The 105,000-nt window shown below is 48.1% G+C and overlaps 4 protein-coding genes across 4 annotated transcripts in view; 2 read left to right on the top strand and 2 right to left on the bottom strand.

The window, feature by feature from the left end:
• Positions 1-33,593: 33,593 nt before the first annotated feature.
• Hif1an (hypoxia inducible factor 1 subunit alpha inhibitor) lies at positions 33,594-47,466 on the bottom strand. Its single transcript, XM_032892048.1, has 8 exons — positions 47,277-47,466; positions 46,792-47,042; positions 44,205-44,353; positions 41,421-41,566; positions 40,411-40,517; positions 39,963-40,026; positions 39,531-39,641; positions 33,594-38,771 (listed from the first exon to the last, which is right to left on the bottom strand). The coding sequence occupies exons 1-8, from the start codon at positions 47,451-47,453 to the stop codon at positions 38,727-38,729; spliced, it is 1,050 nt and encodes a 349-aa protein (XP_032747939.1). The 5' UTR covers positions 47,454-47,466; the 3' UTR covers positions 33,594-38,726.
• A 7,706-nt stretch (positions 47,467-55,172) lies between these two features.
• Ndufb8 (NADH:ubiquinone oxidoreductase subunit B8) lies at positions 55,173-60,258 on the top strand. The gene is made up of 5 exons (XM_032892047.1): positions 55,173-55,331; positions 55,587-55,713; positions 56,886-56,985; positions 57,781-57,936; positions 60,073-60,258. Exons 1-5 carry the CDS (start codon positions 55,247-55,249, stop codon positions 60,163-60,165), a joined length of 561 nt encoding a protein of 186 aa, XP_032747938.1. The 5' UTR covers positions 55,173-55,246; the 3' UTR covers positions 60,166-60,258.
• Positions 60,259-65,961: 5,703 nt separating this feature from the next.
• Positions 65,962-89,046, top strand: Sec31b (SEC31 homolog B, COPII coat complex component). The gene is made up of 25 exons (XM_032895508.1): positions 65,962-66,042; positions 66,313-66,436; positions 69,950-70,145; positions 70,343-70,438; positions 71,337-71,480; positions 71,783-71,925; positions 73,640-73,739; positions 73,875-74,036; positions 74,512-74,646; positions 76,996-77,226; positions 78,687-78,761; positions 78,988-79,086; positions 79,354-79,453; positions 80,284-80,462; positions 80,679-80,805; positions 81,347-81,492; positions 82,111-82,284; positions 82,764-82,925; positions 85,690-85,861; positions 86,718-87,032; positions 87,265-87,323; positions 87,558-87,704; positions 87,935-88,051; positions 88,449-88,520; positions 88,706-89,046. Exons 1-25 carry the CDS (start codon positions 65,964-65,966, stop codon positions 88,883-88,885), a joined length of 3,534 nt encoding a protein of 1,177 aa, XP_032751399.1. The 5' UTR covers positions 65,962-65,963; the 3' UTR covers positions 88,886-89,046.
• Positions 89,047-93,609: 4,563 nt separating this feature from the next.
• Wnt8b (Wnt family member 8B) overlaps positions 93,610-105,000 on the bottom strand; it is a 19,360-nt gene continuing 7,969 nt past the window's right edge. Inside the window, exons 2-6 of the mRNA XM_032895506.1 lie at positions 96,979-97,012; positions 96,144-96,282; positions 95,386-95,511; positions 94,547-94,689; positions 93,610-94,383 (exon numbers count right to left, since the gene is read on the bottom strand). Of these exons, the coding sequence (XP_032751397.1) occupies positions 93,838-94,383; positions 94,547-94,689; positions 95,386-95,511; positions 96,144-96,282; positions 96,979-97,012 (988 nt within the window). The 3' untranslated portion in view covers positions 93,610-93,837. The remainder of the gene's footprint in view (positions 94,384-94,546; positions 94,690-95,385; positions 95,512-96,143; positions 96,283-96,978; positions 97,013-105,000) is intronic.

Below are 105,000 nucleotides of genomic sequence, written 5' to 3'. Positions count from 1 at the left end.
TGAACCCAGAACCTCTCACAGTTGGGCAAGAGCGTCATCACTAAGCCACATCCCAGCACGTCCGCCTTTGCAGCGCTGGAGATCCGTCCAAGGCTCTGCCTCTGAGTTACATCCCCAGCATCTCTGAGACATTTTCGTGTGTGTGATGGCTGCTCTAAAGCCTTTGTCGGATAAAATTCACATTTTTTCCCATTTCGCCATTGACATCTGTTGATTGTCTTTCTAAATTCAGTTTGATATCTTCCTGCTTCTTCGTATGAAGAGCGATTTTCATGTGAAACTCAGGCATTTGGGGTATTATATGACTCTTGATCTTATTTAAACGTTTCCTTTAAACACAGCTGTGCAGTTAAGGGGGTGGGACCGTCATCTTCTAACTGGAAAGGGAGGGAGACATCGATTTCCCATCCATTCTCCCCGGTGACTGCTGGGTGAGAGTGGGAGTCTAGGCCCATTTTAGGCCTTGAATGACATCACCCTGGCAAAGGAAGATTGCCAACCAAGTCTCCTCTGATATCTCCCCAATGTAGAGAGGGAAGGAGTGGTGCCTCGTTGCTGCTGCCCCCTGCATACCTCTGGTGAGTATTTGTTACCACTAGTGAGGTGAATACCCCCTTTCCTCAGTTGCCAGGATTGAAGTGCAGGCGCACGTATCCATACTTTGTCGGTTTGGGTAGGAAGTAGGCCACAATGTTCCTGTGGTATTTGCTGAAGCAGAGTTATTATTGTCTAAAAGGTGTCTCCTTTGGTTACTCACTTCATAACCTCTTGACAAGAGAGAAAAGAACAGACAAGCCATTATTGATTTACTTATTCTGAGCAGTGCTGGTTTCTTTGAGTTGGGGTATTGCTGTAAGTCAAGAAGAAAACGCGGAAAATTCACCAGCAAGTTGTCAGTAGTAGTTTAGTAGTAGTTGGTGGAGAAACTAAAGTATGTCCATCTTCCCAGGAAGGAGAGAGTCCTTTGGATCAATCTGATACTAAACACTGTGGAGACTTCCAGACTCAGTGGAGACTTCTGGATACAGCGTGTAGGCGCTGCAGAGTTGGGAATAAACCAATCATGGCTCCTGAATGGTGGGGTACACATCGTTTTGTAGGATAGACAGCCATGTCTCACACAGCCTAATGCACGGTTAAGGACGTGACACAGAATCAGTCAGGATGGATTCCCAGTTCTAGCTCTGTCTCTTCCAAGTTCCATGACCTTGGGTAAGTTAGTTAACCTCTCTGAAACCATCTCAGTTTTAAAACAGGAGGGCAATTACTACCAACCTCGTGGGCTGCTAGAAGATTTGACGGAATTGTGCGCACAAATCACGTCACATGGTGTCAGCATGTAGCAAGTGCTTAGCAAATATTTGTTGTTGTTGTTCGTACAAGGCAGCCTGTGCCAAGTGTAATAATTCTCCCTTAGCCTTGTCCTTTCCAGACGGAGGCAGCCTCTTGCCTTTGTGACTATGCCTCTCTCTCTCCTCCATTAATAGTTATGAAAACCTTAATAACCTGTAGTCTCCTTGGAAGGGTTGAGACAGACAGATGTGCGGGCCAAGGGGTGACAGAATGTTCTGTTTGTTTTCATTCCTTCATGTACCCATGCATCAGTTCAGCAAATCCGTGTTGAATGCTAACCCTATGCTCGGCGCTTTGAGTCTCGTGGGGGCAAATATCTGAGCTCTGGGATTGGAGTCTCAGTGCTGAGGAAGCAATCAAAACACCCCCCACCCCCCCGTGTTCATGACAGGAAGAAATCACGCTTGGTTTGCAGAGTCAGCAGAGGTTCATGGTGGTGAGGGCATCCGAGACTGACTTCAATCAGTAGGAAGCGAAGAAACAGACAGAAAGGCATCCCTCGCCCTCAGAAAACAGAAAGAGGTTGGGGAGATGGAGCCCTTGGTGGAGTGGTTGCTGTGCACAAAGACCTTAACTTGACCCCCAGTACCCATATGGAAAGAGCTAGGCATGGTGCACGGTCCTCACTTACAACCCCAGGACTGACAGCCAGAGGCAAGTAGACCCCAGTTGCAGACCTTGTCTCAAAAAGCAAGATGGTGGGACTGCAGATTCCGATTGGTAGGTAAGAGCGTTTGCAGAGGACCCAGGTTTTGCTCCCAGCGTGCACAAGGCAGCTGCCAACAGTGTGTCCCTACAGTTCCAAGAGATCTGACACCCAGTTCTGGCCTCTGAAGCCCAGACATGCACTTGGTACGCATACATACATGTAGACAAAACACTCAGATCATGCACATAAAATAAAAATGAATAGAGCCAGGGGCCATGGCGACCCAGTCAGTATTCAGGAGACAGAGGCAGGCAGATCTCTGAGTTCAAGGTCAGCCTGGTCTACAGAGCAAGTTCCAGGGCAGCCAGGGCTACACAGAAAAACCCTGTCTTGAAAAAACAAAAAGAACAAAAACCAATCGGCCAAACAAACAAATAAAGGAAATTCAAGGTGTGGACGGCTCAGCAGGGAAGCCCTTACTGCACAAGCCTGACGCCTGAGTCTGGCCCTTGGAACCCACTGTGGAAGAGAACCAACTCCTGAAAGCTGTCCTCTGACCTTCCACATGCTAAGGCATGCGTGTACCTGCACACACGGACACACACATACAAACACTGATATAAGTAAAGCAAAATAAAATAAAAAAGAGGTGGGTGGTGCCTGCCTGAGCGTGCCCTCTGGCCTCCATATATGTGTTCACACTGTGCACACACACGTGCACTCTCTCCCCCAACCACAAAATGCAGATAAAACACATCGTGGCCCGGCAAGAGCACAATGTCTTTGCAGGGTGCTAGGATCAGAGGAAATCAGAAAGTATGGCGAGCGCACCACTAGAGAGCTGTAAACGCCAGACGCATCAGTCTGGATTGAAGATCACTGTACACAGCCAGATTACAGTGGCTTAAACATAAGAGGCTGATATTTCTGTAAGTGAAATCATTTGAGAGCCTGGTAACCTGGGATTTCTAGGTCACCAGGAGCGCAGTCTCTGCATAGCCTTAGCAAGTGCCTGCAACTTTAAGGTTGCCTCATGGTCCCACACACCTCTCAGAACTTCAGTGCACCAGAATTAGAGGGAAGGCAGGCAGCCCAAGGCCTTTGACTCCCTGTGAATCTTGTGTTTGCTTATAATTTAATCCCATGGTGGCTTATCTTTAAGGCATACCGAGAAATAGAGTTTAAAAAGCCCCGGATCATTTTATCCTGCGGATATGAGTTCTGTTGTCAAAGACCCACTAGTGATTGGATACTGAGTAGACAGCTGTGAGGTCATACGGCATCAGAACGAGGTGTACAGACTCCATTCAGAAGGACGTGAGAGCCCCGTGGTGGATTCTTTGCCAGGAAACAGACCCCATTCACGCTGTGCAGAGAGCTGGGTGGACTCCCTCTCATCCCTTGAAGTCTGGGATGCGGGAGCTCCAGTCAGCATCTTAGACTATGAAGCAGACTTAACAGTGGGAGAAGAGATTAGACCCTGGGGCGTTAGTTAAAAGGCGTGTTCACAGGGAGGGGGAGAAAAAAAAAGGCGTGTTCAGTTATGAGCAGAGGTGGCCATGCAAGAGGAAGTGGGGAGCAGAGGGCACAAGGCAGACGCGTTTCACGACTGCGTCACGTGGGTGGTGGCCGACAGCTGACCAGTGATGGTGGAGCTGCACGGTGGGGATATGTCTAGGACAGGAGGGATCAGAGGAGGGACTCATTTGGAGCCAGGCACCTTGACTTGGAACAAGAGGTTCAGAGATTGAAAACGGAGAACCAATGGCTCACCAAGGGAGCTCCCCAGATAACAGAATGGAAATAGTGGGGAATGCAAAGCCTTCGCCCTAGCCCACAGGCTCTACTGAATAAAAAAGCTGGGGCAGGGACCCAGAAGCATATATTGTGTGTCTAGGTATCAGCCTTAAAGAATAGGACATAGAGAGCGTATGATACAACACTTAAAAGTAGAAACATTAAATATTAGAGAATAATTAGATCAAAAATATGAAAGGCCTAGGCTCCCAAACCCACCAACTAGTCGGGGATACAGCTCAACAAGTCTAGTACTTGTCTAGCATGGACTAGTCCCTGGTCCAAACAAGACAAACATTTCTGGGGCCAAGGAGATAGCTCAGTTGGTAAAGAGCTTGGTGTACAGTCATGAAGACCTGAGTTCAATCCACAGCGCACACATAGAAGCCAGCGTTGTGCTCTTGTAACTCAGGAAGCGGAGAGAGGAGGAGCCGTACATGGTGAGCCACGGGATCGAGTGAAAAACTTTGTCTTAATAAACGACAGATATTCCTGAGGAACATCCGAAGTTGACCTGTGGCCTTCCCATGCACATGCACACATGTGTACCCTCCCCAACATACACGCTTGAGAAACAAATTAATTCCAATAATATGAAAACATTGTTGAGAGACGACCCAAGTAGCCGGGAAACGTGGTATCTACTCACCGTAAGACTCATTCTCGTTGACATAGTCGTACTCTACAAATGGATGTGTGCAACCGACTCCATCTCAAAGTCTCGGCAGACTTTTCATTTTTAGAAATTGATACACGGATTCTAAAATGCGTATGGGAATGACGAAGCCCTCGGATAGCAAGACAAAGAACTCGAAGAGAGAACAAAGTGGAAAGGCGCTCATTACCTGACTTCAAGCAACACAGTCCGATATTGACAAAGATCCAACTGGCAGAACAGAGCCTTGAAATAGAAACTGCACAAACGGTCAACTGATTCTGGATAAAGTTGGGGGTCATTTGGTGGGGGAAGGATAACGTTTTCAACAGACGATGCTGGGACAATTGATAACCACTCATGATGACAAGCAAGACTTATGGGCTCTACTGACTGCTCTTCAAAGGTGCTGAGTTCAAATCCCAGCAACCACATGGTGGCTTACAACCATCTGTAATGAGATCTGATGCCCTCTTCTGGTGTGTCTGAACAGCTACAGTGTACTTATATATAATAAATAAATAAATCTTTAAAAAAAAAAGACTTATGGGCTCTGAGCTGGGGGTGTTTCTCACACAGCAGGCACGGGGTTTATTCAGCATGCGTGGACCTCCAGCTTTGCTCCCTGGTGTGCATACACCGGCTCACATGGTAGCACAGCCCTAGAACATCAAAACTCAAGAAGAGGAATCAATCCGGGGGTCAGAAGTTCAAAGCCACCCTCCCTACAGCAGTTTGGGACCAGACGGGGATACTTGAAACCTTATCCAAAAAACAAACAAACAAACAACCAGAAACCTTCCATATGAAGATGAGAAAAGAACCTTAGTGCTCAAGTTCGGTAAAGATTTTCTCACTAAGACCAAAAAGATAAACTATTTTTTTAAAAAAAATCAATAAATTGAATTTAATCAAATTAAAAACGTTTGTTTTTCAAAACATACTGCTTTTTTAAAAGGTAAGCTGGGTGTTGTGGTGCTTACCTATAATCTCAGCACTTGGGGGGTGCAAGGAAGGGGTCAGCTTGTACTGTAGAGTCAGACCCTGTCACAAACAAACAAAATAAATTCTGAAGGTGTGAACCACATGAGGGAAAAATTATTTGTGAAATGCGCACCCGGCAAAAACACTTGTTAACGTAAGAACACTGTGAGAGGCAGGGAAGATGGTTCAGTCAAAAAAGTCCCTGCTATGCAAGCACGGGGACCTGAGTTCAGATCTTTTGTAACTACATGAAAATCCGGGTGCACCGTGGTATACGTAACCCCAGTGCTGGGGGCAGGGGAGGCAGGTGGAATCCTCAGCTCATTAGCTGAATCAATGGGCTCCTGGTTTATCGAGAAACCCTGCCTCAAAACATAAGGTGGAGAACAATCTAGAAAGACCCACACCGTTACCTGAGGCCTCCTGTGCACAACTGTGTGAACGCATGCACACACCCACATCCATGTGCATGTATACCATCCACATACAATGAAGATACATACATACATACATACATACATATGCATTAAAGAGAGAACAATAAAACCACAAGATGACTCGTTTTTATTATGATATCAAAGCAGGACTTCACGTATTCGAGGCTGGCCTCAGACTTCCTAGGTAGTCAAAGAAGAGATTATGGAGGGGAGCAAGGAGAACTGGGTGTGGTGTGGGTGTCAAGGGTGTGCTTACAGCTCAGAGCATCCAACTGCTAACTGCTGTAGGCCAGTTCTTTATGCTGCGCTGGGAAACAAACCTAGGACTGCGTGCCTCCTCGACTGCACTCTAAGTGAGCCACACCCGGCCCGATAGTCTGTTTTTCAGAAGCACAGATTTGAGTGTGTAACTCTAAGAAGATAAGCAGAGAGCAAACACACCCGGAATGTTTTGTTCCATTAATTAACTTATTTATTCATTCCCCTGGAAATGTTGACAGAATTAGTTACAGGTAGGGAGTGTTCTAGTTACCCCCAGTTCACCTGCAATGTTTGCGATATATTATGATTTTCAGTATTTTAAAAATTGCATTTGTTATGATTATTATTGTGCGTATATGATGTGTCTGTGGACATGCAGGTGCAAGCACGCTATGGCATGTGCGGAGGTGTGAGGACAACTTTTGGGAGTCAGTTCTGTCTGGGAATCGAACTTAGGAAATCACCAGGTTTGTGTGGGAAGTGTGTCTACTCACAAAGCCATCTCTCCTGTGTAGCGACTTCACTTTTCTGGTGTGCTGTTGGAGTTGAGATAGGAGTTCCTTCATGTAGCCTAGGTGAGCTTGGAGCTAGCTAAAGCCAGGATGACCTTAAACTCCTGCTTCTCCTGGGATGAGAGGCCCTGGGCACCAACTCCAGATCTGAGAATCAAACTCAGTGCTTTGTAACGGGAGGCCAGCACTGTACCCACTGAGATGTCACCCCAGCTACAACTAAACAAATAGATAGAAAATGCACTAAAAACTCACCGGGATGTGCCGGCCACACTAGATGTTGGTGAGAGTGACGAGCAGTTAGAATGTCACAGATAGCCGTTGAGTGTGTAAAATGGTTCAATCAATCTGGAAAACAGTCTGACAAATGCCACTGAGCGTGCCGTGCACTTGGTATGGCCCCAGCAGCTTTTTTGGTTAATGGTTCAGGCTGGAGACACTCTAAGTCGACAGACGAATGGAGAGACACCTCCTTGTACGTTCATGTGATGGGACCACTCTTCAGTAATAAAAAGGGTGCCGTCCCACGGGAGATTTCAGTGTAACTGTGACTGCACCAGAGGATCCAGAAAGAATCAGTAGTACATATCATATCATTCTATTCAGGTAGAAACTACAAATGAATCCACAGGGGCAGAAACAGGCTCATGGGCTGGAGAGGTTAAGGTTCTGTATTGCTCTTCATGAGGAACAGAGCTCAGTTCCCAGCACTGACGGGGTTGGGTGGCTCACAACTCCAGCTCCAGGGAGCAGACACCCTCTGCTAGCCTCATGGGCACTGCACTTACATGCCTGTGCTGACGGAAGGAGAAAAAGTGACTCCTGGATGTTTTTCTATAGTCTCTGCATACATGTCACACGTGTGCGTGTACACACACACATACACACACACACACAAAACTCTTTTTTTATTTATTTTTATTTTTTTTCCATCTTTATTAACTTGAGTATTTCTTATTTACATTTCGATTGTTAGTCCCCTTCCTGGTTTCCAGGCCAACATCCCCCTAACCCCTCCCCCCCCTTCTCTATGGGTGTTCCCCTCCCCATCCTCCCCCCATTACCGCCCTCCCCCCCAACAATCACGTTCCCTGGGGGTTCAGTCTTGGCAGGACCAAGGGCTTCCCCTTCCACTGGTGCTCTTACGAGGCTGTTCATTGTTACCTATGAGGTTGGAGCCCAGGGTCAGTCCATGTATAGTCTTTGGGTAGTGGCTTAGTCCCTGGAAGCTCTGGTTGCTTGGCATTATTGTTCATATGGGGCCTCGAGCCCCTTCAAGCTCTTCTAGTCCTTTCTCTGATTCCTTCAACGGGGGTCCCGTTCTCAGTTCAGTGGTTTGCTGCTGGCATTCGCCTATGTATTTGCTGTATTCTGGCTGTGTCTCTCAGGACAGATCTACATCCAGTTCCTGTCGCCCTGCACTTCTTTGTTTCATCCCTCTTGTCTAATTGGGTGGCTGTATATGTATGGGCCACATGTGGAGCAGGCTCTGAATGGGCACACACACCAATCTTAAAAAAAAATCTTGAGCAGAGATGGCCCAGCTGGTAAAAGCACCGGCAGCCAAGAGCCAAGCCCAACGACCGGAGTTCCATCCCAGGGATCCAAACGGTGGGAGAAGAGAACCCATTCCTTTAAGTTGTCCTCTGATCTCCACAAGCGTGCAGTGATACACCGTACCAATTCCAGAATGAGTGAGTGAGTGAATGAATGAATGAGTGAATAAATGAATGAAAGGAGATTAAATCTTGAAAAAGAAAAGAAGCAGGTTCACAGATGCTGAGGGGCGGAGTTGGGTATTGAGGGAGAAAGGATCACGAAGGAAACATGAGCTGGTGGGTGAGAACGCTCATCGCCTCGATTGTGGCGCTGTTTTCACGGGTGTGTTCACGCCTTCAGCCACGGGATCACTGACTTGAAACTCATGCAGTTTGTTGCACACCAGTTATATCTTAAGATGCTAGCAGAAGTGTGCTCTCTGACCCCACCTTGGGACTAAGCCTAAGTCAGAGACTCTGGGAGTGGCACCCAGGAATCTGCATAAGGAGCATGCGCCCTTGTTTCTGGTGCACCACAAGGTCCCGAAAACCGGATTTCGGTTTAAACTGCAGTGGACGCTCGAAGCAAAGCATTGAGTTGCTTGTGTGGACCTCATGAGTTAAGGTTGTAAGATGCTGACGTTGTAGAGAGATTTAGAAAAGAGAGAACAAGGTAAACACAGGGAGGCTGCAGCCTGACGTCAGGGGAGAACTATAACAGATGTCAAGGGAAGGATTCCAAGAGCCAGGGCATTGATAACGGTCTGCTATTTACACAAGTGTTCTCCAGTCTCAGCCGGTTTTCAAGCCCAGTAGTGCCGCATCCTGACAGCGTGGTCCAGGAAAGCTCACTCAGGTGATGCGGGAAAGACAAGACACACAGGCAGAAAAGCTGGGATCGTGTGAGTCATGCTCACTCTGGTGGAGGGCACGCACTTCTCAACCCGGAAACTCAGGGCATTTATTATACAGCACAGGGAGAGGTTAGCTCGTCTCAGTGTGAGGTCGCTGGAGGAGAGCAGTCTTCGGCTGGAAACATCCTTGAGGAAGCTGAGGTCGTGCTCTCTGAACACGCCGTCAACATTCACGCTCGGGTCAACCAAAGCTTTGTCATTTCCATGGGTCTAAGGCACTGGGGTTCTTGACATAACTGTGCTTGTGCCAAAAATAAGCATTCAGTCAGGACTTTTCCTCCCTTACACAGTCACTCGGGCCTTTCTCTGCTTCCCACACACTAGTACATTAACCCTGGCAGGGTGGCCAGGTAGACTTATTCCTGGTGGGCAGCACACATTCCTGCCGATGAGGATGTACTCCTCCTGGTGGTTGATGGAATCCTGCCTATACTTATGTGTGTTCACACTTAGGCACGTTTCTCCAAAAGTCCCCATCCCCTGTTCTCAAAACGAGGACAAATTTACTCGTAAATAGAGTAGAATCTTTATATTTTATACACACACACCCCCGCCATCTTTCTTGCTATCTGTGGCGTCTAAGAGGTGCTGGATGGTACCTCTCTGAGTCTCCTTCTCCCACTGGTATCTGTGTCAGCTGCAGCTCTGTTTCCTCCTCTCCCCAGTGTCTTGTCAATCTCCCCCACCTTCTCCATGGGACAGTAGCATTGGTTCCAATTCCTTCCTTCCCACACTTCCTGGCGATCACACGCAGGCCCACAGCTGCCCGTGCCCATGGATACAAACACACTTGTCTCCTTCCTTCAGCTCAGAAGTGAACAAGGAAGCACTATATTTCCTCGTGAAGCTCCCACCAAAAAAGTCAGCTTCACCTCACACAGGCGAACTTCACCCTTCAGCTGCCTGGAGTTGGTCATCCGAGGTGTGAGCTCGGGGTCACTGTGATTGCCAGCGTCTTTTTCTCTTTGTCCCCCATCCAAGAAATCACTGAGGCCTGTGAGTTGTGCCCTTAAAAGTGTTTAAACTGACCCTTTCTGGCACTTCTGCCTTACCATGTCTTCAGCACCCATTGCCACAAGTTGTCTCCTGTCAATCCAGTCAGGCACGGTGTTGGGTTTGTATATGAAGTCTCACGCGTTGATAGCTTTATCCCCCAACACAACACTCAGAGGTAGAACTTTAAGGAGGTGGCGGCACTGTGATCGATGGCCTCAGTAGAGTCATATCTAGATAAAGTTATTGGAGCTAAAAATTAGGAGGTAGGGCCTCGTTGGAGGAAGTAACACAGGAGATGGGCCTGGAAGGGTGGACCCTGTCCCTTCTTTGTTTCTTGCTTGCTGTGTTTGTCCTTCTACTGCGATGTCTTGCAGAAGCACTGCTATTATCTCTACTTTACAGATTAGGGAACTGAGGCAGAGCGTGGTTGAATAACCCGGGAGACAGCTAAGGAAAGTATTCTAGTGCCCAACTTGCAATTACAATGCCATACGTCTTCGAAATCTCCTTGATTAAAAACTCAAGCTCTTCAGCAGAGCAGGGTGGCAGACATTTGCAAGCTGCCACACCCCACCCCCTCCCTCTTCTGTGGTGCCCTGGCTGCTGGGTTTTCAGACCTGTTATGCCCTGCTCCTGCCTCTATAACCCTCCCACCTTCCTCTAAAACCAGCGCAGGCAAGGCCTCAGATGGAAATCTCCTATGTTTGCCCTGTTCTCCCCAGCTTTGGAAGGCACTAGTGGGGGATGCTCTAAGAGCACACCCACACGCCCACCCGTCATGCGGGTCCTTATCCTCAGGTGTTGGGAGAACTGGCCAAAGGTGCTTCCATAGATAGGAGAATAGCTTCAGCTACAGAGAGTGGCCTTGCCCAAGATGACACTTGCTTCTTGTGGTCACCACATCCCATGATGCTTCTGCGTGGGGTATAAATGCTGAGCTGTCCAGCCCTAACTGGGAAGAGCTAAGAGGTTGCTCTGGGTGCACTGTGCCTGGGCCCAGCTCTGATTGCCTCCCTTCCATGGCTTTTTACCCCAGGGGGTCCCTTCACATTAATCTCCATCTCAGCATCTGATCCTGGGGGGAGGGGGAGCGTCAGGGCTTATGTCTCCCCAGACAGGCTCTAAGATCCCCAAACAGAGAATGAGCGCTAGGCATCCCCCGAAAATGGCAGCAGTCCTCTAAGGCAGGATTCCTGGGAGCTCTAGCCCCAGGGGCACAGCATGGCAATAAACCACAAAGCCAGACTCCATTGATCCACCCGGTCATGGCTTCTTAACCAGATAATTCATCTCCAGGTGGTCCTGGACTTCCTGACCCCAGGTGAGTCATTAATTTGGTGACCGCTGTTCTCCTGTACTCCACTGACCCCCTTCTCCCTATACCCCCCAAACCGCACTGTGAGGCCAGGGGATTGATTTCAGCAGGTGGGAGGCGGGGTGCACAGCAGCGAGCTCTCAGCACCCTGTCTGTCAAGGGGCCGTGACCACCCTGAGAGCAAGTTACTCATGCTCAAAGGGCGTTTAGCCAAGGCAACTCTGAGTTACAGTCTCCAACGCCAGGCCCTAGTCCTAAGCCAGAAAGGCTTTGTCAGGGCTGGAGTCACAGCAGCCAGAGGTCTACCCAGCACCTCCTACCTGCTGGCTCTGGGGCCTCAGGCACGTCCCTTCAGCTGCCAGAAGCCTTCTCTCCCCAGGGTTTGTTTGCAGTAGGGTCCTTCGAACCCGGGAGCTACTCAGTAGCAATGGCTCCCTCCCTGCAAACTTGAGACCCACAGAACAGAACAGCAGAAAAGTGACGTCAACAGACTGTATGCCGGCTTGTTCTAAGCACCCTACTTATACGGACTACTTCAGTCCTCCCACCAATTCTGTAAGGTTGTGTTGTTGGTAACCTCATTTTGCCAGATGAAGAACACACAGAGAAGAACACAAGGTCACAGAGAAGGTAAATAAGGTACTTGCGGTCACACAGCTGGGAAGAGGTGGAGTGGAGATTTGAACTGTGCCTGGGAATCTAGAAAGTCCCAAACCAGTTGGTGGGACCTTCCCCCTCTTAGGGAAGATAGCTAGCCCCAACAGCTGTGGGGATAGAAATGGCAGAGGTGGGACCATGCTGGGCAGAGCTCCAAAAGCCACACTGATCCATCACGACAGGAGACCTTCCTGGATCGATGCTACATAAAGAAACGGCAGCCTGAGGGATGGGGCAACAATGAGGCCTGAGGCTCTCACAGGAGCACGTGGGGATGTCTGCTGCCTGCATCCTTGTCAAGTCTCCTTTGCCATTTACTGGTCCCTGATAACCATCATCCCATGGAAACATTCAGGGGCCCAGAGTCTTCTTGGGATGGCTCTTAGGAGTGACCTACTTCACAAAACCAGTTCTCTTGGTGCCTGTAGTGAGCAGGACACTGCTAAAAGGAGGGGAGGGGCAGCAGGCAGAGCTGGAGAGGAGGGAGAGCCTGTCTGCATGGAGACTTCTGCACGAACATCCCTTGAAACACAGACACACCCCAAGAGGGATCCATGTAGAGAAGAGAAAAGGGAAACCCAGAAGTGGGGCTCCACCAGCTTTCTCGTTGTTCTCAGAGCACCAGGTGCTCCCTGAGACACACAGGGGCTCAAATCGTCTCCATTAGAGACTTGGAGTGCATTCACAAAGTCCTCCGTACCTGAGGTAGATACAAACATGGAGGCAGCAGGTTTAGGTGGGGAGGGAGGGGAGGGTCCTCCCTGCTGCCTGCGGCACTAAATTGCAACCACTTCCTGTGGTAAAGACAGTGAGGCTGATCAGGCTCTGCTCTCTGACCTGTGGCTGAGCAGAGCTGAAGGCAACTTACTCCAGGGGTCTAACATCAGGTTCCTGAACTCTTGGCAGGAAGAAAGCAGGAGAGACCATCAGGAGGAGAACCCAGGCTGAGACGCAGTCTCCAGATGCAGAGGGCTACCTGGAGTGCTCAGATCGGGGTTCGAGATAAACAGCTGACCCCACGCTCTCACCAACCCACACCCAGGCCCTGCTCAACAGCTGGACTAGTCACTCAGATAGTGAGCTGTCTAATGTCGTGGGAGATGGGGTTTGACCCATCACTGTGGGGACAATGAGAGACAGATGAAGACAGGGAAGAGGAAAGAGGAGACCCCCACGGAGAGAGAGGGGTAGAAGAGGAATTAGAGGCAAACAGAAAGAGCTAGAGTGATATTTTTCCAAGCAAGAAAACGGCATAGTTAATAGAAATGTTTAATAGGCAATAAACACAGTCCTCAGGATCTGTGGGTTCTGGCTAGCCTTCCGACCCTCTGCTTCTTGGTTTACCTCTCTGGCCACGTGTGAGTCCACACAGTCACGTGCCCATTTCTCTCCTTTTGCTTTTTAATTGGTCTAACTCGCCACGTATCTACAGCGGCCAGCTTGACCACTGGCCTGCCTTTGTCCACCTGCCCACTTATTTCCCTACCTGTTCTCAGATCTATTTAACCATCTGGCTGGCCATCCATTCACCCATCCATAATACATCTGCCTGCCTGTTAGCGAACTACGCATCTCTATTCATCCTCCCTACACCATATTTGATTTATCTGTGTACTGATTGTCCTGTTTCTCTCTTCGCCTGCCCAACTGAAATTGACATGTTGGTACATACATGACTCAGCTATCAATCTCCCTCCCTGATGGCCTGTCAACTTCCTCGCCAAAGTATCTGTCCATCCACGGTTCTCTACGGGATTCTGTCTACCTTCCTGTTGCTTGGCCTTCTCTCCTTCCTTTCCTTCTGCCTCTACTTCCTTCCATCTACGACCGTTCATTCCAAAACTGAGTAGTGAGAACTTATTGAGGGCTTAGCTCTTCAGACCTAAAGGGAGATATTGAAGGTAGATCTGATGTGATTTCTGTCCTCACGGAGTCTGTGACCTGGGGGGTATCATCAAAAAGAATGACAGTGATTAAGGACTGACATGGTTGAGCACAGGCACACAGAGGAGAGTCCTCCTCAGACTGAAGGTTTCCTGGAGACAGTGGCAATACCTGGATGTCTACCCATGACTCCATCTGTCAGTCCTCTGTCCACGTGGTTTGAATATGCTTGACCTGGGGAGTGTCACTATTTGGAGGTGTGGCCTTGTTCGAGTGGGTGTGGCCTTGTTGGGGGTAGGTGTGTCACTGTGGGAGTGGGCTTTAAGATCCTAGTCCTAATTGCCTGGAAATGAGTAATCTACTAGCAGCCTTCAGATGAAGATGTAGAACTCAGCTCCTCCTGCACCATGCCTGCCTGGATGCTGCCATGTTCCTGCCTTGATGATACTAGATTGAACCTCTGAACCTCTAAGCCAGCCCCAATTAAATGTTGTCCTTTATAAGACTTGCCTTGGTCATGGTGTCTGTTGACGGCAGTAAAACCCTAAGACAGCCTCCATGTTCCAATCCATGTTACTATTCACCCACTGTGGCCACTCTGTCTAGAATCTATCTATTTGTGGTAGGCCTGTCTCTTTGTCAGGTGGAGAGCTTGCTTCAGTCTATGTATCGCTTATGCCAGTCTCCTCCTAGTCTATACAGCCCATCTTCCTTCCATACGTCTTCCCCATACTCAGCCATCTCTCCATTTTTTGTTCTTTACCAAACTGTTGTGCAGTGTTAGGATGCCCTCGGCTACAATAAGCAAATAGAACTTCCAAAAGGAGCTTAAACTTTAGTCAGAAAATTGCTCTCTAATATAGCAAGATATCTGGGGATAGAGAGGTCCTCAAATTCATTAATGGAGCCGAAAGGTACCATCAGCACCTGGATTCTTTTCACCTAGCTCCTGTGGGTTCTTGGCCCACTAGCTTTTGAACTCAGGCCAAACCTGGGTTCTGACCTCAGGAAGCCAATCAGGCTGCAGCAACTCAACACAAATAGCAAAGTACGAAGTCCCCAGACAGAGAAGGGGCTCGGGTCTCCCACGTGATTTTTTTGAACAATCTCTGTGTGCACGACCGTTGGTGTGGGCATGAGGACATACACCACAGTGTTCATGGGGAAGTCGAGGGCAGCCTTGGGCTATGTTCTTCATCTTCCACACCATTGACCACTGTGTGGCAGGCAAGCTGGCCTGGGAGCTTCCAGGCAGGCTCCAATCTCTCATCTTGTCTTTTGTCTTTGATTCATTTATGTATGTATCTGAGTGCTCTGCTGCATGTGCACCCGCACACCAGAAGAGGGCATAGGATCCCTTTATAGATGTTTGTGACCCTCCATGTGGTTGCTGGGAATTGAACTCAGGACCTCTGGAAGATCAGCCAGTGCACTTAACCACTGAATGTTGAATGTTGGAATTACTGATAAACACTATCACTTATGTGGGTTCTGGGACCCCAGACTCAGGTCCCCCTACTTACTCAAAGCATTTTTCTCACTTCCTTACCTCCCCAGTCCTAGACCAGTGGCTATTCCTAAGACTGAGGTCGAGTTTCTCAAAGGTCTCCTACACTGACAACCTCCCATATTTCAGTAGTCAAAAAAGATTTATTTATTTTATGTATGTGAGTACACTGTAGCTGTCTTCAGACACACCAGAAGAGGCATCAGATCCCATTACAGATGGTTGTGAGCCACCATGTGGTTGCTGGGAACTGAACTCAGGACCTCTGGAAGAGCAGTCAGTGCCCTTAACCCCTGAGCCATCTTTCCAGCCCTATTATTCCTTTTTTAAAAAAAAGTTTTATTTTATGTGTGTGCCAGTGTTTTGCCTGTGCACCATGTGTGAGCCTGGTGCCAAAGAAGGTCAGAGAGGGCAGGAGATACCCTGGAACTGCAGTTACAGATGGTCGTGAGACACCATGTGGGTGCTGGGAGTTGAGCCCAGATCTTCTGCAAAAACTGCAAGCATTCCTAACCACTATCTCTCCAGACCCCATTATTCCATTTTTTATTTATGTATTTTTGTTTGCTCTTTGGGACAAAGTTCACTATATAGCCCTGGTTAACCAGGAACTCACTAAGTGGACCAGGCTGGCTTTGAACTCACAGAGATCTTCTGACTCACCAAGTACTGCCTCCTGAGTACTGGGATTAAAGGTGGGCCCTACCACACGAGTCTTGTTAATTTATTCAAAGTCCCTAGCAACAGAAATGGAATTATAGGGGTACTCCAGCGAGCAGCTAAGATTCATGTTTGGGGCAAGGGAGCCATTCGCTCTTCTTCAAGCATTTGGATTCCAAACACCAATGGGGTCCTTTGGCAAGGAGAAGGCAGGAAGTGAGGCAGTGCTGTTGGGCAGGCCACCTGTACAGCCTGCCCCATTCTGTACACCAAGCAGTAGATCCATCCTCAGAGAAATCAGTTGTCCATCCATCCATCTGTCAATTGATTGGTCTGCCTGTTGGTTGTCCCATCTGTCAATCAGTCTTCAGGACTGTCTCCCTGCCTGCCTACCCATGTCAGTCTATCTGTCTATCTGCACACCTCTTTGTGTCTTCATTTGTCTTTTGGTTTATCTAGAAATAAATCCGCTCATCAACTGTGTGTTTGGTCGGCATGCCCATCTATCTGCTGTGTGTCTCTGGCCACTATTGTCCTTCCCTCTTCTGCCTGCCCCACATGTAACAAGTAGACGGCGCTTTTGTTTCTTTTCCCATGGAACACTCCAAAATAACTCAGGAAACTCATTACCCTCATCAGACCACAGACCACTGGGCCCAAGCAGGAAGGATGATGGAGGGTGAGACCCCATAGTTATCTCCCTACCAGATGGCTCATGGCCCCCTTCTGTCCTGTCCAAAAGCTGAGCTTCTCTGGTCAGGTCTTCCCAGGCTGGAGCTCCTGGAGAGTCCCGTCATTCTTTTTTTGTTTGTGTGTGTGTGTGTGTGTGTGTGTGTGTGTGTGTGTGTGTGTGTGTTGGGGGGAGGGGTGGCTGGAATTTCATATTTTATTTTTAATTGCTTTTCCCCCAAATAGTGGGTTTCAACAGGGTACTCATTTATTCTTAAATATTTATTGGAGGCCTACCCTGTGCCAGGCTCTTTGTTAGGTGAGGAGACTCAGAGGTGAACCAGATAGGCTAACCTTACACTCTGCGCACAGATGTGGACACACTTGTCCAATCTTATTATGACTCTTTGTTTGCAGTCAGGGTCTGTCTCTGCAGTCTACAACTTCCCACATAGCCAAGGCTGGGCTTGAAGTTATGACCTCCACATGCTATGACTAGAAGCACAGATCTCTACACTTGACTCTTACACAGCTTTAGAGATCGGTTTTCCAGATATTCACTTACAGTGCACAGCCACATTCAGTCTGTGTCAGCTCCTGCCGATATTGAGCCTCATATATGAATGGCATTTCGGGGCTCTTCCAAAGTGCGCTCTCTCTCTCTCTCTCTCTCTCTCTCTCTCTCTCTCTCTCTCTCTCTCTCTTTCTCTCTCCCAGACACACACATACACACACACACATACACATATGCATACTGCACACACATATACACACACATATACACACATGCACACACACAAGCACACATATGTATATACACATATGCATGCTGCACACACACATATATACACACATACATGCACATGCACACATACATGCACACACATGCACACACACAAGCACACATACACAGACACGAGCACACACACACACACACACACATGGGTGATGGAAACACAGACACAGAGACTGATATACAGAGACATACATACACACAAAAAAAAAAATGTGCGTGAGGATGCTTACTGCCATGAGACCTCCAAACAGGGTACAGAATGTATCCACCCTGTTCTTTTCCCACCCCTTGAATAGCCATTCCTGACCTCATAGGTATAACCCGGGCACTCATGGAGTAGACATCCTCTCTCTCTCTCCTCTATTCAGGCCCACGTGTGACACAGGAGTTACTTCCCTCTGTCTCTCCCTGGGAGTGCGTCTTTCTCCTTCCTGTCTCCGGCTGCCTGACTCCACATGTCTCCAGACGGTCCCCTGTGACTGTTCTGAGTTCTGTTTCCATTGAGTGAATCTTTAGATCTAGGATTGGCTCTCTGTCGATGTGGGGTGTTTTACTATCAGGGTGAAGTGCTTGGGGTCATGTCTGTGTGTATATTTGGACTGCTGTGTGCTTGTATGTCTGTCTGCTGTGGAACCCTGTGTGGCTTTATCCAAGTGCACATGCACATACACGTTCACACATGCAGGCACGTACATGCCTGGCTCCCCTAATATGCTGAACGGGCCATTACACCTCTTGCGTGCGGGGCTGAGGATGGGTGGGGGGACAGAGGGAGGCAGCAGGATTCTGTGAGAACATTAAATCCCAAATAAAGTAGAAAATATTTTTTAAAATTACCGACTTCCCGTTTTCTCCGAAATGGAGTGAGACGAGGCTGGTCCCGAGGCAGGGGCTCCGCAGGGCCAGCCACTGGAAAGGGGCAGCGCTTTATTTTTTATTTTTGTAATAAGAGGAACTGAATTAGAAAAAACGGGAAGGAAGAGCAGAGTCAGATTGTTAAAGGACTCAATGAGCTGTGGCCAATGTATTCGAAAGGTGCTTAAGGCAGCAGAGCCGTTCACCAAACACACACTCAAGCCCGCGCACGCACACACACACACTGTCACAGACACAGGCACACGCAGCCACACCAAGCCCCATCACACTCACATGACTGAGACAAAGGCACATTCAGCCAGACTCACACTGGGACACAAAGACGCGCTGTCCCACACAGGCCCCGGGTGAGCACTACACACTCTGAGGTACGCATGTCCGTCTAAGGTTCCTGGGTAACCAGATGGACCCCCCACAAGAGACACAAAGGAATCTCACAAGCACGAGCTCACACTCACAGTGACATGGCCAGGCCCACCCCTTTCTCCTCTCTGCCCCCAGTGCCCATGGGGGTACAGCCCCCTGGTCACATACACTCACCACCCTGGATCCCCACAGATAGGCTCATACACCCCAGAACAGCCACAATATGAACACTTCCACACCTGTACCCCCACTTTGACTCACCCACAAAGACCCCACAGCTTCATACCTCCTACTCTCTTGGCCAGATGCCCCCATGACTGGTCCACAGAGCCTCAGACCTCCAAGCCCTCCAACCTCATGGTTACCCAACACATCCTACATACAATTATTAACGATGAGGTTGGGCCCAGGGGTGGGGTCCAGTGGGAGCGTACTTGCTGAGCATGTGCAAGAGAGCACGTTTGCAGCCATTTCCGTCGGACTTTTCCATCTATTTAAGCCCCACAAGCCTCCTGTGAGCTAGTCCGCTCATCTTTAGAGATGAGACAACAGAACTCAGGTGGGTTAAGTAACCTGCCCAGGGCCATCCATGAGCAGCAGGCCAAGCCAAAACCCGGGGTGGTTTTAAAATTCAAATTCCGACACACAGACACACATGGTCTAGGCTCAGGCATCCTTGTGAGGTAAGTCTGTCGGGTGTTTACTCAGGTTCAGATACATCTGTAGACAGTAACCTGCAAGAGTGACCCGGCGCCCGCCCCTCCACGGAACCGGCATTCTGTTTCCCTTTTCCTCCGCCTGTCCGCTCCCGCCTCCTCCAGGCAGGGCATGCGTAGGGCTCTTCCACCTTCTCTTACCCCACCCAAACCACACCTCCTGGGGCCTGGGAAAGGTGAGCCCCCAGCTCCCCTGCCCCACCCCTCCCACACACCCTAACTAAGGGGACATTAAAAAGTGCTGACAGGGCAGGGGAGAGGCCGCCTGCCTACCCGCCAGCCAGGCTACTTTCATCTTACAGGCCTCCTGCCCGCCGCCATAGCCACAGACATCTGCCCCACCTTCCCCTCCTCCAGGTCCCTTCTTATTAATCTGTCTCATCTGACCAGCCAGGCCCACCCCTTTCTCCTCTCTGCCCCCAGTGCCCATAGGCAAAGCTCCCTCTCCTCAGCCTCTCAGAGCTGATAAGGTAGAGGCCCTTCAGTCACCACAGGCGCCACAGAGGAAAAGCCTCCAGCAGTCCCAGGAAGCTCACCCTTCTCTGCATTAACAGCGGGAGTCAGGACTCTCCACACTACAGTCACAAGGATGCAGCACACTGGGCAAACCTCAAACCTGTCTCCGGGACACACACAGCACACAGACGGGACTGCACAGCTATACACACACCTACCCGCTCCCCAAGCCACTACAGATATCACCACATACAGTTACACACGACATTCTCCGTGATGGACGCACATGATACAGTAGAGGCTATCGCTACAGCAACGTGTTTACACACACTGACATGGTACCCTACTACCACACAGGCACACCACTACTAGTGATGCTGGCTCGCCATCTCATAATGTAATATGCTCAGTTCACAGCCGCCCTTGATGACTTACTATTTAATGAGTAGTGCTGGCCACACATTTGCACCTGGTAATACAAGCATTATGGTAGGCACGTGTGTTGACCTCCACGGGATGGAAACAATACCCACACTATGAATCACATATATCCTAAAACTAATATACATCTCCCACAAAAATCAGGACAGATCCAGCTAAGAACACCCCAGGCAGCACGGGACTGCAGCCAGGAAAACAGAATAGAAATAAAGGTGCCGACTCGGGGGTGGGGTGGTGGTGTACACGTTTAGTTCCAGCTCAGAGATCTACCAGGTGGATCTCTCTGTGTCTGAGGCCAGCCTGGTCAACACAGCGAGTTCCAGGACAGTCAGGGCTATACGGAGAAACCCTATCTCTCCAACACTCCCCAGAAGAAGCCTAAACTAAACGGAGTTGGGACAGGATACTTAGTTACCTTTGCCAACAGCTTTTAAAACATAAATTTAATACTAAAATAAATCTCCGGGTCTGCCATGGCTCCGGGGCTCCAGCCACAGGGACTAGGCATAGGGTTTTCTCTTCTGTTCTCTTGGTTGACCCTCGGTGTGGGTCACGTACTAGCTGGGTGAGCTCTACCCCATGGCTTCCCTAATGCATGCTCATTCTTCCTCAATGACGTGTCTGACACAGAGCTTTCCTGACGCCCCAAGCACAGCACCCTGACCATGAGTACTATGGGGTTCCATGGTGTCTGCCTTTGCTTCTCACTGTCAGGACTGGCACCTAGTAGTCCCAAGAGAGCATTCTGCCTACTTGGGACACAGTAGGTCCTCAACAAAGTCTGCTGAGAGCATGAGTGGCAAACATGACGCACTGCACATAAAAGAACAGCAGAGAGAGCATTGACCACAGTGTAAGTCCTAGAGTTCGAGAATCTGAGGGAGGTTAGTGAAACCCCATATTTGCTCTTGGTGTGTGACCTTGAATGAATCCCTTCACGGGTGCAGATTTCGATTTCCTTGCCTATCTGCGAAGCACTTGGCCTTGCAGTAGGGCTCTGTGATGCTCTGGGTGTTTTCAGACCAGAGCTATACATGCAAGGATGGAGCGAGGGTGAGCACACTTCAGCCATAGTAATCTGTTGTTGTTGTTGTTGTTGTTGTTGTTGTTGTTGTTGTTGTGTCTCATGCAGGTCAGGCTGACTTTGAACTTGCTCAAGATGACCTTGAACTCTTGATCCTTCTGCCTTCACCGCCCCCCCCCCACCAAGTGCTGGGATTCCATGCATGCTCCACCACACCCAGTCCTTCCACCATCATGTGTTGATGCCCTCAGGACTAAACAGAAGGTTTACAGCTAAAGGGAGCCTTGGCGCCTGTAGACTGGGTGATCTCTAGTTTCCCCCCTGGGATGTCACAATGGAAACAAATACAGAGCAGACCGCGTGCTGTCTTCTCTCTGCAAGGGTCTTCCGGTAGACCCCCACCTGCAGACTCAGCAGAGGGACGGAGCAATGCGCAGTGGATGTGCCCAGTTGGAGGGGATTCCTAGGACGGGTTTTCATCTGTCCCAAGCAGATTCCTAATCCTGGTGACACACCAGAGACCAGCGCCCTAATGGGTGGAGGGGCACTTCCCAGAAAAAAAAAAAAAAGGCAAGCAGGGTACTGAATAGGAGCTGCAGATGATGGGGGGAAAGGGGGAAGGGGTGGGAGCTGTGAACTATTTGAAAAGCCCACACACTGAAGAAGACAAACAAGACGCACTCTTATTATCACGCACCTTAGGGAGCTAAAAGGCAGGGAAGTACCAGGAAAACCTGGGAAATGTGGATGGCACAGGATGCTGGCTGCTTTTCTCTGGGTTTGGGTCTCCAGCAAAGGAAGTCAAGCTGGGTCTTACTGTGTGCTTGGTGTGAGGGACGCTTGTTTTTTTTTTTTTTTTTTTTTTTTTTAACTTCAGCCTCAGCGGCCTCTTGGGCTACAGCTCTGTCTGTCTCCAACCTCCATTCATCTTCTCCCACCTCTTTCTCCCCTCATTGGCTCATCTCCACTGTTTGCAGCCACCACGCTTCCATTCCCGAGTTCTGGTGACAGAAGGATCCTCTGCCCTTCCATGTACAGGCTCTGGTGGCAGTAGGATCCTCTGCCCTTTTCCTGCAGCAACTGTGCTGGTACCAGGGAGCAGGGAGTAGTGGCTTGTAGAGCCACAGGAGCTCTCCCTGAGTGGAACCTTTGAATGCAGAAGCCTAGGTGCAGTCTGAGGGTTTTCAGCACTTCCCCCCTCCATACGTCTCCCACCGCTATCTATAAGCAGGATTTTAAACTCAGCTAGCAATTTCATGATAGGAACAGTCCTCAAAGGGCCCTACCCCAACAGTGAATTGAACATGGGGTACTTGGTGAATGTGAACTGACTCCCCAAGTGACACTTCAGTTCCAACCAGCAGTTCCAGTTCCCCACTGGACATTTCCCCCAAGAGGACCTTTCAGACTTTAAATTTACCTTGAGTTCCAAACGCCCATCTCTCTCAGAACCACACTCCCTTACCTTCCCACCATGTGCTGATAGATCTGCCCAGACCACTCCAAATTCTGCTCACACTGGCCACCTTCCTGTAAGCTTCTCACACTGCTGTTTCTCTGCACGCTCTGATCCAAACCCCAGACCAGCTCATGTGGCATCGTAGACAGAGTTTGTTCTACTCTATGAATGGGTGTTAGATTCACCCCTCTAATCTGCCCTCTTCCCTGGCTTCCTACGAATCCTCACCTAGAGCCCCGGGTTTTCCACTTCTGCTCTGAGATTAGAGTCTGCCCTTCTTAGACCTGATTTGCCCTCAGTCTTGTTGTCTCCAGCTGGGTACCATTCTCCTTGGATCCCAAGTTCATGTCAATGTGGACTTTAACCCAGGAACTGGGATTGGTACTCTTCCAGGGAGCTAAATCCCAACAGCTTCTGGCTGTTCCCCAGTTCCTCTACTAAGGTAGAGCTGTTCACTAACACTCCTGGGTCCTGTCCTTCAAAAGCTCTTTCTGGAAACTGTGACAACAAAAAATGTCCTTGGTTGGAACACCAGTGGATGGCCCTCTATACCTTGCCCCTGTGACCCTCTCTTAATTACCTCCTGCCTCCTCATCTTTAGAGTTGGCCAGAAGTGAGGTGGTAACCATGACGTTCCCTTTAATGGAGCTGCTACTGCTACATCTTTACCTTCGGATGAGGAGGAGAAGTTATGCCACGGCCTGTCCAGGGTCACCTATGGACTTGGGTGTTGAGAGAAACCTTTCCCATAGGATTCTGTGTGGTCTTGGCCAAGCTTCCTTCTTCTCTGAACTCCACCTGCCTTATTTGTAAACTGGTCAGAATGAGACGCCATCGGACTCACGGGTATTTGAGAATTACTACTTTATAAACAGCTCTCAGCACAATGCGGGGGTCCCTCCTTGTGTCTCCTGTTCCTCTCCACAGAGCTGCTCCTGGCCGCACACATTAGCCCGTGTGAGGCACCACCTCTGACCATGATTGCCTGCCCAACTGTTATCTTCCTGCCCCATGTCCCCACGACAGGGCACACTTCTCTGACTCTCCGCTAGATTCTCCTTACATCAATTCTGCCCCTTGCTGTCACCCTCCAGCCTCAGCCTGGGCTGTCTGACTGGAAAGGGCTGACCTCAGCCTTGAGGTTTAGAGATGGAAGCCTGGGTTCTTCCCGGCTTCCCAGCCTTTGCTGTCTTCCGGCCTCCATCCCTTTCCAGAACTCGGATCCTCCAAGTCCAGACCTTTTCCCTCTCCAGTGGCTCCTTCTCTCTGACTAATCCTCTCACAATACCCACCTGCCTCCGGTCCTCTGCACCTCTGGAAGGGTAGCCTGCAACCATCTCTACCTCGGCCTCCGTTTCTCTCCACCCCCTCAGTTGCCTTCCATTTAGCTGACTTCCCAGTCACCGACTCCAGTGCTCTTTGCGGACCCAAGCTGCTCCTCAGAATTGACCTTGGACAGGGCATGGCTAGGCACACCTTTAATTTCAGCTCTTGGGAGAAAGATGCAGGCAGATCTCGAGTTCTAGGCTAGTCCGGTCTACAGTGAGACCCTGTCTCGATAAACTCTCAGAGTCGACCTTGACGTACAGACCTGCTGTTCCCTTCCTTCTGTCTCGGTGACCTCTACTCTTTTTCAGTGGTGGTTGGGACTGAATCTAGGGCCTTGGGTATGCAGGGCAAGTGCTCTACACTGAACCGTACATCAGGCCATGAAGGTTCTCCACTCCCACACTTACCTGGCAAATGCTTCTTGGGCATTTTTGCATTTTTGTGTGTGTGTGTGTGCTTAAAACATCTCTTTCTTGGGTACTTTCACCTGTCCAGTGTTCTCCATTCCTACTGGGCTGAGGCCAACCCTGAGTCTCCTGTGGTACTAGCCATACAGTGTCTGCAGCCAGCCCCCTAGGCCTTTCTCCCTCACCCCACCTCAACAGTGGGTCTCTGCTCTCATCAAAGCTGCTCTCTTCCCTGTCCTCTAGTCCTCTAGTAAATCCTGGCTTCCGTCGTTTTGCTCTTGTAGCACATCATACTGTCCTTTACCTCTGTGGTGCTTTCTTCCCTTTTGTTAGTTACCTCATACACAGAATGCCTCCTCCAATAAGTCCTACCCATTGCAGGCGTAGCTCTAGCTGCCCTCCTCCTAGGCTTCCCCTCTACCCCACAGGATTTACTTATGTGGGTATGTGTGCGCCTGATGTATGTGTAAGGGTGACACAGATAACAGTATCAGAGGTGGCTTTGAACCACCCGATGTGGGTGCAGAGACTAAACTCAGCTCTTCTGGAAGAGCAGCAAGTGCTCCTAACTGCCCTCCGCCCTCTTTGGTAGGGCTTGCTGCTCACCTCACACCGTTGCCAACAGACTCTCAGAACTTTTCTACTTGGCCATCACGCCTCCCCTTCTGTGGAGAATGTCTTGCCTCCCACGTCAGGCGGAGCGATCCTCGGAGGTGTACTAGGTTGTGTGTTTGTGAGGGCTTCGCTCCTAAGGGTAAGCAGGAGTGGCATCCATCAGAGGGGATGCCAGGCTCCCTCTGTTTGCAAGCCTCATCGATCAGTGACTTGGAAATCAGGGGATCTTCCCGTGACGTTGCCCTGCCTTGGTCTTCCGTTTCTTGAAGGTGTCACCCTTCAGCAGATGGCCATGTGTTCATGAACTGCTGAAGGAGTGAGTGCTCGCCTTCCAGGGGGCTGAGCCCGACAAGAAACTAGGAGAGTAAGCTGGCAGCAGTGGACGAAGGCGATGGACTTCCCTTGCCTGGAGTCCATCAGCAAATCCAGGAAGAGGCTTCTGGAGATCCTCTCACGTGAGCCCGCCTTCCAGAACACTTCAGCTTCACTACTCCCAGGGTGACCAGGTGAGCTCTCCTAGATACTCAAGAGCATCCTTGTCCCCTCTTAATCCAGAACACTGAATAGTCAGCAGCCTGGGGCTCAATGCCTCTGCACCGACCATAGTGAATGGCTGCCCCTGGGGGCTTCAGTAAACATGCTATCTCTTCTCCCTGTGCACTATGGGCACATGGCGAACCTTCCTCTTCAGTCCTCCAAACTACCCCTCACTTCCTTCCGGTTCTGCTCTCTTCCTGCTCCTCGCCTAATACATTCTGACCACATTTCTTTCAATGACTCACTACACCCGACAAATGCGAGTCCCATCACCCAGACATCAAGTGTCCCCCTCTCTTGATGCCTACATCCAGGTTCTTCTATGGCTCCTCCATCTGCCAGGGCTCAAAGCTGGGAGATTGTCCCCATGCCCAGACTTACCCGGCTGCCTGGAAAGCAAGCTTGTGTTCCTTTTACCAGCCCAGACCCATGATGGCCTCACTGTACCCAGCTGGGCTCTGAGACAATGTAGTCAGAGCACATTAGAATCAGCTGGGAAACTGGCGAGGCTTCAGTCTCCTAAGCTCTAGCCAGAACTTTGAAGTGATTCTTCAGATGTAACTAGAAATCCGCATTTCCCAGCCCCTCCTCTGGAGGTCCCTGTTCCTGCAGGCCCTGCCCTAAATGATGACTCTTCACTTGTAAGAGTGTGGACTTCTTGGCAGTGTTACTGAACGACCACGATTAAAGACTCCGAGACATAACAGAGCAGAGGTGAACTAGTGCCAGTCACATAACCTGTCAATGACATTTAGGGCCTTGCATGACCCCACAGCTGTGGTGCCCCTGATCTCTGGACTCTCCTATGAGAAGAGTGGCCCCTAGCATGGTGGGCCATATGGAATGCAGCTCATATTGGGAAGCATGGCACCAGCAGGTGCCACAGCAAGGGGTCAGGGTCAGGGCTGTGGATTCATCTTCAGACTTTTGTCTTTTTGTCATATAGGAATCTCAGGCCTAGCTGGCCAGTGCAGAGCAGGCTCTCAAGCGCCCCCAAGTGGTCAGTGTGGGTAGTGCAGTGCCATCCTTGCTGCCCATTCAACACCCAAGGTGGCTCGGGATCCCTGCATGGAGCAAGTCCGCCACACTGTGGCCACAGCGGGGGCGGCTCGCCCCAAGGGAGCACATTGGAGACAGGGTGCTTGAGGTCTGGATGTAGAGATTCTCTCCCACCCCGCTGCCTCCTAGACTCCCTTCCTTCCCTCATCCTGACTTTGGACGTAAGGGATTGCAGGCTCACATTCTCTCGTGCTTCAGTTACAGTGCCTTTGTGGGGGTCAGAGTAGACTCGTCCATTCCAAAAATCTCAGCACCCCAGAGCCTCTGGCAAGCATCTGACAGTGTCCATGCCCACTGTCCTGCTGGCTGCCTGTCAACTGAATTCCTTCCTTTGCACCCACCCTTGGAAAACAGAACAGAATGCAATAATCATAAAATTGGACCCTGTATTCCAGAGGTGGCTTGACCATCCCAGCAATCAGCGACACACGCACCGTCCAGTTATTGTGTTGGTTAATACTACACATGACTATGTTAGGGTTTTAGTAATCACGTCACACAGTTGACTCATATTGAGCTTTCTGTCAACTAAAACCCCCAGGTCTTTTCTCTGTGAACTGTTGTCACGCTGGGTCTGCCCCCCTATCCAGTACTTATGCCATTGATTTTGTTTTAACCTAAGTGCAGGACTCTACATTTATCCCTGTTAAATTTAATCTTGTTGGTTCCAGCCCAGTGTTCCAGCCTGTTGAAATCGTTTTGAATCCTGACTCTTTCATGCAAAGTATTAGCTGCCCCTCCTACCTCCTAGCTCTCACCTGCAAACTTGATGAGCCTCCTGCCTCAGTCAGCTGTCAATAAACATGTCAGACAGGATGCAGGCCTAGACTGAGCCCTAAGGTAATCTTCTGGAGACTTCCTTCCCATTCAGACCGATGTGGATCCATTAATCAGCTCTCGCTGCATCTAGTCCAAGTTTCACGGCCACCTGGCTCGGAGGTATCCACCACATCTACAGACATCACGAGGAACCCGACAGTTGCTTTAGAGATTTCTCTTGCTCGAGGATCACACCTGCCCCCGTTGTGTACCCCAAAGCATTTGTTCAGAGGATTATAGACTAATGTGGTGCCTCTCCTTGGTGACTCTGAGCATCTTTGCTAGTTTATATTCTGAGCTTCAGGATGTGTGTCTGCTATTCCATATTACCACTCTGCGCCTCTGGAGATCTACTTAGAGCTGTGCAGTGGCCTCCCTTGCCTACAAACTAAAAGGTCCTCTATTAGCTGCCCCTTAAGTGGTCACTATCAAACACTTCCAAATCCACTTCCAGTCTCCTAAGCTGCAGCTGTCTGCCTTCTAAACTAGGTAATGCAGTGGGCTGAGGACAGAGATGGAGGAAGAAGAGTCACAAGCCCAGGAAGACCAGGTAGACCAGGAGAGCCTGTTAACTCTCAGGTCAGTCAGGCTACACCGACTAGGCAGGTGGCCAGAAGTCCACTGAGCTGTCAGGTCATAGATGGGAGCAGCACTATCCTAAGCAAGGGAGCATTTCCCACACAAGCTGGAGCAGCCTTAGACCCAGATAAGATGGAAAGACAGCCTAGTTGGAGAATATGAGAGCAGAGAGATGTGCAGGGCTTGTACTCTTCCTGGGCTCTTAGCCTTGGCTAGACAGTATCAGCTGTTAGGAATCCCAGAGAGCTTAAATTCGGGAGTCACCCATTCACTCATGTCTATATAGGGCACACAGGTCACATGAGACAAACCAGGTGTTAAGGTCCTATATGAAGAATGAAGACTGACCGCCCGGAAGGAATACAAATGTGGCGGGAGTGCAAACAGCTGCTACTGAGCTCCAGTCGATTGCTGTCATGTGGGAAACCTGACTTGGTCAGCGTTAGATTTTGCATAGAAGTCAGAAATCTCTTTAGATGGGGAATTTCTAACTTAAATGCTATCAATTTTGAAGACCTTTAAAGCAATTATTGGCCAAACACCTGTGCTCTGGCTAACAGTGGTGCCCCCTCTTGGCTGCCCTGTGCTCTAACAGTGGTGCCCCCTCTTGGCTGCCAGTTGTGTGTCCTTGGGAGGTGGACTGACACATAATAATACACACAATACACATAATAACATAGCTAGAATCCATTCTTGAGAGCTCTCAGGCCATGGGGATGGCTTGTCTGCTCCATAGAAACAACTACTCAGAGGGTAATTCAAGCTCCAGTTCCTTCTGTAAGCGTTTAAATTTAGCTTACGGGTCTCTGAATTGATTTGCTTATAAAACAGGGTATCCCGATTACATTTAAACCCCTTAAGTATGAAAATGGCAAATATTATCTGATGTATTTACTTTCTGTTTTGTTTGAGACAGGTCTTGCTATGGCTCTCAGCAAAGCCTCCCAAATGCCAGGATTAGGGTGGCACATGCCAGCACACCCATCTTTGATTTCTTAAGTACTTCATTCGTCTGACCCAAACTAACTTTTGTAAGGATTTAAGGTAGGTCTTAGTCATTTTAAATGTCTTCAAACTACACAGAAAGAAGTGAGACTTCAGCTTTAAAAAAAAAATCAATTTAAGCACTCAGTACTTTTAAAATGTTGGCATTGCACAGCAAACCTGGGATTTAACTAAAGAGAACATGTGCTAATACACGCACTTAAGCCAGCATTTACAGGTTCAGGCGGCAGGCTGGAGAGTGAGTTCAAAGTACGTCTGGGTTACATATGAGGCCATCTCAAGGAAAAAACAAATCAAAACCAAAATGAACCCCCCAAACCTACAGATTAGTTGAAGCAAACAGTAGTGACACGGGTTTGATCCAATTAAACGTGCTTACCCTTTTGTTCTAAGGCCTCCTCCACCCTGGCTAGATACTTGCCCAGCAAGAATGCAAGGAAATCACCCCATGTATTAGGTCTACTAATTCAGATGCCTGGGACTGCAAAACAGCCAGAAACCTTGGTTAGGCATCGACAGGACTGTTCAGGGACCTAGAAACTCCTACGTGGATATGGAAAGCACTTCCTGGGTCCAGCACAAACCAAAGTTGCTGTTGGCCCATGTGCTGCTCTTCTGCACCCAACCGTACTTGCTCACGAAAGCCTAGAGCCCACCTCAGGTGCTTTGTCGGACATCTTGACTAGGTGGTGCAACTGCTTGGCTCTAAAAATAATCAAACCATCTTCCCCCTTTAATAGTGTCTGCTTTCTACTCTTTCTGGCTGTAGGATCTCTCGCAGTCTTAACCTGGGGTCACAGCTTCTACGTTTCTGCTGACAGTTCTCAGCCCCTCACCCTTAGTTGAGGTCTGTCTTTACCTGGGTTTTCCTTAAAGCACACAGTGGTACCCTCTTTCTTCTCCTCTCAGTCTGCTGTATGCACCCCATCTCCAAGAGGACTAGATGATCAAAGACACCCCACCCCATGTTCAATACTGTAGAGTTCTACACTTCCCTCCTGTGACTCTATTCATACTCCCTTGGGACCACAGATGTCCCCAAAAGAGAAAGGGAACGCAGGCACTGTTCATGCTAAGACACAAACAACCCGCTTGCAGAGGAGCAAAGGAAGCCAACACACACTCAGCACTCAGTGGGCACCAGGCACCAAGCCCACAGCCTCACCTCATTATTTCTAGTAGCCACCTGTTAATGTACTCAACCGAGCTCAGAGATAATAATTTAACAGTAAACGCAAGGCAAAGGCGAAACCAAAATTCAAACCTAGTCTACGCAACTTCAAAAGGCTCTCTGGCATACACTGCTTTCAGTTCTGAAAGAAAACTCCAGCCAGTCACATGTGGCAGAATGGCAGTATTTTGATGGAAATGCTCCCTTGCTGATTTCCAGCCAAAGCCATGACAAACTGTAATCTGAAAACCTCTGAACTTCTGTGGCCCACCTCTCTATAAAAGGTCCCCTAAACCCTCACTCTCAGTAACGACTCAGGAAGGAGCCTTCACAGTGTTCATTTTATGTAAGGCTTTCACACAAGTGTTCCAGCAACTCTGAAAAGCAGTGGAAGTAGTGATTTTAAAGATGAGGGGCGGGGGGGGGGGAGCTGGAGAGATGGCTCAGTGGTTGAGAGCACTGACTGCCCTTCCAAAGGTCCTGAGTTCAATTCCCAGCAACCACATGGTGGCTCACAACCATCTGTAATGGGATCTGATGCCCCCTTCTGGTGTGTCTGAAGAGAATGACAGTGTATTCACATGTATAAAATAAAATCTTTAAAAAGAAAGATGAGGGGCTGGGGCAGAGCAGGCCTAAACAGCCACCTACCCTCTGCTTTAGTCACCACCCCTGACATTTAAGCTCTTCCCACCCAGTAGCTGTGCCCTGCACACACGCCCTCTTGCCCCTTCAACAGGTCTGGGTCTCCATCCCTGATCCCTGAGATCCTGTCCCGGCAGAACCAGCTTTGACCCCAGCCCTGCCTTACGAACTTCCAGTCCCCTCCACCACCTTACAGTTTTCACTTTCCTTCCTTCACCCCGAGTATACCTCTTCTGTGTGAATTCTTTGAGAACTGTACCTGGAGAATCAGGGTGGAGTAAGAAAAGCTCTAGAATCAGCAGATTTTCTTCCTGCACCCACAGAGCACTATAGTTTTCATACTAAAGCACATTTCCCAAGGGCCCACCCTGAGCTGGGTCTGAAGCTCGCCTCACAAACCCTCAATGTTGCAAGCCACCTGTTACTTCACAGACCACACCAGGAAGCTGGGGCCCAGAAAGCTTAACTAAGGTTAGAGTTAGGAAGTGGTTAAGTGGGGATTCAGACTCATGCATGGTGTCCACAGCAGTGTATCATTCAAGTTACTGGGAGTGCAATGGCTATACTGACTATAAAGAACAGTCAGAAGTGAGATTTCAAAGATGGGCAGAAGCAACATCTTCTAGCCTGGGGTGATCTGCCTGCAGACTAGCACGACAGCCTGAGACAACTTTGTGCACCACTGTGGCCCTACTGTGACACCGTGCACACAGCAGTGTCTCCTTCCATCCTCTGCAATTATCTTTATTTCTGAAGAGAAGAAAATCGGTCTCATATATTGACTTCGCAGTTCTGTATTTCTATAGTGTAGAAAATGAATTATGTAAAGTCACTGCCCACAGATGGCCAGGGTGATTAGGTCCTTGATAGAGCTGGAAGTCACTGATGAGGGAGGGAGCCCTGAGCAGGAGTCAGTGCTCACCCCTGTGCCCTGCTCAGGCATTGACTACTGCGAACACCTTAAGACTAGCCACGGGACTTAGCTGGGAAGCTAGATGGAGAAGAGACCCGCCCTGGGAAGGACAGAGCCTGGACCCCTGGAGGCAAAGGAGGATGGCTGAGCTCTCACCACCACCATCCCTCAGCTAAGCCTTTCTTCACCTACCTTGTTTTGTGTAACCATCACACTTGTCATTTCTCCACAGTCATGCCAAATGGCAGACACAGTGTGCACTCATCCTTCTAAACCTCTCCCCTACATGTGCTACATACCATGTACACAGAATAAAAACCTGGCGCATGCGTGGGCAAACACACACGCACCAATTCTGGGTTAATGTACAGAGTTTCCCTAAAGACAGGATTGACCTTAATGACCAAGTGGACAGGTCTTAAGCAAAAAGAATAAACCAATAAATTTGGCTGGTATAATGGGGAAGACAGCCAAGGCCGAGGCCAGAGGTACATAAAAGAGGTGACTGCAGGCGACTCTAACTGCCCCGCTGCCCAGAGGGATGGTTTGGCATAAAGCATCTTCCCCACTGGTGCTGGTGCCAGAGCCTAGAGAGGCTGCACGGCTGTAGAGGAAACCATCGAAGTTTGACGCCGTGAGACAAAGGGAGGTAGCCAGGTGTAGTGCAGAGTCCAGATCAGTGGGATCCCACTGTGGGAGGTGCTGGGAATCCCATGCACCCACGAAAATTTCAGACTGAAGTCTGAGTAACCTGGTTAGTGGCTAGGCTGTACATGAGAACAGTGGGTCACTTCAAATGGTCCAATCCGGTCTACCTGCCCTTCACAACAAATTCGGGCCAGCAACCAGACTGCCATGTTTCTGTGACCAACCAAAGGGTTTTATTCTTTTCGTGTTAGTGCACCTGGTCCTTTCTCTGGCAAACTCTTTTGACTAGGTATAAGAGAGAGCCAGGCAGAGACAAGCCTTCTACTTTTCCTGCAAACCCGAGTAGCTATGTATCTTCCACTATCAGTTCAGGCTGTTATCACTCCATAGAAGGCCTAGCCTACTATGAGTATCCCAGTGGAGTGAGGTGCTTGTCCACATGCATCCTTAACTCCCCTACTGAACTGAGAGCACTCAGTGCAAGGGATTAGCACAGTGCCGAGAACAGAAGCACTTAACAAACTTAACAAGCACTTAAACAAACACCCACCCATTTTCTTCAATTTGAATTCCCTATGCCCTCAAGCAATCTTAACATACTTGTCATTTAAACACTAAATGTTATAAAAGTGAACCAGAGGGGCCTCAGCTGTCATACTCTCTTCCAGGGGAATTTAGGAGTGGTGACAGGTCCTTGTGACAGCCAGGGGAGACCTGTATGGGCAGGGGTAGGTGCTCACGCCTATGCCATGAGAGGCAATAGCTTCTCCAGGTGGAATGAGGAGCTCCCACAGTGGGCCAGTGAGGGGCTCAGACCTGAGAGCATCTCATCAGGGCTGAGCAGGAGCCTAGCTGACTGGGCAGAAGAGGCCTGGGATAGAGAGGATGAGTCACTGGGAATCTTATTCATCACTGAAGCCAAGTTTTAAAAATAAGTCACATACTATAAACCACCACCACAGCCATTTATTAAGTGCTTGCCAGGCACTGTGCTAAAGCTTTACAGACATTATTTCAGTTAATCCAGCAACCCTGAGGTAGATATTTTCAAACCCCCACCCCCACAAGTCATTATAGTAAAGGAAACTGAGACTCAGGTTAAAAGAATCAACCAATGTCAAACCCAGCTGGTAAGTAGCAAGCTAGAAATGTACCAAAGGGACTAGACCCCAGACACATGCTTTTAAACACTAGACTTTTCCCTTGAAAATTAAGGACACATATTCCTTCCCAAAATGAGAACAGATTTTAGGTGAGGAGGGTGGGCAGTTTTAAAATAACTTCTTGAATCAACTGTAGAACTTATTCTCTTGGAGGAATGGAGTCATAGGGGACAAGCTGACCCCTGGGGCCTCTCCTTGGCCTCTACCATCCAGCCTTTCTCACCGGAGGCCTCCACTCTTGACACCAGACTACTCAACATGCTGCTTCCCTTCTAGAAAGCTCAGGAATGTAGGGGTCTGTCAAATTTGGTGACACTGAGCCAAAGACCTGAGAGAAATTAGGAGACATTCAGAAAACATCCCTCATCCCTGAACTGCTGGACCCTAAGGCACGAGGACACACTCAGATGGAAACACAAAGCTCGCTCCTGCCACCCTAGTCTCCCAAGCCTGGCCCCTCTCTGTCTCCTCACTAAGTCCTTCACTCTCCAGGTCCCTCCCCAGTTGTCTCCAAGGCATCACTAATCTCAGCCCCATGGACCTCGAGGACACCAGTTTCTGAGCCTCTGTTCCTCCGGAAACATCCCAAAAGTTTCTGCTCAACTGGGCTCCCTATGTGTCTCTAACTAAACAGAGCTGGCTGGAGGAGGAGGCTGAAGGAGGAGCCGCCAGAGGGAGACAGTGAACCAGCACGGAAAGACAATGGATGGCGGGGGCAGAGCAGGACACAGGGCAACAGAGCTACCTGAGGTCAGAGGTGAAACAGGGACAGGGAGAAGCCCAGTGGAGAGGGATCCTCCAGCCAAGCTGTCCAGCACTTGGAACCAGAGAGCTTCTTTGAGGAGAAGAGCCTTGGTAAAGAAGCCACTGAGAGCCTGGGTAGGAGAAAGCTCAAGGATCCACTTAAGAGATGGGTTAAGAGGACACCAAGAGGAAGAGGAACTGGAAAGGCCTGGGCCTCCAGAACCCTGACTACTTCTACCATCCCCACACCTGCCCATCTAGGTAAAACTGGCAGAGGGTCCCTGCTGGTAGCCCTTGCTAAATTCTGCACCAAGTCTGGTGGATGAACGACAACAGAGGTAGGGACTTACCAAGGACTGAGATAGCACCATCCTTGACAAGTTCACATCAGGAAAGGAGACAGAGGAGCCCCTCCCCCAAGCCTTGAGGGGCCTGGGGTCTAAGGAACACACTAATGGTGAGGACTACTACTTGGTACAGATTAATACTCGTAGGCTTTTGAAGGGACGGGGTGAGTGGTGAGGTAAGTCTCAAACACTGGAAGATCGAAGTTGGATTCTCCACACATCACTGGGTCACTCACTGAGCCAGGAACCTCAATGCTCCCCACAGCGATGGCCCACTGATCCAGAGTAAGTCAATGCTGAGGCCTGAGGATGCGTCTCCTCCTGACAGCCTGTGTGCACTGCTCTTCCTCACAGCCCCTCCTTACACACACCTAGGCTCTGCTACTCTTCACATGGTTTCCTTTCCAACTTCCACTAGTGTCTGGGGTTTGATAAAGATCAGGTTTCTCGCACAAGGTCAAGTGCTGGGAAGTGACAGAACCTTGCCACAGGTGGAGCTCAACAGTGTCGACTACTACAGAAACACTTCCTGTAACTAAGCACAATCACAACTAGCCTACTGCTACTGTCCCAGGGCTTGTACCCACCACTTACTTATCTACGATAACTTCACTGGCTCATGCAGAAAGGTGTCTGTTTGCAAATCCACCTCAAGCTGGGACTGGACTCCTAGTCTATGAAGGCATGCAAACTCTACCCACACTTGTGGGAACCCCAAAAGGGTACTTGGCCCAGAAGATTCTGGGGTCAGAGATAGGGAGTGTCTCCCCATACTGGGCTGGCCCACTAGTAAGGATCCTTCCCTTCTCTGTCTCCTAACAGATTCAGATTAATGATGGCTCATTCCTAATTGTCAAATTTCTTTTCCTTCATCCTGTGTCTAATCACCAGTGACAGAAACCATTACGCAAATGAGAGCAGACGACTTCCCCCAACTGTTCGCGTTGGTAAAAACCTTGTAATTTAGAGCTCTGATTTGTAGGGGAAGCTGGTCTCCCCCAGGCATCCTGGGCATCTGCTCAACTGATGCCCAGAACAGCCCCTCCTCCACCCCATAACTCCAACCCCCCAGCAAATATTTGACTTCACAAAACAGTAGTTTTCACTGTACTGCAGCTATAAACATGAGGGCTTGCAACATGGCTGACCCCTGGACAAGCCCAAATCTCCACCTTCCTTGGCACGTCTGACTCCCATGCTGCTGGCTAGAATGGGCAGACACTGTAGTGACGCTTCCGCTGTTGCAAGTAGAAATGGAGCCTCAATAGCCCTAACCTAGGTGAGATCCTGCAAGTCATCCCCAGGAGGAAGTAGCCCAGCGGAACATGAATCAAGTGACCTAGAGCTACCTCTTGGCATGCAGAGGCGCTGAGGAGAGCTATGGGACTAACACTCAAGAGCACAGAGCACCCCTTTCCCCAGCAGAGTCAGTGCTTACTCTGGTTTCCCTAGAACCCTTCGATTGTGAAGATGCTTTCCACACAGTTTTTCCAGGTCTCTAGCTGGAACCCCCAAGCCTCTCACCCTTCCACACTCTCTTGCCTGAGCCTGCCTGCACACTGCCTGGGGAACAAGGCTTGCTGTGAGGTAGAGAACTAACAGCATTTGGAAGAAATGGAGGAGCAGGGGAGGGGTGGGTTTATAGCCAACAGCACTAGGTTTGATCTTGACTACCACTCTTCATCTACTCTGAGAGGTTTCTTCATCTGTGAAGTAAGCTACTGTGTAGCATTGTGAAGGACAAAGCTAAAAGCAATAGGTACACATCTGATGTCTAAAGATCAGGAACAGTTATTACATCATACCACAATCAGGGCCAATCCTGTGATGGTCCCAAAGCTCACCTTTTCTCTCCTTGCCCCCAGCCACCCTAGGTCAGACCTATGAGAGGCAGAGTATACTGAAGGATCAACCAAGCAGATCCCCATTCCCTGCTACACATCCCTGACACCTCTGGGGGCAGAGCCAGGAACATGGATCTGCTGAGAATGAAAATTTGCCATGGCGGCCAAACTGATACCGCTCTGCCTTGCTCTTTCCCCAGAGATGGAGGCATGAGTTTACTGCAGTCACAGTGCAGTGCCCAGCACTGGCTGTATTTAGAGCTATACTCAAGAAGGCACCAGGTCTGCACACCCACATTGCATCAGAGCCCCCAGAATGGGGTACTAAAGATCCCTCCCCTAAATGCACACAGGGGTGCACAAGCATACACATGTCCACGGGGCACTGTAAGCTGAGTTTCGGGGCTAAGACCCACAGCTTGGACACCGGAGGTCAAATCTACAGGGAAGGGGATTAAAAGGTGACAAAGAAAAGAATAAAATCAGGCTTGTAACTCAGATTTTTAGAGAAAAGGATGTTGGAGAAGGGACTTGAGGTAAGTGGATACAGGGCCACCACTCTGCCAAGCTGCAGGGCCCCATTCCCTCTTAACAGATGTGAATGATGGCTCTGTGTTGTGTAACGTTGAGCTGCCCAGCTATAAGCTGCAGCCCCGAGGAGGGTTCCCATAAATAGCTACCAACAGAAAAGTAAATTCTATCTCCAAGCTCTACCAGTTCTGCTCCAGCTGTCATGCGACACTTTGTTGGGTCTGGCAGAGGCACTGGCTCTAAGAGGCAAGAGGACATTTTCCCTTGCCCTGAGGTGGATGAAAGGTACTGAGTTAGCTGCCTAAGTTTGACCCCATTTCATCTACTCAGCCAGGAAGCTCAGCAGGAGCAGGGGATGTGGCCTGGACAGGGAAAGACATAGGACCTGGAGGCTTGAGCCAGTCAGCTTTAGGTAGGCTGCAGTAAGATCTGACCAGGACAGGATGGCTAAAATCCGAGTTAAAAGCTAAAGGCTAAGTCAGGCAGTCTCTGGGGTTCACACCATACTGTCACACTGGACAATGTAAGCAGGAGAGAACCTTAGTAAGCAAGAAGGATGGCAAGTGTGAACACACATACATATAAGTGTGCAGATGTGTACACACACATGCAGAGGTTCATACCCCTGGAGCCCAAAGAAGTCAGAGCTAGAATCCCTCAGTGCAGTGCAGGACAAGAGCTGGTACTGAAAGAGACCAGCTGCATCTGCCTGTGTTTGGACATATGCCACAATCCTCTGCTTTTAGGTCCCCAAGTTTTCTTCTATGTATGGCTTGAGCGTGTTGTTCTCAACCGGAATCCTATCTAATCCTCTTCCACTAGAAGGCTCCCAAAGATAAGCCCCCTTCTCAGTGTCCCCAATGGGTCCCAGCAGCTATTGCCACCTGGTTTGTAGTCTGACTGTGCTGCAAAAACTGGCAGAAGGCAGACTGATGTGCAGATTCCTCCTGGCACCCCAGCCCAGATGTTGTGGGACACAGGAGCATCTCCCCTCCCAGGCCGAGGCCCTGAGGCTCCAGGAGACAGGAGCTGAGGGCCAGAAGTGACATCCTGACCCAGGAAGAGGGAACAAGGAACAGATACATGCATGTGTGTGTATACACACATGCATATGCACACATGTACACACACACACACACCCTGAGGTTAACAGACTAACACAGACATGATTACAACCAGAAAGCTGGGACTCCACACACTAATTGCAGGACTTCAGGGGGCAATGAGGGAAGGTCCGGGGCTCAAGAGGCAAGGGTGAGAAACCTTTCCAAATAGGAGTGGAGTCAACTACCCTGCCTCGCCTCAGACACCTGCCTCCAGGGCCATGGCAAGAGTCCAGTCCATTAAGTGCAGCGTGCAATACTAGTGCTTGGAGTGTCCCGTCCTCATCGCAGAAGCATGTGGACAGGATAGCAGTCACCTGGCGGGAGGCCTTGACCTCTGGTAGGTTAGTTGTAGCGGCCTTTAATCATGGTGTTCAACAAAGGCCCCACCTGTAAAGAGATAAGAGAAGCCAGTCAGAACTGCCTATCTCCTAATAGGCGTAAGACTGGGTGTGCCTGGAGACAGGCGATAATCAGCTAGGGGCGGGGACAAGTGATCTTCACATCGTGTTAAGTTTTCTAATCAACTTTCCTGAATGTCAACTTAGTATTCTAGGGCAAAGACCCTTTGGAGGCTCAGTTTATTTTTCCTCCCCTTTTATAATATGTGTATCTACAAGCAGCTCCCATCGGACAGAAAATGGTCTGAGGAGCCAATATCCCCAAACGAACCTGAAAGTGTGTCTGTAGGGTTCTCCAGTGCCTAAAGAACTTCAAATGCTTCTCCCTCCGCCCTCAACAAGAGAGCACCTGCCTGAGTACCGGTGCTCTCAACCCCACGGCACCTCTGATGCGGAGGCTAACCATAGGAAGGAGGCAAGGCCAGCGAAATGCACACCTCCTCCCTTCACCCAGTGGACCAGTAATGTACCTGGGTAAGAAGCAGGACTCAAAACTACCTAAGAGCAGCCTTGGCCCAGCTGGGAGAGCACAAGGAGACGCCTTATTACACACTTTCCACAAGAAGTCACTAAGGGTCCCCAGATGGCAAATACGCCCCAAGGCAGACATTACTACTAGCATGGAACAGATTATAGTGGATCTGCCAGTCAAGCCCCACTCTCAGTTCCTAAATAGACGAATCAACTCTATGGAGAAGACAGCAGCTACTGAAACAGAGGAGCTGAAGAGAGTACCATCAGGCCTTACCTCTTGTGGGTCCCCCAAGGCCTCTCCGAGCATCTTCTCAATGTTTCTCATGACGGCTACTTTCTGATGAGCTTTGAGAGGATATTCAATTCTCTTAGGGGTGGGAGCCCCCTACAAAGGAAGTGAGAGCCCAGGAACTACCTTTAACCAGCCTGCAGCATCACCTCTCTAGTCCCAGCCTCCCCACTAAAAACAAGAACAGTTCGATTTTATTCTTCTCCATCTCCCTACAAATCACTTCCGGGGACAATCAACAATCCCAGCCCAGCCCAAACCACTTACACTCCTAGGGCTCCTTCACCCCAGCCCCAGTTCCATATGGGGACACGCACACACGCATGCACGCACACATACACACAATTTATGTCTCTCTCTCTCTCTCTCTGTGTATATATATATCAATAACAACAACAAAACCCCACTAATATTCACCTTATACCAGAAGTTCACAGTGATGGTAATTCCCCCATTTAGTAACGACTCTATGTGATGCCACCTATTAAAAAGAAAAAAAAAAGGGGGGGGGGGTCCGGTTTACTTTCCAGAGACAAAGATGAAAACCTCATGTAGTCCGGTTAAAGGGAAAGCGTGAAGGCAGTGCCTTATGCTCGCACTGTGAAGTACACAGTGGGCTGGGGGCCGCTGCGTTCGGTCTCCGAATAAATAGTGAATGGGTGGTAACGGGACTACAGATCTCCTGGGATTTGGGGAAATGTCCTCCTTAAGAGAGAGCTGTCCTCTATGCTCAGTGTGCTCAGTCTGGACATGCCAATCTTCCTGCAGATAGATAGTCCTGCCACAACTGAGAAGGGACTCAGATCAAGCTCTCTGGAAACAGGGAATGAAGGATTTCAAGAGGCCCCACCCCTAGTCTCCTCACCAGTACATTGGGATGTAAAGAACGTCACCAGGGCCAACCACTGTTTCATAGCCAACCACATTTCGGAAGTTGGGGAAGCGCTCATAGTCAGGATTGTCAAAGTCCACCTAAGGGTCAAGAAAGAAAGAAAAAAGTCAATCCAGTGATTGCTATGGCGACTTTAAACAAAAGACAATTTCAGAGTCTGTACGCAGAGGCTACTACAATGGATATTAACTGACCCTCAGAGAACAACTTAAGGGAGGCCATGCTCATATGCTCCACTATGAAGAATTCTAGACTCAGTGCTCCTGAGCTCTGAACAACTCCTTAAAAGCCATCACCCAAACCTTTTCTCCCAAACAAATTCTCACCAGAAGACTGCTACATGGATTAGCAAGGCATCTTCCCCTCAAGAGGATGTCATGAGCTGGAGAGACGGCTCAGTGGTTAAGAGTACCTGCTGTCCAGGAGGACCCAGGTTTGGTTCCCACACCTACATGGTGGCTTGCAACCCTCTGTAACTCTAGTTCCAGGGGATCCAACATTCTTTTTTGACCTCCACAGGCACCAGGCATATATATGGTACTAATACATAGATGCAGGCAAAACACTTATACACAGAAAATATTTTATTTACCTATCTCCCCATCAAAAAGAAGCTTACACAATAAAAGAGAACAGTTGTTAAAAGTTGGTGGGCATTCGTAATTGATGAAACTGAGGCAAAAAACAAACAAACCAAAACCAAACTAAGGAACTTAAGTCTTCCAACATTAATGATGGGGTTTGTCCCCCAACAATTAGTTCTGTTTATACTTACAAATATCTGGGGGATCACCACAGGAGCCTGGAACATGTGGGCTACACTTTGAACTTCTTCTCTGGGCTTGTTTGTAGGACAAGACCAGAGGTAAAGCAGACCTGACACACCTCCAAAAAAAGGAAGGGTCAAGATATTCCAGCCTCTGATCTCAAAGGCATTCCTAGAACCCGGAGTTCTGCACCCTCTTCAGACCACATAAGCTCACCTGGCTCTGCCTGTCACAGGGGTGATGGACAGGGTACGGGTAGAGGCACTCGAACTGATCCGGAGGAAATAAGATGCATCTCTTATGGCCTTTTATCTGGGCAAAAAAGTTCTGTTGCTCATCATAGTGAGCAGGTGTCACATTCCCTGCAAAAAAACCAAAAAAGACACTTTCCTAGCTGAGGTAGTGGCTCCCACTGCCCAGGTGAAGTGCAGATCCAGCCTTGTGCTGCTAGCTGTCCTCGCGTTAAGTGTTAGCTTGTAGTCAACATGAGCAATGAACTCAGACAACCATCACTGGGCAAAGGCTGTCATCAGCTAGGGAATTATGCTCAATGGCGGCTGATGCCTTGTAGGCAGCAGGAGCTCATGAAGTAAGTCTGACAGGAAGAGTGTGAGCTTGTTGCCTGACTATGGCAAGAATCTAAGGGCAGCAAAACAATGAGAGACGACTGACAGGACTGGTCCTGATGGCGCACATTCTCCTCTGAGGAGTTCTTCTGGAGCCAGACTTGCAGCTGCTGCTCTCACCTCAGCACACCTGTGGGATATAGCGTCGCTCAGAGCTACACTGGGCTGCTGATTCTCAAGGAGAGAAAGATTATTAAAATACTGGAGAGGGCTGCAGAATTTAAGAGACATTGTTTAGAATATCACCTTGGCCAGGTCTTATAATGCAGGGCTGTGACTCCAGCTACTTAAGAGCCTGAAGCAAGAGGGTCATAATTTCAAGGCCAGCACGGACAACTTATCGAGACCCTGATTTAACATGAAAATGTTTTTAAAACAGCTGGGACAACTAAATGGTACAGCAGTTGCCAGCATGCACAAGGACCTATGACAATCCCCAGTATCACAAGTTTAAAAATGTGTACACACACACACTCACACACACACACACACACACACACACACACATTGCTACCTTGAATTAGTTCTGCCCTAATGCACACTCCATCTACTCCTGTATAACTAAGGTCACAGCTCCACCTTCTGTACAATCTGAGCCTGGAGAACTTGGTGTACACAGCTGTAGTCCTAGCACTAGGGAGGCTGGGCAGAAGCACTGTATGCCTGTGAGGCTACCACAAGCTACACAGTATGTTTATAGCCAGCCAGGAATATATAGTGAGAGCCTGTCACAAACTACACACCTAGTGTGCCAAACTGCTGCCTTCCTAATGTGGACAGTCCCAAGTGCATCCTCAAGTGCCCTCACACCTCTCCCAAAGGTACCGCCTTCCCAGCACCCGGCCACGGCAAAGGAAAGCTAGGGATTAGCCCAGAGTCAGGCAAAGCAGGACTGGTTTTTTTTCTAAAATGCTGAAGTTGGTTTTAAAGGGGCAGGTGAGTGTCAATTTATAAACTGCACTGTGCAAAACCTCTTTAATCAGAGGAAATACCAGTCAAAGGAGAAGAGACTAAGGGGCTCCGTCAGGTCAATGACAGCATTCTGTTTCTTTGTTCACCAAGTTTACGCAGCAATCAGTACACAGCTGTTGATGGTCTAGCGCTGGGCTGTGCTGGACACCAAAAGATAACAGCCCTGCCCTGTAAACAGTGTTCCTTCTCCTGAGCAGCACTTGAACATTTCTTTCTACTCAAAACAAAAAACAAAGGGCTAGAGAGGGGGCTCAGCAGTTTGGAGCACTTGTTACTTTTGCAAAAGACCAGGGTTTGATTCCTAGCATCCATATAATGGCTTACAACCACCCTAACTCCAGTTCAAGGGGATCCATTGCCCCCTTCTTATATCTACCTGCACCAGGTACACAGAAAGTGCATACACACACATACATGCACACAAACCGTTCATTTCCATGATATACATAAGATTAAAAATTTAAAAACCACTAAAAAACCAGAATATTTACATATTTACTGTGTATATATAGAAAGTCCCAGCAAGAAGCACAAACAAGTTTGCCCTGAAGCATCTCTAGAGAGAAGAACTGAGACGCTGGGAGTAAGGGGAGAAGACTGATGGCTAATACCTATTTATATCCTTTCAATTTTGATCTCCATAAACATGTATTCAAGAGGTAAGGTTTCACCATACTAGAAAAATAGTTTCTGCTAGGCATGGTGGTACACGCCTTTCTTTTCTCCCAGCACTCAGGTGGATCTCAGTGAAGTCAAGGCCACCCTGGTCTGCATACTGAGTTTCAGGCTAGCCAGAGCTACACAGTGAGAGCCTGTCTTTTAGAACTGTTTCCATTTGCACAGGGTAAACCCCTCAACATCCTGCAATGAATGGAACACAGCAGCAGTCCCCGGGGCTCCCTAGCTCAGCATCCAATGAATCACAGCACAGCTGAGAAAGGACAAGAACAGCCTCAAGACTGCACGGCACTGTCTAAATGACTTAAAATACACATTAGCTCACCCAATTTTGAGAGCTACTTATAAAATGCTATCTTGTTCCTTTTGCAGATGAGGACGCTGGTTCATAGGCAAGGGGCTAATAAGTAGTGGAGACAGAATTAGAAATCAGGTTTGTGGGCTGGAGAGATGGCTCAGTGGTAAAGAGCACTGGCTACTTTCCCAGAGGTCCTGAGTTCAATTCCCAGCAACCACATGGTGGCTCACAACCATCTGTAATGGGATCTGATGCTCTCTTCTGGTGTGTCTGAAGACAGCTACAGTGTACTCAATTACACTAAATAAATAAATCTCAAAAAAAAAAAAAATTGTCTGGGTGTAATGGCACGTCTTTTTTTTTTTTTTTTAAAAAAAAAAACCCATTTGCATGATGCAAAGCCATGGTTCTGGAAGCATTTCTTACCTTCCATGCCGATGAGCAACAGGTTAGAGGTCAGCTGCCCCCAGCCACGTTTCCCCTGTTGTTTATTAATCCAGTTCCAGTTAAAACCCAAGAAGTCCATGACAATCTTTCTACCCACGGTGTCATTGAGTGTTTGCTGCAGATACAACCTACATTCCCCAAGAAAAAAGTTCCGTCAGTACATGTGACCGGTCCCTGGTAGCACCTCTGTGTGGAAACTCAAGGCTGTTGTTAGCATCTCCAACAGAACGGCTGTAGTCATGCAGTAGTTGAACAGCAGTCACAGAGCTAAATTCTTTGTCCTTGTCTGAGCTCTGCTCCACGACAGCTCTTCAAAGATGCGATTCTCAACCCTGTGCACCAATCACAGTACAGACTACCTAGGAACTCAGGTTTCGTATAAAGGCCAGCGCACATGGAAATTTCACACAATTTATTCCCTGGAAACCTATCTACAAAGTCTATGATAAATCTGACTTCCTTCAGACTCTCAAGACCTGACACAACTCCTGCAGCCCTGGATGACCACTGTGGCTGATTCTAACAGCTGCCCTTCTTTGTGGGAGAACTTGGCTTAACCAATAAAATGTTACAGAGGGACTCATGTTGCTTTCAAGTATGATTTTAGCAAACAGTCCACACTATTCTGTTTTTTTCCTTTTCCTACATCCAACTGCAAAATTCCAGATTGTAACTACTGGGACAATTTGTGTCAGGGAATCAACAAGATGATGTGACCCAGGACAAACATGTGAAAATAAGGGGCTTCACTGCCTTAATCCTAACAGTGATAGCAGCACTAATTAGAAATCTCAGTAACTTGGAAAAACTAGCTACAAGGAACCTCCTAGGCTCTCTCATGGTAAGAAAGGCTGGCCCTGAATTCCCGATTCTTCTGTTTCCACCCTCCTGAGTGCTACAATTACACACATATACCACCTTGTCTGGTATAACATTATTTACCAAAAAAAAGGGAAAAAAGGTAAGCCATTAATCTAAACCATATTCCTATTAGAACTGAGTTATAAAAGCTCAAAATGTCTCTCAGTATGCATGTGGAGGTCATGGGACAACTTGTGAGAGCTGGTTCTCTTCTTCCGCCATGGTGGTCTTGGGGATTAACTCAGCTGTCAGGCCTGGCACTTAGCATGTTTACCCACTGAACCATCTCGTTGGCCCAGACATTTAAAATCTATTCATTTAGTTACATTCTCATGATAAGAAGCCAGAAAGAGAATCAAGATAGGAAACTACATAGTACTCCAGAAACGGACACCAAATGTGGGACAGTCATTTACTATGAAGCACTTGGTGAAAGCAATTCTCTGGGAGACAATGTTATAATGTGGGGCTGACTGCTATCTGCAACCTATATAAGTGGGCTGTCCTCAGACATGGAGATAAAAACAAAGAGGAAGAAAGGATCACTCTTCCAAATGATTCATGACCACTGGAACAAAACAGTGTATCAAGCAATGTGCTCTAATCTTCCCAAAGCTAGAGGACTCTGATATCCCTTAACCCAAATCCTGACGGACTACTCAACTTTTCAGCATGAACTGTCACTATCCAAGGCAGTATTTGAGAATCAAGACTGCAAACTTTTCAATTTCAGGGCTAAATCCAACTAGCAATTATCGTCTTATTCATGCGTGTGTGTTTTAAATGGCAAGCACGTGTTTGTGTGTGTTATGTGTGTGTATGTGTGTATGTGTAGTGTATGTGTGTGGTATGTTTGTGTATGTGTGTGTGTGTGATGTGTGTGTGTCTGTGTTGTAAATGTCAAATGGATTGCAGAGAAGGCTCATCAGGTAAGAGCTCCATTAGGAGAGTGGTGTTCAGTTCCCAGGACCCACAACTATCTAACTCCTTTGCAGAGGATGGAATGCCTTCTGCCCTCTACAGGCACCAAATAATTAAATACACATGGTGTGCAAAACGCACAGGCAAACACCCATGCTTGCCTTTGATCCTAGCACTCAAGGCAGAGACAGGTGGATCTTAGTGAGTTTGAGGCCAGCCTGGCCTATGTGGCAAGTTCCAGGTCAGTCAGAGCTCCAGAGTGAGTCCCTGCCTCACCCCCCAAAACAAACCAAAACCCAAAACCCAGAACAAAACAGTAACAACAAGAAACAAACACTGTGTACATAACACACATTTCCCCCGAGAAGTCAAAATACTTTAAGAAAGTTCACTTTGAGCTTGAAATTTTAGAACCCTGGGATAGACCCTTCCATCAGAAACACAATGACTTCTAATTCTGAAGGATGTATGCCTTCAGCCTTACTATACGTCCCACCCAGGCATTGTCAAGCCTTTCTTTCATCTAATTGCCCCTGCAAGGCAACTGTCACTCTCAAATCCTACAACAGGAAATTCGATTCACAGTTCAAGGCTAATGCTATTCTTATCCGCCAAGCTAGAAAGAACCATCAAGAACTCATAGCCCTTACAGAAGAGCGGAGTAGAATATTCATTCATGGAACCTAGAGGCTGGAGATGCCAGTCTCTTCTTACCCAATTCCACCACACCTTTAAACAATTACAGGAAAGTGGATGCCCTAGTTCTACCGACTGGGCAACTTACCGCTCTTCTCCCCCGCGCTGCTGTATAGCTTGTAGTTTCTCAACGAACTCATGAAATTTAATTTCCTCCCTGTTGGACCTTGGCTTAAAGTTCTGGAAATTGGCCATCTTCTTCTCATCATAGTATAAGAACTTATGGGTGCTGGCACTGTACACAGAGAAATCTCCGTTGCCAATATTCTCTTGCAGGTATTCGAGGTCCCACTTCAGAGCAGGATACACAAGGTTTGTGTCGGTCAGCACCACGGGCTCCTAAGCAAAAACATTTTTAAAAAAATCAACCAAGTAATTCCAAGGAGCTAATGCGTTCTTTTCGACGGTATTTGCACTTGTCAAATTCACAACAGTTTCCCCTGTCAAGCACTCCTGACTTACCATCTCTCTTTCCCGCCTCACAAGTCTCTGTCCACAATCCGGTCAGTTTCCCACCTCTCCCCTTAACTGAGTCCCTTCCTCCACCCCTTCAGCAGCAGCCCCGCCCCCCACCTCATTTTCGATGAGCTCTTCCGCCCGAGGGTCGCTCTGGCTCAAACGTGGGATGGGCCTGGTCGGAAAGCTGTAACTTCGTAGTTGGGACTCATCCCAGGCCGGACCCGGAGCTTCAGCTTCTTCCCGGGCCTCTCCAGAGGCAGAGGCCGCAACCTCGGCTGCCGTCGCCGCCATCTCTACTCTAGGGACGGCCCCACCGGAAGTGGGAGCTCCGCCCTTTCCGGAGCAACCACAACGAACACCATAGAGATGAACTGCAAGAGAAACCGGTCCAGGCCCTTTAAGAAGTTGGAGAGGTGAGGGGGATGTAGGTTGAAGGTGCGCCACCTGACGGTAACCTGCAGCACTACATCTTAGGCTTCATGGTAGCCGACCCGCTCAGTCCCTTAGAAAAAGGACAAAGTCCACAAAATAGCGCTGCCTCCTATGTTCAAGCCCACAGAGGCAAAGACAGAGGCAAGTGTAATTAAGCTTTAAACTTTACTCTCATGGGTGGGGAGAGAAGCCAACGCTTAGATCCACTTAAGGAATCACTAGAAAAATCAATTAGCACATAGATCTTGGGTAAAGCTGTCCTGAAGGCTTAGAGAGATGATAAATGGCAAACGGAATTCATTCAGAATCTAGAGAAGATCAAGGGCTTATAGTTCTAACTACTCCAGAGGCTGAAGCAGGAAGACCACCAGTCTAGAAGCCCTTTCAAAAAAAAAAAAAAAGTAAAATAAATTCCAGAAGTCCTAGTCAGGGTTTCTATTCCTGCACAAACATCACGACCAAGGAGCAAGTCGGAGAGGAAAGGGTTTATTCAGCTTACACTTCCACGTTGCTGTTCATCACCAAAGGAAATCAGGACTAGAACTCAAGCAGGTCAGGAAGCAGGAGCTAATGTAGAGGCCATGGAGGGATGTTACTTACTGGCTTTCTTCCCTTGGCTTGCTCAGCTTGCTCTGTTACAGAACCCAAGATCACCAGCCCAGGGATGGCACCACCCACAGTGGGCTGGGTCCTCCCCCCTTGATATCTGGTTGAGAAAATGTCTTACAGCTGGGTCTCATGGAGGCATTTCCTCAAGGGAGGCTCCTTTCTCTGTGATAACTTCAGCTTGTGTCAAGTTAACACACAAAACCAGCTAGTACACCAGAAAATAATCCTCTTTGTTTAGTATTATTTGATTTTTCTGCATATGTCACTCTTTTTCTTACTTAAATCTTTTTTCTTTCATTGGATGTTTTCTTTATTTACATTTCAAATGTTATCCCCTTTCCAGGTTTCCCCGCCAGAACTTCCCCATCCCATTCCCCTACCCCCTGCCTCCATGAGGGTGCTTCCCCACCCACCCACCTCCCCGCCCTGGCATTCCCCTACACTGGGGCATCAAACCTTCACAGGAACAAGGGCCTCTCATTAAGAATTTTTTAATCCCATAAAGAAATCCTGAAACAGTATGAATTTATTGATCAATTCTACCAAACACTTAAAACAGAATTTCTAACAATCTTCAGAAACGGAGGAGAAGGGAAGACTTCCAAATTCATTCTATGAGGCCAGCATTACCCAGATATCAAAACGAGAAAACGACAGGGAAAGCAGATTAATATCCTTTATGAATAGACATACAAAAGTCCCTAGCAAAACAAATCTAGCACCATACAAAAAGGTTTACACACCATAGCTAAATAGATTTACTTTTGAAAGGCCTGGGGGTGGGCTATCCTAGAACTTGCTCTGTAGACCAGGCTGTTCTTGAACTGACAGAGTACTGCCTGCTTCTGCCTCCTGAGTGCTGGGATTAAAGGCATGAGCCACCACCGCCCAGCTTTTCAAGAGTACAGTCTTTTAACAGGCTTTAACACAACACTTTCCATGATAAAAGCAGAGTGCCAAGGCACATCATGGAGACAGTAAAAAGAAGGAATGGTGATATATCCCAGTTGGTAGAGTGCTTGCTTGCATGCACAAAGTCCTGGGTTTGCTGCCAAGCACCATACAAACCAGCCATGGTAGTTAGTGCGTGTCTGAAACTTCAGGGCTTGGGAGGTAGACACAGGAAAAGGTAGGTTGGAGGTCAACCTGAGTTATACAAGTCTAAGGACAGTCTGGAGACTCTGTCTTAACAAGAGGAAGGAAGAAAGGGAGGGAGAGAGGGAGGGAGGGAAGGAGGGAGGGAGGGAGGGAAGGAAGGAAGCAGAGTGTGCTTAGGGGGAATGTTTACAGATCATATATCTAATATAGAAACTGTATCCAGAGTTCCAACAACAATCAACAATAAAAAATAAAACTCAGTTAAGAATGAACAAAAGACTTGAACAGGTACTTCTCCAGAGAAGAGCTATCATGGCCAAAACACATATGAAAAGATGCTCAGGGGAGAAGAGGCCAATTTGTTACATAAGAAGGAACTGTCTGAAAGGTCGTAGAATTTCTGTTCTTAGGAAATAAAAGAATCATTTGTGCAAACACGGCTTGTTTAACAAGGTGCATATAAAGGAAATCCAATTCTTGGAGGAGAGCAGAAAGGGGATTCCCAGCTAGGGGTGGTGGCCCAGGCCAAAATTCTCAAGCACATCAGAAGTTTAGGCAGGAGCAGAATGAGTTTGAGGTTAGCCTTAGGCACATGGTGAGTGGTGAGATCTTTCTTCACAGAAAGAAAAGAATCACAGGGGGAAAAAAAGCAAGAGGATTCTTGAGTCCTTTCTCATATAGTCTACTCATTTACATCAGCGTATGTTTTTGGTTCTGGTCTCAGGGATCCTTCCTTCCCTCCTGTATTAGTTACTGAAGGCTGGGGAAAAGAACACAGACACACACACACACACACACACACACACCCACAACACAAAACAAAACAAAAAACTGGCAAAGATGGCATGCCGGGTGAGAGGTGGGGGGCACTTTAGCTTACAGTTCTCAGGGTCAGGCCGCCAGGGCAGGAAGTTATGGTGGCCAGAGCTTGAGAGAGTTGATCACATTGCACCCCACTGTCAGGAAGCACAGAGTGATAAAAGTTGTCCCTCAGCTCCGTCCCACCCCACAGAACAATGCTGCCTACGTTTAGAATATGCCCCGCCCCATTAACTTAATCTGGACAATTCCCCATGGATGCCCGGAGGCTTGTTTACAGTTGATTCTAAATGCCACCAAATTGAAGATTAACCTATTCCCCCCACACACACACACACCATTTTTATCTTTAGTTTTTCATTCTCTTTGCTACACATCAGTAGTCATCAATGTTAAGCAAATGAAAAATGAGATACTATTATTATGGTTTACTTGTGTTCCTGTAAAAAGATAAGTATTGGAAATTTACCCCCCAATGTAAGTATTAAGAGGTGAAACCTAAGGGGAAGAGTTCAAGTCACAGGGCCCCATTGTAGTCACAAGCTACTTCTTAATTACAGGTATTATTAAAAGGTGATTGAGTTTGTTTTTAGAAAGAAGAGAGTAAAGAGAATACCTGAATCAGGTGGGGATTTTCATCCACGGTTCAGAGCTTGGATAGGGAAAAATTGGTCATTAACTCCAAGTAGAGAGTTGTGATGAAATGTCTGTGACACCAAGGAGAGTGAATGCAGGCATATATTTTAGAAGTTATTGAGGTTAAAGAAAAATCTGTGACTCCGGGTAGGGAGCTTAACAGATGGATATATTTTGGGTTAAATTCCCAATAGATGGATATATTTTGGGTTAAATTCCCAACAGATGGATATATTTTGGGTTAAATTCCCAATAGATGGATATATTTTGGGTTAAATTCCCAACAGATGGATATATTTTGGGTTAAATTCCCAACAGATGGATATATTTTGGGTTAAATTCCCAACAGATGGATATATTTTGGGTTAAATTCCCAACAGATGGATATATTTTGGGATAATTTCCCGATATTACAGAGTACAAAGGCTATCAGGCTCATTGTTTAGCTTACATCTTTTTTAAAGAAATTGTTTAATATTCATGATGGGTGTGACTTTGAGTTTTATGATTATATTATTACTCTGGGAGAGAGTGCAAGATACAAGCTTTTCTGGTTTCAGACTAAGGAACACAGTATTTTGGGAGAAAGATTTTGTCTTTGTGCTTTTAAAAAATGTGATTAGGCTTTGGAAACCTCACAGAGTCATACTGATCAGATTTGATAGAGGTAGACCACCTGAAAAATTTATTCAGGAGAATCAAACAAAAAGATATCTCGATTCTAAACTTTTGTCTTGAGAGTTGTATTTTACAGAGCGTGCCTACCTACTTGGAATCCTGGTCTCAAGGACTTTCAGCTGGGTCCAGTCAGGACACATCAGCTACAGCATTTGCTTCATTCTTCCTACCCCCTACCCCCAAGGATATCTCAACGCCCATGTACAGCTTGAAGAAGTTATGGAGGAGTCGTCACCCCAATTCCCTGGACTTTGGGGGGCTGAAAATGGTTATTCTAAAGTTGTTTTTATGAGGAATTGAAAATTGGTTGTAATTTAACAGGGAGGAATTAGCTAGATTGAATTGTACAGTCATAATCTCATTTGGTAACTAAGCTGAAATCATATCTTTGCTTTGGTATAGAATTTATTTGTCAAAAGAGTTTAAAAGTACAAGGTTTAGAGCCAGTCCTTCTATTGTTGTCGTTACAAACTTCTGAATTGATTACACCTGTGAGTTAAGATCCAAATAGCAAAGTAATGGCTCTGATTTTTTGAAAGAACTTTCAAGATTTTATTAAGATATAAAGACAACAGAACAGATTGTCTTATATAGATAGGTGGTTTTCAAAAACGTCAAAAATCCACAAAATTTGAGATTTAAGGTTATTTATCTTTTGTTGAGACATATCTGCTCCTAACAGTTACCCTTTGGTGGATTTAATGAAGAATGTGAACATCTCTACCTCCAGGTGAGGCAATACTTTGTGGCTAGGCAGCAACTGGACAAAACTGCCTGTTTCATCTGCAGACTAATACTGTCCAGAAAAGGACAAATTATGCAGAATAGTTGACTAATAAACTCTGCCAAGTCAGAGTGATCAGCCCTTCAAAATCTGCATTTCAAGAGTCTGTCAGTTGATTTTGGGCAAGAAGGCTGAAGACTTATGCTCACATGTTGCTAACAGGGGACTGTGCTAGTGGAGATTTGTCTCTACAACCTCTCAGTTCTGGAAGCCGTGTTAGGCTTCCTATGTGTATAGATATTTGGTCATTCCCAGATTTCTGACGGGGTTGAAGACTGATTATAGTCTCATAACCTATCAGGCTGTATAAATCTGAATATTCATATTTTATTGGATAGTTATCAGATAGTATACAAGCTAGCCAAGATATAATATAGATGACATGGTTAATGAACAGAATTGATGGACTGGGTGATCAGCGTATTGTTGGTTTTATAAATTGCAGAATGGTAAGAATAATACTTAGTTCACATATGTATAGGGAAAAGGTTTTTTAACTGGACAAAAAGGGGGAAATGTTGTGGTTTGCCTTGGAGTTCTCAAGGCAAGAGCGCTAGATTTGGGCAGAGGGAGGAGTCAGGAGCGAGAGGGGGATTAGATTCAGAGAATAGGTTGAGAGAGGACAGTTGGCGACATTGAGCCAGTGGAACCTGAGCAGGAGGGGAAAGGATGGAAGAGTTGAGAGAGTGAGGGAGAAGAGAAGGAAGCTAGGTGGAAAAGGGGACAGTTTAGAGGCACGATGGGGAACTGAGAAGAGTTAGAGGAATCAGGGGAGGAGAAAGAGAAGAAGCGAGGAGAGAGTCGTCATGGCAGAAGAAGCTGGAGACTTGGCAAATAAAAGGTGCAAGGGATGAGGGATTTGGGAACTAGGAATAGGACAGTGTAGGGTGGATCTGCCAAATCTAGATGCTGGATTGTTTTCACATTAATTGAGTTGCATTTTCTTTTATGTGAGAGTTTGAGTGTAAGAAAGTGTGTGGCTGGGCTGTGTTTCCGCCAAGATATCTAGCAGATATCTGGGGCACTGAGGTGTAGGACCTAGCAGGGTAAAAGACCAAACGTTACAGTTTTACTTTTATATAATTACAACAACATAAAAGGGCTTGAGACTGGGAGTTCGACTGATGCTTTTGCATGTGACCCCTTGCCCTTCACCTCCTGTTTGTGCCACCAAATGGCATTCCAGGAGACCATCACCAAGCATGGACCCCTCAACTTTGGAGCTCTCAGCATTTGGGAATGTAAAAGAGAAATCTCCATCCTTGTCAAAAGTTCCCGGTCTCCAATCAGAGCAAGAAAGGATCCAGCCACATCCATAGAACTAGCTATAACAAAAAAGTCAGTAGCAAGCGTTGATGAGGACAGGAAGCCACAGAGTCTTGTGCTGCCAGGAGGAATGGGAAATGGTGCGGCTGCTTTGAAAAGCAACCTGGGAGTTTTTCAGAAAGTAAATCATACGAGGTATCCCGAGTGCGCAGATCTATTCTAAGGACATAGCCGAGAGAGTTGAAAACGTGTGTCCAAGTTTGATATGACGTGTGCCCCTGTAATCCCAGCACTTGGTAGGCCAAGGCAGGAGTGGCTTGAAGTTGAGGCCATTCTGAGCTTCAAGTGAGTTCAAGGACAGCCTGAGTCACAGAGTGAAACCTTGCCTCAAGGAGCCAGCAAATAAGACCAAAGAGCAAAACAAACCCACAAAAAAAAAATGCTATGTAAACTCACAAAAAGATGTGTACAAGAATATTTATAGTAGCATTATTCACAACAGCCCCAAAGTGAAAGCAACTGAAATGTTCATTAATCGATAAATGTACACAGTACACGATAGATTGTCATTTACTCAAAAAAATAAATGACATATTAATACATATTGGAACATATTCACATTATGAGGAAGATAGAAAGGCTATTGTAAGAAGATCCCATTTTTATGAATATGCTGATTAGGCAAAGACATAGAAACAGAAAGTAGATTAGTGTTTGCCAATGTGTGGAAGTAGAGGAAATATTCTAATTGATATGCAATTTCTCTGGGGGAGTGATGAGATGTTTTAGAACTAGATAGAAGTAATGGCCGCACACCTTTGTAATGTACATTAAAAGAAATCATTATACACCTTTTTATTCCTAGACAGTCTCAGATAGCCCAGATTCGCCTTAAACTCATGTAGCTCAGGCTTGCTATTAGTTAAATTCGGATGTTGTCAAATTAATTCTGATGACATCTAACAATTCTACAAAGAGGACAAAATGCACTGCAGTAACCCTCCCCAAATCTATACGTTGAATACTACACGTCCGTGTTTTCGCTGTGGTATACATTTGAGAATGGATTCTATTACAGTGATTGTGTCTGAAGAGTTGAGGGAAATAGGTGCACATTCATAATGTGCAATAAATATATCCAAACTTTTTGTAAATAAAGTGAAACTTTAATAGTATGCAAACATGCCTTCCAGTATGTGTTAAGAGTTTGTTAATTATGGTCTTTCTGTTTGAAATCTGTTTTGCCTGACATATGGGAGGTTTGGGGCTGTGTCAGGAGAGCCTCCTCCAGTAATAGGCTTGGTTTTGTATTTCGTTGTATGCGAGGTGACTGAGACATTTAGATGAACCGAGACAACCGAGATGAAAGGAGCCAACTTTGAGTATATAAGGAAAGAGGTGAGCCTATTTGGAGAGAGGATCAAACAAAACCAAGAGCTAAATGTGAAAAATGAGTGCGTGTGAGGACAGACGCTTGATTTTACTTTGCTCAGCTGTCTGAGATATTCGGCGGGAGCAGCCCTGAAAAAAGAAATACTATAACTTGAAATATCAAATGAGTAGTAGCTTTGTTTTCTCTCCTTCTTGCTGTCTATCTTGGCACTTCACCAGCCACTCACTGCGCAGGCTCTACAGCGTATTTAAAGCCTGTCCAGCTTGACACCGGGACTTCAGCGCTAGCTTCAACGATCGCGTTTGGCCCCGCTCAGCCACCGTGATCCGCCTTTGCGCATGTGCAGGGTGAGCGTCGGAGAAGGTGAAGATGGCGGCGTCCCGGGCTGCGGCCCTGGGAGTCCGGTGGCTGCAAAGGACATCCCGCTGCGTGGTGCCACTTGAGGCACGGAGAGGTCTGCACGGTGTGGGAAGCGGGTGCCTGAAGTTTGCTGCTTCGGGAGGGAGGCATCCTTGGAACGGTGGCGTCGGTGTCCGGCCTGGGGTTGGGGGTGGTACAGTTGAATTAGTGAGTCCAAAGAAGGGATACAAGGTTGCTATGGTCTGGCCAGGTGCGGAACGGCAACCTCTGCAGTCACTGCAGCTTAGTCCTTTTCTGGGTGGGTGACTAAAGAACCGTACCCATCTGACCTGCTTCCCTCTGTGTCCAGCCTTCCACATGACCAAGGACATGATGCCGGGGTCATATCCTAGGACCCCAGAAGAACGGGCCGCGGCCGCCAAGAAGTATAATATGCGTGTGGAAGACTACGAGCCGTACCCAGATGATGGCATGGGGTGAGATGGAGGAAGTCTACTCGCATCAGGGGCAGTGGTGGGTGAAGATGGTTGGATTGGGTGGTGCGACTCTGACGTTTTCTCCCCGATCCTTCTAGTGACCCTTCAGAGTCATTAGTGTGGGTGCTTTTCTTGGTTGGGGGAGGTGGGAGTGGGTGGGTGAGCAGCTGCAGCCGAGAGGATTTCAATTTTTTTCCTTGGCTCAGGCTGTTTCCTCAAATGAGGAAGCCGAGGTTTTAATAGCTCCCTCGAGGACTCCTGAATAGTGAAATTCTTCCTTGGCTCCGTCCAAAGCACTGGGTTTCATTTAGATTGAGCATCTGCTGGGCTCAGGTGCTGTCATCTAGGCACGTGACCAGGCCTGTCACGAGAACCTTGTTGTGGATGGGGTACTCTATATTTGTGTATGTCTGCCTCTTTTTTTTTTTTTTTTTTTTGCCATTAGGAATATGAAAATGGCATTGACAGTTAAGCAAATTACACGATTACAGGTCAACCTTCGTTCTCCAGTTGGTGTTTAGTCCCTTCTGGTCCTCTATCCATGTAACATAGTTAATTATGAATAGTGGTTAAACATCACCTTCACTTCCTGTGTTAGCATTTTTCTTTTTTTTTCCCAGTCATTTTCTATGACAGGTGTCCATTTATCATTTTCTGTTTTTCACTTTGTTGTGGACTGGAACAACCTGGGTGGTAGTATAAGGTGAATTTGGATTTTTAGTGGGAGAACCCAGTTAAGCAAGACCTCCAATGAGGTGTTTGATGCATGAGGGTAAATAATCAATTTGTGGTTAAGAAACATTGTAGCTGTGGCAAAGAAAAGCCTTTTCTAATGTGCACCTATTTTGTTTTATCCAACAAATGTGAATGGCTTTGTATTTATATGTTGTCTGGTGAAAGAGTAATTGATTACTAAATTCAAGTTGTGTGACTTTTCTTTGTAAATGAAGATAAGGCCATGTTGTTTCAGGATTTGACATAACCTCTAATGATATTTTGGACTTTTTTGGTTCTGTGTTAAGTACTAAGACATCTTGATTTTGGGGTAAGTCCTTCTATCCTAAGTGATATAGTTATGTATGTCGATTTGTTTCTGATCTTTGGGATGAGGGCTTTCGACTGTCAGGGACTACTACAGCCCTTTCCAGAAGTTGTTGCTGTCTCTCTCTCAGGTATGGTGACTACCCGATGCTCCCTAACCGCTCACAGCATGAGAGGGATCCGTGGTATGAATGGGACCACCCAGACCTCAGGCTGAACTGGGGTGAACCGGTGAGAAAACCATGACCAGCTTCGATTATTCTCCATTTCCTTGTGTTTTCCTGGGATTCTTCCTTTAGTGCAAATGGTACTTTTTTTGCTAAGCTTTCCTGTTCAAGGAAGCAAGGTCCAGTGATCTGAGACCTGAAGTTCTGCATGTGGCCTGTGAGATGGAACTTACAGGAATACCCGAAGTCTGTGTACTATGAGCATTGTGCCTGCCGTGCCTGCCTTCATTGGCACCAGCATTCATCTTTAAGGCTGGCCCTGTGTGTCTTGGACCTGGCTCTCAGATTATTGCCCTAAGAAGGGTAAAGCTTCTTTGAAGCCTTGTATCAGGCTCTGGCCATTCTAGATTGCATGTTGTCTTAGTTAGGATTTCTGTTGCTATGATGAAACACCGGGACCAAAAAGCAAGTTGGGGAGGAAATGATTTATTGGGCTCACAGTTCCATATCATTGTTCATCATCTAAGGAAGTCAGGATAGGCACTCACACAGGGCAGGAAGCTGGAGGCAAGAGCTGATACAGAGGCCATGGAAGGGTGCTGCTTACTGACTTGCTCCCTATAGCTTGCTCAGCCTGCTTTCTTGTAGAACCCAGGACCACCAGTCCAGGGATGGCACCACACACAGTGGGCCCTCCCACCCTTGATCACTAGTTGGGAAAATGCCTTACAGCTGGGTCTTATAGAGACATTTTTCTCAATCGAGGTTTCCTTCTTCCACATAACTCTCAGTTGTATCAAGTTGAACACCTGTCTTTTGCAAGAACAGTTTGTGACAGTTATGTGCCTTTCTGCCACAGATACACTGGGACCTAGACATGTACATCAGGAATCGTGTGGACACATCTCCTACACCGGTTTCCTGGGATGTCATGTGTAAACATCTCTTCGGCTTCGTGGCTTTCATGGTTTTCATGTTCTGGGTAGGGGACATGTTCCCTTCCTACCAGCCTGTGGTGAGTATCTTATGTGCTCTCCAAAGCACATTTGCCTCCTTTCCTGAGGGAGTGAAGTTGCAGGGGTAGGAAACTAGCCAGTGCCAAGTTTGGCTTCCTAGAGTTTTAGAAAAGGGGAAGAGGAAGGGCCTTACCCAACAGGAGGCATCAGAGCGCTGCTCTGTCCTACTGCACAGTTCACAGTAACTGAGGAGGCAGACGAGCACTGGGTAGTGGGTGAGACTGTGGACGCTAGTCTTCAGAGTTTCCATTTGAGGACAGTCTATTTATATAAAATATAATATTTCAGGGACTGGCCATTCGAGGCTGAGTCGAAGACTCTAGAGCTGAACCCTTATCCTGTACTGAACACATGAAGGGACTTTCTGCAGGGTACTAGAAAGAGTTGTCCATATAAGCAAAGACATTATACATCAGAAAGTATAATTCCCAGCATGAAGGGAGTATTAGGACCCCATTAGGTAGAAGACATAATGAGCACCACGTGCACACGTGTGCGAGCATGGCACAGCTTGTGTGTGTCCACCACAGTGAATGTAGAGTGGGGTAAACTACACTGAGGGAGCAGGATTAAAACTAGGGGCCAAAAAAATAAAGGATCTGGGTAGTGAGGAGGTCACAGAAACCATGAGGGACAAGAGAGAACAGTAGGAGGGGGACAGATGATGAGTTAGGTGGTATATAAAAATAGGGCCAATGAGATGGCTCAGTGGGTAAAGGCACTTGCCGCCAAGCCTGTTGACCTCAGTTCAATCCCTGAGACCCCCATGGTAAAAGGGAGAGAACCGACTTCTGTGAGTTGCTCTCTAACTCCCACATGAGTGCCATGGTCTCAGTGTGCCCACACACCTAGATATTAAATAAATGTGATAAAAATATCCAAAAATTTAAATCAGCCATTAAAAACATAGTTCCTAGATAACCAGCTACATGGTTTTCCTAGAGAACTCCCATCCATTCATATTCCTCAGGCCTGGTTCTTGGAAGTCCTAATTCCATGATTCTACAATAGGGTTCTAGATTCAATATTTGCAACAGTGTCTAGGTAATTATGAAATGCATTTAGAATTGAAGATCACTAGATTGTGAGGTGAACTGATTAGCTCCATTGGGCAGCTTTTATTGCATAGCTAAGGATTTGAACTTGACAGCAGAGTGGTGTATTAATCAAACAAATATTTATAGAACCTCTGCTATGTACCAGATGCAGACCGCTGGGGGGTAGGGATGCAGGGGTTTCTTGAGCTGCCTCCAGTACCAGGGAGCCATCTTTGTGACTAGAAGCCTGACATGATGTTAGGCCAGGTTCAGGGCTGTCTCCAGGGCGTTTTGGGAAGAGACGAACTGAAGGCAGGGGGCTACGGTGTTTGCAGTCGGCTGCCCAGTGCTACCTCGGCAGAGAGAGCGTCCTGCGGGAGCTAGTAGAGCATGTTTACTGACACGAGCCTTGCTAAGCCCTGGGGACTCTCCTGGAGAGCGTGTGGGGCTGTGGTGAGTACTGACTTCACTTCAGGAGAGCAGGGAACAGTGTGGCGCTTCCATTTTTCAGTTCTGTAAGCACATCACCCTTTTCTCCTCCCTCTGAGCTGTGTTCTCTGACAGCTGTTTGTTGGTAAAGCCAGCAGCCCCGAAAGCACGTCCCAGCCGCGTCTCCTCTGCTTTCCCCCACCCCCACCACTGCTCCTGCACGCCTCATTTGCTAGGCCACTTTAGTGGTGGAGCCATTAGAGGCTGAGTGACTTAGGAGATTGAGTCTGTCTCGACCCCGAGAGAGAGAGAGAGAGAGAGAGAGAGAGAGAGAGAGAGAGAGAGAGAGAGCGAGCGAGCGCACAAGCAGGATGGATGGCTGCACCATCTCATTTAGAAAGCCTTGGCCTGGACCTCCCCGCCTCCACTGCTCACTTGCAGGGCAGACACTACTTCTCTCATAACTGAGGCGCTCTCTGCTGTGGGTTGAGCAGGGCAAGAGCATCCTTCTGCCAGTTTAGCTCCGCAGAGTCTGACCAGAGGCTACTGTACACCCATTTGCTCTGCGTGATTGTGAACTCAAGTAGGGTGTAGTCAGGTATTGGCTGACTGGCTGGCTATTGTTCTTGCTGACACGTGCACCTTCTCTTCTCTTGTGTCCTTCCTTAGGGTCCGAAGCAGTACCCGTACAATAATCTGTACCTGGAGCGAGGCGGTGATCCTTCCAAAGAACCTGAGCCCGTGGTTCACTATGAGATCTGAGGAGGCTCCGTGGGCTCTCGTGCCCTCTGAATGGGACTCCTTGTTCTTAGAGGTTTCACCTTAATAAAATCCCTAATAAAGCTCAGTGCTGTGGTATCCGTGTCTCCTTTCCCCAGGAATAGTCACTTCCACAAGGAGCCGGGTGCTTGTCCTTCCCTCTTTGCCTCCTATCTGCATTCCTGTTTCCTGCTCTGAAATTGGAAGGATGGGAAGGAGGATCAGGAAATGAGCCCGAGAAGGTCTTAGGTCACCTCACTGGGGCTGGGAAAGTGGCTTCAAGCTGCATTTACCCAGCAGATAGTAAAGGGTCAGTCCTTTCCCATGTATAGGGCCAAAGAAGGGAGGCGTGTGCTCCTCTCCCAATTTGGAACAAGATTCATTTTCTTCAAAAAAACCATTTTTGTGGAGCACATCTATAATCTTAGCATGCAGGAAGCTGAGGCAGGAGGATTGCAAGTTTGAAGCCAGTCTGGGTTACATAGTAAGGCTTTAAAACAACTATAGTAAGACAACCCAAAACTTTTAGCAATAGCGTGCCTCTAATCCCAGCACAGGAGGATCTCATGCATTTGGGACTAGTCCAGGCTATCTAGTGAATTTGAGGCTATCCTGGACTGTATATAATAAGATTGTTTCAAAACAAAAACCGTTGATTTAAACTCTTAAATAATTAGGTTTTAAAAGAAAGTAATGTGTTTCAAGTGATGGAGCAGTAGGAGATGCCTGGTGTGGAGCTATGAAATTTCTTCATTCCTCCTTTCAAAGCAAGTTTTCTGAAATAGCTTCTTAGTAAGTTAACAAGTCCTCAGATTTATAGTGTTTGGTCAGATGGCTTTAATCCCAGCATTAGGAGGGGAAGCAGGCAGATCTCTGAGCTCTAAACCAGATAGTGAGATGCTGTCCCAAGACGCTAGCTTCAATGGGGAAATACGGCTTAAGGGCACTGGCTGCTCTCCCAGCACCCACATGGTGGTTCACAATCATCTGTAACTCAGTCCTGGGGGATCTGACATCTTCTGGCCTCCAGGGACACTGCATGTGGTGCTCATTCAGGCAAACTCATAAAATTTTAAAAGGTTGGTTGAGGTACATGCTTCTAATTATAGCGCATGGTAGGTGGGGCAGAGGCAGGTGGATCTCTTTGTTTACATAATGAGTTTCAGGCTGACCAAGGTAGGAAGACCCTGTCTCAAAAACAACAACAAAACCCCAAAGTACAGCGATCAGATTAAAACTTGTAAGAAAGCAATAACTGTCATTCGGGTGCTCGTGGAATAATGGACAAAGTAGCCATATTTGTAGTCTAAGCCATAAGGCTCTGAGTAGAAGTGACTGGTGAAACCACTAAAAAGTCTCCGGTGTGCCGGCTTCAAGGGAATCTAACCAGACATTTGTTAACTTTCAAGGAGAGTAAGAATTGGTGGAAGGAAACACAGTATCTCATTCCTGAGGCTCAAGCAAATAAAAGAAATGGTGTATCATTTCTGGATTTTGTAGAACTATGTGTTAGAAATGTCCAAAGAGTATGATGTGAGTACAATGCCTCTTTCCTGTGACCCCACCCCCACCCCTGGGTGTCAGTGCATCTGCAGCCTCAAGTGAGTCAACAAACTGTTTAGGGGTTTGCTCTTTGACAGAGTCTTACTATGTAGCAATGGATGAGATTAAAAGTTTTCTTAAGTTAGCATCATTTCATTTGGAAAGCTGAACCATAAGAAAATGTGTTTCTCCTGTATCAGTACAAATAAACCCGTCAGATTTAGTCACCGGTTTATTGTTCCAAAGAAAAACCATGACCGTAACAACTCTAAAGGAATAGTTAATTGGGGGTGTGCTTACAGTTTTGAAAGCTTGGTCCTTTATCAGCGTGGTGGTGGCAAGCCTAGCAGGTATGACAGTGGAGAAGTAGTTGAGAGTTACATCCTGAATAGGGTGGGGGACAGATGACCGAGCCTGCCATGGGCTTTTGAAACCTCAAACCCACCCCCATTGACATACATCCTCCAACAAGAACACGCCTCCTTACCTTCTAATCCTTTCAAAGAGTTCCACTCCCTGGTGACAAGCATTCAAATACATGAGCGTTTGGGAGCCATTCTTATTCAGACCAACACATCACACAACTTAGACATGGGCTCCATTAGTGGTTGTCTGGGTAGTTAATGAGTGCAAAGTTAGGGAGTGGGACTGAGAATGCTACTTTTTTACAGAATTCTAGGTTTATTGCAGGCTGCTGAGATGGCTTAGTTGGTAAAGATACGGGCTAACAACCTGAGTTAAATCTTTAGGCCCTACACGTTTAGAGGAGACAATCGATTACTACAAGGTGTCCTCTGACCTTGCATATGTACTATACTGAGAGAGAGAGAGAGAGAGAGAGAGAGAGAGAGAGAGAGAGAGAGAGAGAGAGAGAGATGTAGTCCAGGGTGGCCTTGAAGTCTGGGTAGCTGAAGATGACTTGAGCTTTTGATCCTCTTGTCTCCATCTTCTGAGTACTGGGATTACAAGGTAGCCACCACCATGACTGGTTTCTGTGGTGCTGGGAAATAAAACCAGGGTTCTAAGCCTTAGGACAAGCTCGCTCTCTCAGCCAATCCACACCTCCAGCTCCTAAGGTCCAGTCAGCCACTGACCTTGTTCACTCCCCTACTCCATACCACCACCAGCTCACCTGTTTCTGTGATAGGACATTAAAAAAAGTTAAACGTTTAGTTGTAACAAGAGTGTGGTCCTGGCATAGATGGTGCCACACGTGGGTTTCTGTCTGATTTCGGAACTGCCCATCAGATAATGGGCATCCCAGTTTCAGAGGTGACCCAGGTAGGGCTCACCATACAATTCATGCATCAAGTGGAACTTTTGAATCAACTTGGGTTTCTTCACCTGCTTCAATTCCTTCAACCTGAAGAGCATCTGTGATATCCTCACATCCTTGTTCCTATGCCTCAGGGTTTCTAGCTCTGTTATCAGTGACACCGGTCTTCTTGGCTCTCGAGCCCCTTGAATCTTTTCCTTTCTCAATCAGGAGAGCCAATACAGCTCTCTTCAATCACCAGTATTAATTCAGACTTTCTTTCCTGGTCCCTGGGCCACTCTATTCCTCTTGTAATTGGGTCCCTGCCTTCTGCCCTTCTTTCTAAAGGGATCTATACTGCCAGATAGAAAATAAAATTGCCACTAGTGCCCCTGACTCAAATTTTTCAGTAATTCCCTGTTAACCGCAGAATTAATTGGTATCCCACAATTTATATATCGGCACTCATTCTCACCCAGTCTTTTTTGATTTACTGTGTGGGAAGTGCCAGCACGCCCATTAGCCGCTTCAGCCTCCCTTTTGCTGAAATATCACCTAGTGTTCTTTCAGCCGCAAGGAGTAATGCTCGTGTCATGTGCCTGAAATCTTCCATGAAGTCCCTGGTCTGTAATCGTTTCTTTTTCCACACACAGCCCTTAATCAGTGTATGGACACACGCTACTACTGGACTTCAGTGTGCATCACTACTATTTACAGCCTCGATGGCCTTTTTTGCTAAATAGATCACACTGAGAGCTCATGGGCTAAGGGCCGGGGCTTCCATCGCTTTAATAACTATGTAATAAATTGAATTAGTGTTTTCCCTTTCGGTACACAGGCTATCCGGGGAGCCTGGCTCAAATAGAATAGACTAGAATGTACTGGTTTTGGGCGCCAGAACTATGCAATCACAGAGCAAGTGAGGCAGGCCCTGCTGGGAAATCTCTGCACTGTCGGTGCGGATTAGTGTTGCGGAGCTCGGCTAAGCGAGCAGAGGGAGCGCCAGCGGGTCGCCAGCTGTGGCCAGGGCAAATTTACTTTTGGCCCTAGGCAGCCGCCGTCCGCAGTGCGGTGCGCCCTGAAGCCCTAGGCTGAGACAGGACCGGTTCAGGAGGTCGCCCGTGACCCCTGACCCGGGCGCTCGGTACAGGTGGGTTTTCTCCCCCGCGGGTCTGGGGTCCCGGAGCTCCGCTCCTCCCGTGGGAGGGCGCCGGGGAGCTCGCCGCTCGCCGATACTCGACCCGGGCTGCCGCGCCTCTGGAACAGCCGTACGAATACCCGCCTGATGGACCAGGTCCCGCTCCCCCAGCCACGCCGTGTCCCCCAACCCCGCAGAGGTCCAGCGGCACTGCGCGCGCCTCCTCTTCTCCAGGCCTTGACTTGACTCGGCCAGGAGCCCGCACCCAGTCGCCGCGCCCTGGCCACTTGTCAAGTGCCTTGTATGGCAGTTGGCGGGTGAGAAGCTGGGATGACCTTCAAAGGGTAGTCCTCCCTGATCGTGGTTCCCCGACCCCATTATCCCTCCACTGCTCTGGCTGTTCTGACCCTAACGAGGGCTTTTCTTATAAACCGATGCGTCAGAGCAAAGTGAATGAAAAGCGCATTTCCCCGGTTCCTTCCGTCAATGGTTTAAGCACGTCACGAAAGGTTTGCTTAAATTAATATAATTGTTAAAAGCGCGGGGTTTACATTGCAGCGTAGCCGGCTGTTTTCTGTGTAAAACGGACTGACAAGTTATAGAATTCTTGACGGGGACAGTTAGCAGTTGTGCCTGTCAAATGCACTGTTGCTGGTCGCTGCGCTCCTGTACAGGATGGTTCTGACCAGCAGGTGGCACTGGTGACGGAATAGTGTAGTTCGCTGGTCACAAGATACAGCTGAGCTTCACTAATTTAGAAGCTCCCAGAAAAAGCTTAACTGACAACTCCAAACTTTCTTCGAGCTGGAAAGTACAGCAGAGATGAAGTAATATTATCTCCCGTCTTTATAGGTGAGACTGACTGACAGGCTTGCTTAAACAGGCTAAAAGTTCTAAGTTCCTTCCTTTCCCTTTCTGCCCTTTCCGTAGCCTATGAGGGTGAGACCTTGGATATATATATATATTAGAAGTGAAAATCACAGAGTTAAAATGAATGCGATGTGGAGGTTCACACCTGTAATCCAAGCACTTGCGAAGTAGAGACGGGAGGATCATTTTCAGTTACATAGCAAGTTTGAGGCCAGTCTGGGCTACATGAGACCATGCTCAACCTCCCCTAAAGGAACAGGTCTGAGAAGGGTGCTCTGGTGGTAAAAGCACCAGCTGGCCCCAGCACTCACCGTAGCTCACCAGCTGGCCCCCAGCACTCACCGTAGCTCATAACTGACTGTAGCTCCAGTTCTAGGGGCTCCAACATTCTGCAGGCATTAGGTACCCAGACATACATGCAGGCAACACACACACACATATGTGTGAATATTACAAATATATTAAGATAAGGTCTTACTATGTATGTAGCCCAGGCCAAGTTTACCTGAACTTATGATCCTGATGCCTCGGCCTCCCAAATGCTAGGACCGTAGATGTACATCGCAAGTAGAAATACTTAATTATCAGTTTCATTTACGAATTGGTGCTCAGAGGACCGATGTGTGTCGATGACATAAACGCAGGGTTCACTGGTACATATACAATATTTAAAACCAAGGAGATCAGGCAAAATCACTGGGAAGTTATCTAGTTTGGTGGTTATTATCATTAGGCCTGTAGTAACCAATGTGATTAAATACCTTGGGGGTTTAGATAATCAGTTGTATCGGTTGTGTAAGTGAACTGTCCTTGACTCCTCAGATGAGCTTGTTTTTCTCATTCTGAATTTTGCCGGAATACTTCATCTCGTAGAGAAGAGAGACAATCTTTGTGTCCACAGATGCTCCCTGGATCACTGGCCCTAAGATTTTTTTTTATTTCTATTTTTAGTGGGCCAAAGGTCATGTATGTTTTCTGAAACCCACAGGGCAGACAATGAAGTTGAAGGAACTTGAGAAGCCAGCTGTCCAAGCGTGGAGCCCAGCGAAGCAGTACCCTGTGTATCTGGCCACAGGTACGGTGACACTATGGACCAGGAGTTATGGAAGTGAAACACAGTATCTAGAGCTCCTTAATGACCACAAGAGACAGCTGTAAGATTGTGTCAGGTGGGGAAGCCTTAAGGGTGACGCCTGATGCTTTCCTTGCGGTTACCTCTGGAGAAAGGATACTCCTAACTCTCTTCCGTTCTGTTTCCTCTCCACTCCCTAACCTATCAATACCCTAAAGCTGTGCGTAGATCATAGCTCATGTCCTGCCTCTTCTCTCCTTTTCTTGTGACTAGGAACATCCGCCCAGCAACTAGATGCCTCCTTCAGCACAAATGCCACCCTGGAAATATTTGAGGTTGATTTCAGGGACCCTTCTCTGGACTTGAAACGCAAAGGAATCCTCTCTGTGTCAGGCAGGTACTGTGTTGGGTCTCTGAGTGGGTATTCGGGTCAGACCCTGATAGAGGGCCCTGGGGGGTGGTGTGTACACTCCGGGAATCGTGCAGTGATTAAGTATGGGGGACAGGAGTTACGTGATGTTTCAGAGGAGCTAATTTTGGTCAAAGGGATTTGAAAACCGATCCCTCTCACCATACTAGGCAGCGGCAGCAGCAACGGCAGCAGCAGCAGCAGCAGCAGGCAGTGTGCAGAGCTGCCTTGCACAAGCCAGGACCACATGTGCCAGGTGTCTGTACCACATATATCAATATAACAATATAACAATATCAATATAACAATATCATGTACCACAGATATTGATTCCTTCTGCCCTTGGCTCTTGTCAAGACAGCAACCTTACACAATATCACCAACATCACAGTCTTCGGCCAACAAGGAGGACAACGAATGATCTCTCCCCATGCCTCTTAAGGCGCTGATTGGGTGTCATAGGTTTCACGGCTTTGGCAAGCCAGATGCTCATAGGTTTCTTGGCCGCATTGTGTAACAGCAGTGCAGAGAGGATCATTCGTCCTCTCCCTTACCGGCAGACACGTCTACAAGAAGTCCTTGTGGGCACTACTATTGGGACCCTGTGATTCTACTCAGCCCTCAGAATAAGCCTAAATTATAAATGCCATTATTTTTCTATCTTACATGGGTAATGGAGACCCTAGGAAGCTAGACCTGGAATGGAAGCACAGAAAGTCTAATTCTTCCTATTGTGTCACAGCTTTTAGTTTTAGACAAGGTCTTGCGAAGGCTGCCTTTGAACTCACAGTCCTCCCAACTCATCCTCCTGAGTAGCTGGTACAGATGCGTGGCACTGTACCTGCCTCTCTCTTCTTTTCTAAGGGCTTTGTGAAGATGGCGTCCATTGCCTGATACAGTAGTCTCTGGCTTCTGTACTGTCAAAAAAAAATGTGTGACTATCCTTTATAGTCTACTTCATATTTAATATAAGTAGGATACATGTATTACTATACTACTGTAAATAGTTATATAAAATCAGTAGTATTTAAAAATCACTACTACTCCAGATCTCCGAATATCTGCAGAATCTCCCCATCCTGGAACAACCCAGGAGAAAGTGGGTGGTTCATCTGCTCTTGTACCTTTATCTCAGTTCTCTGGATGCTTGGAGAATACAGTTGGCCTCTCTCTGAGTGCGAGAGGGCAGTAAACACCGAGCTGAAAAGAAAGTTACTCTACGTGCTGCTTAGTGGGTCTGTCCTGAAGATCTGCCTTCCTTATAGCTGACTCAAAGTCATATAGCAGACAGTGTGGTCTTTATTCCTTCATAAATCCAGGTTTGAACCTCAGCTCCGCTATTTACTGTCTCCTTGGGCATAGAATCCAACGTTCCTGACTCTGTTCCTCACTGTGAATTCAGGATATGGAGCAGAAACAAAGCAAAGCCTGTGCATGTCGGGCATTCGGAGGGAGGAGTGCGCTGCTCTCCCACGGCCCCCTCCGGCCGCTGCCATTCTCCAGCTGGCCTGCTCTCTCCACTCTGCTGCTTAAGGAGAATGAGTTCTCCCGGTTCTTTGGCCCCGGATGTGGAAAAGCTCTTTTTCACTTTAGTTAACTGTCTCGAGGTTGGGCTTTTTCAAAAGGAACTCAGTTAAATGAAAGCAAATCTAAGTTGAAGAAGTGAGTAAGCTGGGGAAGCGGGGGTTACACAGCAGATGTTCGCAGTCATGATGTGCTAAGTGCTGGTCTCAGAGAAGCTCAGGTGGTCTAGCCTCCTGACCACATAGGCTTCAGTTTGTTCTCATCCCCGGCCCTTTTCATTTAGTCAGTAGCACAGCCTCTCCAGGAGTTTGCTTCACCTCGCTAACAAGGCGAACAGCAGAAACATACTTGCCTCGAGTATAAAGAACCAGCTGTCATACTCTGTGTTCTGCCTCTCTGAGGTAATTCCCTTCCCTACCATACAGCGATTTCTTCCTGAGGGCTCAGGTCCCTTTACTTTTATCTGCATGCCCTGTGCTCTGACCTAAAGCCTCTGCCATGTCCCATCCCTGGTTCCTGTGTGACCCGTGTCTTCCCCTCCTCCCTGTAGTTGTTTACCCATAGAGCCCTAGTTCCTGGATGACCTCAGGACCCTCTTGAGTCTGTTTGGACTTTTTCTTCTGCCCCATGGAGATGGTGGCACTTTAGAAAGCTGCTCACCATCGGTGGTAGCCCCAGAGTAGGTTAAGCTGTGTCAGTTTCCCGGTTCTTCAGATGGGGCCCCGCCTGGACCGTTCGCCACTCAGCTTCGTGCTCTTGCCAATCTGGCCCCCCTCGAATGCCTGGTAAACAAATCCTTGCTCCGTCAATTCCTGCACACTCCCTTGCTCGTCAGGGTGTGGAAATGTTTCCTTGCACCTAGGGATCTTGTGATATTTGACGTGCAACCTTCTCTCATGGTTAGTCACAGTGAAAGTGAGACCAGACCCCTCCCCCAACACTCTCAGGCCTTAGGGATTTCAGATGTTTTCCCAGGGAGCTTTTCGACCTTTTTTGTAGGAGATCTAGAGTTTGCCTTTTTCTTTTGTGCAAAACATTGGCATGTTTGTTTGTTTGTTTAGAAACACACCCAGAAAGCCAGGGAAGTGTTTCCCCAGTTGGTTATTTAATATTTTGTGCCTCTGTTTCTCAAAGTGGACCCATGGCAACTGCATGTCCATTCCAGTGGGCCAACACAGAGGAAAGGCAGAGTGAAGGGAGGTCCTAAGACTTTCTCACTTTGAGTTTGAGATGGGACAACAGTTTTTCGAGGGAGCTGATTCTGACCCATACGGGATAGGCTCTGGCATGAGCTGGACCCTAAACGTTGGCTGGATTAGTTTTGTGGACACGAACTGATACAGTAGCTCTGTGAACAGAAGCTTTGTAACTTCTCCAAGCTCACTTTCTCTACTTGAAATTGGACATAATAGAATTGTTAAATATTAAACTACTGAACACTTGTAAAGTCCCTAAAATAGTGTCTATTATGTGATAAGTTGTCAATAGATGAAATTGATTTTTTTTTTTTTGAGATTAGGTTTCATGTAGCCCAAGCTGGCTTTGAACTTGCTTAAGTACATGATCCTGAATTCCTCATCCTCCTGCCTCTAATTCCCAATTACTGGGATCACAGGCAGGAGCCACCATGCCGGCCAGGGCGTATTACGTGACTATTTGAGCAGTGAGGACTATGCGGTGTAGTCTATTTGCAGTAGTTATCAGTCTCTATGTAGCTCGACTTTAACTTTAATATAAAAAAAAAACCACTCCCATATAACCCAGACGGTGGCTTTCCAGATTTAGTTTAACATAGACAAAGTTTTTTTTCTAAAGAAAGGTCAAAACTGTGCAGAGGAGACTTCCTTCTGGGTCTGGAGAAAGAAGAAAACAGACAAGTAGACACAGGCTTAGGCTGGGAAAGCCTACATGAAAGGAGAGGTTGGCAAAGATGTCTATACTTAACTTGGTGCTGATACAGAATCTTTTCCTTTGTAGGTTTCACAAGCTAATCTGGGGAAGCTCCAGCAGTGAGCTTCTGGAGAACACCGGGGTTATTGCTGGTGGAGGAGACAGCGGCATGCTTACCCTATACAATGTGGCCCACGTCCTTTCTCCGGGGAAGGAACCCTTGATTGCCCAGAAACAGAAGCACACGGGAGCTGTCAGAGCCTTGGACTTTAATCCTTTCCAGGTACTGTGTCTTAGTTGATCAGACAAGGCCAAGGCATGACGACGGATGCCTGAATGGAAGTACTCTCTTGTGACCTTCAGGCTGCAGCTCTGAACTGTAATGGGAGAGGCTCTGTGTCTCCCAAAGGCAGTTCCCCTCCTTCTCTTTCAGAAGTGGGAATGGGGATGGGTCTTTAAAAATATCTTTTTTTCACACAGGGCAACCTCCTGGCCTCAGGAGCCAGTGATTCTGAAATCTTCATTTGGGATTTGAACCACCTGACTGTTCCAATGACACCTGGATCCAAGTCACAGGTGAGGGGCCCCCTCCTCCCTCTGACCTGGGGGGCTACCTGCCCTCCTCTCTCTGACCTGGGGCTGCCTCTTAGGGTGTAGAGCCAGGTTTCCCCAGGTAAAGTTTTGAATTCTGGAGCCAGCAGACTAGCGGGGTAGCAGAGATTTCAAGCTTTACCACTGGAGGGCAATAAAACTCCACAGACGGACACACCATTAGCCACCTGAGTCAAGAGAGGGCATGTAGAAGCAGTTGGTTCGTGGTGGTCGTTTGCTGGTCAAAGAATTCCTGGAAGGAAGTGAAGGGCAAGGCAATCAGAAAACACCAAGACAGGCAAGGAGTGATATTTATCATAGTTGTGGGGAGAGGGCTGGCTAGGCCCTGTACTCGGCAGAGGAGGAGCGAGAGCATAACCCAGGACATACCACTACCTTGTTGTGGGCGGGGGGCAGCCTTATCTCTGGTTTTGCCTCCTTTGTCAAAATGTAGCTTGGATTATCTTTTTGCTTTTCTCTGTCTCGTACTTTATCATGAAGTAAATGTGGGATGGCTGGCACCTGATACCCTGGAAGTCACGTGTTCTCCCAGACGTGACTTTCTCAGGGGCTCCTCACATCGGGTTGGTTTCCTCTCTCAGATTTCTCCTCCTCCCCTTCTCTGTCCTGAGGGGGCGTTACTTTTCAACTGGGACTCTATACTTTCAAGAGAACTTTGACTTTAGCTGTTTCCCCCCTCCCCACTTCTGCCCCAGTAACTTAAGCATCCTTCTTGGAAAATGTAGTCCCAGTTCCTGAGGCCATTAGTGGGAGGAACCTCTCGCCTCCTTTCAGCTTCCTGTGGGCCGTTGGGAGGAGCAGAATGGTACCTGTCACTTAATTCAGGGGATGGCAGGCTGTCTCTTTCACCATCTTGCCTCAGAACCCCCCGGAAGACATTAAAGCATTGTCTTGGAACCGCCAAGCCCAGCACATTCTGTCTTCTGCTCACCCCAGTGGCAAGGCAGTGGTGTGGGATCTCAGGAAGAACGAGCCCATCATCAAAGTCAGCGACCACAGCAGCAGGGTGAGTAGTGGCCAGAGCACGGGCCTGGACTCTGGCTTCCCTCACGTCAAACAGCGGGAGCTGCTCTTGTTCAGGATGGGATCCATTCTCAAGTGTGATTCGGCCCCATAGCAGAGTTCTCATTAACAGTGAGTACTTGAGAAGCTGACCTGGATTCTGGTCACGTTCCTTGTTTGTTCATGGTTCTCACTTATTACTGAGGAGACACACGGTACCCTCAGTAGTCTCATTCCAACTGGGCAGAATCTTCATAGCCTTCATAGGTTATATCACCGACGGGGAGGGATCTTCTCTGTTCACAGATGAACTGCTCAGGCCTGGCCTGGAACCCAGACATAGCCACACAGTTAGTGCTGTGCTCGGAAGATGACCGGTTCCCAGTGATTCAGCTGTGGGACCTGCGCTTCGCTTCCTCACCCCTGAAGGTGTTGGAGAGCCACAGCAGGTAGCAAACCCTGTTCAAATGGGGCTCATTTTAGCCACTAACGTCTTCCATGGCTTCTGTGTCGCAGAGAGCACAGCTGTATGTCTAACTGTGAGGCATTCCCTCGGAGCCTGGGCTTACGGGGAAGAGCTGGGATTCCGTACAGCTTCCAGCAAAGGGCCATGAGAAACCTTTGAGCCAGTTGACCCTTGGGTTAGTTTCTATCACTACGATAACTACCTGAGGAAATTAACTTCTAAAGAAAGCTTTGTTCTCTGTTCATGATTGATTAGTGTCCTCACTTTGGGGACTTTGATGTGACAGCAAATTATGGCAGGAATGTATAGGGGGAAAAGTCACTAGCACACGGCCAGGGAGAAAAAGAGAAGTAGGAAGAGGTCAGGGTCCCAGCATCTCCTTCAAAGCCTTGGTTCAGAGACCCACAGAGCTCTCACTATCATACCTGTCCTGTCACTGGGAGGGTCCTAGATTCTGCTCTGAGAACAGTGTTCATTTCTCTGAGTGGGGAGCCTCCTGCCAGAACTCTTTTTTTTTTTTAAAAAAGATTTATCTATCTATCTATCTATCTATCTATCTATCTATCTATCTATCTATCTATCTATTATGTATACAGTATTCTGTCTGCATGTATGCCCTGCGGATCAGAAGAGGGCACCAGATTCCATTACAGATGGTTGTGCACCACCATGTGTGGTTGCTGGGAATTGAACTCAAGACCTTTGGAAGAGCAGTCAGTGCTCTTAACCACTGAGCCATCTCTCAAGCCCCCAGAACTCTTTTTTTTTTTTTTTTTTTTTTTTGGTTCTTTTTTTCGGAGCTGGGGACCGAACCCAGGGCCTTGCGCTTCCTAGGCAAACGCTCTACCACTGAGCTAAATCCCCAACCCCCCCCAGAACTCTTAATAAAATCAACTTGGCTCTTATCTCTTCAGAAAGCCCTGTCCCTGAAGCTGTAGGTCTTGGGCCCACAATAGAGGAAGCAGATCCATAATGCAGGTCTCTCTCTCTCTTTCCCCACCCCTGCCCCGTGTGTGTGTGTGTGTGTGTGTGTGTGTGTGTGTGTGTGTGTGTGTGTGCACATGCACGTGTGTATATATGTGTGTGTGTGTGTATGTGTGTGCATGTGAGTGTGGCGTGTGTGTGTGTGTGTGTGTGTGTGTGCGTGCGCTGTGTGTGTGTTGTTCTACATCTACATGTTTATTAAGACAGTCATCACTGAGTCTCTCCAACTAGGGATGGTTGCTTAGCCACTCAAGCCCAGAGATCCTCGTGATTCTGACCCCGGAATTACATGTACTGCCTTGCCGAGCTTGTTAACATGGTGCTAGGGATCCATCTCAAGTCCTCAGGCCTGGAGGGGAAGCACTTCACCAACTCAAGTGTCTCCCCAGCCCCTCCTTCAGGACTTCTGAGAGTTAGGTCTTTACTAGGGGGCGAAAAGCAACCCAGAAATGGACGTTTGTGTGATTCCTTCTAATTCACGATTCTACTCTCATTGCTCAAGTCGGCAGGGTGGTGCAGTGCATAGCGCTGTGTTGTGGACCTTTCTAGGCCACCGTCTTAACACACACTCACTTTTCAAAGCTTTGCTTTCTTCTTTGAGAAATTAAGTTAGATCATCCGTTTTGTAGAGGGGAGCCGAATCTAAGACATGCAAGGTGCCCACTCGGGCTGGCATTCCACAAACACTGGTTCCCCTTTATTTCCAATTTTAGGGGCATCTTGTCGGTGTCCTGGAGCCAGGCTGATGCTGAACTGCTGCTTAGCAGTGCCAAAGACAACCAGATTTTTTGCTGGAACCTGTCAAGCAGTGAGGTAGGCGTGAGGTAGGCTAGTCCTGCTGTGGGCATACTGTACTGGAGATCTGATGACGGGGGAGGGGGGATCCCAGCTACGTGTTCCAGAGTTACCTACGTCAGTGTTTCCTCATGCTGTGCTTTCTTGCGGCAGGTGGTCTATAAGCTACCCACACAGAGCAGCTGGTGCTTTGACGTTCAGTGGTGCCCTCGGAACCCTCCTGCGTTCTCTGCTGTCTCCTTCGATGGCTGGATCAGTTTGTACTCTGTGATGGGTAGGAGCTGGGAAGCCCAGCACATGAGGCAGGCTGACAAGGTTTGAAGGGCTTGGTAGAGAGTGCTGGAGGGAGGAGCTTTCTGTGCTTTAGGGGTGAGAGGTCACATAGCTTGGGGAAAAAATGAGAGCTCTTGAAGAGAAGGAGGCCAGGCTGTGGGTTTTAGAGGACCGTACCTTGTATTAGTTCCTGACTCCCTTGGAGGAAGCCTCTGACCTCTTGTTATTCATGCTGAACTCTGCTTTGGGTCTGTTATCTCATAGTATGGCCTAGCTCCCTCTCTGCTGAGTATCTGCCTTGTGCCACCCTCCCATGCAGACTTTAAATAGTGCTATCCAAGAGGGTCGGATACCTGAGCCTCCCACCCACTTCCAGTCTCAGTCCTAGACTGTGGGAGTCTGCCCCTCCCGGGTCAATTGGGCCTCACAAAGATTCATCTCAAAATTGAGTTTGTAGGCAGAGTTCCTTGCTGAGATGCCTCTCCATACTGGTGACACAGGTGACCTTTCCCTCTAGATTTCCTCTTCCTTTAGCCAAGGCCAGCCTCTCCCACCACTGCAGGTGCCTGAGCAGGTGGCCCAAGCATCACTAATTCCTCCCTTGAAGAAGCCTCCCAAGTGGATGAGAAGGCCGGCAGGCGTTTCATTCGCTGTAAGTGCTGGCAGTGTGTGCTGTGTTCGTGTGCAGTGCCTATCACGCACCCAGCAAGGCACGATGCATAACTTAGCTCCCCCCTTCATTCTGTCACCATTCTGCAACCTGCTTTAGACCTCCTGCTTATGATAAAGAGCCTGAGATTCTTCCCGAGGTTGCTGTAACTCTTAGATGTCTGGCCTGGTGGCATGGAATATGGGAAGGAAAGAAAAACATAGATTTTATCCTGCCCTCTGTCTACTCAAAGGGCTTCCCCTGCTGAATAGACTAAGGCTAAACCTACTCAGCTCCATTTACCTTCCCAGAGACTTTTCCCATCTCAATCTTAGAAGTCCCTTGTATTCCAGTTACATGTGCCTCATTTCATTTCTACTCCATGAACAACTCCTCACCTCTCTTCGTCTCTTATCCATCAGCCTCTCCCATTTCCACTGAATCCCGGTGGGCTTTGAAGACCTCCTCCATAAATACCACTTCCTCCTCCAGCCTTATCCCAGTTAACATCAGCTCCATTCTACTGAGATTCGTATTCCTGTAGTTCCGCATTCTATTTTACATGACATATATCATATACAATGTATCATATGTGTCTGGAGACCCTCGTAATAGATTCTGTAAGGCGAGGTTCTGCCTTGTTGATTTTTATAACCCCAGAAGAGAGCTTTTCAAACTCTAGTGTGAATAAAGGTCACTTGAGGATCTTACTAATACCAGGTTCTGGTTCAGCGGCTCTGATGTCCAATTTCCCAGCAAGTTTCCAGATGCTATCATTGCTGCTAATCTGAGGACCAATGCTTTGAGGAGTAAGAAGGTCCTGAAGTGCCTAACACAATGCTTTAGCCACTGAATTTGATTAGGAAAAGGATGTATAAGAGGAGACGTTCTCACATTTAGGGTTGGTGATTTTATTATAAAGAAACGACTAGCATGCTCACGAAGGAATGCCTTTGTAAAGTAACAGGAGTGGGCACTGCAGATGTAGCTCAAGAGAGGGCTTGCTTAGCATGAGCACTGAAGTGAAGCATTCTTGTCACAGCTCTGCTGTTAGTGAGGTGACTCTGAAGAAGTCATTTATCCCCTCAGGACTTGAGTATCTTATCTGTAAGACAGCAGTAGGAGGGCCAGCACGGCATGCTTTAAACACTGACAAATGTTAATAATTTAAGTGGTTTTGTTGATCACAAAGCTGCAATCTAACATTTGTTCTGTAAGTGATATGATCATGACTGGAAAATTCACTCAGGGAGTGGGGTTTATGAAGGGAAATATAGACTAGTTAGGGACTAGAGCAGTGTGCCAATCCTGGTAACACACTGGACTAACTTGAGGGTTTCGAAATGACATGCTCCCCTCATCCAGCTTCTGGTATTATTGTCTGGGGTGTGGCCTGCTGACTGGAGAGGTCTCCAGGACTTGTACTGTGTGGCCGCATTGAGAATGGTCAGAGAAGGAATTGCTGAACCTGAGTTTGTGCCATGTGCTTGATGTAAAGTGTCAGACTTGTCTGACGCCTCAGATGGAGTGGCGTGTAGGTAAAGGCACAGGAGGAGGGTGAGCTGGGCAATTTGGGGATGTGGAACACTCATCTAATGATCAAGAAGATAGATGCTGGGGAAGACATGTTTGGCCCTAACATTTTGGGACCATTATACAGTCTCGGGTAGCCACAGGGTGCTGTGAGCAACAGGGAAGGCTCTAAATCTTGATTGGAAGACTGAAAAAGGACAAGGCTAGCAAGGACTCTAGTAACATAGACCACGTGCCGAGAGATGGTGGCACTGAACTGGGAAGTGGGAGAGAGTACCAAGTGGTGACATTTTAAGCCGGTGATAGAAAGATTGCTATAGTCCCTGTTTGGCACTCAATTCCTGTTTCATCCTAGCAACTTTCAGTTGGTTACCAATGTCTTAGTCATCAGTCTGTTGCTGTGAAGAGACACCATGACCAGGGCAAATCTTATAAAAGATAACAGCAGAGGAGTACGCCAGCATACAGACAGACATGGTATCTGAGAGTTCGACATCTGGGTCCGTAGAGCTGGAAGAGAGAAAGCCACTGGGCCTGGCTTGGGCCCTTGAAACCTCAAAACCCACCCACAGTGACACCCTTCCTCCAACAAGACAATACCTACTCCAACAAGGCCACACCTGCAATCCTTCCCAAGTAGTGCCACTCCTTAATGACCAAGCATTCAAACATACAAGCCCGAGGGAGGGGTGGAGACTATTCTCATTCAAACCACTGTACTCTCCAAGGCTTGCTCAACAGAGAGCCTGTTCTGAAATCTTAACTTGTTAGCTATTGGCTTGAAAATGTAACCTTTTCTTTCTTTCATTTCCTTCTCAGTTTGGGGGAAAGCTGGTTACCTTTGGCCTTCCCAGCATCCCCGTCCAGCAGGTGCCACAGCCTTGCCCCAGCCCTGTCTTCATCAGTCAAGTCATCACAGAGTCAGAATTCCTGACTCGGTCAGCTGTGCTGCAGGAGGCCTTGGGATCTGGAAATCTCCTCAATTATTGTCAGAGCAAGATTCAGCAAGCTTCACGGCCAAGTGAGAAGATGCTTTGGCAGTTTCTGAAGGTAGGAGGCCTGAAGGCTAGCTGCTCTTTCCAGAACTCCCACCCCTGTCACCTCCGTAATAAGTGCACTGTGACCCTTTCCCCTGACTTGGTATTTTTTATGTCCTCTGGACACAGAATCATTACTCTTTTCTAGACACTCAGAGCCCACTGTAAAGGCTGGGGTGGTGGGGTGTGGCTGCTGTTGGTGTCCTGGATATTTTGCCAGCCAAGGCAGATGCTTTCATAATATCACACCAAAGGAAGGATTCACTGGAGAGATACATGAACATAAGCAAGTTTCGGATTTGTTTGAGGTAACCCAGGGCAGATCCCTGTTAGGCCATTCCACTTGAGCATCAGGGATGTAGTTCTAGGCCTCACCGTGTCAAGTTATAACATGGGGGAGTGTGTGCTTATCGGAGATGTGAGAGGTAGCTTGTGGCAGAGTACTTGCCTAGCATTCACAAGGCTTGGTACTATCTCTCTGTCTCTCTCCCTCTTGCTTGCTCTCTTACACACACACACACACCCCCACTCACACTCATGTGTAAACATGCACAAAAGCATACATACTTACATGTGCCTATACACATACACACAAAAAATAAATAAATGTAAATTAATATACTCAGAGCTTTGGAGGGCTATTTCCAAGGAAGGACACGGAAGGAGGAAGGAAAGCAAGAGACATAAGAAAGAAAGACTATAGACAGAGTCCATGGTTCAGTATGGAAGAAGCAGAGTGGGTTTGGCCAGTCCGGCTTCTGGGCCTTTGGTGTCAGCGATTTGGTGGGAAGCTGACTTTGGGCAGTGTTCCTGTGGATCCTCTGCCAATGTCTTCTCAACCCTGCATTTAGATCCCAGGACCCCTGTAGGTTACACTTGGCATCTGTCTCCTCAGGGTGTGGAGACCAGGGCAGTGTGGGTGGCACTCTCCCAGGGTGTGTTTTCATGCAACAGTTCAGAGTTCCCTTCAGCTCAGATGTTAGGAGATGATCCAGTGGACACTGACAAGGTGTAAGGCGCCCTGACTTAGAAGCTGCTCCGATAGAAAAGCCCAGTGTCAGTTTCAGAGTCTCCATAGGAAACGTCCAGTGCCCAGAGTGTGTGAAGCCAGAAATGCTGACATGGTGTCCATGTAGGTTATTTATGGTTTGCCCAGGTACGATAACCAATCAATCACAAGCAGTAACACCTCAAAACAGCCAGTGTTTTATTCTTATTGGGGTACCAAGGTAACTAAGCTAGGAAGTCAACCGAAGGTACAGTTCTCACGTCAATGTAGCAAAGGGTTGTGGTATTACTGTCCACAGCCCAGCAAAAGCCAGCGAGGAAGAAAGGTTTGAGGGAGCATCACTGTTTTGAGGGTACTTCGATGGTCCATGTGAGGGTACACTGGTACAGAAGTCCATCACGGAGGAGGAGAATGGTCATTTACATTCATTTGATGAAAATGTTTCTGTGTTTGTGGTTCCTTAGGTGACCTTGGAGCATGATTCCAGGCTGAAGTTCCTCAGGCTGTTAGGTTACAGCAGAGATGAGCTTCAGAAGAAGGTAAGCTTCGCGGGTCTGAAACAAGTTTGCTTGAGAGTAAATAACCCTGCTGGGGCTCTACCCCAGGAGACCTGGCCTTAATCCATTCTGGATGTGTATTTTACCTACTGGAATGAAGCCTTTCTCTGGAAGAGTGGGTGAAGGATCTTGGAGAGTGTGAGGCGGGTAAATGGGGGGCATCAGACTTGTGGGAGTCTGGCTGGCATTCATAAGGGTCTCCACATAGGTGGACACATGCCTGAAGAGTGACCCGAAACCACAGGAGAGCCCTCAGCTTGAGACAGTTGACCTCAAAAGTGACAGAGCACACTCCCTTTGCAGCCAGGTATGGTTGGAGGCCGGGGAGCCTGAGGCGTGGAAGTAGAGGAGACCTGCCTTCTAGGGAAACCCTCCATGATGGTCCTTTCGCTTGTTCTCAGTAAGCTCCTGGAGACTCTCTGCTCGCTTGGAGCCAGAGTAGAACAGAGCCTACAGGGTGCTTCCCAAACCGACCTGTGCATCCTTTTCGTTTTATCCACTGGAGTTCTTGCTTAGAGCATGCTCCTGTGTGCTGGCCTCAGTTCCCACAGTCACTCCTGTCCTCTGTGTACAGGCCTCCAGACACACCGCCAAGGAAGCCTCTGCATCCTCCGCCTTCTTTGATGAGCTGATACCTCAGAACATGACTCCCTGGGAGATCCCCACCACAGAAGGTACCCTGACCCCGGGAGAGAGGAGCTCCCTGCCTGGGAACAGATGGGCCCAGAGTTTTTGGTTTTACAGCACCTTATTCTGCCCTGTTCCACCTAAAATCTCAAATACCTGGGTCTTTCCCAGCTAGTGGGTGCTGTGCTCTCTCTAGTCAGAGTCTAATGACTGGGCCCATCTACGGATAGCCGGATAGCCTTCTACTAAGGGCTTTTTTCCTTTTTTTAAAAAAAAGATGTATTTATTTATTTATTTATTTATTTATGTATTTATTAATTTATTTATTCATGTGAGTACACTGTAGCTGTCTTCAGACCCACCAGAAGAGGGCATCAGATCCCATTACAGATGGTTGTGAGCCACCAGGTAGTTGCTGGGAATTGAACTCAGGACCTCTGGAAGAACAGTCAGTGTTCTTAACCACTGAGCCATCTCTCCAGCCCCCAGGGGCTTTTTTTTTTTTTCCTATTCTTTAGTTTTCTTGTTAAAACAAAACAAAACCCCCACACACAACTGTGCCCTTGTCCACGCTAAGCAAGCGCACATCAAGCCTGGGATCCTGCACACCAGGCCCTTCCTGATTTGATTCCTGTTTTAGAAAGTGACAGTCAGACCAGGGCGTCCCTGGGACACTACCTTTTGTTGCCCAGAAGTGAAACTTGGGGGTCGCGTGGAACCAGGCTGCCTATGCAGACGTCCCCCCAACACACCACAGAGGAGGCCTGCGCGTCTCGGTCTTCTCTGAGGAGCTGGAAGCAGAGGGGGAGTTCTGTGGGTCTTGGGCAGGAAGTGAGATGGGAGGGCAGTGAGTAAGAGGTGATGCCTCTGTCGGCAGACACTGATGGGCTCCTGAGCCAGGCCCTGCTGCTCGGGGAACTGCGGTCTGCTGTGGAGCTCTGTCTGAAGGAGGAACGCTTTGCTGACGCCATCATCCTGGCTCAGGCTGGGGACGCAGAGCTGCTCAAGTGGACACAAGAACGATACCTAGCCAAGAGGAGAACCAAAACCTCCTCGGTACTGCCCATCACACATAAGGAGGGAGGGGATGGCTTGGCTCTGGACAGGTGGAGGCCCATCCCTTGGGACTGGTGTGTGAAATCTACCTCTCTAATGGCCTCTACTTCATTGCCAGCCATGTTGAGTGTTCTAACATGAGTGGCTCTATTGGAACATCTCTGCTAACTGTGCCGGATGGAAGCCTGAGGGTCTCCTTCTTTCTGCCCAGTACAGCTTCTAGCCTGTGTCGTAAAGAAGAATTGGAAGGACCTAGTATGTGCCTGTAGCCTGAAGAACTGGAGAGAGGCGCTGGCCTTGCTGCTGACGTATTCAGGGCCAGAGAAGTTCCCTGAGCTCTGTGGTAGGTGTGGCTCCAGCCCATGTCAGCAGATTGATGCAAAGAGGAGGCAGAGGGTGGGTCAGCCTGCACTCTGGAAGGAAGGGCTCAGACAGGAGATAGGGACTGTAGCCTCTTGTTTCCTGAAGGCATCACATATGTTCTGTCTTATTTCTCTGTCACATCTTATGGCAAATTCTTTGATTGTCCCTATAGAGCAAGGTTAGCTTAAGTTAACTTTTCTTTAAAATATTTAACTTTTATTTTTATTTGTGTATTATGAGTATTTTGCTTGCATATATATATATATATATATATATATATGAATATGAAGTTGTAGTTAGGTGTGAGCTGCTGAGTAGGTTCTGGGAATCAAACTCAGGTCCTCTGAAAGAGCTGTATGTGCTCTTCATCACAGATCCATCTCTCTCCATCCCCCTGAGTTGTCTGAAAGCCACTATAAACTCTTGTCTCAGAGCTATAGTTCTCCACTTGTTTCTAGACGTGTGCAGGAAGCCTAGCGTAGGGAAGCTGTGTCCTTAAACAAGGTTGCCTCTCTCCACAGACATGCTGGGAGCTCGCATGGAGCACGAGGGAGGCAGGGAGCTCACCTCTGAAGCCAAGCTGTGCTATGTGTGCTCAGGGAGTGTGGAGCGGCTGGTAGAGAGCTGGGCAGACTCCCAGCAAGCCTCAGGCCCCGTGGCTCTGCAGGTACCTCTTCTCTACAGCGCTCTGGCCACTCCAGGCTCTTAGGAGAGACTAGAGGTAGGGGTTGTTCAGATCAGAGAGGTGAGATATCTGGGTGAGCTAGAGCCAAGTGTTAGGAAAGGCAGAGGACCCTCCGTACATAATGTCAGGAATAATCACCTTATTCCCTCAGGATGCCTAGGTTGGGTATGAGCCTTCAGAAATTTTCCCCATCCAAGGACTCACCATATCAGTCAATCCAATATTTGATAGTTTCTATGAAACATTCTATGGACCTACAGTGTATCAGGTGTTCTGTGGGTAATCAGAGGAGGTGAAGTCATAGGCTTGTGGGGAGAACAGAGTCTCATACGAAACAATTCCTAGTCTAGTTGATACCTTAAACACAGGAAGAAGGTAAAGAGGCACCAAGAAGAGACAGATGCACAGAAATCCAAGGCCTGGTGCAGTCCATCGATCCCAATCTTAATCTTAAGGAGTGTCATGTCTCTTCCATGTGACTGTCTGTTGCCATGGTGTGTTCAAGTGCTCTCTTTTCCATGGTATGATGTCCTGAATGAGCCCCTGGACAGAGCAAGGCATGCTTGGAAAAGGTGATCGCTGGCATCCTTGTCCCTGCAGGAGCTAATGGAGCAGGTGATGGTCCTCAGCAGGAGCCTGGAGCTCCTCCAGGGTTCTCACAAGATGAGCCCAGGTCCTGCCACAACACACAGGCTCACCCAGTATGCCAGTCTCCTGGCAGCCCAGGGCAGCCTGGCCATTGCCATGAGTGTCCTACCCAGTGACTGTACCCAGGTGAGAGCGGCCATGATAAAGAACAAACCATATGATCCATTCATCCAACAGCACACGCATCTGTGTTTTACATCCTATGCCAGTGCTGTAGCACCTAGGGGAATAAGATCTTTCTCCTTTAACAGCTCACAGTCTGTTGGGAGGGATCACCTCTTAGTAACTTACAGTGCATAGCAGAATATTGCACCATGGGACTGCAGGGAAGGGGCGGCCTCTCTGGAGAAGTGGAGGAAGACTTTCCAGTGATTAAAACCTGAACTAAACCTTCAGGGAGAAGTCCGTGTGGCGCACTCCCGGCTGAGAGGCTAGCCAGAGGGGAGGCGTGCCAGTGTTTGGCAGGAATCAGGGAACTTTGTCTCCTTGGGTTACTAAGGAATGCATAAACAGTAATCCGAAGTTTGACAAAAGAGGCTTGCAAGAGAAGACATTTGCTCGTTTTTCCCATTTCCTAACGAAGCCCTTCCTTATCACAACTTTAGCCCGCAGTCCTGCAGCTGAGAGATCGGCTTTTCCACGCCCAAGGTTCTACCGTGTTGGGCCAACAGGCTCCTGCTTTCCCCTTTCCCCGCGTTGCTGTAGGAGCTGCTCTCCACCCAAAAGAGACATCATCACACAGAACGGGATTCCAGCCTCCTCGCCAGGTAGGACATCCTTTGTTAACTAGTTCCTCTCTCCATTCAAAAGTATTTATGGTCGTAGACACTTGGAATATTTTAGTGTCCAAAACCGGATGAAAATTCCTAGCTTTGTAGAACTGTTCGAGATTCAGCTACTTTTTCTAGTAACTGTTTATTGAACGAACACTAGGATCTTAGAACATAAGACACAAAGGACACACATTATAATCTTTGCTCTCATGTCGTTCATCAGGTGGAAGGATAGCATATTCAAAACATGTATTAGAATTTAGAATAGCCATGATTGATATGGCAGGGCGCATGGGATTATATAGAAGGAAAAGAAATTGCATGTGCATGTGTGCCCGTGCGCATGCGCGCGCGCGTGTGTGTGTGTGTGTGTGTGTGTGTGTGTGTGTGTGTGTGAGGAGTGAAGCTCAGGAAATATTCTAGAATGGGTATGAAGCTGAACATTTAGTCTGAGACTTTAAAAAATGAGTTACATTTTAAAAGATTTACTTTTTAATTTTTATTCACACATGTATGTATGTCTGTGTGTGTATGCTACACATGTGCTAGTGCCTACAGAGGTGTCAGCTGGTGTCAGAGTTCCTAGCACTGGAGTTACAGGTGATTGTAAGCCACCTGAGATGTGTGCTAGGGATGGAAGAGTTAAGAGTGGGTTAAGACTGACGGCCAGGCATGGGGTGCACAGGTCTGACCTGGGCCCTGTGTATATATGTTAAAGTTGTGTAGCTTGCTCTTCTCGTGAGACTCTTAACAGTGGAAGTGGGGCTGTCTCTCTGACTCTTTTGCCTGCTCTTGGGACCCTTTTCCTCCCACCGGGTTGCCTTGTTCAGTCTTAAAACAAGGGGAGATGCCTCGTCTTAGTGCAGTTCGATATGCCATGTTAGGTTGATGTCCCTGGGAGGCCTGTCCTTCTCTGAAAGGGCAGAAAGGAGGTGTGCATGTGTGGGGCATTGGAAAGAGAGGAGGGAGCGGAAGCTGTGGTCAGAGAATAAGAAACAAGCAAGCAAACAAATACCAGTGGGCTAAGAGAGCACTTGGAACCACGGAGTCGTCTCTCCAGTTATCACACCCCCTTTTACAATTTTTATTTATTTTACGTGCTGACTGCAGTTTCCCCTCCCACCTCTCCCCCCAGGCCCTCCCTCCAACCTTCTCACTCCTCCCCATCCTGTCTATGTCGCCTCCAGTTCTCTTCGGAAAAGGGCAGACCTCCCGTGGGTATCAACCAGCCATGCATATCAGAGTTCAACAAGACTGGACACCTCTCCTATTAAGGCTGGACGAGGCAAGCCAGTAGGAGGAAGGGGTCCCAAGGACAGGCAACAGAGTCAGAGACAGCCCCTGCTCCCACTGTTAGGAATCCCCAAGAAGATCACACTAGACAACTGTAACTTATGTATGGAGGGCCCATGTCAGTCCCTTGCGGGCTCCCTGGTTGTCGGTTCGGTCTCTGAGTTCCTATGGGTCCAGGTTGGTTGGTTCTGTGTGTTTTCCTGTGGTGTCCTTGACTTCTCTGGCTCCTGCAATTCTTCCTCCCCCTTCCCCACAGGAGTCCCCTAGCTCTGCCTAATGTTTGGCTGTGGGTCTTTGCATCTGTTTTTGCTGGTGAAGCCTGTCTGATGACAACAGGGCTAGACACCAATCTATGAGTATAGCATAAAATCATTAGGAATCATTTCAGTGGCCTTTGGTTTTTTGTTTTCAATTTGTGTTTGGTTCGATCTTAGGTCTCTGGGCTCTCCAGCCTCTGGTTCCTGGTCCTCCAGGCAATGTCAGGGATGGGCTCCCTCTCAGAGCATGGGTCTCAAGCTGGAGCAGTCATTGGCTGGCCACTCCCACAGTTTCTGTGCCACCTTTACCATCCTAGGTCAAAGGTTCTGTGGCTGGGTTGGTGTCTCCATTGGAAGACTTGCCTGGTTACAGGAGATGGCTGGTTTAGGCTCAGTATCTCCCGTTGGTAGGAGTCTTAGCTAGGGTCACCCTCACAGATTCCTGGGAGCTTCCATTGCACCAGATTTCTAGGCCATACCAAAGATCCACACTGTCCTCCCTCCAGTTGTCTCTTCAGTATTCTATCCCTCTGTCTCCCCTACCCTCCCCCAACCTGGTCTCACTCCCATTTTAAAAGGTTGGTTTGTTTTTGTTTTTGTTTTTTTGTGTGACAGGATCTCATCATGTAGTTCCGGTGGGCCTAGAAGTCACTGTGCAGACCAACTGCATAGTGTTATGGTTTTAAACTCACAGAGATGCCAGCGTCTGCCTACAAAGTGCTGGGATTAAAGGCCTGCACCACCATACTGAACTTGGAAAAGAGATTTTTTAATTTATTATGTGTGTGTACATGTGTGTGTACATGTGTGCCATGGTGCATGTGTGGAAGTCAGAGAACCAGCTGCAGGAACTAGTTCTCTCCTTCTACCATGTGGATCAAGCCATCTCTCCAGTCCTTGACTGGATATTAAAGATTAAGTTACTTAGACAAGGGAATGGGTACATTAGGTCTACCTCAGACACAGAGGACAGATGTGCAAGCACATTGAACAAAGAAGAGACAGCAGCCTTCCGATAAAGACTGATAAAAGTTCAATAGGTTGTGGTCTTGGGACAGGGTTCAATAAAAGAATGACTCGTGGGAAGCAGATAACCGAGAATCTGGCATTTTGCACTAAAGAACTCTGGCTTGACTTTTGCTGCAGAGGCAGACATGGGAGAAATGGGCACAGCACACCAGCTCCCTGACCCTTTCCTCTCCTCACAGGTCCCAGCTCCATCTGTGAGGCCGAGGGCTGCAGCTCAGCCGTCAGTGGTGCCTTTCCTCCCCTCCCCTCCCATCCCTTCTGCGGGCTTGTGGACACAGTCCCCAAGTGACTACAGGGTCCCCGGGCCCCAAGCAACCTTGCCTGTGCATTTCGTCCCTGGAGTAAGGCCTGGTGAGTAAGGGACTGTCTCTTCTGGTGGAGTAGGAGGTCTCAGGAAAGACAGATAGACAGACAGACATACTGCCTCCCCAGTCCATGCTCAGGTTGCCCAGAGAGACCATTGTTTTGTTTGGGGACAGCATCTTGTATAACTCAGGCCAGCCAGCAACTTGCTGTGTAGATGAAGAAAACCTTAGACTGATCTGTCTGCCTCTCCCCCAGGAATCACAGGCGGGTACCAGGTTGCTTTGTCTTTTTAACACGTTTTATTAAGTTCTATTTTTGAGAAAATTGCTTTGAGATTGAAGTCTGAATTCCTAATAGTGTTCTTTATTGAATCCCTACCCATACGTTTTCTCCCTCTCTCTCTGTCTCTGTCTTTGTCTCTGTCTCTCTCTCAGCCTCTCTGTCTCTCTAAGTCTCTCTGTCTCTGTCTCTCTCTCTCTTTCTCTCTTTCTCTGTCTATCTCCATCTCTCTCTGGTTAAAGGCTTTGTATTTTTGTCAATATACCAAAGTAGTTCTGTCTGTCTGTCATTTCAATTCACTAGTAATATTTTGAGGGTCAAATAAGGAATAAAGTTAAAAGTACTTTGAATACTTTGAAAATTATCAATTTCTTCTACATATACTAATCCTTCATTGTTATTATTAGTTGTGGGTTTACAAATGTTTGGTTTTTTGAAATGGACTCTTACTTGGTTTCAAATTCCTGGTCTTAGAAGACCTTGTCCCAGCCTCCCAGGTGCCCCTGCAGATGCCACCACACCTGCTTTTCTGGTTTTCTGTTGGTTTGTTCCTGCATGATGTTCTCTGAGTCTCTCCCAAATGAAGGTGGGTGATAAGTTACCTATTTCTACGCCCCTTCAGCTTTATCTCAGCCACAGCCATTCGGAGGACAAAGTGTCCAAGCTGTAAACCCAGTTGGATTCTGTGGAACATGGCCTCTTCCTGGTCCTACTCCAGTCATGGCACCCCCAGATGTCATGCAGCCTGGCTCTACCCACCTGCCTGAAACTCCTAGACTACTCCCTCTGCCTCCTGTGGGACCACCAGGTCCCACCCCTCTGAGCTCCCAGCCTGCAGCCTCTCCTGTCACTTTCTCTGTGGCTCACCCTCCTGGCGGCCCTGGAGCACCACACTCTAGTGCCCACCCGAGCTCTGGCATCTTGGCCACTCGTCCAGGTCAGTCCTCTTTCCATAGCTTCTTCTTGGGGGTCATTGCCACTTCTCTTACCCTTCCTGCCACTTTTTTGGGAGTCTTTTTCTCAAGCCAGTGAATTAAGCCCTTTGTCAGTTAGGAGTGTGACTGACCTACAGACGGAGGCATGGCGGACTCTAAAACAAATTCTCCAGCTTCTAGATTACAGATCATCAGTATGGTTTTTGACCAAGTCCCCCACCTTTTGTACTTTAGGATCCCAGGATACCTGGAAAGTTGCTCCAGCCTCCCAGGAAAACCTCCAAAGGAAAAAGGTCGCTGCATCTTCCCCTACCCAGTGACCCACTTTCCAGTTCTTTAAGAGCTCAGTTCCACCCTTCCCATACATACTCTTCTCCAAGTCGGTCTGTGTCCCCCAGAACCTCCCTCCCTCCTTCCCACACATACCATTCTGTGTTCCAGTTCCCCGCTCACCACCCTGTTTCCATGTTCAGGATCAGCCTGTAGTGTCTCTAGCTTCACTCATACGCTCCTCTTTATCTTGTTAGTTGCCTGAGACATTTATGCCTCCAGCACCAATTACAGCTCCACTTATGAGCCTTGGCCCTGAGCCACAGCAGGCCCTGCTGCCACAGTCCCTAGTCTCCAGTGCGAGCCTGCCTCCTCCTGGAGCCCCGAGAGAATGCAGCCTGCAGGTGACTGTGGGCCCCTCCCCTGATGCTTTCCCATCCTACCTGGGCAAGAAAAGTGGGATCATAGAAACTGGATTCTTTTGCTCAAGGTAGAAGTAATCCTTGAGCCTTCATGGCAAGTATAACCTTGAGTCAAAGGGAACTGGGCCTCAGGGAAGCCATGAGGGAACTGGGCCTTAGGGAAGCCATGAGGACAGCTCACCTCCAGTTCTGCCTCACTGTCCCCTCATTAGCAACTCCAGCCACTGCCTCCTGAGAAGACACAGAAAGAGCTGCCCCCAGAGCATCAGTGCCTGAAGGACAGCTTTGAGGCACTCCTTCAGCGCTGTTCCCTGACCACCACTGACCTAGTAAGTCTGAGCCTCCCTGAACCTGCCTCCTCACAGCCTCAGAGATAGGCCAGCTCCCTCACTGTCCCTGACATGGTGACTGTATGAAGTAGGGGAGGGCTTGGAGCCTGCCCTGAGTCCCACTTTTCAATAGCAGGACCAAAAGCACGGGGAGTTACAAGAGCAGGACACATTAGAGAGGGTGGAGCTGGCAGGAGAAAGCCAACATTCAGTCGCTCACTGGCCGTGTCACCTGACCAAGGCCCTGGCCATCCTTGGGCCTCCTCTTGGTGTGTGAAATGAAGGAACTAGCAGTGGCCCCTTCTGATGTTGTATCATGTGTTATATCATGACTGTTTATAGTGCTGGACAGTGAGAGCCTTTCGGGTAGGGTCAGGAGCCATTTTTCTCCCCACAGAAAACAAAAAGGAAGCTGGATGAGGCAGCCCACCGTCTAGAATGTCTATACGAGAAGCTGTGCGAGGGGACAGTAAGTACCTAACTTACTCCCCCTGCCTGGCGCCTCTCTACTACAGCCCACAGTCAAAGGAAGCCCAGTGTCTTTTCTTCCCGAGTCTCAGAGCCGTCTTCCTGGACTGAGGTCTGGAACCACCCAGGCTGTCAGAGTTGGGGCTCGGGTAGGCTCATCTAATCTAAGGGTCAATCCCTCTGCAGCTCTCACCCCATGTCCTGGCTGGGCTCCATGAAGTCGCCCGCTGTGTGGATGCAGGAAGCTTTGAACAGGGCCTCGCAGTGCATGCCCAGGTAGTGGGCTGCAGCAGCTTCAGCGAGGTATCCAGCTTCATGCCTGTCCTGAAGTCTGTCCTCACCATCGCGCACAAGCTGCAGGGCTAAGTCAGCATTGTCTTCTACCAGGAGGCCACCTCTGCTGCTGTTTAACATGTGGCAGAAAGGGAGTCGGTTTTCAACAGGGTGTATTTCCCCTATCTCTTCCCTTGCTGCCAGGTATGTGATGCTGGGGGCTTGGTCCCACCCCGGCTGAGTGTCTCCGTCTTATCCCTATAAAGGATAGCCTGGCCTCCTGAGGCTTCCCCTGGGTGCTTAGAGGTGATGCTCAGAGTTGGACCTTACGTTCTCTAATGAGGCAGCCCAACTCGGTCTGCACCAGCCTAGCATGCACCAGCATGCCTTACACGGGATATTCTGTCCAGACGGCTTCCGAGAGTCAACAGTGTTGTTAGTCAGTCTGCCTCTGCCACGACTCACCTTACAGGTCTTCTGTTTTCTCTCCTCTGGAGCTTGAGTCTAACTGTACTTTCCCTCTACCTCTGTCTTCCTATCTTAAAGTCCATGTTCTGTTGTAGCCCCATGGAATTGGGGAGAATTGGCTGACATTTACTTTTTGAACAAGTCATGGGCATAAGGTATTGAATAAAATCAAGAGAGGAAACTGGACTTTAAAAAAAAAAAAATGGAACTTTTTACCAGTGGTGGTGGCATAGGCCTTTAATCCCAGCACTTGAGAGGCAGGGGCAGGTGGATCTCTGTGAGGCCAGCCTGGTCTACAAGACAACCAGGGCTACACAAAGAAACCCTGTCTCAAAAATAAATAAATAAATAAATAAATAAATAAATAAATAAATAAATAAATAAAATAAAATAAAAAGGGGCTTCTCGTGTATTAGCATCACTCAGGGTGGGCTGCTAGGTGTCGAGCGGAGGTGGAGTGCCTTTTGTTTAGAGTCTTCATTAGCAGTTCTCAACTCACAACATGTGGGTCGTGATCCTTTTGGGGGCCAATAATCGTTTCATGGGGGTCACCTAAGATGATTGAAAAACACAGATATTCATGACAATAGCAAGATTACAGTTATGAAGTAGCAAAGAAAATAATTTTACTGTTGGAGTTCCCACAACATGAGCCGGTGTATATCAAAGGGTTTCAGCATTAGGAGCTGCTGCTCTAAAGAATGACCCTTGACACCACGTAGGCTGGAGCCTGGCCCATGGACTTAAACTATCTGTGATTATTTTAGGAATCAGAACCTAGCTTCTCAAAGGTCCAGGGCCCTTCTTCCCCTCAGCTGTCTTGTGTCTCTGAGCTGCTTCCTCTGGCCATGGCTTCATGTTGACCTCTCTTAACTGCAATGGCGTGCAATGATCTGTTTCCCAGAGCTGTTTCCCAATCCGACTCCTCTGGATTGTACTTTGCTGATGGCTTTCTTTCAAGAACAGAGAAGTCTTGCTTCCTGTACTGTAAAGGAAGACAGGAGAGAGGGCTGGGGAGAGATAAGAACTCCAAACCGAAGAACTTAAAAATGTGTGTGTGTGTGTGTGTGTGTGTGTGTGTGTGTGTGTGTGTGTGTGTGTGAGAGAGAGAGAGAGAGAGAGAGAGAGAGAGAGAGAGAGAGAGAGTGCGCGTGTGTGTGTGTGCACGCGCACGCTCGCCTGTCTGTGTCTGTCTGTCTGTCTGTCTCCATCTGTGCCTGACAGTGAGCTGCAGGGTTTCCCCCACACCACTTCAGGGCTGAGTTCAGCTGCACAAAGGGCCTGGGTGGGAAGCCAGGGGGTACCAGGCCTAATCCTGTTGTCGATCCATCATGTCTGCAGGCTGGATGTGTGTGTTTGGGAGGGAGGGATTGTTAGGCAGTATTTGTTTGTAAAGCCACTTGCTCTTCAGATAATACTTGTGCTAACTTCTATTGATGGAGCAGTGTGAGCCCCAGCAAAGTCCTTTCCCAAAGTGTCTTTGAAGCCAAGAGCCCATTGAAGGGAAGAAAGGCCGGGAGCGGGGATTAGTTTGTTCAGCAGCTGTGAATTTCAGTGGGAGGTTGATGAACTCTGAAGTCTTTGTTTAAATTAAAGGAGGGGGAGGGGAGAAAAGCCGCTGCTGGAGCAGGAGCCCCACTTGGGGCCCTGAACTAACACCAGGAGAAGTCTGAGCTGCAGGGAGCTGTGTACTGACTGCGAGGACTTTTCCCAAACACTTTCCGAAAAGGTGTTGTGAGAAGAGAAGGGGCGGGGTGGCGGATTAACATGTGAAATGAAGTTTTCATTGACTCCGGCGGGGGTGGAAGGCTGTTTTAATGGCACTTTGTCCCCCTATTTTCTCTTCTTGAGCTCTTTAGAGATATTGTTTTGCTAAGACAGGCTTTCTTCCCTCTTCTTTCCAGTCTGAGGGCCGCCTCTATGGGAGCCAACATAAATATTTCTCCTCCAGGAATGTGGGTTAATTAAAAGGAAGCGAATGAGTGGAAGCATCCAATCCAGCCCTACAATAGGCGAGCGCCCCGGCCTGCCCTCCCTCCCACCACCACCGGCGCTACCAGCGCCAAGGACGACCCCTTCTCTCTCTGGCTGACCTGCTCCTAAGGCCAAGGGAGGGTGGGATTCTTTAAAAAAAGAAAGCCTTGCTTATGTGTAGGCTCAGCAGCCAGGGGCAGGAAGGAGACTGTTTTGCTCACCCTACCCAGAGTTCTCCTCACTTCTCAGGACCTCCCTCTCCTTCTGTCCTCAGACTGAGACAGATGGGCTCCTTGAGAGCACACAAGAGGAGGGAAGGGGTCTGGGTTTCTGGGCCACTGTTTTTCTCAACGTCAACTTAAATGCGTGTGTGTGTGTGTGTGTGTGTGTGTGTGTGTGTGTGTGTGTGTGTGTGTGTGTTTTAAAGTTTGACTAGCTGACCCCAGGGACGTCTAGTCTTCCCTCCCAGTCAGCAGCTCTGGAGTTGTCCGCGTGGCCTCAGTGATTTAGTGCAGGACAGGAAGCCATGAACTGAGCGATGCTTGCATGTTGTCCGCTGTCTCCACTCCGGCGTTTATTGCTCGAACAAAGGCATGAAGGCGTAGTACATGGGTAGGGCAGCATGTTCGCTATAGAAGTGGGATGAACTGGGTGTCACTCGTACCCATTGGCAAACAAAGTAATCTGCAGGAGGAAATGACAGCCTGAGGCATTTGGAGTCCAACTTTAAAGTTCTGAGCGTGGAAACACAATGCCTCCACCTTTATGCTGAGAGCCCTGGGAAATGCAGCTTACCGTCCCAATGTGGAACATTTATGGTTTTCAGTTGCATTGCTGGGTTTTCTTCTGTACACTATAAGTGTGCAAATGTTGGGTGAGACCCGGGATTGACAGCCACGGCTGCAAGATTAGGAAAAGGGGAGCTGGGGAGACTCAGAAGGCACAGGCAAGAGACCCTGAAGGGAAGGGAAGTTTGTCCCGGGCTGAAGAGGAGAAACACTCCCTCCTACAAAGTTTCAATAGGACCAGAAGATGCACAGAGGTCTGACTAGGCTGCAGCCTTCCGAATGTCAGAGGCATTGCATTCTTCCGGGGTGGCCCCTGGCTGGGGCTTTGGCGTTGTGAGCTCAGGCTGTACTTTCAGCAGAAGAGGAATAAAGTATAGAATTTGACTGGCCTTGCTCCAGAAATGCTGTGGATACCCACACGCAGGACTAGCCTAGAGCAAAGAGTAGCTATGGGGAAGATCTGGGCTCTTCTGTTCTCTGGATCCCCATGTCATAAACAAGTCCCTGCTGGACTGTCCCTCTCCAAGAAAGAAACTTCACACTCGGAAGCAGCGAGCTGTGGGCTCCCAAGTGAGTGCATTAGTGGAAGGTTTATGGGGGTGATTTACTAATCCCTGGCAGATTAACCTCAGTCAAATCAAGCTAGCTACTTAGGCCATCAAGGAAGGCTACAGGGAGATGGTATCCTGCCAGAGTGGGAGGGAGGAGAGAGCTTAGAGGTTAAGTTTCCGCTGTGCTTTTCCGTCAGCATCTCAGCATCAGTGAGTTCAGGACCCGGGAGAAGGGACAGATATCAGGCTGCAATAAATTAAAAAGGTTAAGGTTCTGAACGTCCTATTAATAACAGTTTCAGAGTGTGGGCATGGGGTAGGGGAGGTTTACGTATTCAGGAAAGCATCCAATGTTCTGAATCCTGCCTATTTGAGAACCAGGTGTTAGAGCCTGGTTTCTCCTTCCTATGCCCTGCCTTTAGAGGTACAGATGCAAGAATCGACTTGATTTGCCCGTCTCAGCTCAGGGGATCAAAGCTCCTGTGGAGAAGGAGACAAAGTTCGACGCCGCTATGAGCAGAAAATGATTGCCAACCTGTCCACTGCGGACCACTACCACTCCTAGACCCCTTGGGTGTGTCTGGAGTATCTTTGGTGTTTAGGAAGGTCACTGCTCAGCTGAAGTCTGTCAGCGACACGATGTCACAGAGGAGTAATATTTGGTGTGCAAGTTTGGCTCTGAGGTTCCCTCTTCCCCCATATTCAAAGGCTTACTTCTTCCTTTTTCTCCCTTTCTGTTCTTGTTTAGTTGATGTTTTGGTTTTGTTTGGTGTTTTTTCCCCAGGGCAAGTGGGAAATATGAAGACAAAGTGTTAGATTCTTGAATAGTCAACAGCAGGGAGTCTAGGCCTAGAAGTTCTAGCTCACCCCGAGGGAGGAGCATCTGTGACAGACAAGAGAAGGCCCACATCTTTTCCCTGGACCCTGCATATCTGAGATGGGCTCTTCCTAGCCCTGATAAGCTAGGTCCAGCATTATGACCACTGGAGTCTAAAGTAGGGTAGGGTGGGGTGAGGAGACTCGCCTGTTTTCATCCTTTTCTCAGGAAAAACTTGCAGAATTTTATAACAGTTTTGAGACCTACGAATGAGTTACAAAGACCATGCGAATGAATCCGGAAAGTGTCACTCGGTAGGGAGACTGTGGCCTCCCCCTGTCAGTATCTCTGGGGAGTTTGAGTCTTCCATTCTGGGTTCCTCTATTTCCGGGGTCTCTAAACCAAACCCAGGAGGAACAGGGATGGAGGCAGGAGAGATAGATACCCTTAGGGGTTCTTCCCAGGTTTGTGCGCAGCGCCTCTCGGCGGCCGCTCCGCACGGCTGCAGAAGTACTTGGTGACCCGCCGGCGACACTGCTCGCAGCGGACCGCGCAGCACCAGTGAAACTTGCAGTTGCAGCTGGACACTGTCTCGGTGCGGCGCTCCTCCACCGCCAGCCCGCAGTCCCCGCACAGCCGGCGGCAGCTGCGGCGCTCCCAGCGGCCCAGGGCGCGCCCGCGCCGCAGACACTCTCGGCCCTCGGTGCCCAGCAGCCCCAGGGTCTTGTTCTCCAGGCAGTAGTCCGGGGAGTCCTCCAGATGTACCAGCTCGCGTGTAGAGATGGAGCGGAAGGTGTCGGCGATGGCGCCGCGGCCAGCCGCGCTGTTGCCAGCACCCTGCAGCAGGTCCACCTTGAGCGCTGCGTGATACTTCTCCTTCAGATGCGCGCCTACCTCCCGGAACTCTGGCAACTGCAACCAGCAGGTCTGCGTGGTGCAACTGCCCGACACGCCGTGGCACTTACACGTGCGTTTCATGGTGCCCTTGACCGCCTGGGGGAGAGAGCAGCACGTAAGTGGCCCTGGGCTGGCGGAGTTGCAAGGCGCCTAGCTAGTGTGTGGCCAGAGAATTGAGTAAAGCTGTGGAAGAACTGAAACGTTGGAGCTGGTAGTGGATGGAGGCAGCTGCCTAGTGCTAGTGGGTTGCAGGACTCACCTTGCGGCCAGCCTCGTTGTTGTGCAGATTCATGGCTGCCCGGGCATCCTGTCCTGTCTCTAGGGCGTCCACAAACTGCTTGGAAATTGCCTCTCCGAAGCCCACGTTGTCACTGCAGCCTCCCCAGAGCCAGCCTTGGCCTCCTGAAAAGGCGAGAGCAGGAAAAGTCATCGAGCCCAAAATTTCCTGAGCTCACATTTCTAATTGGATGATGTGGGGTTGAGGGGTGGGGAAGGGTTATAGTTGGGTGAGCTGTTTCTGGATTGGTTTCAATCTTGTTTTTTTGCCACCTTGTCTGCCCTCTTTCAGTCTGAGCCAATCCCTTGCTCAGGCCTTCATGACATAACTAGTTGTCACATGGATTCCACCCTTGTGCTCCTCTTGGAGAGTGCACGTGTCTGGCAGGTGGGCATTTGAAGTCTGGAAGGGGACAGAGTTCACCTTTGAGAGAGGAAGAGGAACCTAACTGAAGTAATGTGGAGCACCCGAACGAAGTCAGAGATCGAGCGACAGGGCACAGAGTATGGGGAAGGTGGTGGAAAAGCATGGGGTGGGGGTCAACAGAGTATAAAGCAACGGGAAAGGAAGTCCCCTGGGAGGAACAGATGATCGAGTCTGCACACAGTTCCATTATCACCGTGTTAAGGAAGCCACTCTGGGAGGACAGGGCAGGGTTGTCACTGTAGTGTGTGGGCCGGACCTGGCTCCCTCTCCTTCAGCACTATTCCCCTCACAGTTAGAAGACATTTTTATTTCTCCAAGTTCCCACAATGCTTTTCGTTGTGCAAATGAATTTCCCAGCCTGACTGTGCCCCTCGGTCCCCCCCATTTCTACTCACCCAGCTGTCCATTTCGGGAGTCATCACAGCCACAGTTGTCAAAGTCTCCAAGGCTGCAGTTTCTAGTCAGGGTGTACATAACTCCAGCAGAACTGATAGCATGCACAAACGCCGTCTCCCGGTTAGCTGGGGAAGCCAAAGTCCCTCAAGAGTTAGAAGAGGCGGCAGTCCCTTGACGCCTCCCTCACACTCCCCTCCCTGCTCTACCTACTCCTCCTGTGTCTTGCAGCATTCCCTCTTCTAGGATCTCTCTCATCCCTGTCTCAGCCCCATCCTCCTTCCCTCCCGTCTATTCAAGCCACACACTGAAGTCTAGAAATCCAGCAGTCGGCTTCAAAACTCCTCAAATGGGCAGCTTTCTAAACTGTTGTTCATCTTTTCTGTGGTAACCTGGTCTCCAAGTTTCTCCTGGCTCAACACCTCTCTCTAAGCCTGCCAAAGGAGCGAGCTAGCGGGATGAGGATTTATGACCCTGACCTACATCTTACTTAGGTCCTGACAAAGCCTTTAGCCAACTGGGCAGCCAAAGACAGCACAGGACTGGAGATGAGGCAAAGTGTACTGAACTGGGAGGGAGGGAGGACAGAAGGAGAGGGAGGGAAAGAAAGAAAGTATAGACAGGAACCAAGGGACAGAGAAGAGGGGATCTCAGGAGAGTGATGTCCCGAGGAGAGACTGGGTGAACATTGAGGATACAGAAGAGGAGGGAACCCAAGCTATGGCCAGGGCTCCTGGAGCCGAGGCAAGGCTTTCCTTACCACTCCGAAGTCCACCATGGCTGGACAGCTGTAAGGCTCTCTCAGGGCAATTCCAGCGGTCCCAAGCAAACTGGTATTTACATTCTTCAATCCCGCTCTGGGCGCCAGCTGCCACACTGCTGGAGTAGACCAGGTAAGCCTACAGGAATATGAGCTCAAAAATTTAGCCTCTGCTTAGGAGACATTTGCCCCACACTGGCCAAGCAGCTCTCTTACTGTCTACTCCCCCAGCCTTGTAATACCGACTGAGAATGCAGTCCAAGTATGCCATCACACTTAACAGTGCCTATTTCCTTGTGGATAGGACCTATGCTGTAGGTCAGGGAACTGAGGTGGAAAGAGAAGTGCTTTGCCCAGGGCCTCGCATTAGCAGAAGGCAACCGGAGGAGCTGCATCTGGTTTCTGTCAAACTTCATACCTCTCCAGTCTTCAATCATTATACCAAACTGTCTCTCCAAAATGAGTCACCATCACAGAATTCTTGAAATTTCAGGTGCTTGTTGTACCCCACCGCTAGCTAAGTATTGGTATCTGGGAATACCTTTTGTGTAGAGGCCCTGTCATTCCCAAATATTAGAGGGGATACTGCACAGAGAAGGGTGCACTTGTCAAAGCTGGTGACACTCCTGGCTCGGGAGATTCCAGACATAGATTCAGTAACAATACAGCCAAGTCCTCATCTGGGCTCTGACCATTTGCTTCAGGCAAGTCCCCGTCTATGCTATACACTACAGCATAATGGAAGTCGTAGATACAACAAAACCCAACCTGTGTTACCTTCAGCCCACAGAGTAAGACCTGTGACATCCAGGTCAATTAACGATACTTCCCTTACCTTTGGTCCAGTCATCAGGAAATTGTTCACTGACCTAGAAGGAAGCAAAAGCATCGCAGTGGAAAGACGCCAGTTTGTTTCCGCTCCCAAGAGCCACAGAGATTATTTCCACAATATCATGAAGGCAAAGAAAAAGCAATTCGTTTTCCTAAGAAACGGCAGTTTTCACGAGGCTGATAAAGAAAACCTGCCCAGGACCAGCAAGACGGCTCAGCGCATAAATGTGTCAAGCCTGACGACCTGAATTCAATCCCCAGAACCCACATTGTAGAAGAGAACCAGCTCTTGCAGGGGTCCTCTGAACCCACTCAAATGCTGTAGCACATGTCCTGGCTCCAACACATGGGCGTACCTCCAAATAAATACATTTTAAAATAATTAAAAATTTAAAAGATAACCCATTTAGGTTTTTTTTTTAAAAAAGGCTATGAGTCAAAAAGATTAAAAAAATTATTTTAAGTGTATGAGTGTTTGCCTGTCCATGGCGTGCACACCACTTACCTGAGAAGCCCCGAAGAGAAGTCAGACCACGAGAACTGGAGTTGAGTTATGGAGTTCTTAGCTACTATGTGGGTGCAGGGAACTCTACCCATGCCCTCTGAAAGAGCAACCAGTGCTCTTACCCACCAAACCATCTCTCCGGCCCCATTTCTTTGGAATTTTAAAGTCAGTTATAATTTACAACACCATAAAAACTTAAAGCTTTCAGTACCGTGAAAAATGGAAACGCTTTATTATTGTTTTTGCCGCAAGCTGGGGGCAGAGCTAACATTAACTCTTGGTCCAGACACTATTCAGCTTTTCATGCGCGGCTCTTTAAAATCATTTCCTCCCCAGACATTACTATCTCTGCTTTGTCCATGGGAGACAGCGAACGACATGGTGAGGCTCACCCAGCTGACAACTGAGGAGGTAGGATCTGACCCCACGCTTCTCTGTCTCCACGGGAGTGTAGGCAGATGCCTGTCTAGTGGAAGAGGTAAACCGTGGAAGGTCTGTCCAGGGTTTTAGTAACTGAATCACAACTAAAGCCAAATCTGAAAAGTAGCTTGATCTCTGCTTCTGACAAACTAAATGGAGACCTGCTGTATGGTCCAATGGCTTCATTCATCTATCTTTATACCAGAGAAATGAAGACTCTTTAACTTAGGGATTTGAACGTGTGTGACCTTCTGAGTGTGAAAGTTTAAACTATCGGCTTTGCTGGGCTTGAAGGTGCTCACTTGTAATCCTGGTACTTGTGAGGTGGCAACAGGAGGGTCAGGAGTTCAAGGCCAGACTCGGCCACATAGCTAGTTGCAAACCAGTCTGGACTACTTGAGACGATCTCCAACCAACAAACTATACTTTGCTTATCACATACAAGGCCACTGAGTTCAAGCCTTAACACTGTAACAATAAGAATCCTTACAGTAACAACAAAAATCACCATGTATAAAAACCAATCAAACCACACTGGCACATGCACACCATGGAATAGCTACCGCTCAGCAGTAATAAACACAAATACTTGGATAAATCTCAAGGAAGTTAGACTAAAGTCTATCTCAGGCGGCAGCAATGGCTCAGTCATCTGTGTGAATGGGAAGATGGATGTGGTTGCTAAGAGTCATGATCCTTAGTGATGGTAGGGTTAATTGCCTTAACTATGGTGGTGGTTACACAGGGTAGAGGCCTGCAAGTCTGCATCAGCATCTCTTCTCCATCTCTCATGCACATGCACACACACACACACACACACACAAACACACACACACACAAACACACACACACACACACACACACACACACACACATGAATATTTGAGGCTGGAGGTGCAGTAAACTGGTGTCTGAGTGAGCTCTAAGGTTACTATACAAAAATTATAAGATGGAAACATTGTAGAACATTGGGGGAAAGAATGCAGAAGCTTCCTGACTGTTTCTTTGCAACTTTTGCAAATCTATAGTTATATAAAAATTTAAAGTTAAATACATCTGTGATCGGAAGTCTCGGAGACTCAGAAAATGAGTTCAAAGTAGACATAATAATCAAAGTATTTTATCTATTAGCTTTCCAACAGAGGAAAGCAACATGGGAGCTCATGGATTTACCCTGAAAGGTGGGCGTCCCCTTGCAAGTCTGAAGGCTGGGAAGGTAGTGAGCATCGGGAAAGGAATGGGAAGCTAAAGAGATAAAGGAAGTCCCTCTCTTATTGGTGGCCAAAAGGACTTGGTGGACTCTTCACATGAGACACAACATCCAAAATGTGGGTGGTTTTGAGACACAGTATTATCAGATTGGAATGCTTCCATATGAAAAGATGGAGATTTTGAAAGAGGAAAACAGACAGATAGACAGACAGAAAAACCACAGAACCTACAGAATCCAGCAAAAGGAAAGCCTGCCTATCGGAACTTGGCAGATAGAGTCAGCTCAACTAAAACCAGCGCTCTACTGAGGGCGCTGTACCTAAGAACTCACAAAGCAATTCAAGACGATTTGAATGCGTTCACAATTGTCAAAGCCATGCTCGGTTTGGGCGATACATTTCTGATCCTTAAAGCCTGGTGCCAGAGACAACAGAAAAGGCGAGGCGCTTACTCGGTCTCAACAGAGCAATCTTTCCATTTGGAATAACTTGAAAGCTAGACGGCACCAGACCAGACCAGATTGAATGATTACCATTTTACAGAGCAGACATTACTGGGAGAGAAGACAGTGAAGCAGCATGTGATGACAGTGAGCAGAGCTTTGCCAAGGCTGAGTCTGGGTCAAGACTCTCTCCATGAACGAGTCTAAGGTAGGACAACGGGGGAGCGAGTGACAGAGGACCTGGGGGATTTCCCTTCTTAGAGAGCCTATAATATGGGAAGACTGTGTGACATGCATGTCAACTGAGCCAGTTAAAGTGACAGGTTTAACTGAACAGCTGTCATGGGACAAGACTGTGGATCTTATTGGACATTCCCATGATTATGCTGTTATTTGTAGATTACCCTTGGTCCACATGACTGCTTTACTTGTATGTAAAATATCCAACTGTGTCCTTGGGGCAAGCACCAAACCAGGAGAGTCTAGTTTTGGCTGATGAAACAGTAATGTAATGACCCTTGAGCCTGTAGAAATAAAGACTGCAGATGACACAGGGAGGGCTCTGAGAAGATGGAGAGAATGGGGAGAGAGCATTTTAGTGTTGCTATGGGCTGGGTGCCATCTAGCGACAGCCACAGGATTGAAGAGAAGACACTGCTTCTAGCATATGCGGAAGATGCAATGTCTGCTTTATAAATGGCACCTTTTCTACGGGCGGGGCATGATGTATTCTCTCAGATGGGCGTATATTTTCCCGTTCCCACAGGGATATACGTTTGCTGCTGCCACTGCCCAGACTGAGTACCAGTCAAAGGGTTTTACACCTTCCTGGACCTTCCCAACTACTCCCAGACCTTTCTGTTCAATCTCCAGACTCGCCACCTTCAACTGCATTCTTGATCTGGTAGGCTTCCGGCTTAACTTGCCTCAAAATGAACCCTCGCTCTGTTGCTACCTCAACCTACTCTGTCTGCCTTCTCTCTACCTCAGAGCAGGGCAGTCCCTCCCCGCTCAGATAAAAGACCCCACAGATCATCTTGGATTCCTTCTCTTATCCTGTAGTCAATCGGTCCTCATATCTGCTGAATGCATGTAGCTCATAGTATAGCCAGTCTCAACGTCTCCCCTAATTGTACTCTGGCTCGAACCATCGCCAACTCGTGTCTGGATTACTGGGAAAGCTCCTTAATTACTTGGCTATGGTGGTACACACTGATAATCCCAGCCCTGGTGAGGGTGAGTCTGAAGGATTTTGAGTTTAAGTTTATATGAAAGACCCCTTAAGCTCAGCAACAACAGAACAACTCAGTTTAAAAACAGGCACAGGACCTGAATACACATTTTCCCAAAGATGTGTGTTGGGAGTTGGTTCTAAGGCTTTGTCTTAATTCAGCTCCCAAAGCTGCGCTTCTAGACCCGAGGGTCCCTGCCCCCAGCTGGTTTTGACTGATAATAAAATGGCTGGGTTGGGAGACAGGGGTGGGACTTTTAGATTGTGGGTGCAAGGGTAGGGGAGAGAGGGGAGGAAGAGGAGGATTGCCATGATTTGGAGGGAAAGGGATGGGATTTAAGAATTTCAGAAGAAAATCATCCAGCAATGTAGGTGGAAAGAGAAAATGGCCCATTGGGGGGAAGGGGGAGCTGCCCAGAAGCTAACAGGACAGCAAAGATAGAACATAAATGTAGAAGGTATTAAGCCAGGAATATCTGAGGGATGTGTGTACTAGCAGTAGGGAGGTTTAGAAATGCACAGTCATTGAGCTAGTCAAGGTATACCAAAATTAACTGGTGTGTGTGTGTGTGTGTGTGTGTGGTATACCAAAATTAGCTGGTGTGTGTGTGTGTGTGTATGTGTGTGTGTGTGTGTGTGTGTGTGTGTGTGTGTGTGTGTGTAGTGTGTGTGTTGTGGATGTGTGTGTGTGGATGTGTGTGTGTGTGTGTCTGTGTGTGTGTGAGTGTGTGTGGTGGTGTGTGCGTGTGTGTGTGTGTGTGTGTGTGTGGTGTGTGGATATGTGTGTGTGTGGTGTGTATGGTGTGTGTGTGTGTGTGTGTGTGTTGTGTGGATGTATGGATGTGTGTGTAGTGTGTGTGACTGTGTGTGTATATGTGTGTGTGTGTGTGTGCATGTGTGTGTGTGTGGTGTGTGTGTGTGATATGTGTGTGTGTGTGTATATATGTGTGTGTGTGTGCATGAGTGTGCATGAGTGTGTATGAGTGTGCGTATATATGTGTGAGTATGTGTGTGCATGAGTGTGTGTGTGTGTGTATTGTCCTTCACAAATCCAGAGGGCTCCTAGATGGGTGCAGCACTGGCAAGACCCTCTGGAGCCAAAGCAGCTTAACTAATTCACCACTACAGATGTGCAAATGGCCAATGAGCACACAGAAAGATTCTCAGCATCCTTAGTCATCTAAGAACATGAATCAGAATCCATGGCCCCTGTGGAAGCTAGGCTGAAATAAGAAGATGATGTGGTAGCCCACACTCAGGAGGCAGATGCTCATGACCTCTCTGAGTTCAGGGGCAGCCTGCAGTACATAGTGAGTTCCAGGCAGCCAGGGCTGCAGAAAGTGACTCTGTCTCGAAAATGAATGGGTGAATGAATGAATGAGTGAGTGAGTGAAATACTGATTAAAACCTGGAAGCAGCCAGAATCCTCATATGCTGCCAGTTAGAGTATTTAAAAAAAGTGCATGAACTTTTGAAAATTGTTTAGCAATTTCTCCGCAGGTTAAATATGACACAGCAGATCTCCTAGTCAGACATATATGCAACAAAACATGTACACTTTGCTCACACAGCATTGATTAGAATACCCCAAATGTCTAGCAGCTATATCCATGGTAGAATATTAGCTGACCATAGAAGTAAATGAAGTACTGAGCATGCTCCGACACAGATAAACATCACTAAGTGAAAGAAGCCAGACACAAAAGACCAACTCTATAGCTTCTTCCTCTTGATTTTTACAAGATGTGCCACAAAGGGCCTTTATTTTATTTTATTTTATTTTATGTTTTTAATATTACACGTTTTTATGTGCATCAGTGTTTGCCTATATGTATGTCTGTGAGGGCGCCCGATCCCCTGGAATTGGAACTACGGACAGTTGTGTGCTGTCGTGTGGGTGCTGGGAATTGAACCTGGTGAAAGAGAAGCCGGTGTTGTTAACCACTGAGCCATCTCTCCAGCCCCTAGGAAAGACTGTTCTGTAGAAACTGAAGTTAGATTGCCAGTTATCAGGGGAACAGGGGTGAACACTGGGGCATGACTGCTAATGAAGAGGGAGTTTCTTTCAGGATTGATAGAAATCAGAAATGAATCGTGTTGAGGGTTGCATAGGTATGCGGAGTTACTCCTCTGAGGGGGAATTTTATGGTGTGGATTCTGTCTCAAAAGAGCCACCATTTAGAAGTCTTTCTTATTTTTGGGTAAATATCTAACTCAAAAGCCATGCTCAGCACTTCTTTTAAACATTTTGTGTACTTATTTTATGTATGTCCACGTGTGTGTGCCTGGGTAACTTTTGTGCACCACGTGCATGCAGGAGCCCTGGAAAGGCCTGGAATTAGAGTTACAGGTAGGTGTGAGCTGCTGTATGGGTGCCGGAGATCAAAGCTGGGTCCTCTGTGAGAGCAGAGCCTCTCTGAGCCATCTCTCCAGCCTCTGCGGCCAGCATTCCCCCAAAGTCTCATTGCAAGTGTTTTTGAGGAGTTAGGGTGGGTATTGAACCCACAAAACTAGTTACTAATTTTAATGACCCAGAGCAACTGCTGTGCCACAGACTGTACCCCAGGCCTTGCCTACCTTTTCTCTTTTCTAAGATAGGCTCTCACTTTGTAGTCCAGGCTGGCCCTCCTTTCTAGAAGCTTCCATACCCATGGGTTCTGGGAACTACCAGACCCCCTCATAACTGATACTGTTCACACCGGCTCTGGTGTAGACAAATGAACAAGGGGTTGTATGGGAGAAGATACGGAGCTCTATGGAAACCACTTCTTGCTCGAGCTTTCTCTATAAACACAAAACTGCTAAAAATTGTCGTGTTGATTTTTAAAGGTAAGGACAAGTATCTTTTATCCTTCCTGGAGCTTAATGTTCCCGTGTGAGTTTGTACACTGGCATTTCTGCAGAAGGGTATTAAGGAGGTTTGCTCCTTTGCTCTGCAGTTTAGCCAAGCGGTGCCTCAGTCACCTCAAAGCCCCCGCAAAGGGCAGCCCTTTCAAAGATGGCTGTTCTTACGGGGGTAGGGGGATCCCGAATATGGTGTGATTGGAGCGCGTGGTGATGGCTGTTTCCTTCCTGGGACAGCAGGGGCTTCCTCAGCATGAGCAAGGCCCGGTCAGCCTTGGCAGTAGCCTATTAACTCATCTGCACTTGGCCTCACCCAACCCTGCAATGACACCGGAGAAGCATCCAAAGACAACCTGACTAGAGAAGACTCTTAAGGTTTGTTTGTCACCTTGACAGTATCCACTGACTTCAAAGTTCACCCATGGATACCTGGGTCTCCCAGATTAGCATGATAATCCCTCAAGAGATTCTAGCTCTGTCAGTGCCTGGTGCCTGAGGTGGCTTTGGTGACAGCATCTTCCCAGATAGCCCCACGGTTTCACTGCACCTGAGGGCAGGAGGGCATGAGCAAACACTGCTCTTCACCAACTCCCATAGGCTGCTGGGAGGCTGAAGTGCCTGGCTGAGGACTGTCTGCTCTGCTCCCATTCTCGGCTTCTCTCTCTCCTAGTACCTCATATCATGGCCGACTCATGCCCTCTTCCTCTTAGCACAACAAAATGTTTGCAGAGGCCAAGGCGCGTCCCTCTTCTGGTCTCTACTCACTGCCTCTGCATCTAAAAGTCTTTTAATACAGCGGCTACTCAATTATGTTCCCGGACATGTCTGCACTCTGGTAACCATTCTTGGGGTGAACCTTGAACCCGAAATTTGCTTTTTCATTGTTCTTATGCCCATCTACCGCCACCTTGTTTCTATAAGTTAATTTGCAGCAAGAATTAGGGAGGGCAGGCAGCTCTCCCTACCCTGTTCTCCACAGTTCTCACAGAGTCACTGTGCTAACACAGGCTTCCAAGCCCAGCTCCTTAGCCTGGTCCAGTCTTCTTGTTCTTGACTGCACTGCCTTCCGCTATAGAGCCCCTGTCACAGCCTCTGAAGAAGAGGGTCTTCTCCTCTAAGTCTTCACTGCACTCCTCAAGTTAATTATCTATCATTTAAGGTCCATCTGGGATCCTGGCTGTGCCTCTCACCTGAGGCTGGGTGGGTGGTCTTCACAGCAGAGACCTGACAAGTTTACCCTCTTTCCATTGCTTCTCTGCTCAGGAACCTTCTTGCCTGGAGCGACCTCAGAGACTAGACAGTAGCCAGGTCTAGCCACACGGTTCATGAGGCTTTTATCTACAGCTCCACACTTGAAACTTGGCTCACCCAC

Source organism: Rattus rattus, chromosome 2 (assembly GCF_011064425.1).
Source record: "Rattus rattus isolate New Zealand chromosome 2, Rrattus_CSIRO_v1, whole genome shotgun sequence".
In the NCBI taxonomy this organism is placed as follows: domain Eukaryota; kingdom Metazoa; phylum Chordata; class Mammalia; order Rodentia; family Muridae; genus Rattus; species Rattus rattus.
The sequence above is the reverse complement of the archived record's forward strand: the minus strand, read 5'-3'. Positions and strand labels throughout refer to the sequence as shown.

Excerpts from the sequence above, each read along its gene's own strand:
- Ndufb8 (XM_032892047.1), top strand. The coding sequence starts at position 55,247 with ATGGCGGCGTCCCGGGCTGCGGCCCTGGGAGTCCGGTGGCTGCAAAGG. Across the intron at positions 55,714-56,885 it reads TACCCAGATGATGGCATGGG|GTATGGTGACTACCCGATGC; the intron begins GTGAGATGGAGG and ends TCTCTCTCTCAG. Across the intron at positions 56,986-57,780 it reads GGCTGAACTGGGGTGAACCG|ATACACTGGGACCTAGACAT; the intron begins GTGAGAAAACCA and ends TTTCTGCCACAG.
- Sec31b (XM_032895508.1), top strand. The coding sequence starts at position 65,964 with ATGAAGTTGAAGGAACTTGAGAAGCCAGCTGTCCAAGCGTGGAGCCCA. Across the intron at positions 71,481-71,782 it reads TCAGCGACCACAGCAGCAGG|ATGAACTGCTCAGGCCTGGC; the intron begins GTGAGTAGTGGC and ends CTCTGTTCACAG. Across the intron at positions 77,227-78,686 it reads TGCTTTGGCAGTTTCTGAAG|GTGACCTTGGAGCATGATTC; the intron begins GTAGGAGGCCTG and ends GTGGTTCCTTAG.
- Hif1an (XM_032892048.1), bottom strand. The coding sequence starts at position 47,453 with ATGGCGGCGACGGCAGCCGAGGTTGCGGCCTCTGCCTCTGGAGAGGCC. Across the intron at positions 41,567-44,204 it reads GTTGCTCATCGGCATGGAAG|GGAATGTGACACCTGCTCAC; the intron begins GTAAGAAATGCT and ends GTTTTTTTGCAG. Across the intron at positions 40,518-41,420 it reads CCTGTGACAGGCAGAGCCAG|GTGGACTTTGACAATCCTGA; the intron begins GTGAGCTTATGT and ends CTTGACCCTTAG.